The following is a 143,642-nucleotide window of genomic DNA, read 5'->3' as shown; positions in this document are numbered from 1 at the left end:
GTAAAGCTGCCATGCGAGTGCTGGGAATTGAACCCAGGTCTTCTGGAAGAGCAGCCAGTTCTCTTAACTGCTGAGCCATGTCTCCAGCCCCATGATTTTATTCTATTTTTATGTGCATGTGTGTGCGCAGATGCCCAGGGTCCAGAAGCATAGGATACCTCGGAGCTGGAGTTACAGAGCTTGTGATTCACTCAATGTGCGTGCTAGGAACCAAACTCTAGTCCAACACAAGGGCCATCTGTGCTCTTCACCACTGAGACCTCTCTTCAGCCCTGCTCCACAACTTCTAAAAGCATCTTCCTCATCTAGAAAATAAACTGGCAACAAGTGAGAGTGAAGACAGGGGACCCCCTCACATCTTCTATTTATCTGTTGCCATGTAAGACCCCAGCCGGAAACATCACTTAAAACAACCTGGGTTTTACTCCCTCTGAGACCCCTATGCGTCCCCTGGACTCAGCTGTGTGGTTCTTCTGCTCTGTGAGACCCCAATTTAAATAGCATACACACAAGGATAAAATGGGTAGACTATGGTGTTCACTCTCATATCTGTCATCTTTGTTGGAACACTGAAAGAAGTCAATCTATGGGCACCAAGCCTATTCAAACCACCACAGATACAAACCTGAGGCAGAGGTGAGGTGGGTGACAGGTGGTGATGGAGCCTTTAATCCCAGTACTCAGAAGTCAGCATCAACTGGGACCCTGACAACTGGGTTTCTTGCTCCATAACGTCTCAGGGTTGAACTCCTTCTCTCTCTCTCTCTCTCTCTCTCTCTCTCTCTCTCTCTCTCCCTCCCTCCCTCCCTCCCTCCCTCCCTCTTTCCCTCCCTCTCTCCCTCTGTCTCTTTCTCTCTGCGTGTGTCTCTGTCTATCTGTCTGTCTGTTTCTGTTTATCTGTCTCTCTACATATGTCTCCCTCCCTCTAGCTCTCAGTCCCTCTTTGTTTATCTGTCTGTCTGACTGTCTATCTGTCTCTCTTTGTCTCTGTCTCTCTCATTTATGTTGTGTTTTGTTTTGTTTTGGGGGGGTCTTTTTTGGTTTTGTTTTTTCTTTTTTCCAAGACAAAGTTTTCCCTGTAGTCCTGGCTGTCCTGGAACTCTGTAGACCAGACTGGCCTCAAACTCAAAGATCTGTCTGCCTCTACTGGGATTAAAGGCATGCACCATCACCACCTGTCACCACCTCCCACCTCTGAGTCAGGTTTTGGTTATGTATCTGTGGTGGTTTGAGTAGGTTTGGTGCCCATAGAGTCATGTGTTTCAATGCCTGACCATAAGAAGTGGCACTACTAGGAGGTGTGACCTTGTTTGAGGGGGCGCATCACTGTATAGGTGGACTTTGAAGTCTCTTATGCTCAAGCTCCACCAGTGTGGAATAAAAGCCTCCTCTTGGCTGTCTTCGGATCAAGATGTAAAACTCTTGGCTCTCCTAGCACCATGATAATGGACTGAGCCTCTGAACATGTAAGCCAGCCCAATTAAACGTTTTCTGCATAACAGTTGCCTTGGTTATGGAATCTGTTCACAGCAATGGAACCCTAATTAAGACAGCGTCCCATACTAGCCTTGAAGTCAGTATGTAATGATAGGCTGTTTATAAACCTACAGTCCTCCTGCCTCAGCTTTCCAACTCCCAGGATTATAAAGCCAGTGCCATCACACACAGTTTCACTGGTCTTTTTGCCTAGAATCTCTAGCAAAGTACTTAGACTTTGTCTAAATAACTTTCCACTGACAGAAGTGCAAAGCCGTCTTGATAGGTGAACGAGAAAGCTCAGTGCTCCATCCTGTAGTCGTTATGAGTCAGAGAATTCGATGAGGTAATAACTACTTGAAGACTTGACTCTAGGGAGAACTGGTCCTTTATGGACCTCCTTTAGCCACCAGCCACACAGGAGACCATTCTAGCAACCCAGGGGAGAAATAATCAGGCTCACATCTGGATAGTGGAGTTTCAGTGATGGGAGTGGTCCACCTGGGATCCATTCTGAGAGCAGGAGCCTCCTTTTCTTTCTCTTTCTTAAAACTCAGCCTCTCTGGGCTCCTGCTTCCTTCCTGACCTAGAAGATGAGACCAGTGACAGCAGCTTGCTCCACCTTGTAAAGTCAAAGTGACAATCATGAAGTAACAGCGGCTGCCTGAAGATCCTTACCCGTGTGCCCAGAGCTGTGGGGAACCCACAAACCATGCAATCCTGAAATGTCTTTCCGGTCATAGACCCATGTGACTGAAAGCCCTTGGCCAAGTCACCTCACCCCCCCTTTGTCCATATCCTAATCTGTGAAGGCAGCCTGCAATCCGTTGGCTGCCTGTGCCGTCATTTTTGCAAAACTCAATCACAGAGGAGAACACACTCTTGAAAAGTGGTATCCTGTCAGATAGAAGATGCCGTTACTGTATCAGCAATTGCAGACCTACTATCCAGGCAAGGGGAGGGGCAATAAGAACCAGAGGAGGCCCATTAGGATCTGCCCTTTCTGGTGAGTCCTAAGAGTTCCCACTCTGTGTAGGACCAGCCTGGAGAGACATCACCGAGAGCTGCTGTAAAACACACCCCTTTTTGTCAGCCAGTCATTCGAGTCACTAGATTTGGTGAGTCATTCAGATACAAACATATATTTGCAAGCTCAGAGGGAAAATGTTTTGTTGTTGGATTTTTTTCCCCCAGATGGGAAAGCTAAAGGGTAAAATGCACCCACTGTAACAGAGAAGGAAAGAAGCAGCAGGTCCCAGTGGGGACCTGAAAGACTCAAAGACATCAGCCTTCAAAGCGGAGACGTTTCCATGGGTGCTAGTGGCACACAACTTTCATCCCAGCACTCGGGAGGCAGAGGCAGGTGGATCTCTGTGTTTGAGGCCAACCTGGTCTACAAAGTGAGTTCTAGGACAGCCAGGGCTTCCCAGAGAAGTCCTCTCTCAAAAAAGTGGCGAGGGGGGGGATGTTTCTGGGTTCAGGAAGGGTCTAGAATCCAGGACAAGGATGGTAAGACAAGAACTCTAGTCCCACTGGCCACAGAGAGCCTTTGGGTTTTAAAGTCTCATCAGAAAGACACCCACACACCAAATAGCCTAGTATTCAATTTATTCCCTGCAGAAGAATAAAAAAACAAAAAAATCTATGCAACGCTTGTGCAGATGTGAACTGTGGTTCTAAGAGGGGTGAGGGCAGCCGCTTAAACACTCAACCACCCCCTTCAGGCAGGGGAGCACATGTACACTAAGGACAGAAACAGTCCCGGCTTTCAAAGAGTACTTCTGTTTTCATTATCATGTAAGGCTGTAGTCAGTGTTGAATGATAATAAGAAACTGCCACGGAGGGAGGGGGAATGCACCCAAATCAGAGGCATACACAATAAAAATGCTATTATGGACTTTTGTGAATATAAATAGTTCTTAAAATGAGGCTGCTGAGACTGGCATCTCTCATGCTACCTGGAAAAGAGTCCGGGTTATACATTCCAGCATTTGCACTGGTCACCAGGTTCAGCTGGATACTGCAAATCGAGCTGCCTAATTCTTTTGCAATGAATATCAAATGCAGTCTGGTAGTGGGGCAAAGGAAGGTGATGTGGATTGAAGTGAAGGGCAGATAAAGGGCAGAGGGAAGGGGCTTGAGCTCCGTGAAGGAGAATTGGTGAGGACAAAGGGTAAGGATAAAATAGAGGCAGAACTGTTTCCCCAGGCAGCCTGTGGGTCGAACCAGCTGTTTCTCACTGGATCTAAAGGTGATATGCAGCTGCCTGGCTAGCTCAGTCGGTAGAGCATGGGGCTCTTAATCCCAGGGTCCTGGGTTTGACCTCCACATTGGGTAATGTCTGGGTTTGTCTGGGTGAGTTTATGCATTTAATTCAAATTCATAGGGGTGGATATAGGCTCAGTGGTTAAGAACCCTTGTTGCAAAGGACCCAAGTTTTTGATTCCCAGCACCCACAGAGAGGCTCACCACCTCCCCTCCCCAGGCATGCATGCAATGCACAGACCTACATACAGACAACACACTCATACACATAAAATAATAAAAATAAATCTAAAACAGAAAGGTTTTAAAAATTGTTTTCCAGTCTGATCTACAGAGTAAGTTCCAGGATAGCCAGGACTACCCAAAAATCTCTGTCTTGAAAAACAAAACAACAACAAAAAATGTGGGGGTTTTGTTGTTGTTGTTTTGTTTACTTCTTTCTTTCTTTTTTTTGGGGGGGGGGGAGCTGAGGACTGAACCCAGGGCCTTGCGCTTGCTAGGCAAGCGCTCTACCACTGAGCTAAATCCCCAACCCCTTCTTTCTTTCTTTAAAAGATGAGCTTCCTTGGATAGTCTTAACCACGATCCTGGGTGCCAGGGCACCAGTCTGTTTCCCCTTCACTCTGGGGAAAGGATTGCAGTAATTAATGAGTACTAGACAGACATGGGGCAGCCTCGGTGTGGGTGCTTCCCTTAAGGTCGTTAGCCTATCACATGCCTATGAGCTCCACCTAAGGGGAAAGAGGCACACGGAGGGATCCACCATGGAGGTCAAAGGTCCACAGAGTGATGTAAATGAAACCTAAGGAGGCTCTTGTGATAGTGGGGGGATGTACGCAGAGGATGGGGGTGGGGAGAGAGGGAGGATTATACTAGGTTGAGAATCCATCCAGCTGACCCAATGGAGAAGGGCACCTGCAGCCAAGACTGGCCATCTGAGTCCAATCAGCAGAACACACATGGTGAAAGGAGAGATCTAACTCTCAAAGACTTCTCCCCTGATATCTACATGTGTGTGTGTGTGTGTGTGTGTGTGTGTGTGTGTGTGTGTGTGTGTGTCCTCTCCTTGCCCCAAAATAAATATAAGAGTTTTGAAAAAAAATTCAGGGAACCAGGTCAGCCCAAGGCTGGAAACAGGGACGAAAACAACCTCTATGTCTCCTTTTGCTCATCAAGGCACAAAACACCTGCTCAACTAGGGTAGGGTGTGGTGAGGTGGGTGGTCTTGGGAACCTGAGAAGAGTGACTGGTGGCTGGAGAAGCCGCAGGAGTCTGCCAAGGGAGTTGTAGCTTAGCAGTCCTATTACCTGCTGCTGGCACTGGGTCCTCAGGGGCTGAGTAAGAGATGACTAGTGAGAACCAGGACCTCTGAGCGCCATAGAGTAGGACTCACCCCAGTCTTCTCTTCTTGTCATGACTCTATTAGCCATTGGTGCCACCACTGTGCAAGTGTCTGAGCCATCCCTACACTGTGCCATGTACTCATCCCTAACGGGTCCTGTTCAGCCCCCTCCTGCCCTTTCCACCCTCCCCACCCCTACCTCTCCTTCCTTTCAAGCCCCTTGGGCCATTCTGTCCTCATAGCTTCTTTCATCTGTCCAAGTCATCACCATGTGACCTCCAAACGGATCTCCTCATACATTATTTGGATCACCCATTCCCCTGGTCAGAAATGTCAGGAGGTCAAGAGAAAGGCCCCATAGGCTGCACTGGCAGACATAGTTGCTGTAGCCCATCCCTCTGGGTCTTTACAACATGCTCCTCCAAGGCCAGACATGGAGCTATGGGATTCAGTCTTACTTTGGCCCTTTCTTGCTGTTCTCTTATTCTTCCATTTGGAATGAGGGATGATTAATCTGAGCCAACACATGTTAGAAACATGTAACTCAAGGTTTTTGTTGTTTGGTGGGGGTTCTGTTTGCTTGCTTGTCTGTTTTGTTTTTTTTTTGATGCAAGATTGAATGAAGCCAAGACTGGCCTCCAAATAATTATGTAGTCAAGGATGACTTTGAATTCCTGATTCTCCTGCCTCCACCTCCAAAGTGCTGGAATTATGAACACGCACTACCACGGCTGGTTTATGTGTTGCCAAGGATCAAACCAGGGCTTGGTATATGCTAGATAAGCACTCTACCAACTGAACTACACCTCAACCCTGTAACTTCAGTTTGGTTTTGTTATTGTTATTATTGTTGTTGTTTGTTTGTTTGTTTGTTTGTTTTACAGGCCTCAGAGCTTGCTTGGTGCCTTGGAGTTTCTATTACTGTGACAAAATACCATGACCAAAAGCAAGAGGACACAGGGATTGTTTCACCTTACAGCTTTAGGCCATCCTCCAGGGAGGTCAGGGCAGGGAATTAAGGCAGGAACCTGGAGGCAGGAGCTGATGCAGAGGCCATGGAGGAGTGGCTCTTGTTGACTTGCTCCTTGTGGCTTGCTCAGTTTGCTTCCCTTCCCCCTTCACTCCCCTTGAGACTTGGTTTCTCTGTGTGGCCTTAACTGTCCTGGAACCTGATCTGTAGACCAAGCTGAGCTCAAACTCAGAAATCCACCTGCCTTTGCCTCTGCCTCCACTTCCCAAGTGCTGGAATTAAGGGTGTATACCACCACACCAGGCTGTTGCTTTCTTATACCAACCAGGCCCACCTGCTCAGGGATGGCACTGCCCACAGTGGGCTGAGCCCTCCCATATCAATCACTGAGTAAGAAAATGCCCCACAGGCTTGTCCACAAAGGCATCCCCCCCCCCCCCAGTTGTAGTTCTGTCTTCTCAGATAACTCTAATTTGTGTCTCAAGTTAGCAAAATGAAACAAAAACAACCAGGACACCTGGTATCTTAGAGGAGACTCCAGGCTTTTGAGTCACAGTGGAATTATTAAGACTATGGAGGTCATTTGGCTCTGAATCTTCTGGAGAACCAAAAAAAAAAGAACGTTATGGTTTGAACAAGGAATCTCCCTAGTGGACTCACGTATGTCTGGTGAAACTGACAACAGGTGGGATTTGGAGAAGTAGTAGGCCCCTGAGGACCCTGTCCCCGCCAATCCATTAGTCCCTTGATGAAGCCAAAACATAACAGCACTATTGAAAGGTCAGAGATCACTATAAAAAGTCAGAGGTGGAGTCTGTTTGGAGGAAGGAGGCCGCAGGGAGTGTGTGCCCCAGGATCTAGCTCTTGCCCTGGCTCCTTCCTAAATTTCCTTTTTTTCTACTTCCTGACTGCTGCCGTGGTTCGAGCTGCTGTGCCCCACCCTTCTTTCCTACCATGGCAGACTAACACCCACCAAACCCTGAGACAATATAAACCTTTCCTTTCCTCTAGATAAGTAACGATTCTTCCTAGGGTCTTCCACTCCCCAGAACAAACCCTGGACTTGGTGCTGACTCTGAAGATCCTCCCTGACCTGGCCTTGTTCTTCCTGACCTGCGTTCTGTCACAGCTCAAGCCATATTTCCTATTTCTATGGCCACATAACTGCTGGTATTTCCTTACTGCTTTGCCTAGATTCAGGTCAGCCATGACCTCTGTTGTTCAGTCATCAGGCACCTAAAGTGCTAGCTTTCATCTAAGTGCACAGACAGGACACTTAGAATCCCTGCCATAAACTGGCACTTTCTCCTCCATACACGTGACCCCTGACACTGCGTGGTACCACCGCCGAGCACCTTTTCTCTGTGTATCCTTGGACTCCTTAAGTACTCTGTGGTACTCTCCCATGTGCCGGCTCTGACCGCATGATTGGCATGTGTGCAGCCATGAGTGTGCTGCGGGCATGTGTGTGTGTGCTCCAGGAAACCAGATGTCAAGGTCAAGAATCTTCCTCCTTATTTCTCACCATTTATTCTTTGAGACAGACTCTCTCATTGCCCCCTGAAACTTGCTATTTCAGAGACTGGCTGGTCAGCAAGAGTCTGGAACCCGCTTGTCTCTGTGTCCCCAAACTAGTACTGGGGTGACCACTTGGCTTTTGTTTCTGATCTTAGAATCCTAACTCCAGTCCTTAAGCTTGCTTGGCAAGCCCTTAACTGATGGATCCATCCCCCTAGCTCCACATGATCAGTTTTGTGTCCTATCCTGGAGCCCTAAACAGTTTTTCAGTTAGGAGAAAGCCTGGAGAAGAAAAGTACCTGGTTTTATACATGTCTTTTGGATGTACAGGCTACACCATGGCACACATGTGGAGGTCACATACAGGAATCTGTTCTTCCCTTCACCACATGGTTCCCAGGAGACTGAACTCAGATGGTCAAATTCGATGAGGGCCTTTACCTGCTAAAGCATATCTCTGCCCTATGTTTTGTTTTGTTTTTAATAAATCTCCCAGGCCAAGACAGGGTTTGTCTGTGTAACAGACCTGGCTGTCCTAGAACTCACTAAGTAAGCCAGGCTGGCTTTGAACTCACAAAGATCTGCCTGCCTCTGACTCCTCAGTGCTGAGATTGAAGGTACCAGCTGGTTTGTTTGTTTATTGACTTGCTTGCTTGCTTCTGCTTGCTGCTTGCTTGCTTTTTAAAGACCACCCAGTTCTTGAAGTTACAATGTAGCCAATTCCTGTCTGGTCTCTACCTCTTAAGAGCTGGGATTGGAGGAGTGCACCACTAGGCCAGGCTAACTTCTTCAGACTTCTGCCAGGCCTCAAGACTCAGTTAAGACAGCGTTCTCTAAACCCCAAGCAAGCAAGTATGCTGTGCCCTCTGACCTCCACCACTCAACTCAGATTAAAAATTCAAGAGCTTCACCAGAAACACCTGCCACAGGTCACCCCAGCAAAGAAATTTTGCAAAGTCGTCAGCTTCTAACCCAATAAGGTTGAGAGGTAACTTCAGCTCATGACATGAATCCCTGCCACTGGGGCTATGACAGTCTTGAGTCCTAATGGAGTAGAAGCATGTCCCTGGCCCCTCGAGAACTCACACGTACACACACACATTCCTGCACACAGACAGAGACAACTTAATAAGGCCTGGCGGGATTTTGAAGCCTCTCTCCCCAGTAGCCCGTGGAATTGAATTTCTGCTCTAAGTGCATACGTGGATATGCGTTTTCCATTACTTGTTTAGGCGGACTATAAAACATGACTGTTAGAAGAGCCACCGATTTATGAACAGGTTGCAGGCTTCGGGTTCGTTTGTGAGCTGTTTGAAACTTTGAATGTGTTTTTTTTCCTGGAAGCAAGAGTATTTAGGCCTCCCAACAGGCGCCTGCTTAACCCTTGAAGCACTGTACTCTAATGCAAAGAAGCAATCTCCATTTGGGTTTGCAAACTGCACAAATGCCTTCAGTGGCCAAGGTGTGGTGCAAAGGCAGGAGAGGGGACAGGCATGGGAAAATGGGGAAGGACAGACACTGTGCGGCACGTAGCCCTTCCATAGGGTCGGCCACCCTCCAGTCTCGGTAGGCAACAAGCCGAATGTACCAATCAGGAAAAGCCAAGTCCCAAATTTGTATGTGAAAATTGCAAAGATTTTTCAACACAATCCCGACAAACAAGACACATCACCCATGCTTCGTGAGGTTACTGGTTGGGAGAGAAAGTATTTTTATTTCGATAAGTTAACACCAGACAAGTGTTTTCCTCACTTCTAGGGAGGTGGGTGGCTCATCCTGGGCACTCGTCCCAGGACAAGGCTCTTCTTGGCATGGAGAAGTTTCATGTAACTGTGGCACTAAGAACCCAAAGCTGACAAAGGGTACCTGGCTCTGAAGCTGTCCCCTTCTGGCTCCAAAACTGACTTTGAGGATATAAGCCCTACATGTGGAGGCCAGAGGTTAAAGTTTGGTGTCCTCCTCAGTCTCTTCCTGCCTTTATTTATTTATTTATTTATTTATTTTTGGTTCTTTTTTTTTTGGAGCTGGGGATCGAACCCAGGGCCTTGCGCTTCCTAGGCAAGTGCTCTACCACTGAGCTAAATCCCCAACCCTGCCTTTATTTTTTAAATCACTTTTATATTGATTTATTTTATGAGTGTGAATATTTTGCCTGCGTGTACGTATGTGTGCCATGTATATTCCTGGTCAGAGGAGGGCATCAGATCCCCCAGAACTGTAAGTACAAATGATTGTGGGCCACCAGGTGGGGGCTAGGAGCCAAGCCTAGGTCCTTTGCAAAAGCAGCAAGTTCACCTAACTGCTGAGCCCTCTGTGGACCGCCACACCACACATGCGCCTTATTGTTTGAAGCTAGGTCTCTCGATAAACCTGAAGCTCACTAATTTTGCTGGGATGAGTGGCCAGCAACCTACAGAGATCCTGTCTCCACCTTCCCAGAGCTGAGACTTCAGCCATGCTGGGGATCTGAACCCACACTTTCATACTTGTGTGGCAGACACTTTAGCAACTGAGCCCCTCTCTGAAGTCCCCTCCATTAACCTTCTGATCTGTCACAGGTAGGTGTTTATGGGGTTTGCGGAAGTTTGGACGTCCCCCGTGTTTTGCTTTTGTTGTCGTCTTAGCATTCATTCCAGCCTCACTATTATTGTTCTGTGGTTTCTGATTCGTTGTTGGTAGTGAATTTTTTCAGATGGCGTCTCCTATGCTGTCAAAGTTGATGTTGATCTTCCTATGCAGGATTTCCTAGACTTCAAATCTTCCTGCCTTTTTTTTTTTTTTTTTTTGGTTCTTTTTTTCGGAGCTGGGGACCGAACCCAGGGCCTTGCGCTTCCTAGGTAAGCACTCTACCACTGAGCTAAATCCCCAGCCCCAATCTTCCTGCCTTTTACCTCCTGAATGCTGGAATTGCAAGTATGTGCCACCATGCCCAGATCCATTTAAATATGATATGAGTTCACTGTAGCAAATTTAAAATGCCCCCAAAAGTAATCATTGTCATTGACTTATTTTTCTATATTTTTAATTTTTTTTCATTATACAGGCACAGTAGATTAAATACCTCATGTGTATGTGTCCCTGTCCTTATCCCTGGAGTCTGTGGACATGTCCTAATTTGAACAAGGGTCTTGGCAGATACAATTAAGTTAAGGATGTTGCGATGAAGAGATTAAGCTGGGTTGTCCTGGCAGGGGATGCCTTTACAAAACAAAAAAACAAAAAAACAAAAAAAACAAAAACAAAAAAACAAAACAAAACAAACAAAAAACAAAAAAACAAGGCATATGAGCCAGGGAAGTGGCTCAGCAGATAAAGAACACTTGCTGCACCAGCATGAGGACCCAAGTTCAAACCCCGAGCACCCATGTAAAAACTAGGTGTGGACAAATGCCTGTAAACCAAGCACTAGGCAGTAAGGTAGGCACACTGCAGGGGCTTTCTGGCCATCCAACCTAGCCAGGGCATGGTGAACTCTCAGTTCAGTGAGAGACCCTGTCTCTAGGGATTACAGTGGAAGAGGAAGCCATTCCACATCCCGCTCTGACCTCTGTACCTGTGCCCAAGCATATTTGTGTATACACACGCACACACACAGAAACACACAGGCAAAAGACACACAGAAGAGAAGGATGCACCGTGACTATGAGACCGGTATAGCCTCAGTGGAAGAGTCCTGGCAGCCTCAGCAGCTAGAAGAGGCAAGGGACACTCTCAACCGGCCCTTCAGATAGCTGCGCACTTGGGCTAATTGTTGGTACTGTTGCCAGGTCTTAAGCTGCTCACTGGTCCTCTAGAGTTAGAGCTACTCACAACCCATCAGCAGGAACCGAGAGAGTTATGGGTTACCCTCTAACTGAACATGTGGGGCCTGAGCCAGTCATATGGTGGCTGAGGGCCTCTGGAGCAGCCCATAGATCTTAGAACTACCTCATCCACTGACGGCTTGCTTGCATCCTTCGAGCGCTTATCTGTCACCCAGGGTCAGTGGTACTACTGACTGGACACCTTGAGAGATTTGAGTCACTGACTACTTGGTCCCCTTTACTGACTGCTTAGGTGCTAAGCTGCAGCTACTACCCTGGTGATCCGGCATAGCACTAGGCTAAGTATTGGCCAAGCTGACCCTCGATCAGGCCACCCGTGGCTCATCTGGAATTGCTACCTGGCTTCCTGACACTTGGACTCTCAACCTAATTAAATGGAGTGACCATGGGCAGACTTGCAAGAGTTCAATTGAGGAGATTATTTTTTGGTTTGGTGCCCAAAATCTCCTTCCCCACCTCTGTCATTCATGGGTGGATGGTAGATACATATGTGTGTACAAGTACATGTATGTGTATGTTTTGAGGTCAGAGGACAATCTTGATTGTCATATTTTGAGGCAAGGCCTCTCATTAGCCAACTAGACCAGACTGGCTAGCCAACAAGCCCCAGAAATGTGGCTCTTTCTCTGCCTTCCTATCCCTGGGATCACAAGCACACCCAGGTTGTTTTCTACATGGTTTCTAGCCCAGGTCCTTGTGTTTGCATGGCAAGTTCTTTCCAGACTAAGCCGTGCCTTCAGCCCTCAGTATCAGAATTCTGAATTACACAAACCGACTCTTGAAACACTTGTCTTTCTCGAAGCCCCACAGACAAGCTCCACCTGTTCACTGTGTTGCTCACACCTTGTCCTTTGAGAGTTGTCAGTAGAATTTCCCTGACGTCCATGTTTGGCCTCAAGGAGATTTAAGTCTGAAGTTCTTCCTGTGCTGGGAGAAGTACTTGGGCAATCCCCTCTACTCCTCCTCACTGCCTCTCCTGTCACTTCCCCCTCCCATCCCCACTGGCCCTGGATGACAGACAAGCTGCCCAACGGATGCAGCCTCTGGAGAGAGTCCTGCCGGACTTTGGGTTTCTGGCCTCCAGAACCATGGCAGAATAAATCTGTTTTCCCAAGTTTGTTGTAGTTTGACACAGCAGTCCTGGGAAGCAAATCCAAACAACACACAAACATTTGTGACAGTCAGCTTTTCATCACTGTGACAAATCCCCTAGAGAAACAACTCAGATAGCAAAAAGTGATTTGGGCTCGTGGTTTCAGTTCATGATTGGCTGACTCTCTGTCTTTAGTCTGAGGTGAAGCAGTACACCATGGCAAGAGGGGGCAGATTGGGGTCTGTCTTTGTGATCAAATACGCTTAAAAAAAAAAACAACCTAAGGGAGAAAGGGTTTGCTTGAGCTCCCAGATCAAAGGTGTTGTCCTTCCTGACAGGGAAGCCGTGGTGTCAGAGTGTGAGGTGGCAGCATAGGTGGCAGCAGTGAGGAACGGAGAGAGGTGAATGACAGTACTCAGCTCACCCTCTTTTTATCCAGCCCAGGCCCCCAGCCCCCAGAATGGTGCTGCTCAGATGTAAGGTAGGGGTTGTGTCACCCTGGGGAATCTGATCTACAAAGTCCCTCACAGGCATGTGAACAAATCACTACCACAGACTAATCTTTCCCCCCAGTGCCTGGCTCTTTTTTAATTTTTTAAAAGTAGTTTTGTGTTTATGTTTTTGCCACCAGTATGGGTGTCCAAAGGGGACAGAAGGTTTTAGAACTCCTGGATCTGGAGTTACGGGAAGTTTCTCTTTGCCCAATCCTCTGGATGAGCAGTATGTGCTTCTAACCTCTGAGGAATCTCTTCAGGCCCAACGTGTTCTTCTTTGAGTTAACTATGTCTCAAGGACACATCTAAACAAGATTTGCCTTTTCCTTCTCACTGATCCAGCGTGTTCTGAGTGTGATCTGTCATTGGTGTCATGGGTTTTAAACGTATTGGGGAAACAATATTATAATGGAACGCTGGAGCTGGCCCCTTCCCTTTGCTACAACTGAAGTCATTGTGTATGTGTGGGTAGACATATGTATGTATGGGCATGCACATACAGATACATTTAAGGTTGCTGCTTCTCCACCATGTCCGGCTTTCCACTTTCTGCCCTCAGAACTGAATGTGACTGAATGAGTGCTTTGACTAGTGATGGACGGACAGAGGTCAGTGGTGTCCTTTAGAACTGCAAGAAGGAGTGTCCCACCTGCTTCGTTCATTTCCCCCCTGAAATACAGTCGGAGTTCCATCTGCCAACTCTCCTGGTGAGGATGACAGATGGACCAGGGAGACGCATGGTTTGGTTGAGGAATGTTCCCATAGTGCTGAATTCACAAAAATCCGAGGGAGTTTTGTTTCTGTAGCACATCTCAGACAACCACCGTGGATTCTAATATATGAAACATATCTCACATGTACGTGTTCCTGCTCGTTTTTTTTAATGTATTTATTTTATATGCATGAGTGTTTTGGCCATCATATGTAGGCACTGCCTGTGGAGACCAGAAGAGGGTGATAGATTCTTGGGCACTGGAGTTACAGATGGTTGTGAGCATGCTGGGACCTGAACCCAGGTCCTCGGCCAAGAGCAGCAATGCACTTAACCCCTGAGCCATCTCTCTAGCCCTTTTAAAATAAGAGAAAATACCATTTTCCAAAGCAATTCCACTTATACATATAGTTCCAATAGAAAACAGCATGGTGGTGAACCCCTATAAACTCAGTACTCTGGAGTCAGGGGCAGGAAGATTACCATTCTAGGCAAGCTTGGGCTATATAGCAGGTTCTAGCCCAGCCAGGGTGATAAATGAACAGATCTCTCAAAAGCAAAATATTCTAAAATCAAATAGAATTCAAAATATGTCCACCTCCAAATAATCACAAAAATTATTATATTAGAATTATACATAATAGTGGAAATGTAGATTTTTCCAAACATCCATCAGTGGTGAATGAATAAAGCATGGTTTATCAGCAAAATGAAATGCTACTCAACAGCTGTTAAAAACAAAATTGATGCCATATGCTATGACATGGGTAGACCTTAAAAACATTACGCTAGGAGCTGGGTGTGTGGCTCAGGGGCAGAGCGTCTGCCTAGACTGCACAAGCCTATGGGTTCCACAGCCAGTGCAGAATAAAAGGGAAGTCCTCACTAACTGAAGAGAGGACTGTCCCACGGAAGCATATACGTCCACAATATGCCAGTTATAAATACACAAAGTAAAATTATGGGTGCTTGGGTAAAAGGGGGACGGGTAATAGCAAGCACTTGCTGCTTTACCAGAGGACTCAGGTTCAGCTGCCAGCACCCACACTGGGCCTCTCATGACAAGCCAACAGGGGGCCTGACATCCACAAGCACTGCACACATGTGGTAGACATACAGATAAATAGGCACATACATGCACGCATAAATAAAAATAAATTTTTGAAAGAATGGGATTTACTCTTTAGATGACCAAAATGTGTTATACTTGCCGTTAAACATATTTATGAAGAATTGAGCATATCCGTTCATACAATAACCCATCACACACACACACACACACACACACACACACACATATATAAAACTGTGACTATGCTTATGACTGTATAGGTAATATAAAATGTATATAATTATAACAAATGAATGTAGTTATTTGTTATTTGTATTTATATTTAGATGAACATATTTATAATTATATGTATTTTTATTTCATTCCATTTTGGTGCTGGGGACTAAATCCAGGGCCTAGCACATGCTAAACAAGTGCTCTACCGCTGAGCTACACCCCCATCCCTGAACTGTACCTCTGAAGGCAGCACTATGTGGTCCATAAAGCTGCTAACAAATTGAGTAACTATGGAAAGGAAGTTTAAGTATTGTGAGTTTATCACGGCCTGTTTGATGTTGGTCAGGTATATCCTATTTAGTTGTTTTTTTTCCTTTTTCCACTTCAACCAGATGATGAATGTAACAGGCCATGGACAAAAGACTCCAAGTCACCAGGATCACAAATCTCATGCCAGCATTAGCCAATAAGTAGGGTATGCGTGTTGCTGTTAAATCTGCCTCCACTAATGACGAGGCTGGCTTCAGGTTACTGTCTACACTTTTATATACACTGGAATAACAGCACTTGAGGCCTCAAGGACTACCCCTTCCCTCTGGCTGCTGGATCAGGGATTGGCAGGTGCTGGGAGCTTCAGAGAAGGGGGAGTGTTATGTGATCACTGTACTGCCTCAAGCTAATTAAAGAACAGTGTGTGTAGAACTGGAAGGGCACCAAAATGCCTTCCAATCACAAAAGATAAGGCCTTGAAAGCTAAATGATAAAGAGGATAAGATTCTTACAGTTTCTAAGATCTAAGCCAGTTCTCTCATGGGCAAAAGAATATGTTTTTAATGGTATCTCTTGAAGTGTGTGTGTGTGTGTGTACAGGATGGGAAATGGGAGAAACCCCTTGCTTCCTCCCACCCAAACACCACAGAGATGAGCTCTTCACAGTCTGCCCATCAAAGCTCTGCATGAAAGGCAGCTGCACAGGGCCCAGATGCCCACTGAGTTAGGCTTGCTCACCGCAGCCACCAGATGAAGGAGGGCTCAGAGAAGCCTGACATCTTAAATCCTCAAGAGATGCCAGGAGTCCTCTCAGGGACTGTCACAGGGATTCTAAGGATGGATCCTAATCTGGAGGACACAGCTCACCTCTTTGTGAGAAACTGTTGGGGAGAACAATGAAGTGTGGCCTTGCTACTGTCCCCCAGTTTCGGGAGGAGGGAAGCTCTGTGCAAGGTTCCACCATCAAGTTTGACCCAGGATGACTCAGCCCTGAAGCCACGCAACCTTTGTTCACTGAGCCATCTTGCTAGTCCAAGATTCTTTTTTTTTTCCCCTAAATCATCTTGGTAGTTGAGCAGTGGTGCATGCCTTTAATCCTAGCCCTGGGGAGGCAGAGGCAGGTGGATCTCTGAGTTCCAGGACAGCCAGGCCTGTCCCACAGAGAAACCCTGTCTCAACAAACACAAACAAACAGAAACATTCGTAGACAGAAATCTAAGACACTCCAAGATTCCTGCCCCTTTGGTGTAGATACACTTTATCCTAGTTACTTGTTCAATGAGAATCTTGGTGATGGTGTGAAGGGCCTTTTAAACAAAATTTAGGTCCCATGTGTGTGATGGCATGTGCCATAATCTCAGTGTTCAGGAGGCTGAGGTGCATGGATTGCAGAGGTCACAGCCACCCCAGAATATATAGAGAGACTTTGTCCCAGAAAACAAACAGTTAAAATAACTGGCACTTTCAGTTGCAGTCCGCATTCTCTTGCTTTTTAACCAGATATAAAAGTACCCTTTAATATGCCTTTTGCTTTACTTACTAAGCAGTGAAAATAAGTAGATTTATTTATTTAATTTATCCTAAACCTAGAAGTTCAGGAACCTGGTCAAGTATGCCTTGTTTTCTTTTCCATTTCTCCAAAAACTTTGTTGTATTTATATTGATTTCAGAACTCTTAGTCTACTGACACAGACGTAAAATGGGATTTGCCCACCCCAACTCAGACATATGCAGTAACAAAGCAGAGTAAATAGGAAAGCCCTGTGTGATGAATTTACCCAGAGAAATAAATATTTATCGAGACCTGCTGAGACATTTCTACAAGATAGACAAAAACTTAATCTCATCAAAGAAAATCAATCAAAAAAATTAAACCACAAGAGCAATGTTTCTATTTTTGAATTGTAATTGGCAAGCCAGGTGACTGAATTTTCTTCCACTCTGCCTGAAGACTCGGGATTTTCTTTTCTTTTTTTGTGTTAATCAATGAAGCTTAGCTTCTAATTAATGTTGAAGTACCCAGACCTTTGAGCTCCTTGAATAAAGGTTTTGTTAAAACACTAACCTGTTTGCTTGCTTCTTTTTTGTCTCCAGTAATTGGATACATTTTAAGAATGGTATGTGAAAGGCCAAGGTTTTCACTATCAGACATTCCCATCGAAGGGACCAAGTGAGGCACTTAGTTAGAAAAAGAAAAAGAAAAAAAAAAAAAAGAAAGAAAGAAAGAAAAAAATCGATGAAACAGCACCTCCTAGTGGTAGAACACCAGAGTTACCTGTAGGTACAGTGAAAATCTGGTTGAGACCCTTGTAAGTGTAAAATCATTTTCTCTTAAATTAAAACAAGTTACCAGAACATCTCAGAATAATCATTGAAAAGTGTGTTACTGGGGTCCCTTGAATGTTCTGAATGCCAAATCAAAGGTTAATATTAACCTTCAACATTTAGGAAATGAAATCTTCACTAATACCAGTAGCAAAGTGATCTTAGCAACAACCATTGCAACCCACTGCCATGGGGTATAAGTGAGGGCAGTGAGGGTATAAGTGACTCTAGGGAATGGGGTAATTGCAGACACATACATAACTTTTAGAGCCGTTGATTCATTAGCATCAGGACCCAGAACCATCTGTGCAGGTGGCCATATACAGTTGAGATTGCTAAAGCCCCAGAAGTTAGGTAAATGGTAAGGAAAATAACTGAGTGTCATGGTTTCCCATTCTGTAGCCCATTGGGCTCCTGTGGGCAGCCGTACAGAATGCACCCAGAATGCTACAAGTCTCCATGTTTACTAAGGAGAGGGTGTACAGCTGAGTCATTGCTATAAGAATTCTGCAGCTTGGGGCTGGGGATTTAGCTCAGTGGTAGAGCGCTTGCCTAGGAAGCGCAAGGCCCTGGGTTCGGTCCCCAGCTCCGAAAAAAAGAACCAAAAAAAAAAAAAAAAAAGAATTCTGCAGCCTGTCCGCTTAGGTTCAAAGTCGACGTTGCCACTGGCTTAGTGTGTGGCCTGGGTGGTTGATTCAGTCCTTCCCACATCATTTCTTTTCCTGGAAAACATATTTTTGAACAGCAGTCAAGGAGGTGCTTTTAGAACTAAATGTGAGAATACAGCAAGTACAAACTGGGCATGAGGGTGCACACATGAGGTACATGAAGCTGAAGCAGGGGATTGAAGTGTGGTGACCCCTGGGCTGCATAAAGAGACTTTCTCCACTCCACACCCAAACTGTTGTGCCAGAAAACGTTCATGAACCCCAAAAGACCACCAAGGAACTATCTCTGATGTAATAGCATTAGGGTCTCCTTATTATAGGCTCGGGCTTGGGCTCTCCCCCAACCAAACACTGACACAGCAGGACAGGAAGGGAAGGTGGAGCAGCCCCAAACCCTTACAGGAAAATAGGAGCAAGTGAGGGGGGTGAGGGAGGGGTGTCCAGTCTGGCAAGCATCTCATAGAATGACTATAAGCCAACAGGTGGGTGCTCTGAAGCAAGCCCGTATTTGATCACAAACGGTCTGAAAGTACATCTAAAACAGTCGGTCTAATCTTTGGTTAACTGTTGCTAGGAAGTAGCTAGGGAGTAACTCTGGCCAAGGACAAGCCGTGAAGTCCTTCCTGGTATATGGATGCAGCTTGAGTTCTGCTTCAGGTCAAGTTCTCAGGCTTTTTCTCTCTTCTTTAAGATGGAGGCTGGTCCCAAGATGGAGTAGGTTTGGCCTCTCAAAACGAAAGAGAAGGAAAAGACATGAAGGGGAAATACGTCGGTTAATCTCAGCTGCCAACTTGGTGAGCTCTAGAATCACATGGGGAAGTGGGCCTGTGGGACTGTCTGTGAGGGATTATTTTGATTAGACCGACTGAGGTAAAATCACTCACTCACCGAGCAGCACCATTACCTGGGAGGGATCGTGGGTTGCATAGAAAGGAGAATGTGACTAGAGTGCAGCAACCATCCCTCTCCCAGTCCTGACTGTGAACACAGGTGACCAGCGGCCTCACTCTCCTGCCTCCCTGCCTTCCCTACCATGATGGATCGCTTTGTGGCATTGTGGGCCAAGAAATCCCTTTCTCCATTAAGATGCTTCTGTTAGGTATTTTATTACATTTTATTTCTTTCATATGCATCCACACACCACAGTGTGCATGCCGCAGCGCATATGTGACAGCAGAGGACAACAGGAGTCTGCTCTCTGCTTGTGGTTCCTGGGGATCAAACTTGGATCCCCAGGCTTGGCAGCAGGTTCCCTCACCACTAAGCCACCTCAGCATCCTCTTTGGAGTATTTTATCACAGCAACAGAAAGGGAAGGAAGAGGACAGGAAGGGGCGGGGAGAAACAGGGGGAAAGGAAAAGGTCCTTAGCCTCCAGTTACGAGCCAAGAAGCCTCCGCTGGGATTAACTGGTACAACGCAGATTGCCAAAGAGTTACAAACTCTGGATTATCTTTGACCCTTGTGATCATACAAGCTATCAACAGTGCTCACTTGATTTAAGCCAAATGGCTGAGAAGCAATCAACAGTAGTAGTGTGTGGCTTGACAGAAGACGGCAGATTTTTTTTTTTTTTTTTTTGGTTCCTTTTTTTCGGAGCTGGGGACCGAACCCAGGGCCTTGCGCTTGCTAGGCAAGCGCTCTACCACTGAGCTAAATCCCCAACCCGAACTTCTGCATTCTTACTTGGCATCCTGCTGCATTGTTTGCCTGTGTTCTGGTAGGCATGTTGTACTAAAGTCAAAATAAATAAGACAATAAGAAGTAAACAGACACAGAAACTGCAGCGCTTGCTTCTGCAATGCACTCTGGTCTTTACATCTCATCCTCGGGAATTTCCTTTGTACATTTACCATCCTGCCCCCTCCCTCCCCAGGCTAACCTTTAATGAGGCTTAGGTTATGATCCAGTAGACACTGAGTTCTGCGTTCCCAAAGCTTCTAAGAAGGCTAGTTGCTGCTCAGACAGAGAAAGATGGAAGCCGTATACCAGGGAAGTGGTGCTCTGGCAGGAGATTTCCATTGGCCACGGAATGCCAGAAGCGGCCACAGTGTATTGCTATCTGGGCAGCATGCTGTCCATCTACACTTAGGTTATCAGAGAAAAAAATCAGCCAAAGAGAAAAGCAAGCCATCAGATGCCCTGCCCAGGGTGGTGCTGTTGCCCCTACAAAGCCAGAACAGGGCAGATCGCACTGGTCCCTACCAACTAGAGGACTGCATAGTTTAGTATGACTGTAGAAATCATCAAACTGCCTGATTGTGTGTACAGTATCTTGCTTTATTTGTCTGTTTTAAACACAGCCTTGCAACTGTGAGACAAGTATCTTAATATTCTCTACCAACTAAGCCACACCTCCAGCCTCTTAGGTCTCTTTACCAGAAACATACATTGGTAATGAATGACAGCTGACCTTGAACACTTTCGTTTGCTTCTCCTTCCCTGCCTGACAAATGTTAGGATTCTCACCTACTCAGACCCTTAAAGGGTTTTTTTTTCTTTTTTTTTTTTTCAGAGCTGGGGACCAGACACAGGGCCTTGCGCTTGCTAGGCAAGCGCTCTGCCACTGAGCTAAATCCCCAACCCCAGATTTATTTTTCCTGTACAAGAGTCCTCTGGTTAAAGAGAGGCCAAGCTCTGCTTCTACAGTCTTTCAGGAACCAAAGTAGACAGGGCTCTGCCATCTTTAATGTTGGGCTGCCAGTGCCCTAGGCTTTGGCATCCAGCTGGTGCAACACTAAGAGAAAGCATGTTGGTGGGGAGTTGGGTTGGGGAGTATTGTGAGCCATTCCAAGAAACAGTGCCATTATACTCTGACATTCTGCAGAATGGAACCCAGACACGTGGCCACCACCCATCTATCTGTAAGGGAGGCAGGACAGCACGGGTCATCTGAGTGCCTGGAGAAAATATGGACATAAATTTGGCAAAGAGAGTTCACCCTACCTACCATAAGGGATCACATATGGAAGCAAGAGAAGTAAGGATGCAGATGTGTAGAGATTCAAGCTTGGTTTGCTAACTTCTGGAAGGACTTCTTCCAAAAGAGGTAGAACACCAAAGAAGGATAGACAGTGAGCTGGGCTAAAGTTGTCCCGAATAATGAGGGTGAAGCTGGTGGTGGAGTGGATTGACTCATTCAGGGCTGAGGGGCTTGGCCAGAGCATTATGGTAATTTGTTTTTACATTCAAAAGGTTCTCCTGTCCACCTTCAGAGCTTGAAGAACACACCTCCTCTGGCTGTGTGGCCATGTGATTAGCTTTGGCCCATGGCAAAATCGACAGCATTTCTTCCAGGTGGAATTATTGGTTGGTGTGAAGCTTTCTAGAGGACTCTCTCCCCCTTTTCCTTTGAGCAACAATGTTCCAGAGAGATTCCCCCTCCACTAGCCTGGATCCTGCAGAAAGACAAGTGATGTTCGGTACCCATGCAGTATTCTTGTCCTAAGACACTGAGAATTTTTTTAATTAATTTTTTTTTTAGAGAGTTGGGGTTGAAGATAGGGTTTCTCCCTGCAACTTTGGTTGTCCTGGAACTGGACACAAAATTCTGTAGACCAGGCTGGCCTCAAACTCAAGAGATCCTCTTCCCTCTGCTTCCTGAATGCTGGGATTACAGGTGTGTGTCACCACCACCCAGGTAATTATTACATTTTGTGTAAAATATATGTGTTGTACAGCAGTTACCCTTACCTACTGAGATAACTCACTAGTGAAGAAACTGATTGTTCTTTGTTTTTTGTTTTTCAAGACAGTTCCACTGTGTAGTCCTGGCTGTTCTGGAACTCATTCTCTAAACCAAGCTAACCTTGAACTCAAGATCTGCCTACCTCAGCCTCCCAAGTGCTGGGATTAAAGGCATATGCCATCACCACCTGCCCAAAACTCATATTTAAGTTTCATATTTCTGTAACATAAACTAGTTTATTCTGCCTGATAGGCACTCTTCTGGTCCAGAGGTCTCAGATGGCCAATGAGACAAACCACCGAAACAACCAAGCAAAAGGCTCTGGTCCATTACACATCATTTCTAAGAACTAATCATGTTTCTCAACATAATGTATAAAGCCAGGCCTGGGCACATGGAATCCCAGCAGTTGAGAGATGGAGGGAGGAGGAGTAAGGAAAGAGATCGAGGCTATTGGCTACGTATCATGACCCTGTCTCCAAAAGACTTGAGAGAGAAAAGAGAGGGTGTAAGGAAGAGAGCTGTGGATATGGCTAAGGATATGGCTCAGTACTTACCCTGGAATGCACAAAGCCCTGAGTTCCATCCCCAGGTACCTGCAATCCCAAGACCTAGCTACAGGCAGAAGGATCAGAAGTTTAACTACATGGCAAATTTGAACCCAACCTGGGTAGCTGACACCATAAGTAATTAATTTGAGGGAGTGGGTGGGGGGAAAAAGCAATTAATTTGTATGTTATTGCCCCAACACAAACCAAGGAGATGTGCAATGGACATTGGACTACTGTAATTATTCTCTGAGATAGCATCTCATGCATCCAGGCTGGTCTCCAATTTACTGTATAGCTAAGAACAGCCTCGAACTTCTGATCATCTTGTTCCTACATCCCCAAGTGATGGGATTATAGGCCTGTGTGCCTCCTGGGGGTAGGGCGGTGCTCAGCAAAGAACCTCGTGCTTGCTAGGCAAGCCCTCTGCCAACTAAGCTCCAGCCTTGTTTTAAACACTGATAAAAATCAACTCTGCATAAAACCCTAGGTATGCTGTTCCTTAAAGGGTGGTTCATTTGCGGACAATTTCGAGCTACAAAGTGCTGAAGAGAGATATTAAAGGCAGATTAGTACCTAATCGAAGTCATTCCTCCAACCCCATAGCACCAGTGGCTTTAAAAAGATAGCAAGGGAACTGGGGAGGGACTGGTGGACAGTTATCTAAAGCATTTTTTTATGTAGAGAACAATTTTGGCTACTCAGTGTCGTCTGGTCTCTCTGGAACTGACTCCTGTGTTAGACAGGAAGGGCCTCTTTCTTTGTGGAGAACGTTAGGAACCCTCCTTGCACTGTCGCCTGTGCGCCAGTTCTACATTATTTTCCCATTTGTACAAGTTTACCTTGAGTTTCACCGAGTGATTTGACACAAAGGTACAAGGAGGAGGGGACCGTGACTCTTTATGCATTCCCTGAGGGTGAAATGAGAGGCTGGTCCTGGTTTATTTCAGCTGTACTGGAAGAGCCATGTGTTTCCAGTCAACTGGGTCAGACACATTAACCAAAGGTTGCCAAGCAGTAAATTCCTTAGGTGCAGGCCCTGTGTTTTACTCACCATCGAATAGATGATGCTTAACCCGCTTTGAAGTTGAGCAGTTTCTAGCTTGAACATTGGTTCTGAAACTTAATAACTAGGTATCCTTGGACACTTAAGCTCCTTTAATGCAGCCTCACATACGGTGAAATGAGGATTAAAAATACACGCCCACTCCTTTGATTTAAGGAAGCTAAATGAGACTCTCCTGTATGAAGTTGCTAATGTAGCTCCAGTGGGCCCAGTGCTTGGAGAATCGAGGCTGTCTGGTCTCCCAAGATACTGTCCTTTTTGTCAAACACTACAAGCACAGTACTTAGTGATCATATCAATAGCAGTTTTAAGAATTCCTTTGCCAGAGGCTGCCAGCGCTATAAAAGTTATACAGTGTTTACCCCAAAGGACTGGTTTTCATTTTATCTGTAGTGTTTGAATATTTACATGCATTAAAATTTAAAATAAGCATATTTTGAAGGGGAAAACCAGGTTTGGCTAGCAGGGTTACCAGTATTTTTTTGCTGAGCCTTTCAATTCTTTCAGATATTGCAAAAATAAGGATGAAAAAACTCAATAGTTATTACCTCTGTTAATATGGCAAGCCCTTCCCACACCGGCCTGTGGGTAGAAAGAAAGTAAAAATAATCTTTTCACAAGGGAACTTTAGACTAGCTGCCACAGACTACCGTCTTACCCGCTGATTCTTTGGGTAAACAGTTTATCTACACTTTTCCCGCCCCGGGGCAACTAAGGCAAAGAGAGGAGTCAAAGGTGCAGGCAGGGCTGGGCCAGGCGTTTCCTCAGTGTAGGCTAGGTCGTTCCCGGTAGCGGGAACCCAAAAGCCGCCGCCTGCCCGGCCAGGCCGGAGGGGCGGGCCCCAGGCCTCGGCCTCGCCTCCACCTGCCGCCCGCCGCTTCCCGGCCACTGTGCCGGGCGACGCCGCCAGCATGCTGCAGAAGCGGGAGAAGGTGCTGCTGCTGAGGACCTTCCAGGGCCGGACGCTGAGGATCGTGCGCGAACACTATCTGCGGCCCAGCGTACCTTGCAACAGCCCCCTGTGCCCGCAACCTGCCACCTGCCGCAACGGTCAGGGCCGGGATGGACCGGGAAGGCCGGGGCGGGAAGAGCAAGGGAGGCCGGGGTCGGAGGAGAGAGGGAGGGTCGGAGGAGAGAGGGAGGCCCGGATCCGAGAGGGAGGCCGGCGCCAGAGGAGCGAGGGAGGGAGGCTGGGACCGGAGAGGGAAGCTGGGGCTCGAAGAGCGAGGGAAGCCGGGACCAAAGGAACAAGGGAGGCTGGGGCCTGACGTAGCGAGGGCGGCTGGGCGCGAGTAAAGGGAGCTGAGGCCTGAGGAGCGAGGGTGGCCGGGCCCTAGTGAAGGAAGCCGGACCCAACGAGACCGGAGAGCCGCAGCTTGTGGAGCAAGGGCGGCTTTGGGCTGGCGTCAAGGGCGGAGCCAGACCCTCGCGGACCGTAGGCAGCCGAAGCGAGCAAAGCAGTCTGGGCAGCCCAGGAGACGCCCTGGAGCGTCCGCAGTGCGTCCGGTCGTCCTTCCTAGTGATCGGAAGCAGACAGCACCGGCCTGCAGCTTCAGGGGCGCTCCTCTCAGGACCAGCCCACTGTAATGGCCGGGTCAAATGGGAGGCCCGAGAGCCTGCAGGCACCGGATGCTTCGGTTTTTCCTGGGGACCTGAGGGCGTAGGCACCTTCTTTCTCCCAAAAGTAGCTACTGGCATTGCTCCTGAGCTCACTGCTGGACTTTTGGCATTGCCTGCTCTGCTCCTACCAGTACGCAGACTCTCCAGCATGACAGCCTCTTTATCTTAGGACTAGGGACTTAGGCTGGGGAATGCTGGGAGCTAGACTTTCCCCGATTTTCAGGCAGCATGTTGCTGTTTGTTACCCCCGGGGAGATGAACCTGAGGAGGTCTTTTCAGAATACATAATCGAGGTCGCAGCTTGACCAAGCAGGTGTCAGTTGAGTGGAAACCCTGCCGCTGCCCATGGATTGTATAGCACAGCCTTTCTAGTATGTTTCTCTTTCAATCCTAGAACAGTGTAGCCATGTTCAGAAGCTTCAAACAGAACATCCTTGGAATTTTTAGGTACATACAAGTGATTAACACACACACACACACACACACACACACACACACACACATGTGCACTCTTGCTGTGACGGCTTAGTAGAAATTTAGCTTCTTCCAAGGATGTACTTGTTTTTAAAATATCAGTCATCCTCTTAAAGAAGTACTGGCAACAGCATAAACCATGTTGGGCTTGTATTTAATCACAGCTGAGGGGAGGGGGAAGCAATGAATCTGAACTTTGAGCCTCTACCAAACTAGATTTGTCTTGTCTTTTAAAAACTTCAAGGTGAAATTAAGATGAGAAGTTATTTTGCACACCGGGAGCACTGCGACATTGAAATAGTCATAAACCAGGTTTGAAAATGTTACCTAATCGCTTCCACTCTGAATTATGTTTCAGATGGGAAGCTCTTGTCTGCTGAAGTGACTCATTATGTGATCCCAGACTGGAAAGTTGTCCAGGATTACCTTGAGGTCCTGGAGTTCCCTGAGTTGAAGGGAATTATTTTCATGCAAACGGCTTGTCAAGCTGTGCAGCATCAGAGAGGCCGGAGGTATTTGTTTTGCATTATTTATTTATTTATTTATAGTACAGGTTCCCCAGCCCCCTTTAGAAAAGGTCCTTTGTTAGAGGGAAAGAGGAGGAATTCATTATTTTGACAGAAAGGATTTTTGAAACTAATTTGGTATTCTCTTTGCTGGTGAGGAATGCAGTAACATTTTATATGTGTGCTTCAACACCTGGCCAAAAGATCTGGCTGTAGATCAATAAACTGCAGTATCCCCAGGATGGACATAGTTAGGATTCTATGGTGAATTGGCATCTGGTTTACATTTTTACGGGTGGCACAATCTTGTCTTCTTTTTAATTTTGCCAATGATGTATATTATTTAATATTATTCATAGGTAGATTGTTTCAGGAGCATTCCTTTCTTTGGAAAAGAATACATTTAAGTCTTATCTTCCTCTATTGTAGATGCAAACTGTACTTCCAGTGATTTATTCAACGAAATTAAAAAATAGCTCATTCTGATTTTTAGATTAGTCCTGTAACTATCAGCCACAGTAATTGTATTTGCGGAACAAAACATTTCTAATTGGACCAGTTTAAAATACTTGCCTTGTACCTAAGTGAAAGAGGTATTACCCCTTTTTGTGAAAATGCCCTAAAATACAGTTTGGCTTCATTTAATATTTGGAAACTTTTACGATCTGAACTTTTATGATCCGACTCTGAGAATAGCACGTTAGAATTATATTCCCAAACCCTCAGCACCCCAAGTTATTTAACAAGCAGAAACTGTATTTATTCTGTTTTTTAAGATGTTTTGGTTTCTTCAGACTTTGGTAGTAAAAGATAAAAGTTTTCTTTATTTGTGTATGAAAATGATAAATTGTCCTTATGCTCAGTTCAGAAAAAATATACATTAGCTAGAATGTACGTGGTTTTTTTTTTTCAAATTGAATATTTTAAAATAAGCTTGAAGTTGGTTTTATTTAGACACAGACATATAGACGTTTACACACAGCCAGGTTTAAACACTGCTGCAGGTGTCATATTTCAATTTCTTTTGCTAAAATCAATTTGTTGTTACCGTTCGGCTCACTCATGCACCGCAATCCGCTTCAACCTCTGTTTTCTAAAACGTTTTTAATATTAGGATTGTTTTGAAAACCAATTCCTGGGACAACCGAAAGCAAAGAGTTGGAATTTAAATGTCCTTTCTCCTGAATGTTTTAGTAGTTAAGTTGATGAAGAGCTCCCAGCATTGGGTTTTGTTTTGCTTTACCCTGTGTCTTAGGATTCTATAGGAGAAAGCAAAGGGTGGAAAACCGGCAAGTAGGCCCCACCCTCCTGATATTTCATTAAAAGGAGCACTTGGTCAGCTTGCACTGTCAGTGGCTTTAAGGTAAACCAAGTGCCAGGATATAGGCTTACTCAAATGGCAACAGTACCAGCCCTGTTTCTAGCAGGAAATGGGTCTCCTTATACCCAAGAGCCAGGCATAATTGTAATCCCAACATTGTTAAGTAGAAGGTTCAGTTCTATGTTAGTCTCTGTTGTTCGGAAAGCTTAAAGCCAGTACAGACTAAATGAGACTCTGTCTGCACAAACAAACACGCATAATTGTATTGGTGTTTAGCTATAAATCTATTTATAGCCTTTTTAAGTACTTAATAAGCTTTAAAAGCAAATTAAACCCCTAAATTTAATAAACAGCATAGTATTGTAAAATTGTAAATGTATTACCATAGTCCCTTGGTTTATTAAAGGAATTGGTTCTGGGACCCTAAGACTACCACAGTCTGCAACTGTTCAGGTTACAGACATAAAATGGCCATGGGAGAGCTGAAGAGGTGGTCCTACAGTTCAGACCATTTGTCGCTCTTGCAGAGGACCCAGGTCTGATCCCCTCAACAACAAGGTGGTTCACAGCCATCTAAAACTCCAGTTCCAGGGGATCCAATGCCCTCCCTCTTCTGACAGCTATGAGCACCAACCATTTTCATGCTATACATGCATATGTTCAGCAAAATAGTCAGATATAAAATCAATAAGTCTAATTTAAACTTTTAAATAAAACTGTATTGGACTAACAAGGTGGCTCAATGTGTAAAGGAGCTTGCCACCAAGCCTAAGTTCAAACCTCAGTGTCCACGTGGTGGAAGGAGAGAGCCAACCCCTCAAATTGTCCTCTGACCTCCACCCGTACCCATCCTCCTCCAATAAAAGTTATACTTTGTGTTTTAAATAGCATGGTGTTTGCAAATAATCTTCACTCACTGTCCTGTAGGCTCTAAATCATCTCTAGGTTACTAAAACACCTAAACCAGTCCAAGTGCTCTGTAAACTATTGTTATATTGCATTGTGTGAGAAACAAAGACAGGCAAAAGCATTCATTCTTCGTACAGTCAGATCTGTTATTTCTAGATGGTTTCCATTTAAATGAAGTGCCCTGAGGTATGGAACATGAATGCACAGGGGATTGGCTCCCAGGCAATGTGATAGATGGTGTTATTTTAATGAAGTGATCAGAGTTGCATTTTACAACAGAGAGATGTAACCTGTAATCGTGTTGTGTGGTTTTCTATGTTGATCTCAGGAATACCAACGCAGAGAACACCTGTTCTCATAAATAAATTGTAGAGAACAACTGAATAATGTCAAGCTTTGGTTGTTGAGAATACCTGTCATACCTGTCACCCAGCCGTCCTCAGGTGCTTATTCAATGGAAGGACACTCAATAATTCTATGATGTTCTCCACACTCTCATGCATTCAGATGCATATTTGCTCATCCAGATGTTTGTTCAGAGAGTGCTAGGACTGAGAACACAGCAGTAAGCAAAGGTAGATGCAGTCCTGAGAGAGGACAGACAAGCTCAGGTACTCTCTCCAACAGACATAGAGCCACACCTGTAGCAGACTTTCCCAAGTACAGGACATGGCTGTAGCAGAGTCCCAGCCAACCAGTGGACAAGGGAGGGCTTTGCTAAGTGAGCACTTACGGATGCTGGTGAGGACACCAGGACGGGAAAAGGCTTTCTAGGAAAGGAGACTGCTGGCCAAGCATCCATGAGGAGGACATGTGGTACACTCTAAGAACTGAAGGGACACTTGGTCAGATGGAAGGCCTCACGGGCTTTGGAGGTCAAGGAAGGATTTTGTGCAGGGTAGCATGATAACAGATTCTTGTTTTAAAAGATTACTGGATTTGTTTGAAAAGAATCCTGGAGGAAGGAAGGCTGGAGGCTGTCACTGTGTTACAGATGGGGTATTGCATTAGCCTCTTTTGTATTAATCACTGTAACAGACACTTGAGGAAGGTTACTTTTCTCCTTGGTGTAAAGCCACCAGCATTCATCTACTTGATAACGTTTCAATTCTAGCTAAACTACTTCCCAGAATCACTGCCTTTATGCACAGGAATTTGACTTTCTACACTGAATATCTCACGAAAGGGATGAAATTTCAGTGCAATAGAGAACACATTCAAACCATCTCTAAACTATAGTGAGGATACTGGCAGCTTAGCTATGGGTGGAAATAGGTGTTCCCAAGACTTGTTCAGTAGGTAGGAATCAATATTTCCTAAGAATGTAACCATGGGAACTGGAGAAAGTATATCTGTAACCATGGCAACTGGAAGTACATCCATGTTGAAACTGAAAACACTACAGATATTTCTTGTGGGTTCTTTTAATTTTAAATGGTGTGTGTGTGTGTGTGTGTGTGTGTGTGTGTACTCCAGTGTTTGTGTGTGTGATGTGTGTGCCATGTGTAAGTGACAACATTCAGGTTATCAGGTCTGCACAGTAGGACATTTTATCTACTGAACTCTCTCACTGATCCAACAGCTTAATTTGTGTAACAACAACCCAAGTGGCCTTCACCTGGTAATATTTAAAATAACATGGTAGATCCATAAAATAGAGTATTATTCAGCTATAAAAAGGACTGAACATTTTACCACTTGCATCAACCTTGAAATCATTATGCTAACTGAAAGAAGCCACCTATATACATATATACATAAGAGATGTATATGTTGGAACCAGCAAGATGCCACCAAGCCTGACAACCTGGTTTTAATCCTGAACCACATAGTAGAAGGAGAGAACTAATTCCTACAAGATTTCTTCAGATCTCCAGCGTTTGTTCTGTGCCACACACACAGGCTCACACACAGACACACACACAAATTATTTAAATCGACTAGATTGAAAAATTTAATCATATACTTTTATTTATATAAGATGTCCTGAATAGACAAAAATAGAGATAGAGGGAGAGGTGGCTCAGAGGTTAAGAACACTGACTGCTCTTCCAGAGTTCAAATCCCAGTAACCACATGGTGGCTCACAACTATCTATAATGGGATCTGACCCCTTCTTCTTATATGTGTGAAGAGAATGACAGTGTACTCACATAAGGCAAATAAAACAAATATGTGTGTATACATATATGTGTGTGTGTATATATATATATGTATATATATATACATACATACATACATACATACATACATACATACATACATACATATAATTGGTTAGTGGTTGTCAGAGGCTGGGGGCAATGGGGATGAGAACTGCTTGATGGACTCAGGTTTCTTTATCTACCTATTGAGACAGGGTCTCTCTATAGCTCTGGCCGGCCTGGAACTCACTATGTAGACCAGACTAGCCTAAAGCTCACAGAGATCCTTCTGCCTCCCAAGTGCTAATATTAAAGATATATGCCACCATGCCTGGCTTTTTTTAAATTATGATTTATAGGACTTAGTAATGATTTTAGATGTGTGATGGGGAGGAGGCGGTGCCAAAGCTAGCACTAAGGTTTTGTCTCAGATAACCAGACAGAAATAGGACACTTAAGGAGAAGACAGAGGACTCTACACAAATCCTGGGGTGTCTGTGGCCTCTAAAAGGGCAGCACTGATTTTAGTCAGCATTGCGGACAGACTGCCGTATTAGCCAGTTTTCTGTTACTGTGATAAATTTACCTGAGGTCACTAACTCACAAAGAAGAAAGGTTCCAGTCTATGATCTAGATGGTTATGAACCACCCTGTGGTTGAGTGGATCAGACCCAGGTCCTATGCAAGAGCAACAAATTGTCTTAACCGCTTTAGGTTTGATGTCTGCCCCCCCCCACACACACACACACACACAACCTCCACATCTGCTCCACCACAGGGCTCAGACCGCTTTTTTGCTTTTTTTTTTTTTTTCTTTTTTCTTTTTTTCGGAGCTGAGGACCGAACCCAGGGCCTTGTGCTCGCTAGGCAAGCGCTGTACCGCTGAGGTAAATCCCCAACCCTACAGACCGCTTTTGGAAGCTGGACACAAGAGTCTTGGCTTGGTGCTGGCTTGAGCTTGTGGCGGCCACCACTGGGAGCGGTGCAGGGAGGCTTTCTTCAGGAAATTAGACGGAGGCTCTGAGGCGAAGGCCTTCTCTGTGGCTCCCCACGGCGGATCCCGATGAAAAGAAACAGTCCATGGTTTTATGACATTTATTGTCATGGCAGAAAGTGGATGAGTAAAACTGTACCCCACTTCTCAGAGTAGGCCTGAGATTAAATACCTTAGGGAGGAGTGTCTAGAAGGGAAATTCATTGGCTAAGCTTCTAGGCCTTTAGGTACCTCATTATAATGGAGATCTGTCTTGAGCCTACATGACCTGTAGTCACTTCCTTACGTGACTGATGATCACAAATCTATGGAGGGCTTTGGGCTAGTGACGGGCCTAGTTTCCTGGGGGGTGAGGTGAAACGCCTACCGTCCCTTTCAAGGTCTCTGGGGTTCAAGCCTCCTCAACCCGGAACACAGGGTGCCTTTACTGTCCCACAACCACCTCTCCAGCTCTCCCATGGCCATGTTATGTCTGTAACCTGAACAGCTGCAGACTGTGGTAGTCTGAGGGTCCCAGAGCCAATTCCTTAATAAACCAGGGACTATGGGAACACATTTACAATTCTATAATACTGACAGCCTGAGGTCACATCTGGGACACAGATGATACAAGGAGAACACTAACTCCAGTAAGTTGTCCTCCGACCTCCATGTATGAGCGTGCACCTGAGCACAAAGTAAATGAATATAATTTTTATGGTTCCAATTGTAGCACAACGACTGTTGAAATACTCCAAAATGTAATCTATGAAGTCCATGATTGGCTAACAGGACTAGAGACGTAAATGTGCAATGTTGCACCTGAAAGTAGGTCCAGGAGACCCGTGTGTGGCCTTGCCAAGCCCAGTGAAGGCAGGCAGTGCTGAGCTCACTTCCCCAGTTCTTCTCTTTGCTGGCCCTCCAAGGGTGTCACCAGCAGAGGCAGGTGCTGCATCTGTAGGCAAAGCCCCATCAAATAAAAATAGTAAAAAGCCATCAAGCCTGGCACGGTGCCACGACCTTGCAGGCCCAGCACTTGGAGGCTGAGATGGAAGGCTTACTTGAACCCAAGAGTTCACAGCTAGCCTGGGCAACATAGCAAGATGATGTGCCTCTCCCTTCCTGTCCCCATCCCCAAAATTCAGTCTAAAGAAGTTAGTTTAACCATATTCAGGAAATGGTTTGAAACATTAAGTTGACAAAAGTTTGGAAAAAATCTAAGCCTGTCTGACTGAAACTTGTTTTAAGAGAATCTCATGTAGCCCAGTCTGGCTTAAACTCCTTGTAGCCAAAGATGAGCTGGGAAGTCTAGTCTTCCTACCTCTCATGATCAAAACCATGCCCCACTGGCTCTGGCCTAAGACCGGCACGCTTAAGATTGAAGATCTTGACTGCCACTGCTTTGTCCAAGGTGCTTTGAGGCGTCTCTGTGCTGGCTTCACACAGGCTGCTGTCTGCCTGATTCCTGACTGCAGAAGTTATGACTGTATTGTATGTGTGCACTACTAAATTACAACCACAAGCCACACATCTCCAAGAAGCCCTGACTGTTACACTCAGAGTGATTCACTGCTGAGTCCCTGTCCTCCCCATCAGTACGCTCCTGCCGTTGTTCATTTCCTTTATCCAGCTGACCAAAGAAAGCACACAGACCCTCATAAAGTGGACGGAGTGAGCCAGCTCCATGGGCTGTCCTTTGCCCTCCGCACGTGCTTTGTGACATGCACACGTCCCCACACTCATCATACACACACAATATCAAATGCAATTTAAAATGAAGGTAAGGCCAGATATGCTGGCATAGCCTTTAATCCCAGCTCTTGGAAGGCAGAGGAAGATTCAGCTCTGTGAGTTCAAGGCCAACCTGGTTTACATAGGGAGAGCCTGTCTCAAAAATTAATAAATAAATAAGGTGAAGGTGATGTGTGTATGGCTGGCAGAGGTAACAGGACTCTGAAGGTGGCGGTTCATTCAGGCCCCAAATCCTGGCCTGCATCAATGCTGACACAGGTGCTGACCCTGCATTCCTCATGGCCCTGCTATGGGTTAGGTGCTGAGGACAGAGTGGAGCAATGTGTCGCTGCCTCAATGCTCTGTCCCCACTCATCACATTCGGGCTGCTTCTCTGCCTTCCTTCCATTTGTACCTTAGGTCTCAGGCCTGCCCCAGAAAGCCACACCAGCCCTCCCCTGTCCTTTCACAAATTTATTCCATGAAGTGAGGGAGTCTGTGGGAGGTTGCTTGTCTGTTTGCTTGTTTGCAAAGTAACATAGCTCTTTTTAAAATTTTCATTATATATATATATATATATGTGTGTGTGTGTGTGTATATATATATATATATATATATATATATATATATATATACACACACACATACACATATACGTATATACATGTAAAAGGCAGCTTTTTGGAGGGTAGGGATTTAACCCAATTGTGCAGTGTTTATTAAGCATACACAAAGCCTTATTTGGTCCTCAGTGCCACGTAAACCAGGTAGGGGAAGGCAGGAAGATCACTGCATAGTGGTTGGCATGATCCTGGGCTATGTGAGACTGTCATTTGTTTGCTTGGTTGATTGGTTTGGTTTTTGTTTTTTCACAACACAGTTTTTCTTTATAACCTGGTTGTCCTGGAACTCACTTTGTAGACCAGGCTAGCCTTAAACTCACAGTGATCTGCCTGCCTGACTCCAGAGTACTGTAGGGTTTTTTGTTTGTTTGTTTGGTTGGTTGGTTGGTTGGTTGGTTTGCTTGAGGCAGAGTCTCTCACAGAGCCCTGGCTGTCCTGGAGCTCACTATATAGACCAGGTCGGCCTCTGATTCACAATCAGAGATCTGCCTGCCTTTGCCTCCTGAGTGCTGGGATTAAAGTCATGTGCAGCCATGCCTGGGTGAGAACTTGCCTTAAAGAAAATAAAAATTGATATTTCCTTAATTCTTAAGTGTATAGTTTGGTGGCAGTGTGTCTGTTGGCACCACTGTGTGCTGTCCACCACCCTTAAGCTCAGAATTCATCTCCGCACTGAAAGTTTGTACTACGTAAATGCCACATCTCTGTCCTTGACCCCAACCCCTAGTAACAAGCCTGCTTTCTGCCTCTGTGTATCTACTCTCCATGTCTTACATAGCTGGATCCACAATGTTTGTCCTTTTGTGACTGGATACCACTTACCCTGTGTTCTAATTCGCCTATGGGACAGCATGTGTCAGAATCCCCATTTCTCAGGCCAAGCAACATTGACGTTGGATATGTATTTCTTGTCATTCAGTTGTGTCCCCCTTTTAGCTGCTGTAAACGGTGCCACTGTGAGCACAGGTGCCCAGATATCCATCTGAACCCCCTTTTTGTTTGTTGGGTTTTATTCATTTGTGTGCTTATTTATGCAGCAGGGTTCAGGGTTCACTCCAGGGCCCCTGCATGCTAGGCAAGTGTTCCACCCTGAGCTGCGTCACAGTCCCTGGTGCTCTCTTTTAGAGCTTGCTGAATCATGTGGCAGCTCTGATTTTCATCTGGTCAGAAGAGCTGCTTTGCTTGCTGTAGTCAGGCCGCTGCGGGTGCGGCCCTGGCTGTCTAGATGGTGTCTCCTAAGGCATTCAGTGCAACAGGGGCAGCAGAGTTCACCCTCTCCACCCTGCCTAGGAGGGGGGCACACACTTGCAGAAGGAAGGCTGTTAGAGTGATCATTTGTCCACAAATAACCAGAGTGAGTACCAGCACTGCAAAACCAACAACCCAACCCACTCCCTTTAACCTAACTGCCTGAGTATGCCTGAACGTGTTCTGTAATCTCCTGGTTACAGGTCCTAGGAAAGCTCTTTCTTAGAAGCTGACACGTGGCAGACTTGCTGTTTGGGCTTGGTTCCAGCTCACATTACATTGCTAGAAGGCTCTTTTAAGATTTATTTATTCTATATAATTACACTGTAGCTGTCTTCAGATACACCAGAAGAGGGCATCAGATCTCTTTACAGATGGTTGTGAGCCACCATGTGGTTGCTGGGAATTGAACTCAGGACCTCTGGAAGAGCAGTCGGGTGCTCTTAACCGCTGAGCCATCTCTCCAGCCCTGCTAGAAGGCTCTTGACTGGGAAAACTTATACTTTCTGTTAACTGTCTGACAGATGGGTCTATCTCTACTTTATTAAATCATGGAAGCTGCATAAATATAATTCACAGATAAACCCTTAAACGTATTTACTCTACATGACCTTTGCTAGGCCTGCCAGCTAAAAGGAAATGCACTAATTCATTTGCCAACAAAGTGGGGATCAAGGGCTGGAGAGATGGCTCAGCGGTTAAGAGCACCCGACCGCTCTTCCAGAGGTCATGAGTTCAATTCCCAGCAACCACATGGTGGCTCACAACCATCTGTAAAGAGATCCGATGCCCTCTTCTGGTGTGTCTGAAGATAGCTACAGTGCACTTATATATAATAAATGAATAAATCTTTAAAAAAAAAAAAAAGTGGGGATCAAAACAAAGGTGCCAAGCTCTACCTGCCTCTGTGATATAGCTGTAGTAGGGGAGATAATGTAGCTGTGTGGTAAAATGGCCAGGCATCTCTGAGGGAAAGCAGGAGAAGGAGTCTAATTCCTCTGCAAACTAATTAATGAGCCTTCCCAGAGTGCTGGCAGCTAACAGGCAAAACTGAGAACCACTAACAGCAAGTACACCAAAGCCAGTAAGTAGCAATGCTTTCCAGGTGTGTGCATGTATACCTGTGTGTGTGTGTGTGTGTGCGTGTGCTAGAGCACCCATGCATGTCATAGTGTGCATGGAGGTCAGAGGACAGCCCTGCCTTCTGCTCTTTGCCTTTCACTCTGTTTCAGACAGCATTTCTTGTCCACCGCTGCACGGCCAGGCCAGCTTCTGGAGCTTTCCCCATTTCCAGCCCCCAACTTCCCAGTATGAGCACCAGGCCATCAAATGATCTCACCTGGCTTTACTCGGGTTCTGGGAAGGTTGAATGAAGGTCCTCATGCTTGTGTGACAAGCACTTTGCCTGCTCAGCCATCTTCCCAGCCATTATTTGAGACAGACTTTCACTATGTCTCCCAAACCACCCTCAGCCTCATGGTCCTTCCGCCTCAGTCTCCCCAGTGCTAGGACGTTTCTTGGGTTTTAAGCAATCTATCTCTCACTCTGAGAAGCCTCATCTGTTCTGATCCTTGGCAGGAGTTGTCAGGAGATGAGTACCTGCTGAGTTAGATTTATTCTGTCCCCTGTGTTGCAGACAGTATAACAAACTGCGAAACCTCCTGAAGGATGCTCGCCATGACTGCGTTCTCTTTGCTAACGAGTTCCAGCAGCACTGTTACCTCCCCCGGGAAAAGGGGGAAGCCATGGAGAAGTGGCAGACCAGGTGCGCCCCCACTTACCTTACTCTTCATAGGGTCCTCTTGAGTTTCCTCATCTATGGCTCCTCAGAATTGCTGTGTACAAAGTACGGCACAGCTATTCCAGACTGTGGTAAGCACAGTGTTTTAAGAGTGGCATCTGAATACATAATTGTTAAATTTGGGGTTGTGGAGGATGAAGGGCCCCAGCCTGAGACTCCTAGACCAGAGCAAGAACTGGTAGGTCCTACCGGTGGTGTAGGCTTACCTTTGAAGCCTTTCGATGACTTGTTCAGTTTAATGTCCTCAGCCAGTCTCGCCAAATGGAACTGTTCTAGAAAATGCAGTGGCTTAGTTCAGGTCTGCCCAGAAGTACATGAAGCAAGCGCTTGGGTGTGGAACACTTGCAGAGTGGTTCCCCAGAGCAGGAGCAGAAGTGATGGCAGTAAGATGGGGAGCAGTGGGGGATGTGAGGCTAAAGTGGGCAAGGAGGCTCAGCCACACCTGCTGGAGCCTCGGGGAAGCCCTGTAGAACACCTCACAAGGTGGCCCAACGTAAGATCCCAGGCTCTTAGCTAAGTGCCCCTGGGTGTTGATTCCAAGGGTCTTTGGAGTGTGAGCGCCACAGGCCTATAGAAAGGGACAGAGACTGCAGAATGGACCTTTGAATCTGTGTTTCACTGAGAACGCAGTACAGTCCTGAACCAGTTCTCCAGACCCAGACTAAAGCTTTTGGGGGATATCCCAGGCTTATCACGTGGTTTCCTGTCAGGTCTTATTGGATTGCCAGGTGAAACTGGGTTTTCTCTCAGCTGGATACTGTTCCTCCTCTTCCTTATTGCTGCTGTCATTCCCCTGTGCCCTGTAGCTCAGCCTCCAGTTAGAAAGTGTTACAAAGTGACAGAGTGGGGAAACTGAAAACGTTGCTCTGGGGACTGAACTTCTAGGAAGAAGAGATGGGAGGTGCTTTCTGGTTACTTCTTGTCCCATAGGGGTCCGGCCCCTGGTTATCTAGAGTAGATACCCAGGAAGTATTTGTTGTGTAAAGAAAGAGCAAAAGGAAGAAAGAATGATTAGCTACATATGGACACAAGATGACAATGTCACCAAGTGTGACATTCTGTGTCGTGCCTGGGATGCTTACCACCCTTTGCTGTCCCAGGAGCATATACAACTCAGCTGTGTGGTACTACCACCACTGCGAGGACAGGATGCCCATCGTTATGGTGACAGAAGACGAAGAGGCCATTCAGCAGTATGGAAGCGAAACAGAAGGCGTATTTGTAATTTCTTTCAAGGTATTTCCAGTGTCACACGTGCACGCTCACACACACAGGCTAATGTGGACAGACTCATACACACAAACACACACACACACACACACACACACACACACACACACACCTTTAGTCTAGATCCTTTGGCAACACAGAAAAGAGAAAATAGACTTCACACCTGTAATCCCAATACTAGAGGTGCTGAGGCAGGAGGCTTACTGAAAGTTTGAGACCAGCCTGAGCTACAGAGTGAGAATTTGTCTCATAAAAGAAGAAAGAGGAGCTGGGTGTGACAGCACACACCTTTAATCCCAACACTCAGGAGGCAGAGGCAGGTGGATCTCTTGAGTTCAGGGCCAGACTGTTCTACCAAAGTGAATTCCAGGACTACACAGGGAAACCTTGTCTGGAAACAAACAAATAAAAAATGAGAGGGGGAAAAATGGGAGGGGGACGCAACAGAAGGGAAGACTTTAAGATGGTCCATACTGGGAGCTGGGGATGGTGGCAGGGGGTGGGGGTGACAACAGAAGGAGGACTCCAAAGTGGTCCACACTGGGAGCTGGGGAGATGGCTCAGTGGTTTGGAGCACTTGCACTTGTTGCTCTCACAAAGAACCTAAATTCAGTTCCCAGCACCCACATGGACCCTCTGACTTCCTCAAGCGCCAGGCATGTGCTTACATACACACAAACACTCATACACATAAATAAATTAATCAAAAAAGGAACACAGAGCTCAAGAGCAGCCCAGCCTCTTTACCAGTAAACTGCTGTGTGTGCATGTGTTTGTATTGTGTGTTACATGTGTTGGCATGGTTATGCGTGCCTGTGTGTGTGTGTGTGTGCGCGCGTGCATGTGTGTTAGTATCAGGGTTGAACCTAGGCCCTCACCATGCTAAGCATGTACCACCACTGACCTATATTGCAGCCCCTAAGTCATGTGTGTGGTTTCCACAGGTGATGCTAGTATAGTGATGGCGGTCTAATATTAAAGTTGCCCATGGTTTCATGTTTATACCTACAAAATACTAGTTTTATTTGTTTCTTCCCCCATTAACAATACCCAACATGTTTCCATGGCAAGGGTAAATATGTTACTTAATAGTAATATAAATAAGTGTGTCATTTCCTTCAATTCTTGGAACAACTCATCGAGGCAAGTCAGTATTCCATTACTAGTAAGATCAATGAAACACAGAGAAACTAAGTCACCTGCCCACAGGCATCCTCTGCTAAATGGCAAAGCTGAAATTGGAGTCTAGAATCAGGCTCTGAAGCTTTTAGCCACTTGTCAAACTGCCTCTCAGATTTCTGTCTGCTAGAGATATATAACTGCTAATCCAACACACACAAAGGCCAAGTGTTTTAAATCTAATCTCCCTCCGTCTCTCTTTCTTTCCCTCCCTGCTTGTATATATACATATGCATATGCATATACATATACATATACACATACATATACATAAAATCTGCTTTTCCCCCAAGGCAGCGTTTACCAGGCAGACCTCCCTGTGCTGGTAAGGATGAACTTGGACTTCTGCTCTTCCCGTGGCGTCACACATTGCAGACAGGCATCCTACCAACTGAGCCACTTCCCTAGCCCTCAGCCCAGTCTTGAGGTCAGCTTCCCTTGCTCTTCCACACTGGGATAGTGTGTGAGCACTGGAAGGAATTAAGATGTGGCATCTTTTATATGAAGGCTATCGGGTCACAGCACGTCATTTTATCAGTGGCAGTTGCTTCAGGCTGTCATAGCAATACCTTCTTCCTATGTCTTAAGAACCTTTCAGGGCTGGAGAGATGGCTCAGTGGTTGGGAGCACTGACTGCCCTTCCAGAGGTCCTGAGTTCAAATCCCAGCAACCACATAGTGACTCACAACCATCTGTAATATACATTAAATAAATAAATATTTAAAAAAAAAAAAAAAAGAACCTTTCAAGAGATCAGGCTGCCTGTCAATCCCTCTGCAGATGGCCAGTCTCGCCTGTCTGTCCAGTTGGCCAATCAAATCTACTGGCTGATTGCATTTTCTAATGCAAAAACCAAGACACAGCCTCCATTATCCCTGTCAGTTTATGAACATCCAGCTTGATTTTGAATTGTAGATTCCATAAGGGTTCCTGTGTGCATGAATTGCTAAAGGCTTGCCAATAGAATTTTCTTGACTGTGCTATAAAAATGTGTTCTGGAGTGCCAGAGAATTCCAGGGGCGCCAGATATTAATGACAGTGTCACTTGGTTTTTCTGTTGCAATATATCATGTCTTGTTCCCACAGAGGACAGTTGACTAAAATTACATTTTTCTACTTTTTCGAGAATTACTTTTCTTTGTAGTCCAGTAGTATAGGACAGTTTTATTTTGTAGAACAGTTCTTGAGCAAGCTGTGTGACCCAGGGCCCCACAGAGGTGAATGACAGCAGGAAGAGAAAGAGACTGGCAAGCGCAGATGAGCAGGGACACAGAGTTTCCTTTGGGGACTTGAAGTTAGATACAAAGAACCAAGATGATAAATTCTTCACGAAGAGGTTGTTTCCTAACAAAACTGTGGTGCTAAGTGACAGGAGCAGAGTCGCCATGCTCACGGTAGTGTGCGCAGAACCTTTAGGAGGATGCGCCATTAACAGGAGAAATGCTGGCCTCCACAGAAGGATGTGTTCTCTCCTTCATGATTTGAGAAGAGAGGATGCATCTTAGCCTTGAATTGAGTTGAAATCACATGTAAGAAGGTAAAAATGCAGAATAGGAGATTTTCCTGTATGCCCTTTTAGACATCACGTTCAGTAGTGAGATACGTGGAAAAACAGATTGCCCTGGTGTGTGTGTGTGTGTGTGTCTGTGTGTGTGTGTGTCTGTGTGTCTGTGTGTCTGTGTGTCTGTGTCTGTGTGTCGGTGTGTGTCTGTGTGTCTGTGTGTCTGTGTGTGTTCATCTGTATGTACAGGTGCATACACAGAGACCAGACGAGAACACTGGATGTCTTGCTTTATCTATTCCTTATTTATTCCCTTGACATAATTTACTTACCCTGAAGCTAGGCTATTGGCCAACAAACCCCAGCAATTCTCCTGTCTTCTAAGTCCTCACTGCTCAGCACAGGCCAAGCCGCACTTTTTATGTAGGTGCTGGGGTTTGAACTCAGCTCTTCATGCCAGTGTTCTTACCCTCTTGGTTTTGAAATAGTGCTGGGATGAAGAGTCAGCATCCGATGGTGTCTCTCTCTCCATTACTAAACACAGAATTACCTGGACAACTTCTGGCCAGATTTAAAGGCTGCCCATGAGCTGTGTGATTCCATCATTCAGTCTCGCCGGGAAAGGGAGAGCGAGAGTCAGGAAACCCATGGGAAAGAGTACCCGGAGCACCTTCCCCTGGAAGTGCTGGAAGCAGGCATCAAATCTGGACGCTACATCCAGGTAATGGTGGCAGTGAAGGGCCGGCATCGGTAACAAGCTGCTTATTTTTTCTCTTCTCAGCTTGCCTTCCACCCCAGGGCTCTAAGTCCAATGCCTGGCCACAGGACAGGCTTGAGGAAGCAGAGCTGCCCAGCTTAAGGCTGTTTGGTAGCCATGTCTCTACAATCCTTAACAGTCTGGTTCTAAGCTGCCCAAGTGTCACACAAATAAACCGGTAGCCTCCCGCCACTGGGAAAGACAGGCTTTTGCGTGAGGGTGTGGAGGCGACAGCAACATCATCATATTTGTGGATCTAACTTTATTCCTTTGCCACTTCCCTGCCCCTCTTTGTGATTCCCCAGGACAGAGAACCTAGGGGCTATTGGGGTTGAGGGAAGGACTCTGATACAGTAACTCCTCGGCCTTGACAGTTTTACCCACATTCATTTCCTATATACTTGTGTGACTATGTGTGGTATTGTGTATCCACCACAATCAAGGTTCAGAGCTACTCTGCTGAGGATTTCACATTTCTAATAGGCAACTCAGGAGTCTGTCATGGTGGCCGAAGCTTGAGTGCACCATGCTGAGTGAAGTCCAAGGCTCGGTAGCAAGCATGCTCAGTCCTGCTGGTGTAGCTGCAGAGAGGCCAGCAGTGTATTCTCAAGAAAAGGAACCACAGTGGCTAAGATGGGAGTCAGTCTGCTACGCATACGATCATCTCATAACTTTTTAAACACTGTGTCAAGGAGGAAATCTGTTTACACTGGTTTCTGCTTATGCTTTCAGGGAATTCTGAACGTCAACAAGCACAGAGCTCAAATAGAGGCTTTTGTCCGCCTACAAGGAGCCAGCAGCAAGGACTCAGGTTCAGTACCAGCCACATATTTCCGTTCTGACTTTTTAGTCCTGACAGTAAACGGTGAAGAAAGCACAGATTGTCACGCAGCCCTGTGTACACTGGGGCTCAGGGCCCCCCCCTATGTTTATTTGGGACTGGGCATCAGTACTAGGAATTGAACCCCAGGCTTTGCTTACGTTATTTGTCTACTGTTTCTGACTTTATTTTTTAATTCTCTAAAATTAAGCTGGGAATAGTGGCACACACTTTTAATCCCAGCCTTGGTAGGCAGAGGCAGGATCTCAGTGAATTTACGATAAGTCTGGTCTACAAAGAGAGTTCCAAGACAGCTAAGGCTACAGAGAGACTCTGTCTCAAGTAAATAAGAAGATTCAAATCACTAAGTGTGCATGTCATACAGTGTGCATGTATTACAGGTGCAAGTCATACAGTGTGCATGTCATACAGTGTGCATGTCATACAGTGTGCATGTCATACAGTGTGCATGTCATACAGTGTGCATGTCATACAGTATGCATGTCATACAGTATGCATGTCATACAGTGAGCATGTCATACAGTGTACATGTATTACAGTGAGCATGTCATACAGTGTGCATGTCATACAGTGTACATGTATTACAGTGTGCATGTATTACAGTGTGCATGTATTATAGTGCATATCTGCAGACAGAGGTGGCCCTCACAGCCCTTGTCCCAGATCCTCTCTTACGTTCTCACGAGGTTGTCATCTCCATAGTTTTACTCTTACCGTGCTGTGGATTTTAAACTAGTCCCTGCAGGCAGCTGCAGCCCTAGTTTTGGGTTTGTTGGGGTGTACTGTACAAGGAGAGGAAGCATGTCGTCTAAGGCCCCATTGCTAACTGTTGCAGTTGAGTTTGCAGCCCAGGCTGTGATGTAAGCATTCCTAGACTGCCTCTGTGTGCTCAACTGCAAACACATCTCAGACAGAACGAGGGAATTAAAATGAAATGTAAAAGGGAGAGGAAACCTTGATGGTGAAAATGGGTTGGAGGAGACCAAGTAGTAATGGCTCCCATGGCAACTGTTCGTCCGCCCCTCCACCGGTTCAAATCCTGTGTGTGTAGTTCATATGCTGACCACTCCTTTGGCTATGCAGGGCCCTGAAAGGGTTGAGCAGATTCCAGTGTAGGCTCAGGTACACGCAGGAAACAATGGAATCGGGAAGGAGTCAAAGCAAGATAACAGAAGTGAAGAGTGGTCACTAAATGTGATATGCTCACATGAGACTGTCCACAAATGTAGTCACTTAAAAACATGGGAACGGTGCCTTGTACAAGCACATTATCCAGTCTCAGTTCACCCCAACCTGGCAGAACACAAGAAATTTAAGCCAAGCACGGTGGCACCTATAACCCCAGGGCACAGTAAACTGGGGCAGTAGGATCACAGCTCTGAGGCCATTGTAGTCTACACAGAAAGTAAGCAAAGAAGAAAGAAGCTGTTTGACTTCCCTTTTAGAGGGAAGTTTGTTTTGGGCAGGAGAGAGAGAAAGAGTGTGTGTGTGTGTGTGTGTGTGTGTGTGTGTGTGTGTGTGTGTGTGTGTTCTAAAGGAACAGCACTAATAGAATGCACATACATATTAAACAGAGACTTACTAGGTTGGCTTACGCGCATGATAGTCTCAGTGGAGAACCTGAGAACCGTAGCTGCTCCATCCATGAGCTGGCTGTCTCAGCAGTCCTGACCCGGTTCTGAAGCCTGGAGGATTCCTGGAGAGCTGCTGGTCTTCAGTCTACACTGGAGGCCTGGAGAAGTTAGCTCTAATATCAGGGAAGGGTGCTGCAGCAACAGGGCAGTTGGACTTCCAATTGAGGGTGAAGGCCGCAGGCAGAAACAAGTCCTCATCCTTTTCTGACTCCCATCAGAAGGTGCCACCCATATTTGGGGAGGGTCTTTCTGCTTCACATAATCTAATAATCTGATCAAGGAAGTCCCTTATAGGAGCATCTCACTGCTTATGTTTAATTGATTTCAAAAGCAGTCACGTTGACAACCAAGATTACACGAGAGAGAGACAGAGACAGAGAGAGAGAGAGAGAGAGACAGAGAGAGAGAGAGAGAGAGAGAGAGACAGAGAGAGAGAGGGAGAGGGGTGTATGCAGGGTATACAGTTACACTCACCATTATATGCTCTTTTAGAGGCTAGAGGTTGACTATCTCTTGTATGTCATTCTCTACTTTTATGTATGTGTGTGTGTGTGCATGTGTGTGTGTGCACGCGTGTGTGTGCGCGCGTGTGTGCGCATGTGTTGCAGTATATTGCATGTTTATATGTCCCTGGCTTTTATGTGGATGCTGGAGTTCAGGACTCATTTATCATGCTTACAAGGCATGCTGAGCCATCTTCCCAACCTCTTTCCACCGTATTTTTGAGACGGTCTCTCACAGTTTGTGAGGCTTGCTCCTTTGGCTGGACTGACTGGCCCGTGAGCTCCCAAGATCCCCTCTCTCCAGTCTACCAAGTGCATGAGTTGCAGACATGCACCCAGCATCCACCCTGGCTTCTAGGATCCTAACTCATTCCTGTTCCTTGTATGGCAGACACTTTGCCCACTTCACCTCTTCCAGCCCCTGGAAGAAGGAAGCCTCAGCAGAATGTTTGGACTTGACATGGAGTCCATTTAAAATGCCTCCTGGTGAAGCTGCTTCTGCTGAGGCAGCCATTGACTCCCAGCTTCTCTGTGCTACACACAGGCTTGGTCAGCGACATCCTTATCCATGGCTCAAAGGCTCGGAACCGCTCCATCCACGGAGATGTGGTGGTGGTGGAGCTGCTCCCCAAAAGTGAGTGGAAAGGAAGAACTGCTGCCCTGTGTGAGAATGACAGTGAAGACAAGGCCTCGGGCGAGTCTCCGAGTGAGCCCATGCCCACAGGTGAGCCCAACCCAAGTACAACTCTGCCCTGGTTTTGTGTTGGTTTAATGAAAATTGTGTATATTCATCGTGTATAATGTGATGTTCTGATATAGGTATACATTGTTGAATGGCTAAATCCAGTATTACCTCACACTGGTTTTTTTTTAGATTTATTTATTTAATGTATATGAGCATCCTGTCGCTGTCTTCAGACACACCAGAAGGCATCAGATCTCATTACAGATGGTTGTGAGACACCATGTGGTTGCTGGGAGTTGAACTCAGGACCTCTGGAAGAGCAGTCATCTCTCCAGCCCCTCACACCGTGTTTTTAAAAAATAATCTTTTATGTATAGGTGTGTTTTGCCTCTGGGTGTGAGTGTCTGTGCATGTCTGGTGCCCACTGGGGCTAGAGTAGGGTTAAAGACAAGTCAAAAGCCAGACATGGATATGCACACCTTTAATCCCAGGGCCGGGAGGTAGAGGCAGGCAGATCTGAGTCTCAGTCCCACCTTATTATCTACAGAGTGAGTTCCAGGACAGCCAGGGCTACAGAGAGAAACAAAGGACAGGCAAGTGAAAGGCCAGGCCTCGTGACTGCTTCTATCTCAGAACTAAGGAGACAGAGGCTAACCTTGTCTCAAAAAACCATTGAACAGAGCTGGGTGTGGCGGCGTGTGCCTTTAATTCTAGCATTTGAGAAGCAGAGGGGGCAGATCTCTGTGAAGTTTGAGGCCAGTCTGGTGTAATTAATGGGTTCCAAGACAGCCACATTTACATGGTGAGACCCACACTCAAAACAAGACAAACAGGCAATAACCAAGTCAGGATGGAAACCATTGACTTTTCCCAGCATGCCAAGGCCTGAGTTCCAGGACGTGATGTCAGAATGGCCGATGGGAGTGTTCTAAATATCATGTTGGGATGCAGAAAAAAAGCAATGCTGATAGTGTTCTGTTGCTGTTTTGTTTGAGACAGAGTCTCTCTATGTAGCCCAGGCTGTCCTGGAACTCTCTTGGTAGACCAGGCTAGCCTTGAACTCACAGAGATTCTCCTGCCTCTGCCTCCCTAGTGCTGTAATTAGAGGCATAAACTACCACACCCTGCTGACAATGTTTTTTTTAATTATTCACCTTTAAAAAAAAATAGATTTAAAGCGCTAAGAAAGCAGGTCCTCAAACACATCGAGCCATGTGCTCGAGAACAGGAGCTGCACGTTTCTTGTTCACTTCCTTGCCCTCCACTCTCACAGCCCAGAGAGGAGACGACTAACCAGTTAGTGCCTTGTCATGTTTTGTCTCCCTCAAGGTCGAGTGGTAGGCATCCTTCAAAAGAACTGGCGAGATTATGTGGTGACATTTCCATCCAAAGAAGAGGTCCAGTCTCAGGGCAAAAATGCTCAGAAGATCCTAGTTACGCCGTGGGATTACAGAATCCCCAAAATCCGCATCAGCACCCAGCAAGCAGAGGCCCTCCAGGTAGCTGCCTGCCCCCACGCTTCTGTTCTGCCTCTGCCTCTGCTGGCTTTGGAGCAGCAATGGGAAACATTTTTATTTCCTTTGCATAAGAGGAAATAAATTATTGATGGTATCTGGCACTCTGAGATACTGTTTTTAAACATTCTAAATATATAAGAACCATCTATTAAGTAGTCCATGGTTAATAAATGAAGGCCATGGAGAAATTGTCCTAGAAAGAGCTGTGTAGGACATACATTATCCAGCTGTCCAACTCAGAAACTTTGAATGCACACAGTTTGCCAACACTAACAAGCTTCCTTCCAGGGAAAGATACAGAAATATGATCCGAGCGTCCTGCGGGGATGATATACTATAACTTCACAGATCGATTATCTGTGTAGGACTGGAGCGCCAGAGAGAAGTCATAAACAAGAAAGACAGAAATTAACTTTTCCTTGGGGCAGAGGATGGAGGCAATGCTGACTTAATTTGCCGACCGCTTTGCAGTTTGTAAATGAGACACTAGAGTAGAATGTCCCAACCCTTACCCTGTGGACTCTCAGAGGCCATTTAGGACCCTAAATGCACTTTGCATTTCCAGGACGTCTGGGTTGCTGGACACTGGAGAGGTCCACTTTGCACTGATACTGTCTTTCCTGCCAACGAGCAGCCTAAGACTATAAAGGGATTAGAAAGTAATTCCCACACTAGAAATTGAGACTGTTTTATTTATTTATTGAGATTTATGTTATTTTTAATTGTAAATGTGTGTGGGAATGTGCACAAGTCAGCAGTGGGTGTCAGGTCTCCTGGCACTGCAGTTCTGGGAGATCATGAGCTGTCCGGTGCGGGTCCTCTTCGAGAGATGCTTGTAAGCACAGAGATCCAGCTCTCAAGACTTGTTTTAAAAGTTAATTAGGATCCTACATTATTGGGTTGTACCTTTTGCATTTCAAGTGTTAACAAAAATGTGTTACAGTTGATTTTCTTTAACAGACTAAACTCTGTCCCAGTCAGCTGTTTGAAGGAGAGAGGTAATGCCTCCTTTCAAACATCAGCCAATGGTGTGCATACCAGCAGGCCATCCAAAGTGGCAAGGACGACAGCCAGAGAGCAAAATAAGCCATGTCGGCCCATGCGTGCTCTGCACTGCGTATCTGGTTAGTTTGATGCTTCAGATTGGGCCGCTTAATCCAGCTTTGGTTCACATTGTATTTTTCCCCTCTGTACAGGATTTCAGGGTGGTTGTGCGCATTGATTCCTGGGAGACAACATCGGTGTATCCAAATGGACACTTTGTGCGCGTCTTAGGGAGAATCGGTGATCTGGAAGGGGAGATTGCGACCATCCTGGTAGAGAACAGTATTAACGTCGTCCCCTTCTCGGAAGCCCAGGTCAGACTTCCCTGACACCTTTGGTCCAGAGACATAGACATGTATTTCTTCCTGCTTCTGTTGCCGTTTCATCTTGAAGAAAGAAAAATCGTGTGTGTGTGTGTGTGTGTGTGTGTGTGTGTGTGTGTGTGTGTGTGTGTGTGAGAGAGAGAGAGAGAGAGAGAGAGAGAGAGAGTATGTGTAATTGTGCATGCAATATGGAGGCCAGAGGTCAATAGCTACATCATCTTTAATCACTTTCTACCTTACTTATTTTTATTTTTGTATGTATGTATATGTCTATGTGTGCATATCCACATGGGTAGCCAGAACAGGATGTTGGATCCCCTGGATCTGGCCGTTGTAAGCTCACATGGGTGCTGGAAATCAAACTTGGGTCCTCAGGAAATTGAATGCCCTTAACTGCTGAGCTATCTCTCCAGCCGCTCCACCTCATGTTTTGAGACAGAATCTCTCATTGAATGTACAACTCACTAAATCAGTAAGGCTGGGGGCAACGTCACAGATCCTCCAGATTCACTCCTCAGCCCGGGGATTACAGGTGTCCCATGCTCCCAGCTTTTCATGTGGGAGCAAACGGGGTCCTCCTTTGTGTAGGGAACCTGTATTCACTGAGGTTTCTCCCCATCCCTGAAAAGATGACATACTGTGCACCAACGCACCGACTAAATTAAAATCAATTCCAAGTATAGACTTGAGCTTCTTACAGCCTCACAGCTCCCAAATTTTTATATTTTCCAGCTGTGCTTAAAATGACATGTCATGGGCTTGAAGTCAGTTCCCACCCCTAGCCCTAGGCATCCATTATCAGCCCTTCCCTCTTCCTCCTCCCCTCTTCCTCTTCCCCCTTTCCCCCCTCCTCTTCCTCCTCCTCCTCCTCTTCCTCTCCCTCCTCCCCCCCTCCTCCTCCCCTCTTCCTCCTCCCCCTCCTCCTCCCCCTTCCTCCTCTTCCTCCCCCCTCCTCTTCCTCCTCCTCTTCCTCTTCCTCTTCCTCCCCCTCCTCCTCCTCCTCTTCCTCTCCCTCCTCCCCCTCCTCCATATCCTCCTCCTCCCCCTCCTCCTCTTCCTCTTCTTCCTCCTCCTCCCCCTTCTCCTTCCTCAATGTTTTATATTGTTATGTAGCCCTGGCTGGTCTGGAAGTCACAGAGATCCGCTTGCCTCTGCGGGATTGAAGGCGTGCACCATCACACCCATCCTGCATGTCTTCTCTACAGACCCAGCCAAGCTCTGCCCCAACTAGAGATGGGTGGGTCAAAAAGTCAGGCTCATCATGAGATGGTCTCTGAACCTTTACAGAGAACACAGTTCAGTGAACATAAAACACCAGTGACTCCATCACGGAGGTCGCTCTCAGCCCCGTAAATCTCCTTTATTGCTCTCTCGGGGTCGTAGCCGTCGTGTGCACTTACGTCCCATTCGCCCTTTCCACTTAAAATGGCTTCTATGTATTGACATAGCCTACTTAGATTTAGTAGTTAAGACAAATTACTGAAATTAATCCACCCTAGTTTGCTTAAACATTTCTCAGTTTTTGGACATTAGTAGTGTTTAATTTTTCAGTATTAAGAAAAAATGTTACTTGAAACATTTTTTTTAATCAATGTTGCTTTTTTTATTCTTTTTGATCATCCACTTGGAATGTCACCCTTAAAGTTAAATTACCAAGCCAAAGGGCATAAAAAATTTAAATAGGTTTGTTCTGTATTGGCAGATAGTTTTCCAGAAATATGCTGCCCAATGTGAATTACCATTAAGAGCGCTTGGGTGTTCCTATTTTCATTATAGCTTCTGACAGAACAGGAGTCACAATAAGAAAAGATTGTAAACTATTTTACATTATTAAATTTAGAATATTTTACATAATTAAATTTTTATGTTTAACATTAGTTTCTGAAAATTATTTGTTGGCGTGCTTAGCACGTCTTAGTGAAAATGTTAGACTACAGTGAGGTGGGAACTAGACTTCCCAGGCCTACAGTTCTCTCCCCTGTAGCCTACTTAGCTTCAGATTGATAGTTTAAATAGGCAATCATAGAGGGAAAATGTCCCAGATTAGTCTTGTTTAAATTATCTTTAAGAAATAACGTTTATTTGGGGGGATTGTGTAGATTTTTTTTCTCCCCAGGGCTTGACTTGAGTTAAAAGCTCAACTCTCGGCTCACATGGAAACAGGATGCAGTGCATCAGTTTTACCTGTTCCTTCTTGCTCTGGCCCCCAGCTGACGGGGCTGTCAGAAGTCACAGGATATCACCTAGCAGACTGCTGACTCCTGACTTCCCAGAGCCCAGCCCAGTGTCTGACACCTGCGAGGCACCTAATGAACACTTACCAATCAAGGAAGGCAAATGAGGCAGGGAAGATACTTAGTAAAGCACCTACTATGCAATCACGAGGATCTGAGTTCCAACCAGAACCCACTTACAAATCTGGGAACAGTGACACACACTCGTAATAGTCCTAATTCTGGGAAAGGAGACAGAAAGAGAAACTAAGGGTTTGATGACCATCCAATCTGGCATCACTGGAACATTCCAGGCTAGTGTACAACGACTCTGTCTTAGAAACAAGATAGATGGTGTCTTCATGAATGCCTGCTGTCTGAAGAGGCCAGAAGAAGATATAGGAACCCCAGGGACTAGGGTTACAGACAGTTTTGGGCCACCATGTGGCTGTTGAAAATTGAACCTGGGTCCTCTGGAAGAGTAGTCATTGCTCTTAACCACTGAGCCATCTCTCCAGCCCCTCTGAAGAGAATGGGTTTTTACAGAACCTTGTGTGTTTCTGAATATTTGTCTGCGATGCAGATGTGTGAGATGCCAGTGAACACAGCAGAAAACCCTTGGAAAGTGAGTCCCAAAGAAGAGCAGGAGCGGAGGGACCTGAGGAGCACCCACCTTGTGTTCAGCATCGACCCTAAAGGTTGTGAGGACGTGGATGACGCGCTCTCAGTCAGAACCTTGAATAACGGCAACCTGGAGCTCGGGGTCCACATAGCTGATGTCACCCACTTTGTGGCCCCCAACTCTTACATCGATGTTGAAGCTAGAACGAGGTAACCCTATTGGAAGGCAGTATTGGCGCTGAGAGTTTGTATCCCTGTTAGTTTCAGATGCTCCCAATCTCTCATTTGTGCAGCTCTGAAAATCTCTTCTGGGCTTTCCTGAAGTCCCCACCTTCAGGAAAATAGTACCTTGATTAGTTTGCGTCCTTTCTTAACCTTTTACCCATCGTTTGTTTCCTCCAAAGTTAAAATGAGTAAATTTTCACATGTAATACAGTATTTTGTATAGATCTAGATCATTATGCTACCGTTTTTCTCATACAACCAAGATTCATGTCACTTTTACTTTCTACATCAGTGGAGGAATATTCAGCCAAAGCAGTGTGACTTGGTCAAGTGGGCACACGGGAGCCATTTCATTACGCAGAGGCTCTGCTTTATGAAGAGCAGTAGCCCCAGGGGAGCCCAACTGTGCTCTCAGCTGTTTACCTCCTACAGCCCACGCTGTCAGCAGTTCCTCTGGCTGCTGAAGGTCAGTTACGTCATGTGTCATTCCAGGGCCACCACTTACTACCTAGCCGACCGCCGCTACGACATGCTGCCTTCCATCCTCAGCGCAGACCTCTGCTCCCTCCTGGGAGGCGTTGACCGGTGAGTCTGATTTCACCTTCAGAGCTGTCTGCCTTCAGTGTGCTCTCCCTCCACCCACACCCTGCCCACTGCCTTGGGAGCGCCCTCCCCTCCGACTTCTTCCCTCCCAGATATGCTTTCAGGGAGCTTTATTTCCAGCCTCCTCCTTTCTCTCTGCTCTGATGTTAGCTTTCTGAAGCCATCCACAGGCTGAGGAGAACTTAGTAAGCTCTCCAGTGGATACTGCTCTTCAGAAGGCCCCTGGGCGTAGGGAGTTTCTGTTTATTAGTGCGCACGTAAGGCAGCCACTCCAACACTAGGAAGCTCCAAGAGATCAAAGCACCTTCCTATTTTTTCCTGGGTACTGAATATTTTTTTTCCATTTTTAATACACACAGATATGGATGTGTGTAATTTTTATTTTTTTATAAAAATACTAGCATACAGTTGATATAAATGGGAGACTCCCATTGAAGGGGTGCTGGCCTTCCTGAGCAAACTGCTTCTGTTTCTAACCCAAAATATCTATGTTATTCAGCACTTAGATTTTTTTTTTTTAGACAAGGTGTCAGGTATCCTGTTCTCTAACTACTGGAAGCCAAGGATTACCTTAACTTCAGATCCTCCTGCCTCTGCCTGCGCACCAACGTGCCTGCTTTATACGGTGCTGGGACCAGCCCAGGGCTCAGTGCGAGCTAAGCAAAGCAATTTAGCAACTGAGCTCTAGCCACAACCCCTCTGTTCCTTTTTAAAAAGATTTATTTTGTGTTATGTGCCTTGAGTGTTTTGCCTGCATAAGTACCATAGAAGTGTATCTAGTGCCTGCAGAGGCCAGAGAGAGTACCAGATCCCCTAGAACTGAACTTTCAGACAGTTGTGAGCCACCATGTGGGTTCTGGGCACTGAACCCAGGTCCTCTGGAAGAGCAGTCAGTATGCTTATCACTGAGACAGGAGACTCGCCAGCACTGGTTTTCTCTCTCTCTCTCTCTCTCTCTCTCTCTCTCTCTTTCTTCCCCTCTCTCTCTGTCTCTCTGTCTCTGTCTCTCTTCCCTCTCTCTCTGTCTCTCTGTCTCTCTTTCTTTCTCTCTGTCTCTCTGTCTCTGTCTTTCTTTCCCTCTCTCTCTGTCTCTCTGTCTCTCTTTCTTTCTCTCTGTCTCTCTGTCTCTGTCTTTCTTTCCCTCTCTCTCTGTCTCTGTCTTTCTTTCCCTCTCTCTCTCTGTCTCTCTGTCTTTCTCTCTGTCTCTCTGTCTTTCTCTCTGTCTCTCTGTCTCTGTCTCTCTCTCTGTCTCTCTCTCTGTCTCTCTCTCTGTCTCTGTGTTTAGATCCACACAGTTAGATTGCACTCACAGAGGTTGCAGCAATCTGTCCCTACAGCAGTGAGTGAAGAGTTTGTTCCCACAGCCTGCCGGTGCACTATGCTGTCCTCTCATGTACATCAGCTTAGACGCGTAGTGTCTTGATTTAAACTTCTGCTTTTCTGCTCTGCACAGCTGAGCGCTGTGGTTAAAGGGTGTCCTGTGTCCTCTCCTGTGAGCCGCCTCACAGTCCTTATTGTTCTCATGTGTGTTTGTGAGTCACTGCTGATTGTAAAAACTCTTTTTTACTAGGAAAATCAGCCCCTCTAAAATGTATGTTATAAATATATAGGTTTTTTTCTTTAATAAAATGTCTCGGTGGCAGAGTGGCTCTTTGCTAAATGAGCTTTTTGTTAATTAACCTATCACCAAGATTGATACTGAGCTGCCTGTCATCTTGCAGGATTTAAAGGCTTTCTTCCATTCCTGGCACTAAACAGATTTGACTCAGTCAGTGCTAAGTTTTCCTAATTAAAATAGAGAGCCGTAAGGTTTTTCATGTTGTGTGGGAACTCACTGCAGAGTTGTTCTGGGTTTAACAGAACCCATTTTGACTTTGTTGTTGACACAGGTTACATAGTGAGTGCTATGTAGCCCTGGCTGGCCTGGAACTCCCTAAACGGACCAGACTGGCCTCAGCATCACAAATGTCAGCCTGTCTTCACCTTCCAAGTGCTGGAGTTAAGGTGTGTGCCACCACACCCAGCCTGACTTTGATTTTAACATTAAAATATGTGTGTGAATGTGTGAATACAGACAGACAGATGGGCAAGACAAACAAGACAGACAGACGGATAGGTTGTGTGTGTAATGGAGTGATTAAAAAAATTGCACCAAAAGTCTGTAGCAAGGTCATTTCTTTCAAATTTAATTCAAAATCAAGTTCTGCTTGTTTCTAAAATAGAATGGAATTAGACTGGAGACATGGCTCAACGGTTAAGAGCATTGGCCACTCTTCCAGGGAACTCCCAACAACCCAGGCTGATTCCCAGCGTCTACACAGCAGCTCACAGCTGCCTGTAATTCCAGTTCCAGGGGATCTGACACCCTCTTCTGGCCTCCTTGAGCAGCAGACACACACCTGGTATTCAGACATATACACAGGCAAAATACCTATGTATATTAATAAAGATTAATAATCTTACAAAAAAGAAATGAAGATGGCTTAGTGGGAAAAGACACCTGTGCTATGTCTGAGTTTGATCTTCAGGACTAACATGGTGGAAGGAGAGAACTGGCTCTCCCAAGATGGCCCCTGACCTCCACATTTGTCACGATACTCACATGTGCAACATACACGTAAACGTACACAAAGTAAATAAATTGTAACTTTGTGAAGAATGGAATAATGATTCTGTTGATGCCCCTCATTTTATAGGTATGCTGTGTCAGTCATGTGGGAATTAGATAAAACCTCTTATGAAATTAAGAAGGTGTGGTACGGCAGAACCATTATCCGATCAGCTTACAAACTGTTCTATGAGGCGGCCCAGGAACTTCTGGATGGAAACTTCAGCATTGTTGATGATATTCCAGAATTCAAAACCTTGGAGGAGCAGAACCGACAGGCCAAACTGGAGGAGTTAGTATGGGCAATTGGGAAGTTGACTGACATAGCTCGCCACATCCGAGCAAAGCGAGACCGCTGCGGCGCCTTGGAGCTAGAAGGTGTGGAGGTTCGAGTCCAGCTGGATGACAAGAAGAACATTCATGACCTCATCCCCAAGCAGCCCCTGGAGGTTCATGAGACGGTGGCTGAATGCATGATCCTGGCCAACCACTGGGTGGCCAAGAAGATCTGGGAGAGCTTCCCCCACCAGGCGCTGCTGCGCCAACACCCTCCTCCACACCAGGAGTTTTTCTCAGAGCTCCGGGAATGTGCAAAAGCAAAAGGCTTCTTCATAGACACACGGTAATCGCCACTGAGGGGGCAGAGGCATGGCAGAGAGTGCCGTGTGTTTATTTATCTTATGGTTGTTCCTAAAATGTGACCTGTAGCCAGGCACATTGGTGCATCAGAGCCTGACGCACCTGGATCACCAGGCTGAGGCTGGGCTGCTTAAAGAGGATTTAAAAACTATGATGTTGGGGCTGGGGATTTAGCTCAGTGGTAGAGCGCTTACCTAGGAAGCGCAAGGCCCTGGGTTCGGTCCCCAGCTCCGAAAAAAAGAACCAAAAAAAAAAAAAAAAAAAAAACCTATGATGTTGCCAAGCACAAGGGCCTAATTCAAATACCTTTGGTCAGGTTAAAATGGTTTTTTTTTTTTTTAAGCGTCTGTCTTCGAGCAACAGAGTCTGCAATGATTGGTTGAGTTGACTGCATGCTGGTCACATTGACCAAGGACTTTCAGACGTCCTCCTGGTTACTCCTCAGAATGCTGAGATAGAGTCCTGAGCGTTCGTTCAGTTTACTGTTGGGAACTTTAGTCTAACGGGGTTAAGTAGCTTGCTCATAAGTTACCCGTTGGCCAGGCAAGATCAGGATTTCCAGCCAAAGCCATTATGCCTAGAACCTCCTCTCTGTGGTCATTTCCCAGGCTGCCTGTGTGTCCACCATTGACCTTACCCTGTCTTCTCCCTTCTTTCACAGCCAGCTGCTATTATGTTCCTAGTTTCGTTTTTAATATACCAATATGTTCCTAAAGGTTTAAATTTTATTTTCAAAGTAAATAAATCTCTCTTGCTCTTTAACAAGCAAAAGTAAAGCTGGACAGAGGTAGCACTCAGGAGGCAGACAGATCTCTGAGTTCGAGGCAAGACTGGTCTACAGAGTGAGTTCCAGGACAGCCAGGGCTACACTTAAAAGGGGGGAGAATTTAGGTTTACCTGTGCATGTCAAATTTAGGTCTGCTTTTTGTTATTGTTTTGTTTGTTCTCTGAGATTGGGTTCCACCATGTTTCCTGGCTTAGCCTCTGGAGTTCATGGAGAACAGGAATGGCCGCCATACCCATTGCTTTATTTTTTAAAACTCACTCTGGCTAAATGATTCTTTTTTTTTTTTTTTTTTTTTTTTGTTCTTTTTTTCGGAGCTGGGGACCGAACCCAGGGCCTTGCGCTTCCTAGGTAAGCGCTCTACCACTGAGCTAAATCCCCAGCCCCCTGGCTAAATGATTCTTGATAAATAAAAAACAAAAAAACCCATTCTTTGGGCTGTATATGATGCTTACAGTTGAGTGTATTAAGAATGAAACTGGCCGGGCTGGAGAGATGGCTCAGTGGTTAAGAGCACTGACTGCTCTTCCAGAGGTCCTGAGTTCAATTCCCAGCAACCACATGGTGGCTCACAACCATCTCTAAAGAGATCCGATGCCCTCTTCTGGTGTATCTGAAGACAGCTACAGTGTACTCCTATATAATAAATGAATAAATAAATCTTTAAAAAAAAAAGAATGAAACTGGCCAGGCAGGGGTAGCACACACCTTTGATTCTAGCACTTGGGAGGCAGAGGCAGGCTGATCTGAGTTCAAGGCCAACCTGGTTTACAGAGTTCCGAGACAGCCAGGGCTACACTGAGAAACACTGAATCCAAAACCAAACAACAAAAAAAGAATAAGTCCACAAAAGCCTGACCAGCTATTTCAGTCAATCAAGCATTGACTTAGCCATGTATTAATGGAACATTATTCTATACTACGTAAGAAATGTGAATTCCAGGGGCTGGATAAATGGCTCAAAAATGACTTTACTGCTTTTGCAGGAGACCCAGGCTTGATTCCCAGGACCTATAAAAGACATACACACACACACACACACACACACACACACACACACACACACACACACACACTGAAAATAAATAACTTTTAACTGATGGCATTTGAGGATATTTAAGCCCCAGGAGTGGAAAGTGTCTTTTATACATGACCTCTGGGGACTCACTGAGGCTTTTCTGTTTCTTGTTAGGTCCAATAAAACCCTGGCTGACTCTCTGGATAGTGCAAATGACCCCAGTGACCCCCTGGTAAACAAGTTGCTGCGCTCCATGGCCACCCAGGCCATGTCAAACGCACTCTACTTCTCTACGGGATCCTGTGCAGAGGAGGAGTTCCATCATTATGGTGACTGACGGCATCGGCCTACGTGGGGCTCGACCTTGAGCATTCTTTTCCAAAGCGCTATTTGTACTGATGTTTCGCTTTCCTTTTGAAGGTCTTGCATTGGATAAATATACCCACTTTACTTCTCCAATAAGAAGATATTCAGATATTGTAGTACATCGATTATTAATGGCAGCCATTTCAAAAGACAAGAAAGTGGAAATTAAAGAAAATTTGTTCAGCAACAAAAATCTTGAGGAATTATGCAGACACATCAACAACAGAAACCGGGTAAGAAGGAATTTTAGACTCTTACCCATCATCCCATAAGAGTTATCAGCTTCACTGCACCAAAGAATGGAGTACCATATATTTTTGCAAGCTCCATAATTACTATAACCAGTGCTCAGAGGTAACATGAATTTGGGGGATTTTTTTGTTGTTGGCATTTGTTTTTGAGACAGGGTCTCATTACGTATGTAGTCCAGCCTGGCCTCTGCCTCAAAGATCTGCTTGCCTCTGTCTCCCAAATCCACCAGCCTCTGCCTCCCAAGTACTGGGATTAAAGATGTCCTTTCTTAACCACCATCCTGGCAGCTTTGTGTTTTTAGAGGAGATTTCACCGTATTTTCCACTAAGAAAACTCAAGCGACCCTCCAAGTAGCCTCTCTGTGCACTAATCCAAGCTTAGCATTAGAGGCTTGACAATGAATTAGAGATCTTTCCTAAAAGATAGAGAGAGGTTCAAGCAGCTGGATATGGTGTAACCCCAACGTTTAGAAGGCTGAGACACACAAGTTTAAAGTTTGAGACTAGCCTGGTCTATATTAGCAAGAAGATAGATAGATAGATAGATAGATAGATAGATAGATAGATAGATAGATAGATAGATAGATGCCAGGCATGGTGGCAGATGCCTTTAATCCCAGTACTTGGTGGGCAGAAACAGGCAGATCTCTGCGAGTTTGAGGCCAGCATGATTTATATAGTGAGTTCCAGGACAGCCAGGGCTATATAATAGTGACACCCTGTCTCAAGAAAAACAACAACAAAGAGTTAGCATTGCCTCATATTTAATAGTGAGTATTCAATAATAGTAATTTTCATATCTTTAAAAATTCTTAAATTGCATATACATGTGTATGTTGATTATATGTACTCAAGGGAAAGTCAAAGGATATTTGTGGGAGTTGGTAATCTTCAACCATCTTCATCCCAGTATGGAACTCAGGCTGTCCTAACCACTCTGTGTAGTGTGTGTGTGTGTGTGTGTGTGTGTGTGTGTGTGAGAGAGAGAGAGAGAGAGAGACAGAGACAGAGACAGAGACAGAGACAGAGCAGTGTAATGGCACATGTGGCTATCACAGAATAACTTTCAGGAGTTGGTTCTTGCCTTCCACCTTGTTTTAGTTTTAGAGCTGGTCTTGTTCCTGCTGCTGCACTGTGCACTCCAGGACAGCTGGCCACTACAGCTGTGGGCTGTCTTTACCTCCCACCTTGTGCTGGGAGCACTGGGCTTATATGTGTGCCCCCACGCCCAGCCTTTCCTTAGAGTCTGGGAATTAACTCGGGTGATGAGGTCCACATGGAGTGTGCTTTGCCGCTGAGCCTTCCTCCTCATCTCATCTGCTACTCTTTTGTTTGTTTGTTTTTGAGGCCAGGTTGCTCTGTGTCTTCTTTCATTTAGGTGATCCAAGAGATTCGGGCTGGAGAGGTGGCTCAGTGGTTAGAGCACTGACTGCTCTTCCAGGGGTCCTGAATTCAAATCCCAGCAACCACATGGTGGCTCACAACCATCTGTAATGAGATCTGATGCTCTCTTTTGTTGTGTCTGAAGACAGCCAGTGTACTCACATACATAAAATGAATCAATAATTCTTTAAAAAAAAATAGAAGAAGAAGAGGAGGAAGAAGAGGAGGGGGAGGAGGAGGAGATGACAACGGCTTCCCCTGGGTAGCTGTAAACTAATGTTGATCCTCCTATCTCAGCTTCCCAAGTACTGGGATTACATGCAGGTGCCACCACCACACACTTGAGTCCTGCCTCTTTAAAAGCTGTTTCTGTGGAATGAGTTGTCATGCTTTCGGTTGCACTCTTACAGGCGGCACAGCGTTCTCAGAAGCAGTCCACCGAGCTCTTCCAGTGCATGTACTTTAAAGACAGAGACCCGGAGACTGAGGAGCGCTGCGTAGTGGATGGAATTATTTATTCCATTAGAACAAATGGTGTACTTGTATTTATACCGAGGTATGTTACTTCTCATGCAGTGGTTAAGAAACCATAGTTAAACAATACCAGTGTTGAACACAAATGTGCATTATATATAACTTACTAACGTATTTCTTTAGACTGGGGTGTATAGCTTAATGGTGGATGGATTGCTTGCCTAACACATCTGGAATGCTGGATTTGATCCCCATCATCCCATAAAACCAGGTGTGATGACACTTGCCTAGAAACCAAGATGATCAGAAGTTCAAGGTCATCCTCAGCTCTGTAATGACTCTGATGCCAGATTGTGCTAAATGAGACATTATCTCAAAAGGAGGCTCTCAGCTTGTCATGGTGGCACACACCTTTAATTCTAGCACTCAAGAGGCAAACACAACCAGATCTCTTGAGTTTGAGGCCAGCCAGGGCTACACAGTGAGACCTTCTCAAATAAGCTCTATATACTCACAGCTACAATGCTACTACATATATACTTCATAAAATGATTGTATGTACATAGTATGATATGCAGTCAGGAAATAAAGGGAGCAATTGGGAGTGCATACATATAGGTGCCCATCCCTGTCAGCCTTGGGACTTTCCTTAGCTAGCAAAGTAGTGTTTCTTACCTGTTTTTGTAAAAAATGTTCTGGGATAAACCACAGGAAAAGTGGCTAAGTATAGTAAGGTCTGCAAACTCAGACTACATTATCTGTTTTCACCCTGTCATGAGGTTTGGGATTAAAGGTGCTGCTTATCTGAAGAATAAAGATGGCTTAGTGATCTCCTGTGGCCCAGAGGGCAGCTCTGAATGGAAGCCAGGATCCCTACAAAGATCTCAAAACAAGATCATCTCTACCACAGCTGGAGGGCAGTCAGTTACATTTCATCTGTTTGACCATGTGACGGTAAGTCTCTGTGTACATTCAATGTTGCTTTCAGTGAAGGAAAAAAGGACATGATGTAGTAACTTGTATTTCTCTGTGCCAGGTAAGGATTTCTGTCCAGCCCTCACGTTGCCACTCTGATATGATCAGGCTTGAAATAGTAAGCAACAAACCATACATGATGCCAAACACGGAACTCTGTCATCAGAGCTCCCTCCTGCTGAAGAGTGAGCTGGTGAAGGAAGTAACCCGATCTGTGGAGGAAGCGCAGCTTGCACAGGAAGTCAAAGGCAAGGTGATTGAGGAAGAGCATCAAGAATACCGCCAGACAAAGGGAAGAAGTCTGTACACGCTTCTGGAGGAGATAAGGGACCTAGCTCTTCTGGATGTTTCCGACAGTTATGCAATGTGAGATACTTTGGTGCCATTAAAGAGCTTTGTCTTAAGTGGTGTACTTGCTTTTCAATCCTAAACTGTGTGTCAGTTGATGCTCTAGCTGCAGGAAATTAAGTGGGCACTTCACACAGGCAGGCAATGTTCTCATATCTCACTGACATAGAACTAGCTCCCTACACAAATGAGCTTTTCAAGATAGGGTCTCACTATGTAACTGGCTATCCTGGAACTCAAAGCTGGTCTTAAACTCAGAGATCCATCTGCCTCCCAATGCTGGGATTAAAGGCACGCATCACTACGCCTAGCTACTAAAAGCTGGCTCTCAGCGGTAAGCTGCGATAGAGCTGTAAAAGGCAGATCGTTAGTCTCTTTCTAGTAAATCCAAAATTTTCTTGCCTCAATCCTTAGTTTTTTTAAAAAGAGGGTCTTACTATGTAGCCTTAGCTAGCCTAGAACACACTGTAGATAGAGCAAGCTATTCATTGAGCTCCTCTTGCCTCTGCCTCCGGACTGCTGGTATTAAAGGTGTGTGCCACCGCCCTTGGTTCAAACTAATTCTTTCAAATGAAATTTGGTTGGTTGATTTGGGGTCCTTTTTTTTAATTTTTGGTGTTTCAAGACAGACTTTCACTAGGTATTCCTGGCTGTCCTGCAACTTACTCAATATATCAATGCTGACCTCAAACTCAAGAGATCTGCCTGCCTCTGCACTTGGGTGCTGGGATTACAATCTTGTGCTGCCACTGCCTAGATTGAATGAAGTTTACTTTTGTAATTTTTATAAACACATTTGAGTCATAGGTCCTTCTGACATTAGGTCAATTTTTAGCCATTTTAGGTAAGACAGTCCTGTCTACCTTCTCCAAAACTTATTTCATGTTGATTTATGCTTTCCCTGTTGCTCTGGCACCAGCTGGAGGTAGGGCAGAAGAGTAGTGGGCTACAACCACTCTTGCCTCAAACTCCCTTCCCACCCTTGAATTCTACTGTGTGCACCTTCAAAGGCCAGGTACCTGGCCCTTCCCAAAAGAAGTGTTCCCAAACTCAACTACTGGAAAAAGTAACTTTCTCCACCTGCCCCTTTGTCATCCAGTCAGTGAATGTGTCTGGAACCCTGATCAGACCTTCCTGGTAATCTTCTAGCTGTTCAATGTTGAAACAACAGGCCTGTCTTTTTCATTCATTCTTCCCTGGTTCATCACTGAGATAGTTCCTATAAACCCCCTCCAATCCACAGTCTGTGCCCAACTTCCTGGATTTTTATACCATCTTTGTTACTCTCCATTTCCCATTCAGTCCAAGATGTCACCTTGCCTGGCTTAGGAATAAGTCACCATAGCACCATCATCACCCTTTTCCTAAGAGACAAGAGACCTTCTGTAAGTCCTTGTATTCAGTCTTTTTCCCCAACTCATGGGATTATGCTGCCATGAAAAAGACCATAAATGGGTTGGGGATTTAGCTCAGCGGTAGAGTGCTTGCCTAGCAAGCGCAAGGCCCTGGGTTCGGTCCCCAGCTCCGAGAAAAAAAAAAAAAAAAAGACCATAAAATGTCTCAACATGGTGCTTCCTCAGCTCTAGTTAGCACCTCCAAGCTCATAAAGCGGGCAAAAAACTCCAGTCAAGTTCTCTCTTCATCTGGCCCCATCACTTCTAGCCTCCTAGTCAAATCTTTATTTCTGAAATATTTCTGGCATATACATGCTTCCCAAAACTCAGAATCCCTTCTACCAATTGACAACAGTTTCATATGACCCTTGTAAACTGCCCCTCACAATACTTTCCAAGTTTCTTACCAACAAGTCACTAACGTGGAGGGGCATCCTGTTTTCTAGAAGCGCTGGAGTTTCATACCCATGGTCTTATATACCCTATGAAAGCTCTCTAGCACACTCTCAACCTACCGTCTCTGAACTTGCCTATCATCATTAATGGGGAGGAGGCAGTTTCAACCTTTTATGTGATCTTTTAAATATAAAAGTGACTCTTGCAGGCAAGATGGGTATTGTAGCAATCTTTTGATCCCAACACAAGGTAGTCTTCAAACCAGCTGAAATTGCAGTAAGACTGTTTCAATAATCATATGAAAATAATCATATATAAGAAAAGACCAGGGGCTGGGGATTTAGCTCAGTGGTAGAGCGCTTACCTAGGAAGCGCAAGGCCCTGGGTTCGGTCCCCAGCTCCGGAAAAAAAAAAAAAAAAAAAAAAAAAAAAAAAGAACCAAAAGAAAAGACCAAATGGGGCTGGAGAGATGGCTCAGCGGTTAAGAGCAGTGACTGCTCTTCCAGAGGTCATGAGTTCAATCCCAGCAACCACATAGTGGCTCACATCCATCTGTAATGAGATCTGATGCCCTCTTCTGGTGTGTCTGAAGACAGCTACAATGTACTTATGCATAATAAATGTTTAAAAAAAAAAAAAGACCAGATGATGTACACAGCTGTCATTCTAGTCCTCGAAGGCAGAAAAAAGCAGGACGCTGACCTCTAATTTCAGACCAGCCAGGACAATGCAATGAGTGAGTTCACAAAATAGTCAAAATCCTTAACCACGTCAGCAAAACATGATTTTGTGTAACTAAATCATGGTGAGAAACTCAAATCCTGAGAGTTGCTTACAAAATAATTTATTTCTTTATTAAAAACTGACCTAACAGTCAGGGCATATTTACATTTTAATCATTACCCAATTTAGTAAGAAACAATTCAATGCAAACTACAAAACAGCTTATAAAGTCAGACTTATACAGAACACCAAAAATAATAAATAGACTTACTAAAATAAGTAGGAAACAATTTAAATAGTCATTGTATTTTAAACAGGAATCCACAGAAGCCTTAAGACTTAAGGATTTATACAAAGTAGAAAAAACTACAAATAACTCCAAGCCTGTAGGATTCTGTTGTAGAGGGTTGGCTACTTAGAACATTTCTGGATTAGTCTAAGTTAGGATGGTCCAGCTGTGTTTCCTCTGCTTCCAACTGTCCTTCTTCCTGTGTGCTGGCAGAAGGAACGTCATGTGGACCATCAGCAGAGATCAATCCATTTGACTCTTCTTGATTCTCACCAGTACTGCTCTCTTCAACTGTCACGTCTGAGAGAAACATCAACATTATTACTCAGTATAAGCAACTGATCCAATCTTGATAAATGCAAATATCTTCAAGTGCTTACTTGATAGAAATCAAGCCTATAATCACCTAATTATAACTAAGTCTAAATATAAACCAGTTTTTCACAAATGCATAAAAGAACACTTAAAATGCCAAGATCCTGGGTAAGTGTAACTCAGTCGTAGAATCAATTCAGATCAGCAAGCACGAGGTCCTGGATTCAACTTGGTACTCTCACACACAAAAGCTAAGTGTCCTAAAATGATATTATATTCAAACTCTTCATTCTTATTCAAATGTAACTTCTCTTTCAAAATAAAACTAGAGATTTAAAAAAAAAATCAGACACAGGCCAGGCAAGACAACTCACTGGGGAAAGGTCAAGCCTGACTGACCCAATGGTGGAAGGAAGAGAAGACTTCTAAATTATCCCCTGACTTGTATGTGCAGGTACACACATCCATACCCACATTGCACACAGGCATAGACATAAGCACACACACATTCAAAATGTCAAGACAAATAGAGTTAAATTTTACATCAAAGTGATTGATAGTAAAGAAAATTTAAACCATGGATCATGACATGTGCCTGTTAATCCCAGCACTTAAAACCCTGTCTGGATGGGGTTGGGGATTTAGCTCAGCGGTAGAGCGCTTGCCTTGTGAGCGCAAGGCCCTGGGTTTGGTCCCCAGCTCCGTGGGGGAAGGGGGAGAAAAAAAAAAAAAAAAAAAAAAAACCCTGTCTGAAGAAAAAGAAAACCTTAAAATATTTATTTGTATTTAGGAAAATTTATAAACAGAAAATGAGTCTTAAATCCCTATTGTTAGGTAAACGTTGAGAAGGTCAAAACTTGCTCTATAGACCAGACTGGCCTTGGACTCAGAGATGGACCTGCCTCTACGTCCTAGGCATTGGGAGTAAAGGCATGCACCACCACTGCCTGGCTGGATGAGACAAAACATGGTATTTACTTACTATAGTTCTTTTGTTTTTTTTTAGGTATTTATTTTTCTGTTTTTTTCGAGACAGGGTTTCTCTGTGTAATAGCCCTGTCTGTCCTAGAACTTGCTTTGTAGACCAGGTTGACCTCAAACTCACAAGAGCTTCACCTGCCTCTGCCTCCCGAGTGCTGGAATTAAAGGCTTGTGCCACCACTGCCCAGCTAGATGAGACATTTTACAACATAGTATTTATATACTATAGTTCTTTTTTTAGGTTTTTATTTTTATTTATCTGTATGCACACATGTGCAGGTGCCCAAGGAGGCCAGAAAAGGGCATTGGGTCTTTTAAAGTGAATCACACAATGTAGGTACAAAGAAGAAAACCCAGGTCCAGCAAGTGGCTCAGGTGTTAATAAGATGTTCTGCTTTTGCAGAGACCTGAGTTCAGTTCCCAGCACCCACACCAGGCATCTAAACTCACATACATACAATCATATATATATTAGACACATAATTAAAAACAGAAAAACATAGTATCTCTGTTCTGAACCAGTTTGTTAAAAAAAAAAAAAAAAAAAAAAAGCAAGCAAGCAAAAAAAAAAAAAAAAAACCTGTGCTGGGGTACAAAGGCATTAATATGCATAAGGACTTGGATCCAACTCTAGATACCAAATACAATGAAATAAAGACAGGAAGTTTAAGACAATTTTTAAAGTGGGAAAGAGATGCTACAGATAAGTAAACTATAAAAACTCACAAAAGGGGTTGGGGATTTAGCTCAGTGGAAGAGCCCTTGCCTAGCAAGCGCAAGGCCCTGGGTTCCGTCCCCAGCTCCAGGAAAAAAAAAAAACTCACAAAAAAGGCACAATGTGATTAAAAAGCATTTTGGTAGCCCACTGCACAGCACATCTGTACCCCTCACCTTAGGAGGCTGAGACAGAAAATCATTAAGTGGGTAAATGGGAAGTCAACTAGGTAACTTAGGAAGACCTAAACTCAAAATGAAAGTTTAAGGAAGGGTTGAGAATACAGTTCATGAAAGAATGCTTACTCAGCCCCTCCAAGGCCCTATTTCCATCTCCAATGACTGCCACCCCTAAAAAAAGCATTTTAGTACCCCATTTACATCACAGAAACTGACTGCTAATCCTCAGTGAGTATGGAGATATTACATTTACTATTATCACAAGCTGGTGCAGTAGTGCAAGCCTATAATCTGAGCTCTCGGGAGGCTGAGGAGAGATAAAGGCAAGTTCAAGGCCTATCTAGTTTATAGGTTAGTTTAAGGCTAGCCTGGGCAACCTATTGAGACCCTGTGTAGTTCAACGATATAGTGCCTGCCTAGTATGTGCAAAGTGCTGGGTTCAATCCCCAGAACTAAAATGTACTGATTCCTCAATAATAATTTTCCTAAGTATGATCCTAAAAATATATGTAAAGTACTTTAAAATAAGAAGTCAAAGAAGAATACATTGTTAATATATTGGCACTATGAGAAAGTTATCCAGAAAACCATCCTAAACATTCTTTTAGGATTCCAAACAAGCATACATATACTGACACTCTCTAAAATACATACATACATAAACTAACATCACTTTTCTATTCCTAGAGGTATTATTTCAGGAGATAGTAAAGAAGTTAAAATTTCTAACATGCCCTTGATATTATATGGTAGCTCATAAAAACCAGCATAAAATTTACCATTTTCTAGGGACTGGCTATTACTCAATAGCTTTGCCTGCCTTCTTTCCAAGGCCAGTTGTTTATTTTTCTCAATTCTCTGCTGCTGCTCTTCTGTTAGGTTTCTACTCGCTTCAGAAGCAAACCTCTTGCTGTCAGATGAACTTGTCACAAAGGCATCAAATCCAGTGGCAGCTGCATCAAGGCTGTTAGTTTCCTCAACTTCATCTGTGGGGGAGAATAAAGTTAATACAACTTTAGTATTTATTAGATGAGTTAGAGAAAGAATTCATACCACATTCAACTGAAGAAGTTTTAAAGTGGCAAGTGGCCTGACCTAAAAAAAGCATTTGTAGGGTAGAAAAATGTGGCTTGTACTGGTTGACTCAGGTAAAAGAAATATTTATAAATTACTCTTATATTTTTGGTTGTGAGCCTAGCCTTTAACGGCTGAGCCATCTCTCCAGCCCTATAAATTACTCTTATGACTATTCTTTTTTTTTAATATTTTATTATATATGAGTACACTGTGGCTGTTTTCACACCAGAAGAGGGCATCGTGATCCCATTACAGATGGTTGTGAGCCACCATGTGGTTGCTGGGAATTGAACTCAGGACCTCTGGAAGAGCAGCCAGTGCTCTTAACCGCCGAGCCATCTCTCCAGCCCATAAATTACTCTTATAGTAAGCTGCATGTTACATCACATGGACACGTAAAAGGGGGTCTGGGAAGATAGCTCAGTTAATATAACAAGCACAAAAGCCTAGGTTTGATCTCCAGTACTGCATAAACTGGGTGTGGTGAAAAACTCCTGTAAACCAAAATATGTAAGAAAGTCAAATTTGGTAATACAAACCTATAATTCCAGTACACCAGACAGGTGGAGACAGGAGGATGACAAGTTCAAGGTTCTACTACCTGGCAAGTTTAAAGCTACCCTAGGTTACTTGAGACCCTGATTGTTTTGTTTTGTTTTTCATGACAGGGTTTCTCTATGTAGCCCTGGCTATCCTGTAAATCAGGCTGGCCTTGAACTCAGAGATCTGCATGCATCTGCCTCCAGAATGCTGGCCACCACCAACCCCACCTGGTGAGATGCTGTCTTTATTTATTTATTTATTTTTTAAATAAAAGGGTCAGGCATAGTGGCACGAGCCTTTAATCCCAGCACCTGGGAGGTCTACAGGACAGCCAGGAATACAGAGAGAAACCCATCTTGAATAGTGCCCCCCCCCAAAAAAAAGGAAGGAAGGAAGGAAGGAAGGAAGGAAGGAAGGAAGGAAGGAAGAAACAAAGAAACAAAGAGGAAACAGCAGGAGAATGAGAAATGAATGAGAGAGATGTAATTTTAACAGAGTAGTCAGGAAAACTTAAATGAGTTCCTATCTAAGCATAGTTTGAAGAGGAAAAGAAAATTAGTTACTTTGATCCAGGGGAAAGTCCTGGCTCTTTTTTGTTGTTTTGTTTCTTTTAAAGATTTATTTCATGTAAGTACACTGTCGCTGTCTTCAGACACACCAGAAGAGGGCATCAGATCCCATTACAGATGGTTGTGAGCCACCAAGTGGTTACTGGGAATTGAACTCAGGACCTCTGAAGAGCAGTTAGTGCTAAGCCATCACTCCAGCCCCAGGTTTTACTCTTAATGAAATAAGAACTGCAACATTAAGGCAGAAACGTAACTGACAATAGATCTACTAGAAATATGAAAATCGGGCTGGAGAGACATATAAATAAATAAATAAATAAATACATAAATACATAATAAATAAAATAAATAACTGAAAATCTTAGTGAAGTGATAGTTGTGCTACCCACCCAGTACTGGAGAGTCAGATGAGTTCAAGGGCCAAGACTGGTCTATAGAGTGAGTTCAAGGACAGCCAATACTACACAAAGAAACTATAGTTGTGGTTGGGGGAGTGGGGCAGAGTATTTAATCTAATGTCTAATTCATTTGGAGAAAAATCAACCTAGAAAGGATAGAGAAAAGCCCATTGAGGTAGTTTAGCAAATGAAGGTGCATTCATTACCACACATAAAAAGTAGATACATTTTAAAAGTATAACTGTAGAAAAATAAGGGATACTTAACCAGTAAACATTAACAAGATTCCTAGCATTTAAGAATGAGCTTTAAGGGGCTGGGGATTTAGCTCAGCGGTAGAGCGCTTGCCTAGTGAGCGCAAGGCCCTGGGTTCAGACCCCAGCTCCGAAAAAAAGGAAAAAAAAAAAAAAGAATGAGCTTTAAAAAATGAGGGACAGTGAAACTAGAGTTACAGGTGAGCTGCCACATGGGTACTGGATATCAAACCCGTGTCCTCTGGACGAATAGCCAGTGAGGCAATCTCTACAGGGCCCTACCCCTACTCCCCTGACCTGTTTTTTAAGGAAGGGCTAAAAGTTTGGTGAGGTAGCTCACACCAATATTACAGCACTTGGGAGGCTGAGGAAGAATTACCACAAATGCAAGGCCAGTCTAAGCTACATAAGTTCCAGGCCAGCCCAGAATACAGAACGAAAGACTATCTCAAGAAAAAGAAATGAATGAAGGGCTGGGAGAGAATACCTCAATAGTAGTGCTTGCCATATGCAAGGTGCTAGTCCAATACTTAATCCTAAGGAAGGAAAGGAGGAATGAAAGACTCAATAAGCACAATTCATGTGATTCTAATTCCTATTTGGATGTGTACATCCTTATGTATAAAACCAAAACGTAGGGGTTGGGGATTTAGCTCAGTGGTAGAGCGCTTGCCTAGGAAGCGCAAGGCCCTGGGTTCGATCCCCAGCTCCAAAAAAAAGAACAAAAAAAAAAAAAAAAAAACCAAAACGTAAAAAGTTCATCTAGTCCTATTTTCTTTTCTTTTCTTTTCTTTTTTTTTTCAGAGCTGGGGACCGAATCCAAGGCCTTGAGCTTGCTAGGCAAGCACTCTACCGCTGAGCTAAATCCCCAACCCCTAGTCCTATTTTCAAATCATTGTATTGAGTATTAGCCCAAAACTTTCCAAGTTACATTTATTTATCATGTGTAGGTGGGTGTTTATGCATGTGCATGTGCATCCCATGGTACACCTATAGAAGTTAGAGAACAATTCACGGGGTTGGGGATTTAGCTCAGCAGTAGAGCGCTTGCCTAGCAAGCTCAAGGCCCTGGATTCGGTCCCCAGCTCCGAAAAAAAAAGAAAAAAGAAAAAAGAAAAAAAAAAAAGAAAAAAAAAAAAAAGAACAATTCACAGGAGTTGGTTCTCTCCTTCCACCAGTGGACTCCAGGGACCAAACACTGGTTGTCAGGATTGGTGACAAGCACCTTTACCTGCTGAACCATCTCACCAGCCCCAGTCCCAGCCCCAACCCCAGACTTTTGGAAGAATTACTCAATCACACTATGCTTGCTTTAGAGTTGTATAGTAATATATTTTTGATTTAAAAAAATAAGCTTTTTTTAAGATAAAAATACACATATTAATAAAATTAATTAAATACTCAAACATGTATGCCTGTGTACAAGGCATACATCCCAAACCACCTTTGGCAGACCTCTACTGCTTAATAAAAACACTTGTGATACCTTCTCTATAAGCTTCTTCCCAGTTAATGTAACTTTTGTCCACTGCACCTCACTCACATGGCTAATCCTAACACTTGTCAAACTACTGATAATGTTATTTGTCTAACTCAATCTGTACACTATAAACTTAGAGGCTTAATTTTACTCATCTTTAATCCTCAAGCCTTCAGCACAATAGTAAACAATTCAAAAAAGTGCTAAAAAAATAAACTAACCCAGAAATACCTGGTATTTAATACTATAGTAATTATTTTGACATTGTACACCATTAATAAATACCACCTTTTAAAAGAATTTAAAGTTCCAGACTATTTAAACCAATGGTTTTCAATCTATGAATCAGAGGGGAGTGTTCAACAACCCTTTCACAGGGGTTGCCTAACAATATCAGAAAATATAGATATTTACATTATATTTACAACAGATTCAGTTATGAACTAGTAACAAAAATAACTGTATGGTTGGGAGTCACTATAACATCACCATGAGGAACTGTGGTAAAGAACTGAAACATTGGAAAGATTGAGAACTACTGATTTAAGAAAACTCTGTGTGGCATTATTTATGATTCACCATATACATTACTAGTGAAAAAATAAGTCTGGACTGAGAGACTGGAGAAATAAGAGGGACTGGAGAAACAGCTCAGTGGATAAGAGCACTTGTTGCTCTTGCAGAGGACCACAATTTAGTACCCAGCATCCATGTTAGGCAGCTCACAACTTCCTATAAACCCAGCTCCAGTGTGTGGGTAACTGCCTCACACGTGCACATAGCCACATACAGATTCTCTCTCTCTCTCTCTCTCTCTCTCTCACACACACACACACACACACACACACAAACATACATGTTAAAAATTTTTTTAGGGGCTGGGGATTTAGCTCAGTGGTAGAGCGCTTACCTAGGAAGCGCAAGGCCCTGGGTTCGGTCCCCAGCTCCGAAAAAAAGAACCAAAAAAAAACATTTTTTTAAAAAGCTTTATGTATGGAGCCATCGCACAGAAAATCTGACAACTATACAGACCCTGTCGGCAGGAACCATCTGTTTTGATGTATGTGACTGTCTACGGTTGCATTGTACAACTAACAATGCAATCAATACCAGGTACAGTCACGCAGTTCTTCCTAAAGGCCTATAGCCATGGATCTAGTTTTTTGGATTTTCTTTTCAACAGGATCTTGTATAATCCAATTTAGCCCCAAATTCACTATGTAGTCAAGGATGGCCTTCAACTTCTGAGACTCCTACTCCCACCTCTCAAGTGGTGAGAAAACTGACACATGTTATCTAGCACATATAACTCAAGTCTACACATTCAAATGATGAAATGGAAATGTTCATCTACAAACTATTCAACCTAATTTCCCAGAGCCAGTTTTTCTAATGGTTTCTAAACATATGAACACTCTAGTTTAATATGTATTAGTACTGACAAGAATGTAAAACATCAATGAAGTCAGTAAGTTTCCAAACATGCTTCACAACCTTTGTTCAACCCTGGAACCTACATGATGGAAAAACTAACTCCAGTTGTCCTGATTTCCACACACATGCCATGGCACACAAGCACACAAACAATATAAATGATAAAATTTCCCTCCTTTTATTGATACTTTCTTTCTTTCTTCCTTTTTTTTTTTTTTTTTTAAAGGCCAGTGGTGGTAGTCCTCAGCCTTTTTTTTTTTTAAAGGATTTATTTTATTGTATGTGAGTACACTGTCACTGTCTTCAGACGCACCAGAAGAGGGCATAAGATCCCATTACAGATGGTTGTGGGTCACCATGTGGTTGCTGGGAATTGAACTTAGGACCTCTGGAAGAGCAGTCAGTGCTCTTAACCTCTGAGCCATCTCTCCAGCCCTTATTGATACTTTCTATAACGTGTCTAATGATATTGTAATCCTATCTTTTTTTCTTTTTTATTGTATGCATGAGACAGGGTCTCAGTATGTAGTCCTGGCTGTCCTTGAAGCTCTGTATAGAGACCAAGTTGGCCTCAAACTCAGAATGTTCTGCCTGCCTCTGCTTCCTGAGCAATGGAATTAAAGGCATGTGTACCACCATGCCAGCTACCATCATATTTTTAGGAAATAAATTTTAAGAGGGAAGGAGTCAAGGAAAGTAACATGGACTTGAGCCAAGTACAATAATACACACATGAAAATCTCACAGTAAAGCACATTCTTTTAGAAGGAGGTAGTGAGACAGGGTCTCTCTAAGTAGCCTTGGCTGCCCTGGAACTCAGTATGTACCAGACGGGCCTTCAACTCATAAAGATTCATCTACTTCTCCCTCTTAAGTGCTGAGATTAAAGGCATGTGCCATTATACCTGGCTGAAATTCATTCTTTTATATGCTAACTACAATACTAAATAGAAACAAGTATCAAATATAAATATTACTGGGCTGAGATGTCTCAGTAAATAAAGGCACTTGCTGCCAAGCCTGACTGATGACATAAGAGTGATCCCTGAGGTTGACAAGGTGAAAGGTTATGGAAGGTTGTCCACTGCAGTCTATACTCACACTAACAAATAGAAGCTCACTACACCTACACACACACACACACACACACACACACACACACACACGCATGCACGCACACGCACAAACATTCATGCACACAATTACATTCTAGATTTACTAAATTCTAGACTCAACTATTAACTACTCTATAGTTATATAAATATTGGGTTAAGACCTCAGTTATTGCCTACTCCAGCTAGACCTATTTCTAAAAGCTACGTTGTAATAAAGTGAATAAACTTATAATTACCGTTATTGTTAACAAAATCTTCATGTACAATAGGCAGATCAAGTCGAATTCGTTTTAAACAGGTCTGAAAAAAAAAAGACATTTTTTCCCCATCTTTATCAATAAGTTAGGAAGGGAACAATCATTTATTCATATCTGAAAGAGCTGTACTTCAAATAATGACTATTAATTTTCCTGTCTTAATGAATGAAACATATTTCAAAATGAAGACTCGTAACCAGAAATTCAGCCTCAAGTAAGCCCATCCTGTACTACTTAGCGTTGTGAATGACATTCATGATAATCACACTTACCTGAACCTCCTTTTTATTTCCTAGGTTTTCAACTCTGTCAATAAAATCTTCAAATTGCAGTTTGGGGAATAGCCTATGGGCCCAGTGCTCCATGTGTCTGATTAGCGTTTTCAAGTCTTCAGCCTGACACATAAAAATAAAAATGCTGAACAGAAGACTCAATCTCATAGCTGACCATGTCAGCAGATTTTAGCATTTAAAGGCAATGCCAAAGTCACTGCTGTCCTATTTATAAGGTTAAGAAACTTTTAGCAAGAAACAGAAAAAGGTTTGGACGATCATAATCTCAGAAAACATTGGGAAAAAGAGTGGATACAGATTTTGATTTAGACACAGATTTTTAGAAACTAGACAGGAAAACACTACAATGCTGGGAAGACCGCTCTGTTGGTTAACTGGCTGGGGAATAACCCTGAGAACCAGAGTACAATCCCTAGTCCTACATTAAAAACAAAAAAAAACAAAAAAAAAAAAAACAGGCATAATAGCGAGAGTCATTTCTAGGCAGATGGTCCTAAGTTCTGTAAAAAAGCAAGCTGAGTTAGCCATGGAGAGCAAAGCAAGCAGCACCCCTCCATGGCCTCTTGCATCAGCTCCTGCCACCAGGTTCCTGCTCTGTATAGAGTTCCTATCCTGACTTCCTTCAGTGATAAATGAAATAAATGCTTTCTGCCTCAACTCAATTTTGGTCATGGTGCTTCATTACAACAATAGAAACCCTAAGTCAGTGGTAGGCCTTGTAATATAAGTACTTAAAATAAAACAAAAAAAGGTTGATCCTCAGGCTCACTGAGAGAGCTTGAGGAAGCACACCTGAGGTTGACCTCTGACAAGCACATACACATGCACATACACACACACACACACACACACACACACACACACACACACACTCAAAAGGGGAGGGAAAATAGCAGTACAAAAATAAAGGTTTAAAAGAATCTTATGTATATCTTTTTGGAAATATACATAAAAACCCAAAATAAGCTTTAATAAAAGATGTCAAGGGGTTGAGGATTTAGCTCAGTGGTAGAGCGCTTGCCTAGCAAGCGCAAGGCCCTGGGTTCGGTGCCCAGCTCCGAAAAAAAGAAAAAAGAAAAAAAAAAAAAAAAGATGTCAAAGTATCTCTCAGGAATCACTGAATACTCTGACAGTTTCCTAAATACAAGCTTTGAGAATTCAGAAATATATTCCAAAACCCCAAGAAAAAAAAAGATAGTGGTACTAACAGTTAACACTCTCAAACCATAACATCCCTCTACATTTAAAACCCAAATTAAGATTACTAAAGATAAATAAATCAAGTTCAATAAGCGTAACTAACAAGTGCTAAACATCTGCCTTTACTGTAAAATAACTCATTTTTCACTTAACAATACTATAAACTAGAACAGAAAACATAGATTTAAATACAAATTGCTTAACTTCCTGTGACTATTTCTTCAAGTATAAAGCAATATACACTCACAGGACCATGGTGAGGGTTAAAATAAGAGAAACGGGCTGGAGAGATGGCTCAGTGGTCAAGAGCACTGACTGCTCTTCCAGAATCCTGAGTTCAATTCCAACAAGCACATGGTGGCTCACAACCATCTATAATGGGATCCGATGCCCTCTTCTGGTGTGTCTGAAGACAGCACTAGTGTGCTCACATACATGAAAGAAATCTTTTAAAAAAAAAAAAAAAAAAGAGGGGCTGGAGAGATGGCTCAGCGGTTAAGAGTGCCGACTGCTCTTCCAGAGGTCCTGAGTTCAAATCCCAGCAACCACATGGTGGCTCACAACCATCTGTAAAGAGATCCGATGCCCTCTTCTGGTGTATCTGAAGACAGCTACAGTGTACATATAATAAATGAATAAATCTTAAAAAAAAAAAAAAAAAAAAAAAGAAGCACCTGACAAAGTCAACACATGTTAGCTGGTACTGTAATTTAACCTTGACTAGAAGGCACAGTGGTGCATACCTTTAATCCCAATACTCAGGAGGCAGAGGCAAACAGATTTCTGGGAGTTCAAGGTCAACCTGGTCTACCAAAAAAAAAAAAAAAAAACCAAAAAACCCCACCCCACATACTGCTCTTCCTTCTTCAGAGGACTGAATTCAGTTTCTAGCACCCACATCAGACATCTCAAAAATGCTTCTAATTCTAACTCCAAGAAATTAAACACTGAGGTTGGGGATTTAGCTTAGTGGTAGAGTGCTTGCCTAGCAAGTGCAAGGCCCTGGGTTTGGTTCCCAGCTCCGAAAAAAAGAAAAAAAAAAAAAAAAAAAAAGAAAGAAAGAAAGAAAGAAATTGAACACTTTCTCTCGTCTTTCTTTGAAAGCATCTGAACACATATACCCACACACAGAATTAATTTTAAGTTCAAAATTAAACAAGAATAGAACTAGACATTATGCCATATCTTAGAGACACATATGATCAACAGAAGCAGTACTGATTCTCATAAACCTTAAAAATGACCCTTTAAGGGGTTGGGGATTTAGCTCAGTGGTAGAGCACTTGCCTAGCAAGCGCAAGGCCCTGGGTTCGGTCCCCAACTCCGGGGGAAAAAAAAAAAAAAAAAAAAAAAAGACCCTTTAAGGTGGTGCACAAGCCTTTATTTATTTATTTATTTATTTATTTATTTATTTATTTATTTATTTATTTTTGGTTCTTTTTTTCGGAGCTGGGGACCGAACCCAGGCCCTTGCTCTTCCTAGGCATGCGCTCTACCACTGAGCTAAATCCCCAACCCCGGTACACAAGCCTTTAATCCCAGCACTTGGGAGGCAGAGGCAGGTCAATCTCTGAGTTTGAGCCCAGACTATCTACAAAGTGAGTTCTAGGACAGCCAGAACTGCACAGAAAAGCCCTGTCTCAAGAAACTTTTTTTTAAAAAAAAAGAACCTGTGAGAAAAAGCATAGTAAATTTTATTGCTATAAACTTTGAAGGTACAAATTTGGGCTGAGAGACTCAGACCTAATTTTCCTAAAGCCATGTTAAACATGGTGGCAAAAACATGAAACTATACAAGATGTTCTCTTAATTCTTCCAATACCCTTTCTATTTCACTGAAGCTACTTCTCTAGAGGTGATGGTTAACAACAGTATATATTCAGAATATTTTTTACCTCACTTTTTGCTTTTAATTTTAATTTTTCACTTATTCACTTTACATCCCACTCACTGCCCCCCTCCTATTTACCCCCTTCCACAATCCTTCCATCCCTCCTCTCTTCCTCTGAGCAAGTGGGGGCCCCCATAGATATCCCCCCAACCTAGCACTTCAAGTCTCTGCAAGCCTAGGTGCTCCCTCTCCCACTGTGGCCAGACAAGGCAGCCCAGATACAACAACATATCCCATGTGCAGGCAATAGCTTTGGGATACCCCCTGCTCCATTGTTTGGGATTCACAAGCTGCACATCTGTTACCTATATGTGGGCACTGTTATTAAAAAGAAAAAAAAAAAAAAAAAAACCTCTAAAACAAGACAGGTATGATGATACAAGCCTTTAATCCCACCACTTGGGAAGCAGACAAAGGCAGATCTGTGTGAGTTCAGGGTTAGAGTATTGGTCACTGTTCTATTGCTGTGACAAGACACCTGTGACCAAGGTAAAGGTAACTCTTACAAAAGAAAGCATGCAAGAATGTGTAGGGTGGGGATGAGGGTGTGTCTCAGTAACAGTTTCAAAGGCTTATAGTGCATTATCATCATGGTGGGGAGCACAGAGGTATACACTAGAACAACAGCTGAGGGCTACATTCTGAACCATAAGTAGAAAGAGAGAACAAGACTGGACCTGGCATGGGCTTTTGAAACCTCAAAGCCCCACCCCAGTGACACACTTCTCCCAACAAGGCCACACCTCCACAACCCTTCTAAATCTTTCTAATATTGCTACTCCCTTAGGACTAACCATTTAAATATATGGCATTCTTATTAAGACCAATACATGGATTGGAGAGATGGCTCAGCAGTTAAGAGCACTGACTGCCCTTCCAGAGAGATCCTGAGTTCAAATCCCTGCAACCACATAGTGGCTCACAACTATCTGTAATGGGATCCAATGCCCTCTTCTGGTGTGTCTGAAGACAGTGAGTGTACTGATATAAATAAAATAAATCTTTAAAAAAAAAAAAAAAAAAAGATCAACAGCTAGCCACTGCTACATAGTGCTACTTTGTCTCAAATTTTTTGAATAAATAATCGTCTAAAATAAACCTGGACTGGGATGTACTCCAGTAGTATTGTTTAGCACATGTTCTAGCACTTGCCCTGGATTCAATGCCCATTGCTAAGGAATAGAGATCAAATATTTCTTACCTCATGACCTTTCCCCTTGAATTTTGTCTTATCAAATACATGCCTTAAGGCTGGAAGCCCTCTCTCTGAAGTCAATCTGTGAAGAGAAATATATTTTTGAATTTCTAGCCCTGTGAAAACCAAGACTGTTGAAAGAAAAAAATTTCTTCCTAAATTGGAGAAAAGAAAATGTTTAAAGGAGAAAAAAATCTTTATAGAACTCTATCTGATCTCCAAATCACCCACCAAAGCTTGTGATAAAAGAAAAACACTACCTGTGTAGAAATCTGTAAACATATATATCAAAGTAAATGTGCATACCTTGTAGCATCTAGCTTGGGTATATTCCTTTTAACTATTCTCTTTGGCGGAACAGGAACAGGTGCTCCACTCCCTGATCCAAGTAAACAGACCAAAATTTAGTATTAAAAACTGTCCTCTGATCTCCCTATGCACACATAGTAGCACCTGTGTGCCCACGTACATTCAGATACACACAAAGAAAGTTATTTTTGGGTTTTTTTTTTTTTTTGGTTTTTTTTCTTTCTTAAAGGGTTTCTTTGTGTAGTTTTAGCTATCCTACAACTTGCTCTGCAGACCAGGCTAGCCTCAAGCTCACTGAGATCCTCCTGCCACTGCCTCACAAGTGCATTGAAGTGGATTGAAGAAAGGAATGTGCCACCGCCACCCAGCCAGTAAATATTTTTTTAAATTCGAGTCTCATTTGCAAAATGTATCATTTCTAAGCTAATCTGACACATGACTATGTGGCACATTTCAGCAGTCTACAGTAGGATTGGGAGAGCAAGGCTAGCCTGGGATACACTCTGAGTCCTTGTCTTAAAAACCAACAAATAACCAAGTTTGATGGTGCACACCTTTAATCCTAACACTTGGGAGGCAGAGGCAGTTGGATCTCTGAGTTTGAGGCTACCAGAGTCTACAGGACAGATGAGCTATATGGAGAAATCCTGCTCAAACAAACAACAAAACCAACAAACAAATTAAAGGGGACTTTTGTGAAATTCTTGATACAGACCTTCATCAGGTTCAGCTTCTGCAGGATCTCTCTCTGGAGAGCCTGGAGGTGGGAAGGGAGGAAAAGTTTCATCCTCTACATGTTCATAATCTGGTATTTCAAACAAGCCATTTTCTTCTTGCTCCAACATTTTTTCCTCCAAAAGAAAAAATAAAGTTATTTTATTCAACCAAAACAGTTTATTACACAATTTAGTTCATGGAAAGTGAAAACCATGTTAAAAATCACTTAAACCGGGCTGGAGAGATGGCTCAGCGGTTAAGAGCATTGACTGCTCTTCCAGAGGTCCTGAGTTCAATCCCCAGCAACCACATGGTGGCTCACAACCATCTGTAATGAGATCTGATGCCCTCTTCTGGTGTGTCTGAGAACAGCTACAATGTACTCATATATAATAAATAAATAAATCTTTTAAAAAAATCACTTAAACATTTCAAATTTATACACGGTTTTTAAAGAGTAGCAAAGATAGTAAGTATGAAGGAAAATGACTCTGAACTGAGTTGTAATGTAGACCCTACAACTAAATAACAACATATTTCTTTTCTTTTTTTGGGGGGGGTTCTTTTTTTGGAGCTGGGGACCAAACCCAGGGCCTTGCGCTTGCTAGAGAATGCTCTACCACTGAGCTAAATCCCCAACCCCTAACGACATTATTTCCTAAAGTTTGTGTGCCTACATGTGTCTGTGTACCACACGCCTCTGAAGATCAGAAGACACTATACCACTGGAATTCAAGTTTATAGTTCCTACAGTTATAGGTAGGAATCAAACCAAGCTCCTCTCTTAAGAGGTTAAGCCAGTGCTCTTAACCATTGAGCCATCTCTCTAGCCCCCAGATTTATTAACTTTTGATTCTTCCAACCTAGACCATATTTTGGGTCTGCAGATCCCTATTGTCCATTTTGCAGCTTTCAACTGTCTCAATGGCATTCATTAACTCCTCCACAAAACTGGATTCTTTTCTGGTGGACTGGGAAGCGGTTAGAGACAAGGTTTCTTGGTATAGCCCTGTCTGACTGTCTATCTGTCCTAGAACTTGATCTGTAGACCGGGTTGGCCTCAAATGCAGAGATTAGTCTGCCTCTGCCCCTTGAGTACTGGGACCAAAGGTGTGCGCTATTGCCACCAAGGCCACCACAACCACCACCTGGCTACAAAACTAAATTTGTAAATGCCCTCAATTCGGTAACACCCATCACGATGTTCAAATTAAAGACAAGTCATCTTTGACACTTCCTACCTGTATTCAATATAACATATCCATTTAATTTACTAAATATTCCTTCAATATTTGTCCTTATCTCTATAACCACTTCAGAACACTTCTTGCTTGTTTCAAGCACACCATGTTCCACTCACTACTGCCTCTTTCAATAAATTCTCACTTCAGCTGGACTGAGCTTTTGGAAATGTAAAGCTGACATCATGCTAAAATTCAGTTAAAGACATCTAATGTAGCTAGATGTGATGGTGAACATGTTAATCCTAGCACTCAAAAGGCAGAGGCAGACAGATCTCTGAGTTGAGGCAGGATAGTCTATATAGCAAGTTCCAGGACAGCTAGAAGACATGGTCTCAAAAGGAGGAAAAAAATTCAGTAGGGGAGAAATAGGCTTTAAAATACATAGATCCCAGCACTTAAAACAAAGAAAATCAGGAGCTCAAGGTCAGTCTTGGCTATATAGCAGTTCAAAGCTGGTCTGGATCACGAGACTCTTTAAAAAAAATTTTTTTTATATAATGCCAACTTTACTTCATACTCTCTCACTCTCTTTTTTTTTTTTTTTTTTTTTGGTTCTTTTTTTTTCGGAGCTGGGGACCGAACCCAGGGCCTTGCACTTCCTAGGCAAGCGCTCTACCACTGAGCTAAATCCCCAGCCCCTCTCACTCTCTTTTTAAACTCCTTCAAAGAGCCATTTCTACTGTCAAGAACCTGGATGTTTGTTCCATACAAAGTTATTTATTTGTTTGGGTTTTTTGTTGTCCCCCCCCACCTCCTTTCTCCACCCCAAACAGGGTTTCTCTGTGTCTTCCTGGATGACCTAGAACTCTCTGTACTCCAGGTTGGCCTCAAACTCAGAAATCTGCCTATCTTTGTCTCCCTAGTTCCAGGATTAAAGCCTTGCACCACCACCACCACCTGGCAAAGATAAATTTTTACCTGTGTGTTTGTCTGTGTCTATGTGCAGTATGCATGTGTATATGTTCAAAGAGCAAAAGGGCGATGTGTTCCCCGGAAAGTAGAGTTACAAGCAGTTTTGAGTGGTGGTGTAGCTTGTGAGAACAGAACCCAGGTCCTTGTTGAGAGCAGGAAATCCCTTACACCAACCAAGCCCTACTCTTGTATTTTGAAAGAGGGTCTTTCCAACTCCCGATCCTCCTGCTTCTACTTCCCAAGTACTAACATTACATGCATTTTGAAAGCTCTTCCCTGACCCCTGATTCTTCTCAAATTTTAACCATTACCTCCTCAGGAAAACCTATCTCAAACCAAGAGATTATGCAGTCTGCAGTCCTAACACAAAGGTAGAAGCAGGAGGGACAGAGTTCATCCTAGTTACACCCAAGACCCTTACCTTAGAGAAGAGACCATTCAAATGTCCCTAAATCGAGTAATAATACTGTGAGTGTGAGTACATGTGGACACACCTAAGAACAGCTTTTTTCTCACCATCTTGGAATTAAATTCAAATCATTAGATTGTACTGCAAGCATTTTCCCCTGACAAGCCATCTTGATGGCCCAGAATTTTCTTATAAGAATTAGCAGCACTATGGAGAAGTTTTATAGAAATCATCATTTCTCAGTTAGGCTTTATTTATTTAATGTTAGTCTCCTATATTGACTGTGGCTCTCTTAGGACAAAAATCAGGCAAGTCTCTTTGTTGTTTCACCACTATGTCCCAAAACCTGATACACAATTGTTCCATATACATTTGCTGAGGAAAGGAATTTAAAAAGAATTCCAAGCTAGGAACAGTGATATGCACTGTAGTCCTAACACTCAAGAGTCTAAAGTAGGAACCATGAGACCAGTTGGGGAAACAGAATCCTTGTCTATACACACAAGGAACATATACTAGGAATGTAGGCTTACTTGGTGGAGGGCTTAGCTAGAATCCACAAAGCACTGAGTTCAATTCCAAGAACCATAAACTACCTTGGGGAGTGCATGGATTTATAATCTCAGCCCTCAGGAATAGACAAGAGGATTAGAAATTTCTTATCTTCGGCGATGTGGCTGGGCCAACCCCAGACCAGCTTGGGCTACCTATCTTGAGAACCTATCTTTAATTAGAAATTAAACTCTTGGGCTGAAAAGATGGCTGGGAGTTGTTAAGAACACAAACTGTGGGACTAGGGGGGTGGGGGGTTGACTCTGCAGTTAAGAGCATTGACTTCTCTTCCAGAGGTCCTGAGTTCAGTTCCCAGCAACCACATGGTGGTTCACAACCATCTGTAATGGGATCTGATGCCCTCTTCTAGTGTGTCTGAAGACAATGACAGTGTATTCATATTTAAAAAAAAATCTTGGGGTTGGGGATTTAGCTCAGTGGTAGAGCGCTTGCCTAGAAAACACAAGGCTCTGGGTTCGATCCCCAGCTCCAACAAAAAAGAAAAAAGAAAAAAAAATCTTAAAAAAGAAAAACAAAAACAACTAAAGATATTATACTCAGAACATGTCTAATACACCCCCAAAGCTTTTAAATTTTTTTAATTTGTTTGTTGTGTGTGTGTGTGTATAATGAGGGTGTGTATAAATGACCTCCCAAGGGGAAGGTCAAAGGAAAACCTGTAATGACAATTTTGGAATTTTGGTTTCTTTTTTAAAAAGCAGAAATATTATATTTATGTTTTAATTCCTGGTGTGAGAATTGGCTGCTTCAGATTGTCCAGGACAGCTGATATGACTTGCCTCGTGCTCTAACAGGAGGGTGATTCTGCTAACTGCAGATATCTTCATTTGGAATTCTCGGGACTTTTCAGAGCGTACATAAAGGCCAGGTTTGACTGTTCGTTGTTGGTCATGGTTTGTTAAGTAGTGGTGAGCAAAGACAAGAAATTGCATATCCTAATGGTGAAGATCAAACTTGACCCTAGGAACTTGACAACCCTCATCAGCAGGATAACAGTTTCTTTCTCTCTTTTTTAGGGGGCTGAAAGGGTAGATTAAGGGTGGAACAAAGAACCACAAAGTAGCAAACAACTGTCGAGTCGGTTCTTTCCTGCCACCTTTACATGAGATCCAAGGATTAAACTCAGTAAGGCTTGTTCCCCAAGAACCTTATTTATTAGCTGTCCCCAATTCTAAACTTTCGAGACCATAAATATATAAAAACAAAGTACAAGCTCCCAATATTAAACCACGAAGTCTCTGAGTAAGTTTTATGATACATTAAATTTGGGAACCAAGGCCTAGAGATTATAGCTCTACCTTGGACCACCTTGGCCAGTGTTCTAGACCCAGAACAACACCCCAACCTCCAAACATCTAGTAAGTACATTAGGACTCGTTTTAATGGGAGTTTGAAAACAGGATTTAAAACTACAATACTAGCAAATAACCAGAAAAGCTTGAGGTGGGGCTCATCAGTAAACTGGTTTCTCTTAGTATTTGTAAAGAATTAGATGTAAAGAATTAGATGTTCACTGCGCTTCCTTCTCTCCTTGAGAACTGCCACACAACGTTTTAGACACTAAAGTCTCTGTTTCCCCCTCCTGGTCCTCAAACTCCCAGAGCAACATGGGCAACAAATTCAACATCCGACCCACAATTCCTTGGATTGTTTCCAAGGTACAACTTTTTCCTAGTTGTCAAATGCTCCTCGCCCTAAAGGAAGTCCTACCATCCTAACTCATGCTCTGCCTTAGGGTACCATCCCTAAAAATCTCACATCTCCCTTCCTTGCTCTCCAGCCTGCTGCTCATCCTTCCTCTCATCTGGTCAAACTCATTCCATATTCTCAGTTCCGAAGCTTGGCGCAGGTCAGTGCGCGCGGTGAAGGCGCCGCCTCAGGTGCAGGCCCGCCATCCTCCGGTCCCTCGGGCGCCTCCCACCCGCTCCTCCTCAGCCCCGCTTCCGCCCGGCTCCTGTGTGCAACCCCACTACCCGCGCCCCGCGCCCCGCGCCCCGCGCCCCGCGCCCCGCGCCCCGCGCCCCGCGCCCCGCGCCCCGCGCCCCGCGCCCCGCGCCCCGCGCCCCGCGCCCCGCGCCCCGCGCCCCGCGCCCCGCGCCCCGCGCCCCGCGCCAGGCTTGCAGCGCGGCCTCTGCTTCCAAAACTGCCCTCCAAAAAAGCAGTCTCACCTCACCCAAACGGCGGCCGCCGCCAAGCGCGCCAACAGCACTTCTCGCGAGGCTCCGGACATCGCTCCGCGAGAAAAGCTGGGAAGTTTGGCGCCAAGGGTACGCAAGGTGTGGGAGGGGCCTAAGGCTCTGAGCCCCGCCCACCGCTCTCGGAAGCCCGCCTTCCCACCTGGAGCGTCTTAAACAGCAGGAAGTTCAGAGTTCTCACTCTCTAGGATCTTTATTAGCTTCAGGAACAGGTTCCCGGATTTAGAAACCTAACAGTGGAAGCCAAGCGTGACAGTGCACGCCTGGAATTCCAGCCTTGAGGTTGGAGGATCGCCACGGGTTCCAGTCCAGCGTCTACAGTCTCACCAAAACAAAAAAAAAAGAAAAAAAGAAAAAGAAAAAAGAAAAGAAAACTGATGTAAATAGAGTAAAACAGAGTGTCAAGCAACATTGGCTGGGAAATTACTGCTTCTTGAGAAGAGCAAAATGTCATGACTGTGAATTCTGTTAATCAAATAAAGCTATGAGGAAAAGATTGTAGTTAGGATTAGATGTGTAGACCCAAAGAAATACATCCGAAAAAAAAAAAAAAAGTTCCCAGGCTGGAGAGATGGCTCAGTGGTTAGGAGCGCCGACTGCTCTTCCAGAGGTCCTGAGTTCAGTTCCCAGCAACCACATGATGGGATCCGATGGCCTCTTCTGGTGTGTCTGAAGACAGCTTATAGTGTGCTCAAATACATTAAATAAATAATATTTTTTAAAAAAAAATGTTCCCTGTTTTCTTTAAAAGTATTGAATCGGGCTGGAGAGATGGCTCAGTGGTTAAGAGCACCGACTGCTCTTCCTGAGGTCCTGAGTTCAAATCCCAGCAACCACATGGTGGCTCACAACCATTTGTAATGAGATCTGATGCCCTCTTCTGGTGCATCTGAAGGCAGCTACAGTGTACTCATATACAATAAAATAAAATCTTAAAAAAAAAAAATGAAAAGACCTCCGGAGAGGACCTTTCCCTCAGGAGGAGACCCCCAAGCGCCCAATGACCAAGCCGAGTCCACTCGGATGCAATCAGCAAGAGGGTTTATTGGAAAACACAGGTACCTGCGGGCACACAGTCTCTTCGGAGGACTTGTGCGCCCAGCAGCTCCAGCATGGGGCTTTTATAGGGTTTGGGGAAGCAGAAGCAGGCGTACAGAAGCAGATGCATAGTTACGGGGATTGATGGATTTAAACGAGGCATATAGACATGTTCACATATGATTGGTTATTTCACAAGATGAGGTAATGAGGTATAGCTACACACATTGGCAGGTTTGAATCATATTCGAATGAGGTTGTAACATGGTAAGAGTACGTGCGGGCTGGGACGTCCTGAATGTCGGGGGGCTAGGGACTTATCCCTTCCTGCCAGATCCGGTACTCCTAGTCTGTTCTGTATTCCTTTCCTTTTATGGTCTGTTAGTTTTAACGGTGACTCGGCCCTAGGTATCTGGGCGTGCCTGGGCTCGTTCAATCCTGTTACAACTCTGAGTTAAGACTCATGGGGTGGGTCTTTCAAAAAATTTAAAAAATTTAAAAGTATTGAATCCAGTGCATACCTTTAACCTCAGGCAGATCTCTGGAAGTTCAAGTCCAGGTCTACAAGGCAAGTTCTAAGCCATCCAGTGCTACACGGTGAGACATTGTTTCAAAACAAACAACAAACGGGGCTGGGGATTTAGCTCAGTGGTAGAGCGCTTAGCAAGGTCCTGGGTTCGGTCCCCAGCTCCGGAAAAAAAAAAAAAAAAAAAAAAAAGAACCAAAAAGAGACAAAACAAACAACAAAAAGGGAGTTCAGGGCTGGGGAGATCCCTCAGAGTGTTAAGGACTTCACCACACACATGATGACCAGAGTTCAGATCTCCATTACCCAGGCTAAAAAACAGCTTACTGTTGCCCATAATCCCAGTTCTGGGAAGGCAAAACAAAACAAAGATGCAGGAGAGATACCATTAAGAGGTAACCATTAGGGGTTGGGGATTTAGCTCAGCGGTAGAGCGCTTGCCTAGCTAGCGTAAAGCCCTGGGTTCTGTCCCCAGCTCCGAAAAAAAGAAAAAAAAAGAAAAAAAAAAAAAAAAGAGGTAACCATTAAGAGCACACATTGCTCATACAGCATGTTTGGTTTCCAAATGCACACAGTTTGGTTTACAGCACTTACATAGTGACACATAGCTATGTATACTTCCAGGGTATCTGAGATCCTCTTCTGACCTCCAGAGCACCACACACTCTGTATATTTATGTATGTATATTATGGTTTATGTATTTATGTATGCTTATATGTGTGTGGATATGTATGTACTAATGTATGGTTTATTTATGTATGGGTATGTATATATGTATTACATACAAAGTCATATATATAAAAAGAAGTCTTTTTTTTTTTTTATGAGATTGTGAGGAAAACAACCAATGCTCATTTCTTGATTCTGTTCCCCACATCCACAAACAAAATAAGAGTAGAGCTAGATAGGGCTGGAAAGATTGCTAAATAGTTAAGAGTATCTGCTGCCCCTATGTTAATTCCAAGGATTGGAGGAGAAAGACCACCAACCCAAACCAGCATGGTCAAATTAATTAAAGCAAAAATATTTTTTTCATTCCTGCACACCTTAAAGTGGGGTTCAAGAACCCAGCCTTGGATGTGAGTAGGATAAGGTTTTTAAAGCTCTGGGGTGGGTGTTTCCAAATGGGGGATTTGGTGGGAAAAATAGGCAGGGATACAGGAGCAGAACATGAACATGACACATTAGTCACATTGCCCTTCTAAAACAAAGGCACAATTGCAAGGTGGTCATTCAAGGTAGACGTAACAACGTTTTGGACCAAAGGAAAGATTGCAAGATGGTTTTTACAACTTTTTGAAGAAAAAGCATGGTTGCCACTTCCTGGAACAGGCAGTACAGAACCATTTGTAGTTAAGGTTACAGGTAGAGCATAACCAATTCTTGAAAAACAGATGTGTAATTGTAAACAATAGTGGGCCTGGTTTGTCGTTAGTATAAGATGGCTTTTAAAACTAAGATGGGGGCAGGCTGGTTCATGACTTGCAGAGAACCCAGGTTCTGTTCCCAGAGTCCACATGGCTACTCACAACCAGCTATACTCCAGTTCCACGAGATCTAGTGCTCTCTTCTGACCTCTGGGGACATTGCATACACCAGTGCACTTACATGCAGATAAAATAGTCAGAGAAAATAAAATAAGTACACCTTAAAACCGTAATTAGAAGCTGGAGAGATGGCTCAGTGGTTAAGAGCACTGACTGCTCTTCCAGAGGTCCTGAGTTCAATTCCCAGTAACTACATGGTGGCTCACAACCATCTGTATTGGGATCCGATGCCCTCTTCTGGTGTGTCTGAAGACAGCTACTGTGTACTTACAATAAATAAATAAATAAATAAATAAATAAATAAATAAATAAATAAATCTTTAAAAAAAAACATAAGGGGCTGGAGAGATGGCTCAGTGGTTAAGAGCACTGACTGCTTTGCTCTTCCAGAGGTTCGGAGTTCGATTCCCAGCAACCATATGGTGGCTCACAACCATCTGTAATGGCATCTGAGGCCCTCTTCTAGTGCATCTGAAGACAGCTACAGTATACTGTATATGAAATAAATAATTCTTTAAAAAAAATAAAAAAATATAATTAGGACAGGAGCAATCCTTTAGCAGATAAAGGAAGTTGTCACCAAGCCTGACTAAGCTCAATCCTGGGAACCCACTAAGTGAAAGGAGAGAGCACACTCCTTAAAGTTGTTCTTTGACCTCTACATGTGGACAACAATACACACACACACAGGAACACACAGGAACAAACACAAACACACGATTGATTGATTGATTGATTGATGATATATTTTTTTTCAAGACAGAGTTTCTCTATGTAGCCCTAGCTGTCCTGGAACTCAATCTGTAGACCAGGCTGATGACAAACTCAGATCAGCTTCCGCCTGCTTCCTGGGTGCTGAGATTAAAGACATGCACCACCACCGCCACCACCACCACCACCACCACCACCACCACCACCCAGGGATAATACAACTTTTAAAACTTTAAAAACATGGCCAAAAAGGTGTCTCCACAGTTAAGAGCACTTACTGCTCTCCAGAGAACTGGAGTTGGGTTTCCAGAACCTACATCATGATATATAATTATCTGTAACTTGTTTCAGGAGATCTGCTGCCCTCTTCTGATCTACTCAGGCACCAGAGACACATGTGAGGTACACAGACATTCATGCAGAGAAAAATTCATACACATAAGATAAATACATTTCAGAACTTTAAAAATATTTTTGATTTATTTATCTATCATGTGCACAGTGTTCTGCCTGCATTCACACCTGCAGACCAGAAGAGGGAACCAACTCTCATTACAAAGGGTTGTACGCCACCATGTGGTTGCTGGGAACTGAACTCAGGAACTCTGAAAGAACAATCAGTGCTCTTAACCACTGAACCATCTCTTCAGCTCACGACCATCTGTAATAGGATCTGATGCCCTCTTCTGGTGTGTCTGAAAACAGCTACAATGTACCATATAAATGTCATAAATACACATCAATCACACTTAAATAAATAAATGTAAATAAGTAAAATGTAATTTTATTGTTATAAAAATAATTTTATAGCTGTGTGGTAGCGGTGCGCGGCTTTACTCTCTGCACTTGGGAGGCAGAGGCAGGTGGATCTCTGTGAGGTCAAGGTGAGCCTGGTCTACAGAGTGAATTCCAGGACAGTCAGGGCTACACAGAGAAACCCTGTCTCAAGAAAATAAAAACAGAACAGAATGTTGCAAATAATTTTTATTTTAAAATTAAAATAATAAATGTTATTTTCAAAACAAGAAGAAAGCATTGTGACATATCATTCAGCCTGAGACCTAGTTAACGCTTTCATCTGACTATATCTGAATCTTTCCCATTCCCCAGCACCTCATCCTACAAATGCTCTCTATTTTCTTTCCTTTCTTCCTCTCTTTCTTTTTATTTATTTACTTATTTATTCATTCATTCATTTATTTATTTTATGTATGTGAGTACATAGTCACTGTCTTTACACACAAAACAGAAGAGGGCATCAGATTCCATTACAGATGGCCATGAGCCACCATGCAGTTGCTGGGAATTGAACTCGGGACCTCTGGAAAGAACAGACAGTGCTCTTAACCACTGAGCCATCTCTCCAGCCCAAGATTTTATTCTAATTTTAAAAATAATGTACTTAGTTTTATTTTATGTGCGTTGGTATTTCGCCTGCACATATGTGCAGGTGCGCACACATACACACACACACACACACACACACACACACACAAACATCTTTAAAACTAAAATCAGGGGCTGCCTTTCGTGGGTTCTGGGAACAGAATGGAACTCCACAGGACAGTGCATGTTAGTAATGAATGAGCTGTCTCTCCAGCCCTCATTTATCATTCCTTCTGAAAATAGGGATATATGTTTAATTTCATATGTAAATACAAATTATATTTTATTCACTATTACTTGCTTTCTTCAAAATTTTATATTATTTTTAAAGATTTTTTTATGTGTATGAGGGTTTTGCATGCATGTATATGTGAATAATGTTTGGCCAAAGAGGCCAGAACAGGGTATTGTATCTCCCAGAACTAGGGCTACAAGCAGTTGTGACCACCATGTAGATGCTAGGACTTCAATGAAGGATCCTCTGGAAGATGAAAACATGCTCTATAACCCCCAGCAATCTCTCAAGCCTCTCTTTGTTCATTTTTGTGTGTTTGCCTTTACATGTGTCAAATACATACACATGCCCAAGAAGGCCTGGAATTTCCCTTTAGCCAGAGCTACCATATAGGTGCTGGGAAGTGAACCCTGGTCTGCAAAAGCAGTGAGTGGTTTTCTTTGTTTTTGTTTTTTGGTTTGTTTTTTTTTTAAGATTTATTTATCCACTGTAGCTGTCCTCGGACACACCAGAAGAGGGCATCAAGTCTCATTATAGATGGTTGTGAGTCACCATGTGGTTGCAGGGATCCGAACTCAGGTCCTCGGGAAGAGCATTCAGTGCTCTTAATCTCTGAGCCATCTCTCCAGCCCAACAGTGTTTTTACCGACTAGCTACTCTGGAGCTCAATATCCTTTGTGTTTTGCTGTTGTTACTTTGTGTTGTTTTATTTAGGGGAGGGGTTTTCTTTTTTGTTTCTTTTGTTCCTTTGTTTGTTTCATGTTTTTTTTTTAATTTTTTAAAAAAGATTTATTTATTTATTTATTTATTATATAAGTACACTGTAGCTGTCTTCAGATACACCAGAAGAGGGCATCGGATCTCTTTACAGATGGTTGTGAGCCACCATGTGGTTGCTGGGAATTGAACTCATGACCTCTGAAAGAGCAGTCTTAACTGCTGAGCCATCTCTTCAGCCCCCTTGTTTCATGTTTTTTTATCTGGGTCTTACTATAGAACCCTGGCTGCCCTGGAAGTTACTATGTAGCCCAGGCTTGCCTAGAACTCACAGAGCCTGACCTCTCCCTGCCCTCCATCCATAGGAGAACCTGAAATTGAGGACAGGCACCACCACAACTCACACAGCTCATAGCGCTTGCCTCCAACCTTCATAAATGGCACCAGGGTGGATCATTCTTCTTTGGGCTTACTTTTTCTCTTCCATATTTCGTTCTGTGGAGCCTCCATGTTGCTTCATTTAGTTATCCTTCAGAAAAATTTCATAGTTGCACACTACACCACAATTCATTTAACATCCCTTTTATTGGTAGATATGTGGAGGATTTCTAGTGCGTTTGCAGTTGTGCAACTGTGTGTAGCACTGCCTAAAACCATGTGTATGTATGCAATATATTGTTGATTTAAGGAGCAAAGACCTGAAAAGACAAGAGGGAATGGGATCTAGGTCACAGATGCAGGAGGTGGCTTCTGGTGGGAAAGTGGGCCAGTTCACTCCCGTAGGAGTTTGTGTGGAGGCCTATTAGGTTTGTGAGAGAAAGCCAGGGTCTGAGAAGAAGACCAAGTCACACCAGGGTTGAGGTTCTGTCGAGTAATTGCAGTGGATAGAAAAAAACATAAAGGAATGAGATATTGGCCAAAAGTAATTGCTAGTCCTTGGGTTTGCACTGAATGGGGAGCTCAGAACTAGAGAAGGCTGAGAATGAGGGGGAGAAGTTTAAGTGAGTTTGACGTCTCAGTGAAGCCTAGGAGTTTCTTTCTGGCATTGTTGCTGGCAACAAGTGGAGAATTACAGATCCTGCAGTTGGAAACTGTACCCACTGGAGGGTACAGAGGCCGATTGTATGGAAAGGAATTTCCTTCTCCTCATTGGTCAGATGCAATTAACCCCAATCCTCATCACTGCCACCCCTTGTGAAAACTGGGAGTCCTCCTGGGGGTCCCTACAAATTCAGCGAGAGGAGAGGTTCTCCTAGTCATCTTGGCCTCAGAACTTGAACTTGGACTCTTCTTCCAGTTTCAATAATAAATCCTGAGGCTTGTGTTGTAGACCAGGCTGGCCTCCACCTCCTCGCAGAGATCCACCTGCCTCTGCTTCCCAAATGCTGGGATTAAAGGCACATGTCACCATGCCCAGAAAGAGTCGCCCACGTCGTACACGTTAATAGTTATTGGTTGCTGAATAGGATATTGTTTTACAGATAGACCACAATTCTGTCCTCATTATTGCAAGGCAAATGCTCCACTACGGAGTCACCTTGTCAACCACTGGCTCACACTTTTGTGTTTAAAAGATTTTTAGTTGGTATTGGTGACATACACCTTTAATTCCAACACTCAGGAGGCAGAGGCAGACGACTTTCTGAGTTCGAGGCCAGCCTGGTCTACAGAGTGAGCTCCAGGACAGCCAGAGATATACGGAGAAACTGTCTTGAAAACACAAGTTTAAATTTTATTTTTAATTATTTGTGTGTGTTTGTAAGAGAGAGGAAGTGGTGAACATGGATGCAGTGCCAGTGGAGGCCAGAAGAAGGCATTGGATACCCTGGAGGTATCCAATAGAGGGATATTTATTCCATGGGAGCTGGAAGTCCAAACTCAGGTCCTAAATTGTTGTTTCTGTTGTTGTTTCAGGAACTCAGTCTGGAGATCAGGCTGGCCTTGAACTTGGAGATCCACCTGCCTCTGCCTCTGTTCAAGTGCTGGGATTAAAGGTATGTGCTGCCACTACAGCAACCACCACAGCCTGGCAGCCACCACCAGCACCACCCAGCCAGGCCCTCCTCTTCTTCCTCCTCCTCTTCTTCCTCCTCCTCCTCCTCCTCTTCTTCCTCCTCCTTTTCCTTCTTCCTTTTAAATACAATGTAGCTGTCTTCAGGGCATCAGATCTCATTACAGATGGCTGTGAGCCACCATGTGGTTGCTGGGAATTGAACTCAGGACCTCTAGAAGAGCAGTCAGTGCTCTTAATCGATGAGCCATCTCTCCAGTCCTGGGTCCTCATTCTTGTGCAGCAAGTACTTTACTGACTGATCTACCTCCTAACTCTGTCAATGTTTTGGAAGAAAACAAAATAAAGCAGTATATATAGTTTAACAGAACAATCAGAAATTATCATAGAACTCACAGAGATCTGCCTGCCTCTGCCTCCTAAATGCTGGGATTGAAAACATGCACAACCATAGTCCAGCCTGTCAGCAAATTCTTACAGTTTCTCTCAAGTGAGGAATAATCGTGTGTGTGTGTGTGTGTGTGTGTGTGTGTGTGTGTGTGTGTGTGTGTGATAAGTAATGCTGAAACAGGGGTTGGGGATTTAGCTCAGTGGTAGAGCACTTGCCTAGGAAGCGCAAGGCCCTGGGTTCGGTCCCCAGCTCCGAAAAAAAGAAAAAAAAAAAAGTAATGCTGAAACAATATCTGATGCACACAAATCTGTGTGGGGAGAAGAGATCAAGTCCTGAGAGAATGTGTGTCATTGACAAGGGCACAATGCTTCAGCTCCTGGAAAGACTAAAGCCTTTTCTGGTAAGTATTAAGTAACAACTGACCTTTTGTTTGCTAAAACCAGTGTACAGAAAGTCTTGTCATAGGTTCCTCTTCACTGAGATCTATAGCCTGAGGCTGCACTAAGGAGACATCCCATGGAAGCCAGCTAACCCTTCCTCTTTGTATTGTATAGAGAAAGTGTGCAAATTTTGCAAGTTCTGTAGTAGGTGCCCTCCATCAGAGCAAGCAAAGCCCTGTGACTCCAGCTTTTCTGCCTGCCTGTCTGTTGTTTCATCCATTGTCTGAGATTTCTTCACTTCTGTATTGACTCAGTCAGGTTTCCAGCACTGCAGGATGTAGCATATTAGCACATTGTTGTGAACTATAATGCTGTGCCTGTGCCAAGGTGTGCCACTGAGTAATGACATCATGTGACAAACCTGTTGTGAAAGGGTCTGTTGGGTGAAGGGAGAGGAGTGAGGGCCAGGGGAGGAGTGGAGGCAGATGAGTGGGAATGTAGACAGGAGATAGATGGGGGAGCATCTTCTCTCAGCAAGAGCACACTATTTACACACACACACACACACACACACACACACACGGGGGGGGGGCACACACATGTACACAGAGGAGAGGAGAGGAGAGATAGATAGATAGATAGATAGAGAGAGAGGCACACACATGTACACAGAGGAGAGGAGAGGAGAGATAGAGAGAGAGAGAGAGAGAGAGAGAGAGAGAGAGAGAGAGAGAGAGAGCGAGCGCTAAGAGGCCTGGGGTGGTTGGGAATCTTTATCAGGCTTCACACACCTGTCCCACCTGGAGGCCATAGGCCATGACATAAGCAATTGCTAGGTCCCTCAGGGCAGGCCAGCGGAATCACCTGTCCTCTAACTCACATCTCAAGAGTATTTCTCCAAAGTTAATTTCTAAATTTGAGTTATTAACATCATGGATATAATAGGAGATTACTTAAACCTTTAATTAATGTTTGTTTTCATTTTTTAATATTTATTTTATTTTTATTTGCATGAGTGTTTTGATTGCATGTGTATATATGTGCACCCTGTGCTGGTCTGGAAGAGACGGTATAGACCAAGTTGACCTTGAATTGGCTCTACCTGAGATGAGAGGCTGTACAAACATGCTAGGCAGGAGCTAAATTTTAAACCTTTCAGAAGTGTAATCTGTTATCCGGATGTTTATGGTCCTGTCAATCTTTCAGCTGCTCCTGCTGAGTAAGACAAGTGTGAAGCCAGCGACAGATGGCCCCTGCCTCCTGGGAGAGACAACTGCTTCCTCAGTTCCTCAGGTCAGCAGTTGCAACTGCGATGAAACCCCTGGTGCTATTTTGTTAACCATTTATTTTGTTGTTTTTAAATATCTTTTTAAAGATTTATTCCCTTTTAATGCGCATTGGTGTTTTGCCTGTGTTTATGCCCATGTGCAGGTGCCAGCTCTCCCGGAACTGGAGTTACAAATGAAAGATCCCACGCAGAGAGACCCTTACTCAAGTCTTGGGAAATCGCGGACCCCAGACACAGAGAGACCATTTTGGATGTAATAAGCAAAGGCGAGGTTTATTACGGAGACCTATTACAGAGATCTCCGGGCCGACACGTATCCCGAGCAGGAGACAGAGGTGTTGGCCCCGAGAGGCTGGGAAAAAGAGTATTTAAAGGCAGAGGCTGTGAGCACCAGGGGATGGGGGATGTCAAAGGGGAATGCACCACAAGTTACAAGATTGTTTTATGGCTCCAGGAGATAAGGGGACGCCAGAAGGTTTTATGGCCCCCTGGTTCCTGGAACAGAGCTACTAAATCAGGAGAAGGGTAGGGTCTTCAAGTCCTCATTATTTTTAAAAGTTTGTCAAAATTGATGGAGCATTTGTATTTGAAACACCTCTGGTTAGGCTTGGGCTGCCCGGTTTCTTGGAGTGCTCTCTGCAGGACACAATGGCTGAAAAGCACAAGTAGGGGCTTATCAGGGTCTGGAGGATGGCCCTGAGTGAGCTGGGGGGATGTCTTTGGATGGTTTATGGGTCAGTCCTCCATAGCCTGAGCTGGTTTTGCATTCCTTTTCTTTATCTTTATGGCCTGCTATTCCTGGCGGCAGGGCTTAGCCCTGAGTTTGTGGCTTTTGGGGCTTACTCTTTTAATTTTATATTTCTAAACCTAGAATTCGTATAATTTTCTTTTCACAAACAGGTGTAAACTGCCATGAGGGTGCTGGAAACTGAACCAGTGTCCTAACCTCTGAGCCATCTCTTCCAGCCTTTGATAACCATGGTTTAAAATTATTTATTTTATGTATATGAGTGCTCTATATGCGTGTACACCTTCGTGCCAGATCCCATTACAGATGGCTGTGAGCCACCATCTGGTTGCTGGGAATTGAGCTCAGAACCTCTTAACCTCTGAGCCATCTCTCCAGCCCTTGGTAACTATTTTTTAATGGTCAATTATTCTTAGTTTCAAGGGAGATGCTTCAGCGGTTGTAAGCTTAGCCACTGTCTGAGGATGTGACCTAAATCAGGCAGGATGCCAGGTTCTGTAGTGTCTTTGGAGGAGCCCACAGCAGGAAACTTGCCCTGGAAGGCAGATGTGCTGCTGTGGTACTTAGCATTGTTTTTGTTTGTTTGTTTTGTTTTGTTTTTTGCTTGTTTGTTTTTGTTTTTACTCTTGTGCAGCACAGTGAAAGAAAATACTCAGGGCATCCCAGCATCTTTGAGGACAATCTTACTTCCTTTGCAATCCAAATCCAGATTCCTGATCTCCTCATTTTCAAATCTGGTCAGAGATCAAACAGATCTCAAAACTCTTTGGCAGAACATTCACCCAAATGCTTGTCATGGCTGCCCGCCCTTCTCCTTTATCAGGCCTTTTACTACTCTGTGGGAAATTCCTTCAGCATCCTCTTCCTGCCAAGCGCTTTGCAAAGACTGCAGACAGGAAACGTAAGTGGGGGCAGTGACCATTTGAGCTGCAGCAGTCTGGAGGCGAGGAGAAGAGCAGCTCAGGCAGAATTGTTTGGTTTCCTCAGAACAAGGGGCTGAGGTGGATGTTTTACCTACCAAAGAAGACCTGGCTTTTAGGTTCTCCCAGCATCCCTTAGTCCTACCCACCTGGTGTACCCTGCCCCCAACTCTGAACTTTCCAGCCCTTAATCCCTCCCTTTCCAGTGAACTCCCTGACCCAAGAGCAGCTTCCCAATAAACCCAACTTTAATATAATCTAATCTGGTTTAAATTAGTTCATTTCGCCATTGGCAGAGAAATAACCCATCAAGAACCGCTGGACAAGGGTTGGGGATTTAGCTCAGTGGCAGAGCGCTTGCCTAGGAAGCCCAAGGCCCTGGGTTCAGTCCCCAGCTCTGAAAAAAAGAAAAGAAAAAAAAAAAAAAAAAAAAAAAAGAACCGCTGGACAGTGTGAGCAGTTCTCTCAGTCTTCCTCAGAGCCAGGTTAGTTTTATAGAACACTGAGAATTTGTCTGAGCAGATTTTCATTTCCAGTAATGAACGGCATGACACATAATCCAGGTCTTGTTCATATTTTAAGATATTGGAAACTGTAATTATTGGTACCCGGATGTGCTTTATGGTTTTATGTGCTCTAGGAGCAGGAAATCTCTTCTCTACAATGTGCCAGATTATGATCCTGGAACAGCCTTATAAAATATGAGGTATTGTTTATTTTACAACAGTGATAACATCCTGTCACTAGGTTTCTGCCTCCATACCGTTTATCTTTGCTCTTGTCTTAGTTAGGATTTTACTGCTGTGAACAGACACCATGACCAAGGCAACTCTTATAAGGACAACATTTAATTGGGGCTGGTTTACAGGTTCAGAGGCTCGGTGTGTTATCATCAAGGTGGGAACATAGCAGCATCCAGGCAGGCATGGTGCAGGAGGAGCTAAGCCCACACCCATAGTGATATACCTACTCCAACAAGGCCACACCTACTCCAACAGGGCCACACCCTCTAATAGTGCCACTCCCTGGGCTGAGCATATACAAACCATCGCAGCTCTTTTCTAGACTTTCTTTGAATCAGAGACCTTTGGAATTGAAGCCCACACCAGCATTTGATACTGGACTTACATTTAAAGAAAGAGTGGGAGACTTGGGGCTGGAGAGATGGCTCAGCGGTTAAGAGCACTTGCATACAAACATAGACACACAAATATATATGTTAAAAAATAAAAATAAACTTCTGAGCAGAGAGAAGCACAGGACGAGAGAACTAATGGAAATGGCAGCACTGGGGCTGGGTTGGTTCAGCACTTGCTTAGCCATCAAGAAGCTGAAGCCTCAAGTCATCCCATCCCCCTTACTGTGGGATGGCAAGGGCCATCTCCTCTGTCATCTCAGCCCTCTGGAGGCAGAGGCAGGAGGAAGAGAGATTGAACTCATCCTTGGTTACAGAAGTTGGAGGACAGCCTATAAAACATGACTGCCTGTGCCAAATAATATAAATGGTAGAAGCATGTGGTAGAGTCAGAACTCTTATCATGACTGTGGCATAGGATATGTAATATGGTGCAGACAAAACCAAAGGTGGCGTTTCCTCATATTAAATAACTTATGCTTGCTGTAATCAATAACTTCTCCTTTATCAGAAGTTTTTTAAGATTAATTCTTTATTTATTTGTTTATTATTACGTATAAGTGTTTTGCCTATATGTATATATGTATGTATGTATGTATGCATGCATGCAAGTGCACACCATTTGCATGCCTGGTGCCTGTGAAGGCCAAAAGAGGCTACTGGATCACCTGGAACTAGAGTTACAGACCTTTGTAAGATGACATGCTGTAGGTGCTGAGAATCGAACCTGGGTCCTCTGCAAGAGTAGCCAGTGGGACTGGAAATAGGCTTAGCAGTGAAGAATACTTGCTACTCTTCCTAGAACACATGTCTGCATCTTTGTCTGTCTGTCTGTCTGTCTGCCTGCCTGCCTGCCTGCCTGCCTGCCTGCCTGCCTGCCTGCCTGCCTGCCTGCCTGCCTATCTATCTATCTATCTATCTATCTATCTATCTATCTATCTATCTATCTGTCTAGATTTTCCAAGACAGGGCTTCTCTGTATAGTTCTGGCTATCCTGGAACTTGCTTTGCCTATATAACCTGTCTATAACTCCAGTTCCAGGAGCTCTGAAACCTGTGGCTTCCAAGAACACTTTCATTCATGTGCGCATGCACATGCACAAACCTACACAATTAAAAATAATAAAAAATTTAAAAAATATTTTTCAAGAACAGAATGTGCTCCTCACTGTTGCACCATCTCTCTAGGTCCCAGTCAGAAATTTCTTCTTTTGAATTTCCCAAATGTGTTTTCTCTAAGAAGAAAATGAAAGATTATAATTTTTAAGGGAACATATCTGAGCTGGCCCCTAAAAGAAAACTTGTGGTCGGCTGGAGAAATGGTTTAGCTGCTGAGAGCACTGACTGCACGTGCAGAGGACCCAGATTTGGTTCCCAGCATCACGTGGTGGCTTGCAGCCATCTGTTAACTCCAGGGGACCTGACACACTTTTTGGTTTCCATAGGCACCAAGTATACAAATGGTACACAGGCATACATGTGCCTAGAATAAATATTCATAAAATAAAATGAACATGGGTGGATGGTGGTGGCTTGACTAGAAGGCAACAATGGCTCACACTTTTGATCCCAGCCCAAGGAAGGCAGAGGCAGGCAGAGCTCTGTAAGTTCAAGACCATCCTTGTTGACAAAGCAAGTTTCAGCACAGCCAGGGCTATACAAAAAAATAACCCTGTCTTGGAAAACATACATAGATGGATAGATAGATAGATAGATAGATAGATAGATACATAGATACATAGATACATAGATACATAGATACATAGATACATAGATAGATACATAGATACATAAATAGATACATAGATACATAAATAGATACATAGATACATAGATAGAATGCAGACTTGTAAATTGGCAGTGTCCTGAAAACCCAACCATGCTATGCTATCCAATTGATAGTAACTATGGGGACATGGCTAAGGGCAAACGCAGGACCTCAACCTGTGAACAGGATCTCCCTTGAGCAGTATACCAAGGGTATACCATGCTTCTTTTCTATACTTTATGCTTATATAAATATGCTAATTATATCACAGTTTCCTGTCTTTGGGGAGTTCTGTTTAGTTGTTAGTTTTGATTGGGGGGTTGGTTGGTTTTTTGAGACAGGGTCTATTAAACACGCTATAAGCCAATTGTGACCTTGAAACCTAATCAGTTATGATAGTTATGATAGTTATGTAATTTAAAAAGCACAAAATTTAAAAGCACAAAATTTAAAAGCTCAGAGGAAATAATGTTTTGTTTTACTTTAAAGAACAAAACACAGGGCCTTGCCATATATTGCTGGCTGGCCTGGAACTCTCTATGTAGAGCAGGCTGCCCCTGATTGCACAGGAGACCTCTTTGTCTTTAGAGTGCTGGGGTTAAAGGCATGTGTCACTGTGCCCAGATTTTTTGTTTTGCTTGTCACATGGGAGGTGTTTCTCCCACTAAGACATTTGTATTGCCAGAAGTGGTGGCAAATGCCTTTAATTGCAGTTCTTTTTTTTTTTTTAAAGATTTATTTATTTATTATATGTAAGTACACTGTAGCTGTCTTCAGACACACCAGAAGAGGGCATCGGATCTCTTTACAGATGGTTGTGAGCCACCATGTGGTTGCTGGGAATTGAACTCATGACCTCTGGAAGAGCAGTCGGGGGCTCTTAACCACTGAGCCATCTCTCCAGCCCCTAATTGCAGCTCTTGGAAGGCAAGGGCAGTCAGATCTCTTTGAAGCTGAGGCCTATATAGCAAGTTCAAAGCCAGCCTGGTCTACAGCACCCTAAAAACCCTGTCAGCTTCCCTTCCTGTTGCTCTTCAGGAAAGCTACTGTTCCAACTTCTGTCACTTTAGATGGGGTTTGCCAGTTTTCAAACTTTATATAAATAAAAACTAATGGGCAGTGGTGGCTCACGCCTTTAATCCCAGCACTAGGGAGGCAGAGGCAGATGAAGCTCTTAAGTTCAAGGCCAGAGAATTAAAATTAACATATATATATACACATATATATGTATGTATGTGTTATTATATATGTATATAAATTATATATGTGTGTATACATATAGTCAGTATTATGTCTATTTATGTCTATATTTTTCTTTTCTTTTTTCTTTCTTTTTCTTTTTTTTAATTTTGGGGCAAAAAGTTCTTCTGCTCTTCCAGAAGGCTTGTGTTTGTTTCCTGTCACCCACACCAGGTAGCTCACAAAGCACTTGTAACTCCAGCTCCAGAGGTCCCTGACACCTCTGGCCTCTGTGGGGACAGTACTCACGTACATGTACTCAACATGTAGATGACAACAACACATAAGCATAATTTAAAGAGTAGTGAAAATAAATATATACTTTTTAAATGTAGGGGGCCGTGGAGGCGTGGGTGTGGGAGAACTGGCCCAGACGATGCAGGCATGGGAGAGCTGGAAGACTGATCAACTCAGTTGCCTCCCGGGCCCCAGATCCAGGGCTTTGAATTGTCCCACCCCGAAATCTTCCCCATCCATGAGCTGCTGGAGTCTGTGAAGGGGCCGGTGGATCCACAACAGGAAGATCGCCATGACTCGGGGCCACAGTGGGATGTCTGAGAGTTTCAGGTAGAGTCGAGTATGGTGATGTAGCAGAAGCCGGAGGCCTCGAACCAGACCAGTGACTCATTGCAGTGAACATTTGCAAGTAAAGCTGTTTAGGCAAAAGGGCATACTGTGAGACACACTGCAACTTCCACTGTCACTATGATAACCTAGTATGTGATGGAGAGGTGGGAAAGATGGAGGAATGAGGGAGCAAGCTGAGCTGAATGGTACCCGCAGAGAAGCCTGCAGTTCATAGAGAAGCAGGTTGGTGCCCAGAGGAGTCAGAGAGAAGGTTTATGTGTGTTTGTTTGTTTCTGATTTTTATTTTTTTATTATTTTATTTTGGGGTAGAAGTTACAAGAGAGGAGGAGAAGGGGGGATGTAGAAGGACTCAGAGATAAGTGGGATTGAGGTTCATGAACTGAAAGTCCCAAAGATTCAATAAAAAATTATATGTTAAAAAATTAAAAAAAAAAAATTTAGAGGGCTGATGAGTTGATTCAACAGGTAAATGTGCTTGGCACCAGGCTGATAACTTGAGGTCAGTCCCTAGAAGCTATATGGTGGAAGGAAAGAACTGATTCCTGAAAGTTGTCCATTGACCTTCATGAGTATTCCATGACACGTGCACACCCAAGCACATATACACAGCCCTGCGTGCGCATGCACACACACACACACACACACACACACACACACACACACACACACACACAGAGGCATGCACGCACACAAAAGTAAAAGTGTTTAATTAGGTTAGTGTATATGTGTATGTGATGTAGGAATACATGTGTGTGTGCGGGTGTGCAACCCTGTGCACGTAGAAGGACAGCAGAGGAAGACTCTGAGTACTCTGTTCTATCACACACCACCTTACCCCCTGAGCCAGAGTCCGTCACTGATCCTGGAGCTAGGCTGATAGCTCCCAACGTTCTGTGGTCTTCCTGTCTCTTCTCCCCAAATAGCACTGGGGCCACACTTGGTTTCTATGAAAGTTCTGGGAATCCCATGTGCTCGAGCAGCACAATAGTGAATCATCTTTCCACTGTTAACTGTTTTTCTCCACAGTGGGAAGTTTGTGATTACTTTATATTTTTGGTAGGAGTTCTGGTCAATTTTCACAATGTCCTACAGCGTGGATGACTGTGAATGAATACGCTATTTACCTACTTACCATTGGTGGACACTTGGACTGTTTCTCTGAAACTATTACAAATGGTGTTGTTACGAGCATGCTTGGACATGTTTGCCTGAACATAAACATTGGTTTCTATAGGTATACAATGCATCAAACTGATTAGCTGTGTGACAGGGGAGACGTGCAATTTTAGTCTTACCAAATACTGTCAGGCAGACCTCCCAAATGAGTTGTACAAACTTATTTACCTAGCCTTGGTGGAGCCCTAGGAGTTTGTCTTATTAGTGCTTCTATTGCTGTGATGTTCATCATTCTGGGAAGTCAAGGCTAGATCTGGAGGTAGAACCTGAAGCAAAGGCCATGGAGGCATGCTTGTATGCTTGCTTGCTTGCTTGCTTGCTCCCTGTGACTTGCTCACCCTGTTTTCTTTCTTTTTTTTTTTTAATATTTATTTATTATACATAAGTACACTGTAGATGTCTTCAGGCATACCAGAAGAGGGATCAGATCCCATTACAGATGGTTGTGAGCCACCATGTGGTTGCTGGGATTGAACTCAGGACCTCTGGAAGAGCAGTTGGTATTCTTAACCTCTGAGCCATCTCTCCAGCCCCTCACCCTGTTTTCTTACACCATCCAGGACCACTCATCCAGGGCTGGCACCACTTACGCCAATCCAGAAAATGCACATAGCTTGTCAAAGGTCAACCTGGTAGTGGCATTTTCTCAATTAAAGTTGCTTTCAAAATAATTCTAGCCCATGTCAAGTTAACATAAGAACCAGCAACAACAGTGTTTCCCATCACGATCAATAGTCTGTTGTCGCTGTATGTTGTTTTGTTTTTCTATGATGCTGGGTCTCAAACCAGGGCTTTACAAGTGCCTATACAAGCTCAGTACCCCTGAGCCACATGCTCAGCCCAGAGATTAACTTGGGTAGATGAATCTTTTGTGGGGGAATTATAAATAATGAAAGGGGGAGGGCTGGAGAGATGGCTCAGTCGTTAAGAGCACCCGACTACTCTTCCAGAGGTCCTGAGTTCAATTCCCAGCAACTACATGGTGGCTCACAGCCATCTGTAAAGAGATCCAATGCCCTCTTCTGGTGTATCTGAAACAGCTACAGTGTACTTACATATAATAAATGAATAAATCTTTAAAAAAAAAAAGAAAAGGGGAGAAAAGAAAAGAAAAAAAATAAAATGGATTGTTGACTTACGATCTAAAATGTATTAATTTTTACTGGTGGAAATTCCTGGGCAAAGAAGCATTCTTGCCCCATATTTCATCATATGGCTGTGCTAGAGACGAATACAATCGTTTCTCTCCTGCTTATATCTAGGTTTTAGCAATTGAAGCTGTTTGTTTGTGGATCATTCTTTTACACAGTTTCATAATCCCCCCGCAAAGGGATTACTTCATCAAATTGGGCAAATATTTTTTGAACTAAATTGTTTCCCAGAGAGTCTCTAAAAATGATTCTTCTCCCAGCAGATTATGTTTACATGAAGAAACCCCACCCACACCACTATTTATGTAGCTCCTGTGCATTAGACACTGTTCCTTCATGGTTTCATTTAGGACACTGGATCTGCTATAGTAGCAAACTGCTTACATTATGGGTGAACTCCCTGAGGTCCAGAGATGTTAAGTGCTGTTGAAAGGCAGACATGGGGGGCTGGAGAGATGACTCAGTGGTTAAGAAGTCTGCCCTTAGGGGTTGGGGATTTAGCTCAGTGGTAGAGCGCTTGCCCCTGGGTTCGGTCCCCAGCTCCTAAAAAAAGAAAAGAAAAGAAAAAAAAAAAAGGTTCTCCCTTCCAGAGAACCTTTGTCTGCTAGACATACATGAAGACAAAAATACTCATACATAAAAATAAAAATAGGGGCTGGAGAGATGGCTCAGTGGTTAAGAGCACTGACTGCTCTTCCAGAGGTCCTGAGTTCAATTCCCAGCAACCTCATGGTGACTCACGACCATCTGTAATGAGATCTGATGCCCTCTTCTGGTGTGTCTGAAGATAGCTACAGTGTACTTATACATAATAAATAAGATCTTTTTTTAAAAAAAAATGCCAGGCATGTCCAGCAGTGGTGGCACATGCCTTTGATCCCAGCACTCCAGAGGCAGAGGCAGGTGAAGCTCAGTAAAGGGGAAATAATGCCAGACATGACTCTGCTTGGTGGCCAAGCACTTGAGAGTAGATAGGCCATGGACCTAGAGGAAAACCAAATACTATTGACTTGCTAAAGGAACTTAGCAATTAATGAATACTAACAACATCCAGCTATACTCATAGGTAAGTGTCCCACTCAGCCTTCACCAGAGAAGCGTCCTCCTGCAGTAGAGAGGAACTAATACAGAGACCTACAATGGGAGAGTACAGAGAGTGAGAGACCTTGGAACATTCAGCCCTAAATGGGATGTCTCCATCACATCCCTCCTCTCAAGGCTCACAGAACTTTAGGAGACAGAAAGAGTGTAAGAGCTAGAGGGGACGGAGGACACCAAGGAAGCAGTGTCTTCTGAACACAATAGGACTGACACACACAAGCTCAGAGGCAGCATGACAGGGCCTCACAGGTTCAAGCCGGCTGGGCTCCCAGGCTGAGAGGAAGAAGAGGTAGATGTGAGCTCTATCTCTAACCAAGGAGCTCTCTCCAACTGACATCTGCTTGCAAAGGAAAAATGAATTCCTCCAATGGAGTCTCACTGGACGTACAAATCACACCTAAGGGGAAGGTCTCATGCCCAGACGTAGACGGCTAACACAAAACAAAGTCAACGGTATTTTTGTTTTTTGATTTGTTCTTTTTTTCTTTCTTTCTTTGGTTGTTGCTTGTTTTTTTTTTTAACCTTATTATTTTCTTGCTTGTATATTACGATGTCTGTATTTGTGTTTTTATGTGTGTGTATGTGTAGGTGTTTCTCTTGCTCTTTTCTTCTTCATTTTGTTTTCATCTTTTCTGTTTATTTTCTAAAGAGAGAGAGAGAGAAAGAAATCATGGAGCTAGAAGGGGAAGGGAAATGGAGATCTAGGAGGAGATGAGAGAGGGGAAACCATGACCAGAATATATTCTATGAAAAAAGATTAAAAAAAAAAAACCAACAAGTGTGGTAGCATGCATTGTAATTTCAACAATGGAAACAGGACTATGTCTGGGACTCCCCACAAGTCAACCTAGCTTAATTGCCAAGCTCCAGGTTTCAGTGAAAGACCCATCTCAGCAAACCAAACCGAAAGGAAAAAATAAAGAAAAAAAAGTAAAATAAAAATAGCAAAATCCAAGGTCGACGACCCTTCAGGAATGACATCTGATGATGTATTCTGTGTTCCATACATACATACATGTGCGTCTCATCCCCTCCCTATATAGCACACATGCAACCATGTGCACATGCATACACACACACACACAAAGAGAAAATAATATGAACAAATAAAGAAGGATGTGGTAGTGCTTGGGAGGGTGAGACGGGTGAATCCCTGGTTCTCACTGGCCTGCTTAGAAAATTAAGACCCAGTCTCAAAACATGGCGGCAGTACCTAAGGAGCACAGTGAGGTGACCTCTGGCCTCACATTCATACTGGCGTGCAGTATATCCACAAAATTGATTTCAAATAAAAAAAAATGTTAGAAACAAGATGTCCCTGTGTAGATCTGGCTGCGCTGGAACTCAATCAGTAGACTAGACATGGCTGGCCCCAAACTCACAGAGATCTGTTTGCTTCTTCCTCTCTGATGCTGTGAGACTCCTGTCATTTTCGATTCTACTCTGTCATTTTCGATTCTACTCTGACACTAATAATGGTATCTGTCTCTCTCTCTCTTTTTTAAAAAGATGTATTTATTTTATGCATGTGAGTACACTGTCACTCTCCTCAGACAACACCAGAAGAGGGTATCAGATCCCATTACAGATGGTTGTGAGCCACCATGTGGTTGCTGGGAATTGAACTCAGGACCTCTGGAAGAGCAGTCAGTGCTCCTAACCACTGAGCCATCTCTCCAGCGGTATCTGTCTCATATGAAGGACACAATGGCTCTATGTACATATGCACATATTTATTTTAAGGCGTGGATATTGAAAACTGGTAGAGGGAAGAAACAGGGAGACGTTGGTCAAAGGATACAAAGGAACACATATGCAGGCCGAACAAGTCTGGACCGTTTGTTTCTTTGATACAGAATCCGAGTATATTCTTTGTTGCCTTTGGGTTTGTGGGTTCCTCCTTCAGCCTCTTTAGTGTTGGGGTTCCAGATGTCTACTACCATATCCGGCTAAGTCTAGATCTCTAATATCTAATATGAGGACTAAGTTGATAAAAATCGGATGTAGAGTTTTTGCCGAATAAGTAGATTTTAGCTGCTATCGTCACACTCTCAAAGCTAACTGTGGAAAGATAAATACATTAATTTGCTCAATTATGGTAACCATTTTGCTATTTATGTATAATACGTTGTAACTTTCAAAAACAAGGTCTATTTTAAAGGGAAAGAAAAGCTAAATTCACAGATACCCTCATATTCCACTAGAATAGACACTCTTGTTACATCTTTTTTTTTCTTTTCTTTTTTTTCCCGGAGCTGGGGACTGAACACAGGGCCTTGCGCTTGCTAGGCAAGCGCTCTACCACTGAGCCAAATCCCCAACCTCCTCTTGTTATGTCTTATATTTGTGTCTTCCTTCTCCCACAGCGAGACACCAATGTACTTGGTTGGCATGGTTCGTACAATTGATTTAACAAGACCTAGGATTGTGTAGGAGACAAGCCTCTGGGTGTGACTGGGGAGTCTCCAGCTAAGGTTAATTCAAGTGGGAACACCCACACTAAATATGGGTGACACTGTTCCATGGGCTGGGGTCCATCACTAAATGAAAAGGAGAACGGGGGCTGAAAACGATTTCCATCTCTTTGTGCTCCCTAGCTGTGGATGCTGTGGTATGAGCTGACATAATAACCCTTTCCTTCTTTAAGTGGTTCTTGTTGGGATTTTGTTACAGTGAAGAGTAGAGTAACTAACGGCGTTAGATTTAACATTCTAGTTAGGCCATCAGCCCTGTTGTAGATAAACAACCTTTCATCTAAAATGCTAGGCCTCCCCAACCAGGATGCCTTGTTGTCTGGAGTTGGAGCTATTTGGCACTGAGAAGTCCCCCTTCGGGCTTCCTCTCTGCCTGGAAGTTAATTAAGTCTCTGGCCTCAGCTTTCAGCAACCTCCTTACCTGAGGTTCCTAACACCTGGCTCTGGAACAGCAGCTGCAGATGCTTGTCTGTCCCTTAAACCTCTTATCTTCAAGTCCGAGTGGTTTAAAAAGAGGAAGCTTGAACGTGCATTTTCAGAGATTTATTTATTTTTGTTTTATATGTATTCGTGTTTTGCCTGCATGTACTTATGTGCACTGTGTGTGTGCCTGGTGCCCTTGGAGGTCAGCAGAGAATGTGGGCTCTCCTGGAATTGGTGTGGTAGATAGCTGTGAACCACTGTGCTAGAAAGGAACCTGGGCACTCAACCTTGGCAACATGGCCTCTTAACCACTGAGCCATGTCTCTAGACCCTGAAACTGCATTCTTTCCAAAGAGTCTATCTATGTTTGTATTTGCCAAAAGGCCTATATGTTGAGGCTATAAACATGAGGTCCATTCTTCCCAGATTTGTTGTGAAGATTTGTTGTGAATTGTTCGATATGAACAATTGAACTATTTGATCAATTCACATCTTATGCTCCAACCACCCTTACAGAATGATAGAACAATATTTGTTTATTTTGACGCTGTTAGATTAAATGGGGGAGTGCAAGGTAGACAGTGTCTCATGTGGCCCAGGTTAGGTAGCTGAGGATGGCTTCTGATTTTCCTGTCTCCATTTGGTCTGTGCGTACCCCACTATACCCATTTACGTGGTGATGAATTTATTTTTTAAAAAAGATTTATCTTATATATTATTATCATCATTTTAATTTTTGAAGATGGAGTTTCTCTGTGTAGCTTTGGCTATCTCGGAACTTATTCTAACTCAGGAATTCGCTTGCTTCTGCCTCCCGAGAGCTGGGATTAAAGGTGTGTGCCACCACATTTGGTCTGATTTTATTTTTTATTTTATTTTTATTTTTTAAAGATTTATTTATTTATTTCATGTATGTGGGTACACTGTCACTGTCTTCAGACACACCAGAAGAGGGTATCAGGTGCCCATTATAGATGGTTGTGAGCCACCATTTGGTTGCTGGGAATTGAACTCAGGACCTGTGGCAGAGCAGTGTTCTTAACTGCTGAACCATCTCTCCAGCCCTGATTTTAGTTTTTAGTTTTTTTTTTTTTTTTTTTTTTTTTTTTTTTTTGTCTGACTCTGGATTTTTTTTTCCCCAGGGTTTTTTGTTTTTTGTTTTTTTTTAAGTTTATTTATTCATTATATATAAGTACACTGTAGCTGTCTTCAGACACACCAGAAGAGGGCATCAGATCTCATTACAGATGGTTGTGAGCCACCATGTGGTTGTTGGGATTTGAACTCAGGACCTCTAGAAGAGCAGCCAGTGCTCTTAACCACTGAGCCATCTCTCCAGCCCCTGATTTTAGATTTTTTTTTTCTTTTTTTCGGAGCTGGGGACCGAACCCAGGGCCTTGCGCTTGCTAGGCAAGCACTCTACCGCTGAGCTAAATCCCCAACTCCCTTATTTTAGTTTTAAAGATGTGTGTGTGTGTGTGTGTGTGTGTGTGTGTATGCACAGGAGTTCAAGTACCCTCAGAAGCCAGAGGCATTGTATCCATTACAGCTGGAACATGTATGAGATGTCCAAACATGAAAGCAGGGAACCCAACTCGGGTTCTGCCAAAGCAATCTGAACCTCTGCCTTAGCTGCCCAGGCTACTTGAAACTTGTATTTGCCAAAAGGCTTAGAAAACGAAAAAGAGGATATGAGATTAGTTACATTTAGGTTGGCTGACCCATTAATTAGACTTTAATCTGCTCTCAAAATAGGTTTCACCAATTTACCACCTCTTCAGCACGGAGAACTCAGCTGTTTATCTCCATTTTAGTAGAATTAAAATTGAAAAATCATGCCAGTTTGGTTTAAGTAGTCTCTTGACAAGTTTTCTTTTGAGACTGTGTCTCACAACGTATCCCTGGCTGTAGACCAAGCTAGCTTCGAATGTGTACATATCAGTCTGTCTCTGCCTCTTGTATTGGAACTAAAAGTGTGTACACCTGGCTTTTGATCAATTTAGTTTTCTGTTACTCTATTCCGCCTGGCCTTAGGACACGAAAAGGAGCCCTTTTCTTCTTTATTTTGTACTTTTATCTGGGTCAAAATGATCCCAGCCCAAGGGAGAAGAGTTGAGATAAATAGGCCAAGCAGCCCTACGCAAAGGCACGATGACCTGCGTGCTAGAACCTCCTACAGCATTCACCTGGGCACCGTTGGTCAGCAGAGGGCGCCTGGAAAGCCTCCTTTTTAACCCCGCCCCAGGCCAGCGCGCCGCGCCTCCCGTGACGTATTTCCGCGTCATCTGCCACTGAGGCTAGTCCCCATTGGCTGTCGGCAAAGCTACAGGGCGGAGTCAGGCGGGCGTGAGGGAAGCTCTGCAGCTCCCCGTGGGGGCGGGGCTTGCCTATTTCCCCGCCCCTCCCTCGCCCTCCAGTCCCTCTCTGGGACGTCTGTACGCCGCGTCTCTGAGTGCGGTGGCCGCGGTGGCCGCACTTTCTCCGGGTTGGTGCTGTAGCCGAGCTGTGGGGAGTGCGCAGAAGGGCCGCCCGAGCCCAAGGAAAGCGTGCGCTGAGGCGAGAGTCCCGGGCCGGCGAGCGCGCGCAGCTAGTTCTCCGCGTGGGTTGGGCGGAGGGTCCCAGGAGCGTGGCGCTGAGAGAGAGAGAGGGAGAGAGAGAGAGAGAGCGGCCCCGACTCTGGGCAGAGCCGAGGGAGGAAGCGAGAAGCGGCCGCGCGCTCCCTGCTGAGTTGCAGGCTGTTTCCCGGCTGCAAGATGCCCAAGAAGAAGCCGACGCCCATCCAGCTGAACCCGGCCCCCGATGGCTCCGCGGTTAACGGGACCAGCTCGGCCGAGTGAGTACCGGGAGTGGCCGGGAGGCCGCCACCGCCAGGCTAGGCTCCGTCACGTACGGCCCGGCTGGCGGGGGGCGAGGAACTCCTACCGCCAGGCTATCAGTGACTAAGCACTGATTGTGTGCCTGACTCACCGACCGTGCACCCTGCGAGTCCCGATCCCCCACTTTCCCAACTGTGTCTGTCGCCCCTGGCCCCAACATTAATCTTCGCCCAAGAAAACGAAACCTAATGCGTCCCCCCAGCTATTACCTAAAGGGCACACTCTGGGATTCTGGCCTGTTAACAGGACGCAGAGCAAATTCAGTTCGCTTCTTATTAGTCTTTGAGACGTCCTCGGGGTCTGAATGTGGACTTGGGAAGGGTGAGCCCCATTTACTTTTGGTGCCTGACACCTGTGGGGCCTTGTGGCCGGTTGATCGCCTGGCCAGCGGGGGCGTGTGTTCACAGATTTCCCCATGGCTTTTCCCCGGCTCACTTTGGGGACTCCCTATCCGTGGCCTTTTTCTTGAGAAGTACCTTGCTCGAGGGACGAGTCTTTCCTCATCTGACCATTCATGCAACAGTTCAACCCCACACCAGTTATTCTCCTGGCTTTGCTTAGTTGACTGCGAGCCGGAAATTGACTTGAGGCATAAGAACGATGACCAGGGAAACAAAACCTAGGGTTGCTCGATATCTGCAAGCAGCCAGTATTGCTTACAGTCAGACAATGGTTTATTTCATAAGGTGGGTTTTCTAGGCCCACCTGTTGGGTTCCTTCATCTTTTATCTGACGTCAGGAGACTTGAGAGGTATCTGATAAAATGAAAGTAGGGTCAGGTATTCTGCCCTTTGGAGATTATTGTAACTCCCCCCTTTCTCTAGATTTTAATAACTCAGGACCTGTTGGTATGGTGACTTTCACTGATACCTGTAGTGACGCCTGTAGTGATACCTGTAGTACTGATACCTGTAGTGGTGGACTTGTGTGGGCTTAGCCAGATTATTAAGACTTACTTCAAACGCATCTCTTCTTTAAGTCCTTGATGTTTGCCCTTGACGTTGGATTTGTAACATATGTCTTTGAGCAGCATTACTAGCATTTGTTCAGTTTGTATGTACAGCATTTCACCCCTTGTAAAACAGACAGCAAGCCCTCCTCCCCTCTTTCAAGGCAACTCTTTTCAAGATGGATGTTTTTGTGAGAGGGTGGAATGGGACAGGCAGGGTCTATATGTGTGACCCAGGCTGGCATAGAATTAGCACAAGCTTTTTTTTTTTTTAAATCATTAATTTTTATTATTATTTTATTTATTTACATTTCAGTCGTTGCCCCTCCCCTTAGCCCCCCTCCCACAGTACCTCATCCCATTCCTCTTCCCCCTTGCCTCTGAGACCTTACTTCCCCACCCCACCCCCACCAGACCTCCCCTTTCTCTGGAGCCTCAGGTCTCTCTTAAGGGACCAAACTCATCCTCTACTACTGAGACCAGACCAGACAGACCTCTGCTATATATATGCCAGGGACCTGGAACTGACCAGTGTATGCTCCTGGTCCGTCTCTGGGAGCTCCCTGGGTTCTGAGTTACTCGAGACTGCTGGAAACTGAACTCGAGTCCCCTGCCCCTGCCAGAGCAGTGAGGGCTCTTAACTTTTCAAACTGCTGAGCCATCTTTCCAGCCCTTAGGATATGCTTTGTTCACTATAGATTCCTGTCAAAGGTTAGGGCCCTATCTATCTTCAAATCTTTGGTTTTGAAAGTGGAAATACCTGTTGTCATTCTCTTGTTAATTTTGACATTCTAGCTGTACTCTTGAAAAGGGAAGGTAGGTTTCATGAGAAGAACTAAATAGGGTTCAGAGGAATAGCTCTGTAAAAGTGTTTGCTGTGCAAACCTGATGACCTGAGTTCAATCCCCAAATCCTGTAATGGATGTAGAGGATCAACTCCTGAAACTTATCCTCTGACCACCACACAAATACTGTGGAGTGTGCATGCCACATTTATACATAAAAAGACAGTAAATTTTTAATATTTTTGTTTGTTTGAGGTAGGGTCTCACTAAGTAGCCATGGCTGTCCTGGAACTCATGACTGTTCTGGTCATAGACCAGGCTAGCCTCTAACTTGCAGAGGTCTAACTGTCTCTGTCTCCCAAATCCTAGGATTAAAGGCAAATGCTACCATACTTTTAAGTTTTTTTAAAAAAACAAACAGACTCAGGAACATAAGCGAAAACTACCTCTGAGTTGGATGGGATTGTGAGGTTCTTAACAGTAGTTTGCTTCAGAGATTGTGTGCTGGATCATACAGGATTTGAAGCCTGGGCTCTGTTACTTGCAGTTTGGTGAGCCTGGACAAGTGTCTTATGTTCTCTGGGCGTAGGCTTATTTGTTTATTTTTATCAGAACAAGTAGTCCTAATAATAGGACTAACTTATAGTAGTTGTGATTAAATGAATCTTCCGGAACAGTCCATGTCTGGAGCTTTGTGTTGGTTGTTGAGAAGGCTGGTAGACCTTGGCAGGTCATGTCGGTTGATGGGTCATGGGTGTGTTAAGATGCCTCTGGACAAACAACCTTTAGCTTAGTTTTCTGTGCAATCTGCATCTACCTCCATGACTCATTGCTGGGTGACAATAGGAGACATTTCTGTGTGGGCTGCTGGAGACAAACGACTGTTCCTTGTTTCCTAGCACTAATGGGGCGAGGGGGGACAGTGTGCCGTACACCTCTTCACATCTCACCCTGGGGCATGTTTCTCAAGCAAAGCCTCTCCTATCTTGGGCTATCAGCAGAAAGATCCCTTGTGCTTCTGATCTTTGTGCTTACACCATGGCTGATTTCAAACAGGAGACAATGTGAGGTAAGGAAGAGGAAGAAGAAAATACCCAGTGAAGAATTTTTGGTGTCAAACTGTCAAGGTTGCTTTTCTCCTGATACTTTGAGTGCTTACTCTTAACATAGCACTTACTCATTCAAGGAAGAAGCTAGTAATATGGGCCTTGCAGTTTATGTAAGTTTTAGGGGGCTCCTGGGGGAAAATGTAGACATTTCTTACTTAAAATATGGAGCATATTGCTAGACTCCTAAGTATTACAATGAAATAAATTAAAAAGAAGGTTGCATCATTATTGTTTTTTGTTTTTCCTGGTTCCATTGCAGTTAGAATAAAATCCCAACTCATTATGCTGGGTGAGGAACTCTTGAGTAAGCCTGCCTATGCTCCTATCCCTGCCTGCGCCCCCACCCCTCCCTTTTCTAACCACATTTCCTGCAGCTTCTTTCTCCTGCCCTCTTTCGCTTCCTCCAGAGATGGACTGTACTCCTCCCTGCCCTTTGCACATATTGTTCCCTTTGTAGTTATTCTCTCTCCTTTTTCATTTCCTCAATAGGGAAGAAGCAGTTATCACCTTTGTCCTCATAGACCACCAGAAGTATGTCCCTTCCTCATGTCTCTTCATATTTTAAGATGTACTTACCATTGTGATTTTTGTTTTTTGTTTTGTTTTAGTCTGGAATTGACCTAAGGGCCCCGCATATACATTTAGATCCAGTTCCAATCTTATAAAAAATTTTTTAACCTCGGAATTGAAAAGTCCTTTACACCTGCCTTAGTTACAGTTACTATTGCTATGAAGAGACACCATGACCAAGGCGACTCTTTTTTTTTTTTTTTTTTTTTCAGAGCTGGGGACCGAACCCAGGGCCTTGTGCTTGCTAGGCAAGTGCTCTACCACTGAGCTAAATCTCCAACCCCTGACCAAGGCGACTCTTATAAGGCAGACATTTAATTGGGGCTGACTTACAGTTTAGAGGTTTAATCTATTGTCATCATAGCGGGAAGCATGGCAGCATGCAGGCAGACATGGTGCTGGAGAAGGAGTTCTGCATCTTGATTCAAAGGCAACCAGGAAAGACTGGCATCCTCAGGCAGCTAGGAGGAAGCTCTCCTCCACAATAGGTGGAGCCTGAGCATAGGAGGAGACCTCTAAAGCCCACCTCCACAGTGACACACTTCCTTCAATAAGGCCACACCTCCTAACAGTAGTACTTTCTATGGGCCAAGCATATTCAAACTACCACAATACAATAAACGTTAAGCACTGGGCTTCTTTTCTTGACCCAACACTCTAAGCAGAAACTAGAATAGTACTTGGGACATCATAGATACACAGTTGTTGAATGAACCAGAGTCAGTAAGATTTCTAATATAAGTAGGTGTTGTTGCATCTTTAATCCCAGCACTCGGTAGGCAGAGGCGGTGAATTTCTGTGATTAGAGGCAAGTCTAGTCTACAGAATGAGTTCTAGGACAGCCAGAGCTATTACACAGAGTAACCCTATCTCAAAAATCCAAAATAAAATAAAAAACAAAATATTTCTAATATATTTGTACAATGTGTTTAATAATTTTAATAAGCCTTTTTTAGACAAGGTCTCAATGTAGACTTGGCTGTTCTGGAACTAACAATATATATCAGGCTAGCCCTGAACTCAAAGAGATCTGCCTGCTTCTCACTTTAATTTACTTATTACTTTTTTTTTTTTTTTTTTTGGTTCTTTTTTTCGGAGCTGGGGACCGAACCCAGGGCCTTGCGCTTCCTAGGTAAGCGCTCTACCACTGAGCTAAATCCCCAGCCCCTACTTATTTCTTTTTTAAAATAAATATAGTTACTTTATCTGTAAAGTGAGATGTTAATGGTTTATTCTGACCACCCTGGCCTGACCTGGTCAGGTCTTCAGTTTATTTATTTATTTATTTTTTCATTGTCACCGTGCTATAGGTTAGGCACATCTTCCTCTTAGAATGCCTGCTACTTGAACTTTCCTCTTCATTCTCTAACCCTTTACTTTGTCTTTCTTCGTTGTTGTTTGTATTGCTGGCCACTAATATTACATAGCACATGTCTGTCTGTCCTCTGCCCTCACTAAAATACAGAATTTATCTAGGTTGGGCCAATGCTTTGTCCTTACGTGGTTTGAAGAACAGCATCAAAATGTCTAAGTAAGCTGAGCATGCTGATAATGCCTTTAATTCCAGCAGTTGAGAGGCAGAGGCCAGGGGATCTCTGAGTCTGAACCCAGCCTGGTCTACAGAGTGAGTTCCAGAACAGCCAGGGATACACAGAAAAACCCTGCCTCAAACAAAAACAAATAATTTAAATAGAATATATTAATTAAAAATTTAAAAGTAAAAATAAATCATCTGCTGGTTAGGTGGTTAGACAGCTTCTACCTTAACTATTAAGCTAGGCATGGTGGCATGTGCTTTTAATCCCAGTGCTTTGGAGGCAGAGACAGGAAGATCACTATGAATTTGAGGCCAGCTCGGTCTGAATAGCAAGCTCCAGGCCTGCTTGGGATGTGTCACGAGACCCTGCATCAAAATAGTTGCGAGCATATGACTGCCTTTCCAGAGGACTCACATCGTGGCTCACAACTGTCTACACTGCATGTATTTGATGCACAGACATACATTCAGGCAAAATACCATGCACATACAAATAATAAATGTTCAAAAATATTAAAGACAAAACAACAAAAAGAACTTAATAATTCCATTAGGGTTGTTTTCTATGGTCTTAGCAGTCTTGGAAGATGTGTAAGGAACAGATATACATCTGTTAATGTGAAGGCCCTTCAAGAAGTGGATATGAGGGTTGGGGATTTAGCTCAGTGGTAGAGCGCTTGCCTAGCAAGCGCAAGGCCTTGGGTTCAGTCCCCAACTCCGAAAAAAAGAAAAGAAAAAAAAAAGAAGAAGAAGAAGCAGATATGAAAGGAAAGACAGGTTATGCCCTTATTTTGCAATGTTAGACATTGAATCCAGGTCCTTGACCATACTAAGCAAGAGCTCTACCACTGAACTGTATTCTCAGCCTTTGAGGAATATTCTTGCTGGGTAGTAGGGTAGTCTGGAACTCTTCTGTCTCTGCCTTCTGAATCTTGTGGTTATAGATAAGTTACTACCATGTCTACTTTATGTGCTTGTACCATGATTACTTGGAGGTTTTGAATTGGTTTTGCATTGAATTTTGAACTTGGATGCTTCCCTTGGTTCATCAAAGCAATAGCTAATACTGTTGCTGTCCTTTAGAACTGCTCAGGTGAAAAAGTAAGGTCTTCTGAGGTAGTGTCCTCGAGAAGAATGTCTCTGCTGTTTTAGCAGGCACAGAAGTGGTAAAGAGACTCTTAAATTACAGCCCGGGATGGGGATGTGGTTCACTTGGTAGAAAGCTTGCCTAGCGTTCAGGATCCCTTGGGCAAACCCAAGCACTGAATAGACTGGACAGAGTACTTGTAAGTAAGGCCTAAGAGAATTAGGAGCTACAGGTCAACTGTAGCTATGTACTTTGAGGTCAGCCTGGGCTACATGAGACCCTTGTCATGGGACACAACATTTACACTATGTGTTGATACACCTTTAAATGAAAGCGAGAGAATACTAACATAGAATGGCCAATAGCCCTTGCTTACTATATATTCTGTCTGATCTTCCTGTTTCCCAAGTTTACCTGTCTGTGCTAACTGGAGTTGTACCTTCACCGCCTTCAATTTGCCTTTAGCACACTGCTCTTTAACTTGTCTGGTCAGACTCACATACCCCTTTAATATTCTCTTGTCACTTTTCTGCCAGGTTGATTGGTAGTCTTTTCTTAGTTTGTGGAGCTGAGGTTTAAACCTAGGGTCTTACTCAGCTCTACCTCTAAGCTGTACCCCCAGCCCAATGACACACAAATGCACACTTAATTTTTTTTTCCAGTTCTAGAGATCTAGAGCCTTACACATGCTACATATCTGCTGTACCGTCAGCCTATATCGCTAGTCTACCTACATGATTTTATTTTGTTTTAAATATTTACCTGCTGTAAGGGCTAGACAGACTATTGATGTTTCCCTAGCATAAATAAATGAATGCTACCTATCTTTAAGGTTCATCTTGACTGTAGTTTCTATCTCAACAAAGTTTTGCTATCTTCTAACTTCAGTGCTTACTTGCCTTAACCTCCCAAAGGATTCAAGGGAAGCATCCAAGTTCACAGGTATAGTCTGTACTATCTGCCTCTATTCCTTTCACTTTTTCTTGCCTGCAAAAATTCCCAGTAAGATTACAATACTCAGAGAATGAAATTTATTCTGAGGCTTATGCCAGTTTTAATTGTTTGACTTTTCTTATTTTTAACTCCCTTTGTGCTTTTGGTCTGTATTGTATAATAAATGTCACATTATGTGCAGTCTTTCTGTGGGTCAGACCCAGGGGTTCTCATGTTAGGCAAGCATTCCATCTATGAGCTATATCCCCTGTTTTTATTTTTATTTTTTACTTTTAATTTTTTATTTATTAATATATTCTATTTAATTTATTTGTTTTTGTTTGAGGCAGGGTTTTTCTGTGTATCCCTGGCTGTTCTGGAACTCACTCTGTAGACCAGGCTGGCTTCAGACTCAGAGATCCCCTGGCCTCTGCCTCTCAACTGCTGGAATTAAAGGCATTATCAGCATGCTCAGCTTACTTAGACATTTTATGTGTATAGGTGTTTTGTCTGCATATATGTCTATGAACTACAAGTATGCCTGGTGTCCTCTGAGGCCAGAACTCCTATGACTGGAGTTCCAAATAGTTATGAGCCACTGTGTGGGTGCTGGGAATCGAACCTCTATTCTTTTGGAAGAACAGACAGTATTATTAGCTACAGAACTCCTCTCCTGCTCTTTTTTTAATGTTTGTATTTTGAGACAGGGTCTCACTAAGTGACTCAGGCTTACCTTGAATTCACTCTAGGGCTGGAAGCCCTTAAATTCATGAGTCTCCTTCCTCAGCCTCCTGAATAACTGGGGATACAGGTCTGTACCACCAGGCTTAATTTCAATGTCAATTGTTTTTAATGAATTGTACACTTTTATACATATTACCAACATCATACAATTTTTTATTTACATCCTTTTCTCGTTCACCTAGTAGGGAAACCCTGTGCAGGCTTCTGAGCTGACAATACTGATGGGGTAGTGTGTTGTCAGTACAGTTAAGAAGACCAAGCCTGACTTGGTGCTGCATGCTTGATTCCCAGCTACTCAGGAGTGTGAGGTAGGAGCTTTGAGCTGAGAAGTTGAAGACTATTCTGGTTATTTCGTGACATCCTACCAAAGGAAAAAGAAGAGTCACGTCCACAAGTATGGACTGGAATCAGCACAGGACACACCAAGAACAAATCTCTCACAAAGGAGATTTATTTGCTCCAGAGGGACAAAGGGCAGGGATAAGAGACAAAGACAGGAGACAGAGGACTAGGGGAAAGGGAAAAGGAACAAGGGAGAGGGGGAAGGGATATTTGCTTGGGAGGGACAAAGGACTCCCTGCCACTGGATAGAGAGAAGATACATGTGGTCAAATAAAGAGGGAAACCGTGTTAGGAAGAGGTGTTTAATTTTAGTTGGGCATGTTAATCAGGGTAGCCAGAAGGGGACTCTTGATTGCTGGACTTCAATACTTGGATAGCTAGATCTTGGTAGTCAGCCTGAGGAGAAGGAGGAGGCCTTTAGGAATGCAGCCTAACAGTTTAGCAAGACGGAGGGAGTGGGGGAGGGGCAAGGCCTGCCCGAGCCCTGTTTGCCATAGTCCAGCCTCCTAGGGCTCTTCAAACTCCTTGACACTTCCCCATATGAGTGGTTGATTCCACCAGCGCCATGAAGTGTGGATGAAATAATGATGGATGATACAGATATTTGAGAAATTGAACCCAGAAAACCCATAGATGGGAAGACAATGAAGTGGGGCCTGAGAAGAAATTTTGTTTATGTTGATCTTCTCAGAAGTGTCAATTTTGAAAAACCATGCAGGTTTCTTGTTGCCATCTAATACTAATATTTTCCACCAGCATTTGTTTTTAATTTTTTTCTTTTGCAATTAATACAACTACATCATTTCTTTCATCCCTTTTCTCCCTCCAAACCCTTCCCTATACCCTTCTATGCTCTATTTCAAATCCATGGCCTCCTTTTTCATTGGTTGTTACACATCTGTATGTGTGTAGACATGTATATTCCTAAATATAACCCAGTCAGTTTGTGCAGTGTTACTCATGTACGTTTTCAGGCCTGATCGGTCAGTGTTGGATAACTAATTGGTGAGCTCTTCCTTGGAGAAAACTACCTATAGTTGTGTAGGGCTGAAGCCTCCTGGGCTTTCCTGGTACTGACTTCGGCATATGTTTCTGCTCCCTCTTCTACAGTGTTCCTTGAACCTTAGGTGTGGGAGTGCTTTGTAGATGCATCCATTGGGACTGGGCTTCATAACTGCATTTTGATTGGTTCTGGGTTTCTGTTAATGTTCATTGTTAAAAAGAGACGCTTCCTTGCTGAGGATTGAGTATTCATAAAGACAAATTTAGGTTATTGTTAGGGACTATGCTGGTTTAGTAAAGTAATTGTGGGTCCTTTAAGATCCATGATTTCACCAGGTAGTTTGCTAGATTTTTAATACCAGGCATGGTGTTCCTCTGGTTGAGCTGTTTGACTGACTGACTGACTGATTGATTGATTGATTGATTGATTGATTGATTGATTGATTTACCTCTTGTTCTATTCCCTGGTTTTGTTGTCCCAGATTCCAGGAGAGCTGTTTGGAAGTTGATTATACCTATTTGCTGAGTTAACTCATGCCTGCATGAATGGAGTTCTGTTTTAAAAGAGCAGGTGTTCTGAGACCTGATAAAGGACCAAATCTGAAAATGCTGATTCTGCCTCAGATTTCTCCCTGTCTTTGTCAGGGGCATTCTGCTTTGATGTCAGAGAGGAGTCGGATTAAGTAGGGTGTGGGGAGCTGAACAAAGAGTGGACAAGGGTTGTGACCTTTTCTCTCTGAGTAGTTAACTTTTCAGACAGTCTTGATGTATAAACACTTTAAAGAACCTGCATTCATTAAATTCCTCAGTTGTACATATTGTATGAATTTTTATTTTAACTATTTCTTGTGTGTGTGTGTGTGTGTGTGTGTGTGTGTGTGAGAGAGAGAGAGAGAGAGAGAGAGAGAGAGAGAGAGAGACAGAGAGAGACAGAGAGAGACAGACAGAGAGATAGAGAGACAGAGAGAGACAGAGGGGCTGGGGACAACTTGCCAGAGTGGGTTTTCTCTTTCTACCAGGTGGGTCCTGAGGGTTGAACTCTGGTCATCAGGCTTGGCATCAAGTTACCTGATGAGACATCTTGCTGGTCTAAGCCAGCTTTTTTTTTTTTTTTTTTTTTTAGATCTTTTGCTTTGAGGCAGGGTTGAACCATGTAGGTAAGGCTGACCTCAAACTTGGGATCCTTTGTCTCTGACTCCTAAGAGCTGGGATTGTAGGTGTGCACCCATGCCTGGTTTAGCTAGCTGAGATCAGTTGATGATTGCTCCAACTTTTACACATGAACACACTCATTACACTTGCCACTTTAATTGGCTGAAGAGTAGATGTGATAAAGTTTGACTTTCTATGCAAATGTGACTTCTTTGTTCATTTAGGTGATTTCCAGGTTGGTTTTTTTGTGGTTGTTTTTTGAGAAAGGGTCTCAATATGTAGTGGCCTGGAACTCATTCTGTCGACCACACTGACCTCTGATGCACAGAGGTCCACCTACATCTGCCTCCCTAGTGCTGTGATCAAAAAATGTATGCCATTGCCTTAGTTAGGTTACTGTTGCTGTGGTGAGACACCATGACCAGAAGCAACTTGAAGAGGAAAGGGGTTAATTTAGCATCCACTTCCTTAGTGCAATCCCTGAAGGAGACCAGGACTGGAACTCAAACAGGGCAGGAACCTAGAGGCAAGCACTGATGCAGAGGCCATGGAAGAGTGCTGCTTACTGGTTGCTCTCCGTGACTTGTTCAGCCTCCTTTCTTTTTTTTTTTTTTCTTTTTTCTTTCTTTTCGGGGCTGGGGACTGAACCCAGGACCTTGCGCTTCCTAGGCAAGTGCTCTACCACTGAGCCAAATCCCCAACCCCCAGCCTCCTTTCTTATAGACCCCAAGACTCCCAGCCCAGGGGTGGCCCCACACACTATGGGTTGGGTCCTCCCTCATTAATTAAGAAAATGCCACCTGCCAGGTGCATGGCTTTAATCCTAGCACTCTGGAGACAGAGGGAAAGGGAGAGGAAGAGGGAGAGGTGGGGGGAGGGAGGGATAGAAAGAGGGAGGGAGAGACAGACAGACAGACAGAGATAGACAGACAGAGAGGCAGAGGTGGGTGGATTTCGAGGCCAGATTAGTCTACAAAGTAGTTCCAGGACAGCCAGGGCTAAACAGAAAAACCCTGCCTCAAACAAACAAACAAACAAACAAACAAATAAAAGAGACAGACAAACAGAAACACATACACACAGAAGAAATTGACCAAGGAGGCATTTTCTTAAAGTTCTGGTCTCTCAGATAACTTTAGTTTGTGTCAAGTTGACATAAAACTATGCAGCACAGCCATGATTTCCAGAGTTTTATTATTTAATGATACTTCCATAAATGTTTTCAAACTAATATATTTTATTTTTCTTTTTATAAGTTTTCCGGGTCACAGGCAATAAACCTGGTATAAAAATAGGTTGAACAAATTTATAATTTCTATTTCAACTGTTTCCTTGAGACTTGGGAACTTTCTTTTAGGTAGCCCCCCCCCCCTTTTTTTTTCTTTTTTTTCGGAGCTGGGTACCGAACCCAGGGCCTTGAGCTTGCTAGGCAAATGCTCTACCACTGAGCCAAATCCCCAACCCCTCCCCCTCCTTTTTAATAGTTTCCTAGTTTCTCAGTCATTCGGAGGCAGTGTAAGGGCTCCTTTAAATAGCCAGTTGCTTTCCTTTAGTTGTTCACCGTACTCTTGGAATGGAATTATTTTCTGCTTTTCATGTTAGTTTACTAGGTGATTCAGATGGGTAAGGGAGTCGCTGCCTCTTAGGGTCTTCAGATATGATATGGAAAGGGAGGAGGTGATGGTAGTGGGGGGAAATGGCTGCAGAGGAAGAAAAATATCTCCAAAGAAGAGGTACAAAGAAAGTCCTGTAGCATTCCTCCCGGGGAGGGAGACTGAACATCCATCCGGGCAGGGAGCTGCTGTCCCAGAGGTGATGACATTTGAACTGGGTCTTGAAGGATAGCTAGTATTTCCATGGGAATGGGGGAGGGGCATAACAGGAAGCACTGGGTGAGCGGTTCACACCAGAGGGAAGCTTGAGATGTATTTGGAGGGAATAGGCGTCAGCTCTGAAACAGTCATCCCAGCAGGTCACAGGAGATGAAGCTGGAGAGGTAGGTTTGTCTTGTGCTGTTTACTAGCTAAACTGTTGGACAAGTGACATGCGAAAGTCCCCCAACCCCTTATCTTTTTCTAAAATGCGCTTGTTTTTTTTTCCTTCTTTGTTTTTCTGAGATAGAGATCTTGCTTTGCAGCCCAGACTGGCCACCCAGGGTAGATCCCTTTACCTAGCCTAGCAAGTGCTTGGATGCCAGGCATGTACCACACAATGCCTAGCTTGTGCTTTGATTTTAAAAGTTTACAAATTACGTGATTATCACAGTCTCCAGTGTCCTTATTGTTGTGTTAAGGAATATTTCACTTTTAACCTTCACAAGTGTGCCGTGTGTACAGGACAGTCTACTCTTCCTTAACATGAAGTTTGCTGCCTCCCCAGCTAGCCGGAGTATGTGGCTTCCTTTTGTTCTCCCTTTGTCCCATGTGTGGTTAACTAGTTTATTGGAGAGAGGTATCAGCTGAAGCTAATTTTTCTCTACCATTCATTCTAGGATTTACTGGACTTTATTAAATATTATTTATTCACAGACAGAGATTTATTTTCAGGCTGACTTTTACTTGGTTTTGATACCATTTTGATTTATTTCTTATTTCTTTTTAAAAAATCAACTCTTAAGTAATTTAGATAGTCTTTTTTAATTGATGGGTTAAAGAAACATTGACATTTTCCCAGGGCCCCTTTCAGGTGCTTTTGTGTTCTGGCTCTCTCTCTGACCTGGTTAATTTCTTTTAGGTAATGTTCTCATGTTCTGAATTAGTATTTGATGCTATTATAATTGAGCACTTTAAAAATTGTGAGTTTTTTTAATCAGTTATAGTTTGAGTTGAATGAAGTGTTCATAGTCTATGCTTTGTTAAGTGTATATTATCTTTGATTGTCTGTATATGCATTTCTGAATTTATTGGTATCACCTGAAAGACACAGCTTTCCCTTCAGAAATCTTGGTTGCTCTCACAGGCGGTTCTTATGTCTTGGGAACACTTGAGTGTCATGAAAGAGGCTTCCAGAGGATCTCCTGAAAAGACACTCATTCTTTCAGCTCTCTAGCTTTGTAAAAGAGACTGTCAGAAGTAGATGGGGTCTTGCAGCTCCTCAGACTGTGGCCTGGTACTTTCACCAAGGAAAGGAGGAACTTGGTACACTCACACTACTGGAGCAGGAAATAGTTGGACTTTTTTTTTTTTTTTTCTTTTTCTTTTTTTTCCGGAGCTGGGGACCGAACCCAGGGCCTTGCGCTTCCTAGGCAAGCGCTCTACCACTGAGCTAAATCCCCAACCCTTGGACTTTTATCCTATGTTGTGAGTGTATTAAAAAGTGTTTTAAAGTCTGAATCTTTCAAAGATGACAAAGGCGCCTCTTTTATATTATTGTTGTTGTTGTTATTATTATTATTATTATTATTATTATTATTATTATTATTATTATTTTCCGGAGCTGGGGACCAAACCCAGGGCCTTGCACTTCCTAGGCAAGCGCTCTACCACTGAGCTAAATCCCCAACCCCTTCTATAGTCTTTTAGGTGGCTGAAGGATATAAAAAGTGAAAAGAAAATAAGAGAGCCAGCCATGGTAGTGCATGTCTTCAATTTCTATACTCAGTTCTTTTTAAATTCAAAGTCAGTCTTGTCTCCCTAACAAGTTCTAGAGGAGTCTGGAATTGTGGAACCCTGTATTTAAATTTAAAAAAAAGAGGAAGAGCCTGAGAGATCAGTTGTAGGAATGGAGGTGTGGTCTCCTTGACATGGACACCGTCCTGGAACTGACCTGTCAGTACCTTAAGCTACACTTAAATGCATTCCTTTTTCAGAAAGAATATAACAGAGTGTATAATTGGCCTGGGCTCCAGACTAGGGGAGTTGAAGGGACAAGCCTGGCTAACTAGCCTTCATCTACTGTCCTCATACTTTTGTATGGGTCCAGGGTGGTTATGTTTCCTTCTTTACTGAGTTACAGTTGGCATATCCAAGTTCACTTAAAAATTAGATCATATGGGATGCTGGGTTTGATACCAGGACCATAAAAATAAGAAACAAAACAAAATGAAATGAAACACATCTACTGCAGTGGGTCCAGCTTTTAAATTATTTGCCTTTGTACTTCCTACTGGTAAACAGTCCCCCAGAGAGTACCCTTGTCAGATGAGACTTCAGAGAGTTAACAGGAATTCCAAGCTAACTGAATGTTCACACCGAAGTCCTACCATAGTGCCAACCTACCTTTCATCCCTGCTTTCCCTTTGGGCTTTGTGGTGTGGTGGGGAGACAGGAAGAGAAGAGCTACCTAACATCCTGGTAATTACTAGTATTGCAAAAATGTGTGCTTATGTCACTCATTTGTGTCTATGAATAAACCCTGGTCACGGAGGGCTGACAAGATGCTTTAGCATTCAGGCCACCTGCCTGACTTGATGTCCCTGGGATCCACATGGTGGGAGGTGAGAACTGACTCTTGCTCAGTGGCACATGTGTACCCACAGACACATAAATGTAACAAAAATAAAACTAAGAACATCGTCATTGAAGCCAAGGAGAGCTTCCTTCCTCAAGGATGGCTAGTGCTGTTTCACCACATTATCTCAATGCAGAGGGGTGGGCGGCTTATTATTCTTTTTTGTTTGGTTGGTTTTTTTGTCTTTTTTTTTTTTAATTTATTTTTTATTACACACACACACACACACACACACACACACACACACACACACACACTGTAGCTTTCTTCAGACACACCAGAAGAGGGCATCATATCTCATTACAGAGGGTTGTGAGCCCCCATGTGGTTGCTGGGATTTGAACTCAGGACCTCTGGAAGAGCAGTCAGTGCTCTTAACCGCTGAGCCATCTCTCCAGCACTCCTCGTTGTTGTTTATTGGTGATTTTTTTTTTTTTTTTTGGTTCTTTTTTTCGGAGCTGGGGACCGAACCCAGGGCCTTGCGCTTCCTAGGCAAGCGCTCTACCACTGAGCTAAATCCCCAACCCCGTGATTTTTTTTTTTTTTTTTTTTTTTTTTTTGAGACAGGATTTCTCTGTGTAGCCCTGGCTGTCCTGGAACTTACTCTGTAGACCAGGCCAGTCTAGAACTTGGAGATCCACTTGCCTCTGCCTCCTGAGTACTGGGACTAAAGGTGTGTGCACCACCACTGCCAGGCTATTCTTATTCTAGAATATTCCTTCTACAACAGTCTCTTTTGCCTTGTTTAGTTTTGGCAACTAAATAACTCCTGGGTTAACCATAAATGGATTTTGTTGCATTCCTATCTCTGAGTGAGGTAATTAAAAAAAAAATCCTAAGCCATTTTCATATAAAAAAAGCCATTCTATCCTTAGCAGGGGAAGAAAAGGGGAGTTAGGAAAGTACCAGAAACAAGTGACAGGTGTTTTGGTGAGTTATGTTTCAGCTTGATAGTCACAGGAGGAGTGTAAATTGCTACTGATCATGTGAGACAGAGGGGATAGAGGGTGAGCGGAAATCAGTGGTTCCGGAGGCACCGAGCCTTGCATCACCAGAGGCTTGCCCACAGTTGGGGACCTGGGACAACTCCTGGGCAAGTTGCTTTCCTGATAGACAGGGCTGCCTGTGGGGACTAAAGCTTGCAGTCTACAGGGTAAGAAGAATGGATGTGTGCAGGAAGACTAGTAGGGTGGACTCTGAAGACTAAAGAGGAACTAGAGAAACAGCTGACATTTACTGAGGGCCTTCTGGTCTCTGTAGTCACAGATATTCTACAAGAACAGTGACCAGAGTCTATTGCACCATTAGGGGATGTGAAGCTCAGGGAAGCGGAGCAGTTTCCTAAGATTGTATAATTGGTAAATTGTGGATCTAGGTTTAAAGCTTAGGTCAGCCTTAGTCTAACATCATTCCCCACCCCACTGTATAAAACGCAGTAGGATTTTGTAGTGCTGTACTTTTCAAAACTAGACATTACCCACATAAAGATATTTATATCTAAATTAACTAAAATTCAGTACAGTTTAAATAACCAGTTTCTCAGCTACACTAGTCACCTTTAAAAGCCTTATCTGGCAACTATATTGGGTAGCATACATTTAGACTATCTCTGTCATCAAATAATATCTGAGTACTGGTCTAGAAGTCTGTCATCTTGTGCTTTAGTTAATTCTTGCCCTTTTGCTTTGCAAAGGACAAAATGAAGGGTGAAAAAGGAGGCAACTCATTCAACTATGAACACAGTTAATCCAAGCCATCAGCCTGGCTACACAGTGGAGTCTCCCTTGCCTTCTATCTTCCCTTAGAACACAAGTCATGGAGTGGAGATGTTTAGAAGGAGTGACTTTTCTGTGTCAACTTCACTCAGTCTGTGTGTTGCTAGATTCTTTCTTCTGAAGCTTTTCTCTCAAGTTCAAAGGGCATATCCGAGTTGGCTTCCCCCAAGGAAATGAAAGATGTTTGTTGGAAAGGAATTCCACGCTTAATATATGAAGTGGCACTTGGATCCTTTTACTTCCTTCTTTGCCTTCCTTCCAGGCACTTTGTAATTGAACTTGCAGCTGCTAACCATCTGTCTTCCAAACATGACCAACTTCCAACAGTTCAAATGACAGAGGTTTGTGTGCCTCTAATGCTAGCAGCTGCCTGTTATTCGCTGTTGACATATATGGCATTTATGTAGGTCAGATAGATTTAAATTATGACCAAAATGACAATGGATTTTTTTTTTTTTTATTTTAATCCTCTGGCCTCAGCCTACATAGTGCTGGGATTGATTATAGGCACGTATCATCACACCTAGCTCCAGAATTACAGTGGGCTTCTAACTTGTTTGTTAAAGATTAAGGTACTTAATGTTCATTGAACTGATATGAGGTACATATCTTGTATACCAGATAATGGTTTGCAAGATAGACTAAAAAGACTTTCTCTTTTCTTTATTGAGGCAGGGACTTACCCTGAAGCTTTGATTGGCTTGTCTCTTCCTCTTGTGTGCTGGGACTAATGGTATGTCAACATGTCTGATCCTAAAAGGACTTCAGATGAAAACTGAAAAACTGGGCTAGATGTGTTGGTGCATGCTTTTAATTTCAGGACTCGGGAGGCAGAGACAGGTGGATCTCTGTAATTTCAAGGCCAGACTAGTCTAAATATCATGCTATAGACCAGCAAGGCTACATCATGAGACACTGTCTCACTTACCTCCCCTCCCCCCCAAAAATCTGAAAATTGCATTTAAATTCTTATCTGAATTATGTTACTAGTATTTTCTATTTGTGCATCTGCCTATTTAGTGTTTGAATTCACTAAAGGCTTCTTTTGGATCATAGCTCTGAAGTAAATTGAAGAATCATGTACAAATGTCCCTTGAGTCAAGCTATTAAAGACATTTAAATTATACTCTCCAGTGTCTAAATGGCAGTCTGAAGTATATGTGTGTGCATTTGGGGGATGGGCATGTGGGAGTAGAAAGGAGGCATTGTACTGAGATAATATTTTTAGGACGCCAGTGTAATTAGCAGACTCAGGGTTTAGAAAACTGCTCTTTAGAAGCTGAAAAATTAAAGTTTTAAGTTTCTTCTTAAATGTTAAAGCCCTATGCCTGAATATGTTCAGAGCCATTAAAGTGGAGACATTGGAATAGTGGAAAGAAAGCATCCAGTAAAGTATCTTCCTGGAGTGCAAAGACAGGAAGAGAAAGGGATTCAGTGATGATGGGAACAGCCGGAAGGGACCTCTATGAGCTTTGACATCTGATGATGTGGTTAGGGAGCAGAGTATCCAGAGGACCATTGTTTTGGGAAGTAGTTTGGTCTAATTTCTAGAAAGTTGAGGTGGGCTGAGGATTTTCATCAGCAGGTTCAATTACAAAACTACAAGATGGCCTCAGGAGAGTGCCATACTTTACTTGGTGGTGCTCCTGTGGGTGCAGGCTGTTCAGTGCAAAGTCTAGCATCCTAAAAGAAAAAGGAACAAATTGTTCTTCTGTGGTTCATCTGAATCTAGAGACTGAGCATTTTTTCAGAGAGGTCTGAAAGTCTTCAGCTTAGGCCTTAGGGCTTTAGAATGGAGGTGCTATGTGTGAAGCACGTACTTTGAGCTCCTTCCTTAGTATAGCTTGTCAGCTTGACACTTGACCATCCTCTTTGCCCAGGCTGCTTCTCTGTGGAGTGGTGGTGATGGTAATGGCGCTGTCTCTTGGGGTGTAGATCAGATGAGATACCATTCAGCATACTTTAAAGTTCCAAGCAGATAGATTTAATTTTATTCTTGGAAGGAACCTTAGAGATGTCCTTTTGTGGTCCTGGGGGAATCTGGGTCTAGAAAGAAGGGTTGGCATGCACACAGCAGTTCTTTTTTGAATCTGTGTTCTGAGCGACTAAGCCTTTGCTGGTACTGTAGGTACTATACAACAGAAAGGCTTAGCTCCTGCCAACTTAAGTCTGAATTGTGATTCTGCTTCTTACTGTCCATGTGGTCTTTTTTTTTTTTTTTTTTTTTTTTGGAGCTGGGGACCGAACCCAGGGCCTTGCGCTTCCTAGGCAAGCGCTCTACCACTGAGCTAAATCCCCAGCCCCTTGTCCATGTGGTCTTATGCATGTGCTTCACATCCTTGGTCTGATTCCGCATCTGTAAGATGAATGTTAAAATGTTTTTCCAGCAGAAAGGATGGCTAGGCTCTGTGATGTAAATAGCTGTTCTGTGATTAACAGGACTGATGGTTATGGGCAGGACTAGACCTTAGGTCAGGACTTTACTCTCTCTTCCAGAAATCCTCCAGTGCTAGAACTCTTCAGCTCTTCTTTATCCACGTAGACTCAGTATAGAGACAACACCGGACATACTTGGAATTTTTTGTGATGTGCAGGAAGCAAAAGAATTATTTTCAGTGAAACAGGAGTCTGCAAAAGGTGCCTAGGAAACAACTGCCTAGTGCCTCCTAATATAGACTCTTCCCGGCCTTGCTAGCTGGCCATCTGCCTGTCCAGCACCACCAGGAAGCTCAGCTTTTTTCTCCACAGTTTAAGGAGGATTTCCTGGGCTTTGCATGTATGTGTGTGCCCTGGTGGGGAGGCATAGTGAGGAAGGACAGTCACCGGCCTTTGTGAACTGGAAGATGATATCCTAGTGACAGAAGACAGATGTTGGGGATCAGCATAAAGTGCATCTATATGCACAACGTCTTTCTCTGGCCCCTACTCACACTGTCTTTTCTGGGGAGCCCCTTTGATATCATCAGTAATAGAAACCCAAATGTATGTCATAATAAACTATAGGCCATCTCTTCAGTAAATCCATCATAGACCTTTCTTTCACTCCTGCCTAGGCAGTCATCATCTACTCTGTGCATACCCATCACAGTTCAGACCACACTGTTGGCTCTGCTGTGGGGAAGTCTGGGCTGGATGCTTCTCTCTCTCTCTCTCTCTTTTTAACTTAAAAAAATTGTATGATGTGTGTGAGTGTGGGCTTCCATGTTACAGTCTGAGTTGGTGGTCAGAGGTCAGCTTTGGGACTCTATTCTGTGTACTGCAGGCCAGTGAACTTCTGGGGGGTTTTTTTTGTCTCTGCCTCCCATCTCACAGTAGGAGAGCTGAGATTACAGATACAAACTTGCATACAACTTTTTGTGGGTTCTGAGGATTGAACTCGGGTCATTAACTTGCACGATAAGTGCTTTTACCCAGTGAGCCATCTTACTGGCTCTAGATCATCTTAAAAAAACAAATTACATTTATTTATTTATTTGCGTGTGTGTTTGTGTATGTACATATGTACAGTTGGATAGAGCCCACAGAGTGAGTGTGTGTGTGTGTGTGTGTCAGAGGACAGTTTGTTCTTTCCCTCTCCCATATGGAACTCAGATGGTTAGGGTGCGCAGCAAGCACGTGCTGGGCCAGGGCAGGCCTGTCTTCTTTGCCTTCAGTGCATAACACATTCCCTATTGTTTGTGTCAGTTTTCTTCACTGTAACAAAATTCTGAGGAAATCAGCTCATAAAGAAAAAAGGAGAGTGGGTATTCAGAAGGTGGAGTCAGAAGAACTGAGAGATTGAGATCCTCCTCCTCCCACAACAAAAGAAAGGGAAAAGAGTGAGGTTCCAATCCATTGATTGCTGCTGTTATTTTGGGCCTTGGTGAGGCAGTACATGGAGATGGCAGCACATGTCACAGTAAAACTGTTCCCTTCGTTACCAAAAATACAAAAGAGAGAAGGTAGAGAATGCGGTGTGACAGACAGGCCCCCTTGTAGGTACCTCCCATGACATGGGCTTGCTTTTACCTAGCTGTCCTCCCTGCCCACCTCCATCTCCTCCCAGTAGTATCACAGGATGAGGCTACACCTTTCACATTTAGGCCTTTGGGGACTTTCAGAGCCAACTGAAGTACCTGGGATTTGATTTGGAAGTTGTGCTGATGACTAAACAAGACTTGAGGTGGACTAAAGATCATGCTGTAGACTGGTAGCCACAGGGAACAGCTCTGCTAGCCTCTGTAATGTTCAACTCTGACTTTAGCAGTTGGTTATTTTTGGCTTATATAGCATTTGTGCTGTCAGGCTCAATGGCTTGCTCTTGTTTTCATGTCTGTTTAGTCCCTTTAGGAATTCTATGGTATGGAACGGGGAAGCAGTTTTTGTCAAAGGAAGAATTTGCCCGTGTCATAGAGGATATTGAGAGGGCCTGTAGTTCTCTTTCCTGCTCTGCAGCAGGCAGCGCTTCCCAGCCCAGAGGGGGAAACATTTAACAAGCATATACCGGTGTTGACATCTGCACTATTTATGCCATGTCCTCAGCTGTGTGCCTGGCATGGCGGGAGGCTCAGGGAAATCTTGCAAGGCTTGCGTGGATGGGCAAGCCTTTTTATAATGCCAGGCTTTCTGCTTATCCCTAGCAACCTGCAAATGCTGGGCTCACGATGGACATGTGACATTGGTGGCTGAATTTACATGGCACCTGGTGGCTTTTCACACTCCCCCTCATGCCTCTCTGGAGACTAGGATAGGACAGATGGCCACAGACACAGTATTCTCAGCTCTGCACCCTCTCTTCAAATCACAGTTGAGGGAAAGTTAAGTTTTTGCAACAACACAGTTTTGGTAATGTGATTTCATACTGCTAGTAAGTTGCTTAACACTCTGGATAGATCACACCTCAGCAGCATTCATTTGGTAACAGCTTAATGTCATGAAGGTGTCTGTGGTTTCCACCCATCAAGCCTCCTATTCCTTAATAAACTGAGACTGATAAGGTTAACTCCTGAGCCAGGCAGTTTCTGGGTCCAGAATTAAATTAATCATCTTTTTCTCATTAACACTTTTAATTTCCTTCTCCACTGAATATCGACATCTGCTTTTAAAATGGTAGGGTGAAACACTCATGATGGTTTAGCTTCCTTCCTGTGTATAGGCTTGAAGAGATTGAGGCCAAGGTGGGACTTAGTGAAGATCTGCATGAGACCCAGGGCTCCTGGTTTTTGTTGGGGCCCACTGCCTGCCCTTCACGTCTGTTTCAAGAAAGAGAAAGCTCTATGATCTATTTAATTAAAAAATCAAATAAAGGTAGATATTTGTTCATTACTAGAGGCCCCAGCCCTGAGTGAATTGTATTGTCTTTTTTTTTTTTATTTTTATTTTAAGACAAGATTCTCTGTGTAGCTCTGGCTGCCTTGGAACTTACTCTGTAGACCAGGCTGACATCAAACTCAGGAGATTTACTTGCCTCTGCCTCCAGAGTGCTGGGATTAAAAGTGTGCACCACCAGTGCCCAGCTGTTGTTGTTTATAAATTTTTAATTACTATTGTTATTGTTATTTAGGATAGTGTTGTTTTGTTTTTGAGACAGGGCTTGCTATGTAGACCAGGCTAGCCTAGAACTCTCAACCCACCTGCCTCAATTTCTTGACTGCAGGGATAACAATGACAGGATCTTACTGTATTTCTGGTTGGTCTGAAATTCAGCTATGTAGTCCAGGCTACATAGCTTATGCCAGTTCTCCTACCTCAGCTCCCTGAATGTTTGAAATACAGATGTGAGCCACCATTCCCAGATCTACATTTCTTGATTTAAGAAACTTCCTCTTAAACCAGGTGGTGGTGGCTCAAGCCTTTAATTCTAGCACTCAGGAAGCAGAGGCAGGCAGATCTCTGAGTTTGAGGCTAGCCTGGTCTACAGAGCCAGTTCTAGGACAGCCAGGGTTGCACAGAGAAACTCTGTCTCAAAAAAACAAAAAAAAAGAACACCTCCCCATAACTCCCCCCAGCAACCCCACCCCCCCAAAAAAAAAACCCCAACCAAAGCAAAAACACCAAAACCTTTTTTTTTTTTCTACTGGACTTGGTGGGACACACACTCTTGTTATCCCAGCAGTCAAGAAATTGAGGCAGGTGGGTTGAGAGTTCTAGGCTAGCCTGGTCTACATAGCAAGCCCTTTCTCAAAAACAAAACAACACTATCCTAAATAATTGTGTTGCTTGGACTGGTTTTCTTTCCTATTCACCATTTTTCTCATGTGGCAGTTCAAAATTTCTAAGGCCTGAAAGAGTTAATGCTTCTCTTAGAATAGCCAGGCGTCTCCCAGGAAGTAGCAGAGAGGCAGGATGTGGCAAAGCAGTGGGTGAATGAGAGCCCTGCTCCTTGGAAGAAAAGGAAGTGGGAGAGGTGAAGAGGAAGATTGCAGAGGACAGGTCTTTTCACCTCTGCTCTAGAATGTTCTTCTAAAGCTAGGCAGACCTAAAATGGCCAAGGTCCTGAGAATGCAAGTTGTACTGAATTTGGAGTTATCCATTTTTCCCCCAGCTAATATCTCAAGTTTAATGTGCAGTGGACTATTGTCTTTTGCTTTGTAACTTCAATCAGTGCATTCTTACCTCCCTATTGGTCTTTTTTGTTTGTTTATTGTTTTTGTTTTTCGAGAAGGTTTCTGTGTGTAGCTCTGGCTGTCCTGGAATAAATTCTGTAGATCAGGCTGATCCTCCTGCCTCTGCCTCTCAAGTCTGGGACTATAAGGCCTGGGCTACCATGCCTAGCTAGGTCTGTCTTTTAATTGCCTCTGAGAAATCTACATTGGTTGTAATTTAGAATCTAAGAAGTTAGACAGGTGTACAGCTTCTGGGATATCACCTCTCCATTGCCTGTGTGTTCATTCAGAATACATTCCTACTCATTTCCAATGCTCATAGTCCCCATACCACAGGGCAAGATTGTTCTTCTGCTTACTGTCTGAGAGCTCTTGTTCCTGACCAGATGCCTAGCTGCCAGCGGAGTCAGTCTTTACCTTCTTTGCCTTTCTCTTTTATCTTTTATTTAAGGCCTTTGTTATAAATTTCTGGCCTACCTTGTTAGACCCATAGCGTGCCACTCTACTTGTAATCTTACGGATCTCTGCTGGTCCCAATAGTAGATTCAGCGTTCTCTTGTCCCTATGGTAACTTTCGAGACTAACTATACGGATTTAGGCTGCTCTTGACTGGTTAAGGGCATAGTCTTTTTCAAGACTGATCTTATTTTAGACACCGTCGGGAAGCTTGGGATTTCCCAGGCTACTTGTACTTCTGATGAAGTGACTACAAATTCAGGGTTCTCTTTACCTTCTCAGGTTCTAGAATTTGCTAGAGTAATTATAGAATGCCGGAAAGAACTGATTGCTGTTCTAATTATCATTTTATTACATCAAAATTATAATAATCAAGATCAACCAAAAGAAGAGACACAAAGTCAGGCCTGGGTGAGCTGCAAAATGTCCAACTGCTAGTGTCCTCTGCTTATGTCCACAGGGCACATCACCCTTTGGCCCACTGATGTACAATAGTTTACCAGGCAAGTTCACCTGAGTCTCAGTGTCTGGAGTTCCTTGCCAGGTTAGCTTAATCACTGGTCCTGTGATCAGATTCAGTGTCCATCCTTCTACATTCTCTGCAAGTTTTGTTGATAGCACTTGTTTAAAAGGCCCAGTTTACTAGTTGCATGTTTGGCCTTTCTGCTATGGCTGACCCTTCTCCCTTGTTATCTTTTCAGTAGACTGTCTAGGGACCCACTATGAGTCACCTCAGCATAAATCATTAGGCCATACTCTGGAGAGTAGACACACTGTTACTTGGGAATTGCATGGATTTATAGACTGCCTCCCACAGAGGACAAAGTCCAGCCAAGTTGTTTATTATACAACCATCCCCTACCACAAACTTATCTCCTCATTTTCAGAAAGCTAGTGTCACTAGTGTCACTCGTTCTCTCTCTCTCTCTTTCCTGGCCAGATGGTCATATATTTGTGCCAGCTGACTTCAGTCTGCCCCATATCATTGTCATTGTTCACTGGGTACTGTGTTTGTTGCTTTCCCCTTGTCTCTAAGTTCACTGTTCTGTAAACTCCATGCTGCTTTCTACTGGACCCCTAGACCTCAATATTAAACTCACTTTACTTTCTTACTTCAGATTTTGCTTTGTTCAGCACTCTGGAGGCTGAGACAGAAGAATTGCCACGAGTTTGAGGGTAGTATAGACTGCATAGTAAATTCCAAGTCAGCCTACTTTTATAAAGCGAGTCTGTTTCTCAAACAAAACAAGAAGCCAAAAAAAAAAAAAAAAAAAAACACCCCAAAATAAAACAAAAAACCCCCAAACCCAAACAAAAAGTTTGTTATTGAAGAATAAACATAAATATATGTGTGTGTATGTATGTATGTGTGTGTATATATATATATATATATATATATATATATATATATATATATATATATATATTACATTACACTATAGGGGCTGGAGAGATGACTCAGGTTAAGAGCACTGACTGATGGGGTTGGGGATTTAGCTCAGTGGTAGAGCGCTTGCCTAGGAAGCACAAGGCCCTGGGTTCGGTCCCCAGCTCCGAAAAAAAAGAACCAAAAAAAAAAAAAAAAAAAAGAGAGAGCACTGACTGCTCTTCCAGAGGTCCTGAGTTCAAGTCCCAGCAATCACATGGTGACTCACCACCATCTGTAATGGGATCTGGTTCCTTCTTCTGGTGTGTCTGAAGAGGTTGACAGTGTACTTATATACATCAAATCAATCAATAAATCTTTTAAAAAAATAAAATAAAACACACTATAGCCAGGTGTGTTGCACATCTCTAATTCTAATACTTGGTAGGTGAATGCCAGATGATCAAAGAACTCAAGGTCCATTCGGTGTTGATAGGATCCTGTAACTTTAATTTTTTCAAATGCCAATTTTTAATGATAGTTCTTAAATACTTTTTAAATTTTTTTTAATTTTATTTTTCTTGGATGTTTTATGTATTTACATTTCAAATGTTATCCCCTCCCCCCCCTCCCATACCCTTCCCCTCTCCCCATGCTTCTATGAGGATGCACCCACTCCCACCCACCCACTCCAATCTCAACACCCTGGCATTACCCTACACTGGGGAAACGAGCCTTCACAGGACCAAGGGCTTTTCCTCCTATTGATGCTGGACAATGCCATCCTCAGCTACATATGTGGCTGGAGTCATGGTTCCCTCCTTGTGTACTCATTGGTTGATGGTTTAGTTCCTGGGAGCTCTGATGGGGTCTGGTTAGTTGATATTTTTGTTCTTTCTGTGGTGTTGCAAACCCCTTCAGCTCCTTCAGTCTTTTCTCTAACTCCTCCATTGGAGTTCCTTTGTTCAGTCCAATGGTTAGCTGCAACCATCCTCATCTGTGTCAGTAGGGTTCTGGCAGAGTCTCTCAGGAGACATCCATAACTGGCTCCTGTCAGCAAGCACTTCTTGGCTTCAGCAATAGTGACTGGGTTTGGTGGCTGCATATAGGATGGATCCCCAGGTGGGGCAGTCTCTGGATGACTTTTTCTTCAGTCCCTGCTCCACTCTTTATCTCTGTATTTCCTCCTGTGAGTATTTTGTTCTCCCTTCTAAGAAGGAATGAGGCATCCACATTTTGGTGTAACGTATTTCCCAGAGGTAGTGGAAAAGAAAGGATATGGAGGAAGTGGACCGGTTTAGAAAGGTTCTTTGGAGCCACTCTCATCTGTTGTCTGGAAATCAGAGGTTCAGTTCACAGGTCAGCAGGCAGTGGCAGCTCCATCCACTCGCAAACACTTCATGGACACACAGCAGTCCAGTTTGGTAGTCAGGATAGCAAACACGAATCAGCAGCAGTGGTTGCCACTGCCTCGGCTCGAGTCAGCAGGAGGGACCAGGAAGGGACACCAGGAAAAGTTCTCTGCTGTGCTTCTCTCAGCAAACTGAAGATCAGCGAAGACTCAAGACCCACAAGCATTGCACAGCTAACCCCATAAGCAAGTCTGGCTCAGCCTCCGTTACTGTCTCTTGATTCCTTTTTATACTCTCTAAACATAGCACATGTCTGCCTCAGCAAGATGTCAGCCCAAGTCCTCAGACGCTGCAAAAAAGCCATGGCTCACCACCAGAGGTTTTTTGGTGCAGTTTCTCTCTATGAAGTCCCAACAAATGCAGTGTAAGGCGGACCAATACATGTGTGTTGTTAGCAAATAATTTTTGTTGGGGGGGGGTGTTCAAGTATATTTTATTGGTGTAAAACCAAAATATGGTGATATGATTTTCAGAATTATGTGATAAAGACCGTTCCCTTACAGTGTCTTTACTAGGAAGGGGAAAACACTAACTCTCAAAAAAGTAAACAGTCAAATATTTGTTACAATATTTTCTGCAAAAAACTGAAAAGCAGAGAAAGCTTTCTCAAACCATTTCTTTAATTTTCTCATGATTCTGCTAAAAGTCACCAACCACTACTTAAACCTCCACCTTCCTGGTGGCCTCTCAACCTCCCAGGGCACTTACACAGTGGCCCCAGAATCTGTGCAGTTCAGTCACCGCAGCTTTTCTTGCACTAACAACAGCCTCATTTCTTGACTTGTGTGTTTACAATGTTAACGGTGCCCTTCATCTGCATATTAAAAAAATCATCCCAAAGTGACCTCAGAGCATTACTCAAAGCTAAAAAACACACAATAGCTAGTTTTGTTTAAGATATTTGTATCCTGAGTTTCCATTTTTCTAAAAAAGAGAAAGCCCCAAAGTTACATAATGTGAAATCCACTCTCAACAAGACGGCTCACTTGGAGGCCCCCAGGTGAATGAGAGCCATGATGGTTGTGTAGCTATGGAACAGATCTTCCTCCTTCACCTCATTACAGCTCCTCAGTATAAAGTTCCCAGTGACTATCCAGTCGCAGCCAATCTCCCCATTTCCAAAGAAGCCAAATAAGGGGACATTGGGAAAAAACATTCTAAATGCATCGGCCTCAACATTCCCCTTGGCTTTGTAGTACTGAAGCGAATGATGTTCTGTTAGGGATGTTGGCTGCTTTGAGGCAGCCTCAGAAGTCTTGGCATCGTTTACACCCTCATTGAGGAGAACTGTGGCACTGTGAATTCGGTGCCTACTAAATGATAGTCCAACCACACCTCTGGTGTCAATACCCAGAGGGTTCTTCTCTTCTCACAAGTCAGTGAAGACACGTTGTTCTCCTGCTCCCAGCCAAGATGATGTTCATGTTGCTGAAAGTGCTGACTACCCGGTCCAGGTACTTACCGCCTCCCACAGTACAGCAGTTCTAGTCAAAGACAAGGGCCACACGGAGTTCAGGGTTATCCAGAAGACTCACTTCAGTAAGCTGTTGTCCCCTCTCCCGTCTCCCCTTCCCTCTTCCCCCTCCTCTCCTCTTTTATTTAACTATTTATTGATTCTTTGTGAATTTCACATCATGTACCCCAATCTCACATATCTCCTTATCCCTCCGTATCTGCCTGCCTTCCTTGTAACCGTCCCCCAAAAGAAAGCAAACAAAAAAACAAGCCACCCCTCCCCCCCAATATCTCATCGTGGAAGCTTTGGTATGTGACAGTGGGGCACATAGTATACCCTTTTGTCCAAACACCTTTTTTTCCTTTTTTCTTTTCTTTGTAAATTTTATTTATATGAGTACACTGTAGATGTCTTCAGACACAACAGAAGAGGGCATCAGATCCCATTACAGATGGTTGTGAGCCACCATGTGGTTGCTAGATTTGAACTCAGGACCTCTGGAAGAGCAATCAGTGCTCTTAACTGCTGAGCCATTTCTCCAGCCCCCAGACAGCTTTTTTTGCAGTATCATTGCAATGTCTGGTTTGAGACCTCTGGCTTCTACCATATTATCAATACTGGATCCTCACTGGGATTCCTTTCAGATATCCTGTTGTTGCCCTGTGTCATGGAGATGTTGAAGCTTTTGTTCTGGAGGACCAGCTCCTTCATGTGCTCCAGCAGTTCATAGATGGGGTAGATGGCTGGAGTGGTCCAATTCAAAGTCCTAGATGTGGGCTTCGGTGGTAGCTGAGTTGGTCAGCCTGGCCTCTCTCCCATGCTCATGCCATCTCTACCTGCTCTCCAGCACTGCCCAGGTGAGGAGTAGGGCCAGCTCTTCTGAGTGCTGCAGCTTTCAAGAGGCAGGACCTGCATACCTGCTCTTATGCCCTTGGGCCAGCCCTCCCAGACTCTCCAGGTGAAGGGGCGGGGCAGTACTCTTTTGCTCCTGTCCTTGGGCCAACTCACCTATGCCCCAGCCACCAGGGCCAACTCAACTGGGCTGCCCATTGCCCTACTTTCTTACATCACCCATCCACAGTGGACTAGGCCCTCCCCACATTGATCACTAATTAAGAAAATGTCCTATAGCAGTGATTCTCAAACTTCTTCCTTTTTTTTTTTTTTTTTTAAGAGCTGAGGACCGAACCCAGGGCTTTGTGCTTGCTAGGCAAGCACTCTACCACTGAGGTAAATCCCCAACCCCGATTCTCAAACTTCTTAATGCTGTGACTTTTTAATACAGTTCCTTGTGTTGGCCCAGCAACCATAAAATTATTTTCATTGTTACTTCATTAACATTGAAGTAATATTTTTTCTACTGTTGTGAGTTGTAAATATCTGTGTTTTCTCATGGTCTTAGGGGACCTCTGTGAAAGGGTTGTTTGACCCTAAAGGGATCTCTATTCACAGGTTGAGAACTGCTACCCTAAAGGCTTATATGAAGCCAGATTTGTTTTGTTTTTTTGAGACAAGATTCCTCTGTGTAACTTTGGCTGCCCTGGAAGCTCTGTAGACCAGGCTGTCCTTGAACTCTACATCTGCCTCCTAAGTGCTGAGACTGTAGGCATGCACCATCACCGCCCACCTACAGCCAGATCTTATGAAGACATTTTCTCAGTTGAAGTTACCTCTTCTCAGATGACTCTAGCTTGTGTCAAATGACAAAAAACTAGCCAGCACAAGAAGTCTGGGAGAACATATACTCAGCACTTAACTCGTTCTCTGAGGAAAGGCAACACATTACTTTATTCTGAACTGGTTGGAAGTTTTCATCATGAGCATCCATTATTTATATGCCTAGTAAAAGTCTAGAAGCATACAGTCTTACCTGCCCCCTTTCCTTACTGTGGTTATTTGTGTCCTTCATGGTATAACTCACCCTCACTCTTGACTCTGTATGCAGTTTTTTGGCCTCGTGTACATGCAGATGCCCAAGTCTGAACCTCTTTTTACTTTTATGTCCCTCAAGACTAACTTAGGAATGACCATTTCTGACCTTCACTTTCCTTCATCTTAGGTGAAGTTTGGGGTTTTGTCTCTATGCCCCCATAGGCCTCTACGCTCACCTAATGCATTTTAAGTCACCTTATGAGGTAGAGTTGTTGCTGGACTTGTTGGTATCTTTTCCTGTGTCTGGCTGACACCAAAATGCTTTCCCCTACCTGCTTGCTTACTACCTGCCATTTACCTGTTGTTTATCTCTTTCCATGTCCTGTCTCTTACACATCCATTACACACAAATGATTGTCTTGAGAGGACCAGATACCACATGGTCTTCCCCTGACCCTTGTCCTAGCTTTTACACATAAGTCCTGTCATGGATGCTCTGTAAGAAATTTGTATGGACCTTGCATGGCTGTAGGTGTAGCTGGATGTCACTAGAGGTCCATTTACGCTTCCTGCCCATATCTTCCTCTGCATGAGAGCAGTCTAGAAGTTTCCATTCTCACAGAAGTTTACTTCTGCTATGGGACTCTCTTTCTCTTTTATATGATTTTTCTGTTTGCTTTTGCTATACCTTGAAGCAGTATGGAATTTAATCTCCATGTTTGGTTTCCCTCCCAAACCAGAGTGAGACCAACATACGCACAAAGCTGCTTGTGTGCTAAAGGTCCAGGGTGGGAGGATGTTCTCTGCTGCAGCAATAGAGACACATTACAATCTAGGAGTCTTTGGACTTCAATGGCTTTGGCTTTCTGCTGTGGTCAATCCTTTTCTTCCTCTCTGGCTGCTTCTCAGCTTCTCCCCAGAAAAGATTTCCATTTCATTTTGTGAAATAGTTGTCTTCTCTAGCTTTACCTCTATGTGCTGCTAGACTGACTGCCTATTGCAAGGTCCAGGAGCTTGGAACTGCTTACTTCTGTTTTCTCCTCTGATAGGCAGGCTATGTTATTAGTGGGAGTGTTAGCATAGAGGCCACTTTTCCTACTTTCCCTGTGCTTTCAGGTGACAGAAGCGATCACTGCTAGTTGTTTTAAGTGTGTTAAAAGTTCTTATATGTCTTGAGTACCCATTTCACCTCTGAGCTATACTGGAGCTCAGCTAAATTGAGGCTTGTTTTTGGTTTTCTTTGCCAGTTTGATTTTTTTTTCTTTTTGCGGGGAGTGAGGAGTTGAGACAGGGTCTCTCTATATAGCTCTGGCTATCCCAGAAGTCACTGTTTAGACCAGATTGACCTCAAATTCAGAGATTGTCTGCTTCTGCCTCCCAGGTGCTGGGGTTTTTAAGGCATGTGCCACCATATCCAGTTTGCCAGTTTGCTTTTAATAACTAAGTTTTTCTGGGTCCCAAGTGTTACTTCTTCCAGGTCGACTTTACTCTGCTAGCCTGGCTGCTGTTAACTTGGGGGCCTGACATAGTTTTCTACCCATAGTTGAAGAAATCCAGTATCTAAGCAATCACATTTGGACTACTGGTCCTGATAGTGTGTGAGCTGGTTGAAACTGTTTGTCAGAGGTGATTTGTCCTTAGGAGTGAGACTTGTGACTCTTTCTGTGTGTTCTTTAGGCTAACAGAAGGGTCCCTAAGTGACAAACATGTGTAAGGGAGAATATAGGTAGAGAATTGGAAACTTCTCAAAGTGGACCATAGTTGGATATACATTTTAATCTTATTTAGTTTTGACTTTTAGTGTGTGTGTGTGTGTGTGTGTGTGTGTGTGTGTGTGTGTGTGTGTCTGTCTGTCTGTCCATCTGTCTTTCTTTGTGAGGGTATGCAGTGAGGCACAGGTATCCATAAAGGCTAGAAGAGGGCATCTGGGAACTGAACTCAGGTCCACAAGCAGAGCAGCAGGTGCTCTTAAATGCCGAGCCTTTAGTTCAGTTCTGTTTTTTGTTGGTTTGATTTTTTTTTTTTTTAAAAAGCTCAGGCTGGTCTTGAACTGTCTGTGAAGCCAAGGACAGCCTTTAACACTTGGTCCTCCTGTCTCAAGTACTTGACCCATTTTATTTTATATGGGTAAAACCTAAGACTTCATGCATGCTAAGCAAGCACTTTACCAACTCAGCCACATTCCATCCCTAGAGATACATTGTACCTGATGTGCTTCTTGTCTCTTCAGTCTATTTCTGAGCTCTGGTGTATTAGACCTTTCTCCTTTGTAACTTGACTGCCTGCTATTGTATTATGCAGTCTAGGATTGTGGTTCATTGTATTTTTACCTTCTCCATCATCCAACAGCTGTGTGGGCCAGGAGTGGTGGTATCAGCTTGTGTATGCAGTAGGTGGTTCCATCACTCCAGGGTGTGTGTGTGTGTGTGTGTGTGTGTGTGTGTGTGTGTGTGTGTGTTATTGTGACTGTCTGAAAGAACATTGTGGGAAGGTAATTTGTATGATTGTAGAATCCTGCTGGATTCCCAGGGGAAGTTTTTATCATCCTTGTTTAGGAAAATAGGAATATGACTCTTTGTTACTTCTTTTTAATTAAATCTGTTTCCTTGGCTTTTGTAAAGATTTGTTTATTGGTTTGGAAGTTACCTGATTGACAAGGAAAATAAACATTTGTTCTAACTCTGATATTTTTTCTTTAAGTTTTTCAAGAAAGGTTTCTTTGTATAGCCCTGGCTATCCTTGAATTGCTTTGTAGTCCAGGCTGATGTTGAACTTGCAGAGATTCACCTGCCTCTGCCTGCCAAGTACTGTGGGGGGAAATACATATGTGTGTGTGTGTGTGTGTGTGTGTGTGTGTGTGTGTGTGTGTGTGTGTGTGTGTGTATTTCACATTTTTTCCTTTTATAAACACGGTCTCACTTTGTAGCCCTGGTTGGCCTGCTTTGTAGACTAGCTGACCTTAAATTCACAGAGCTTCTGCTTGCTAAGTGCTAGGATAAAGGCACATGCCACCTTGCCCATTGATTATCTTAATCTATTTGTCGTCATTGTCTGCAGAATAACTTATGTAGTGACTCCTTTCGATCCCCCTCCCAGACTTGTACTCTGTAGCCTAGGCTAGCCTGTTATTCTTGACAGTTCTTGACCTTTGCTTTATAGGATTATAGTATGAGGAACCTGAGTTCCCATTCCTTTTGTTATTTATTTATCTTCTTAGTCCAATTCCTTAGTTCAACTCAAATCTCTGATCTCTACAAAACTAGTAGATCTTGATTATTTAAAAAAAAAAACACTCTCTGACCTAGGCCTCCTGAGCATTAGGGTAAACCTAGGCGTGCATATAGTGCACATGCAGACATCCAGGCAAAACATTCATACATTACAAAACAAAATACTTAAATTTAAAAAACCCTTTGGGGGCTGGAGAGATGGCTCAGTGGTTAAGAGCACTAACTCCTCTTCCAGAGGTCCTGAGTTCAATTCCCAGCAACCACATGGTGGCTCACAACCATCTGTAATGAGATCTGATGCCCTCTTCTGGTGTGTCTGAAGACAGTGACAGTGTACTTACATATAATAAATAAATCTTTAAAAAAAAAAAAAACCCTTTGGGGCAGGCATGAAAAGTCAAAAAAGGACTTACATGGCTGTGAGATTAACTCCAGGCCTCTGTAAGAACAGAGAGGGCTTATAACTGGTGAGCTACCTCTCCAGCATTCTTGAAAAAGCTTTCAATGCATGAGTAAAAAGGTATATTATCTAAATCAGTTACACATTTCTCTTAGGTAATTATGTGTTGTATAAACCTAGAGGAATTTTAATTTTATGCCCCCCGCCAAACTGGTTTCATTAATCCTCTTTCCTCCTAGTACTTACTCAGATGTGTTCATCTCCCTCAGACCATCACTCCCAGCTCCTTTTCTGCCTTAACCACACTCTTTGTCCTACTGACTTGCAGTCCCCAGGCATCAGTGGGATGCCTTTTCCACTATGACTGTTCATTTTCTTTGTTTTTTTCTTCCTTACTCTCACTGGAAGTCTTCAGCCCCTCCCCCTTAAGACCCTTGGCCTTATTCGAACATTCTTTGCTTGCTGTCATTGACACACTTGGAACTCAGAAATAGGCAAGTAGTGTTCCCTTCCCTATTTTCTTGCTCTCCATATGGGTATGGAGACTGAGAACTGGAGAGGTAACTTGCCCATGATCTTAAGATAGTAGTGGAGGTTGTAGAAGCGGTCTTTCTAGCATTTCTGCTTGCCAAATACCATGAGCTGGGGGAACTTAACAGCTCCCTGGGTTCTCTAGAGAGATGTCCCCAGTGTGGAACTTCTTATCTCCTTTCCAGCACAGTGGTTGGTCGTTTCCTTCTGCCCACTCTTTAGTGTACTCTCTTAGCAAACACAGAGCCTGCCACCTATAAATCTGGCTGTGCTGGCATGTACCTATGGTTTGTGTCTGGAGGCTTGAGGACCACACACAGTTATTTTGTCTAGGGAATGTCTAACTCCACATCCTATAATTCGTTGACCAGATTCTAAGTTCAGTAACTATCAGAG

At 43.8% G+C, this 143,642-nt stretch overlaps 3 protein-coding genes and 2 non-coding genes across 17 annotated transcripts in view; 3 read left to right on the top strand and 2 right to left on the bottom strand.

Annotated features, from left to right (window-relative positions):
- The first annotated feature begins 24,342 nt into the window (after positions 1-24,342).
- On the top strand, positions 24,343-60,674 carry Dis3l (DIS3-like exosome 3'-5' exoribonuclease). Of its 11 annotated transcripts, none has more exons than NM_001008380.2 (17): positions 24,343-24,596; positions 25,999-26,152; positions 36,732-36,860; positions 37,997-38,132; positions 41,351-41,527; positions 42,296-42,374; positions 45,086-45,265; positions 46,556-46,725; positions 47,940-48,101; positions 50,907-51,154; positions 51,662-51,754; positions 54,469-55,002; positions 56,996-57,150; positions 57,242-57,420; positions 59,232-59,377; positions 60,075-60,249; positions 60,332-60,674. In NM_001008380.2, exons 1-17 carry the CDS (start codon positions 24,458-24,460, stop codon positions 60,638-60,640), a joined length of 3,165 nt encoding a protein of 1,054 aa, NP_001008381.2. In that variant the 5' UTR covers positions 24,343-24,457; the 3' UTR covers positions 60,641-60,674. The 11 variants fall into 11 exon arrangements, 7 of the variants coding, with proteins under 7 accessions (NP_001008381.2, XP_087418917.1, XP_087418915.1 ...); XR_015626781.1 differs by having other exon boundaries at positions 24,434-24,596; positions 60,089-60,249; XR_015626782.1 differs by lacking the exon at positions 24,343-24,596 and adding an exon at positions 24,693-25,296 and having other exon boundaries at positions 60,089-60,249.
- A 2,556-nt stretch (positions 60,675-63,230) lies between these two features.
- On the bottom strand, positions 63,231-83,711 carry Tipin (timeless interacting protein). Of its 2 annotated transcripts, XR_015626780.1 has the most exons (9): positions 83,649-83,696; positions 78,341-78,476; positions 77,623-77,695; positions 77,323-77,398; positions 73,010-73,132; positions 72,717-72,780; positions 68,939-68,987; positions 66,390-66,596; positions 63,237-63,720 (listed from the first exon to the last, which is right to left on the bottom strand). XR_015626780.1 is itself a non-coding variant. In NM_001025287.2 (8 exons), the coding sequence occupies exons 2-8, from the start codon at positions 78,468-78,470 to the stop codon at positions 63,563-63,565; spliced, it is 831 nt and encodes a 276-aa protein (NP_001020458.1). In that variant the 5' UTR covers positions 78,471-78,476; positions 83,649-83,711; the 3' UTR covers positions 63,231-63,562. The 2 variants fall into 2 exon arrangements, 1 of the variants encoding a protein (NP_001020458.1); NM_001025287.2 differs by lacking the exon at positions 68,939-68,987 and having other exon boundaries at positions 63,231-63,720; positions 83,649-83,711.
- On the bottom strand, positions 70,920-71,054 carry LOC148004202 (small Cajal body-specific RNA 14). Its single transcript, XR_015628315.1, has one exon.
- Trnas-aga48 (transfer RNA serine (anticodon AGA) 48) lies at positions 81,880-81,954 on the top strand. Its single transcript has one exon. It is a non-coding gene; the product is annotated as a tRNA-Ser (tRNA).
- Positions 83,712-109,335: 25,624 nt separating the features above from the next.
- Positions 109,336-143,642, top strand: part of Map2k1 (mitogen activated protein kinase kinase 1) — a 71,342-nt gene continuing 37,035 nt past the window's right edge. The window contains 1 exon segment of one of the 2 annotated variants that reach the window (NM_031643.4): positions 109,336-109,462. In NM_031643.4, the coding sequence (NP_113831.1) occupies positions 109,383-109,462 (80 nt within the window). In that variant the 5' untranslated portion in view covers positions 109,336-109,382. 2 annotated transcript variants of the gene reach the window in all.

The sequence above is a fragment of the Rattus norvegicus genome, chromosome 8 (genome assembly GCF_021556685.1).
Source record: "Rattus norvegicus strain SHRSP/BbbUtx chromosome 8, alternate assembly SHRSP_T2T, whole genome shotgun sequence".
Taxonomy (NCBI): domain Eukaryota; kingdom Metazoa; phylum Chordata; class Mammalia; order Rodentia; family Muridae; genus Rattus; species Rattus norvegicus.
This window is presented reverse-complemented; position numbering and strand designations above follow the sequence as displayed.

Excerpts from the sequence above, each read along its gene's own strand:
- Dis3l (NM_001008380.2), top strand. The coding sequence starts at position 24,458 with ATGCTGCAGAAGCGGGAGAAGGTGCTGCTGCTGAGGACCTTCCAGGGC. Across the intron at positions 57,151-57,241 it reads GGAGGAGTTCCATCATTATG|GTCTTGCATTGGATAAATAT; the intron begins GTGACTGACGGC and ends TTCCTTTTGAAG. Across the intron at positions 59,378-60,074 it reads GTACTTGTATTTATACCGAG|GTTTGGGATTAAAGGTGCTG; the intron begins GTATGTTACTTC and ends CCCTGTCATGAG.
- Tipin (NM_001025287.2), bottom strand. The coding sequence starts at position 78,470 with ATGTTGGAGCAAGAAGAAAATGGCTTGTTTGAAATACCAGATTATGAA. Across the intron at positions 77,399-77,622 it reads CCCAAGCTAGATGCTACAAG|ATTGACTTCAGAGAGAGGGC; the intron begins GTATGCACATTT and ends TTCTCTTCACAG. Across the intron at positions 63,721-66,389 it reads TAGCCAGTCCCTAGAAAATG|ACGTGACAGTTGAAGAGAGC; the intron begins GTAAATTTTATG and ends TGTTTCTCTCAG.